General features: G+C 41.4%; 5 protein-coding genes across 9 annotated transcripts; 2 read left to right on the forward strand and 3 right to left on the reverse strand.

Annotated features, from left to right (window-relative positions):
- Positions 1–36074: 36074 nt before the first annotated feature.
- Positions 36075–41540, forward strand: hnrnpa3 (heterogeneous nuclear ribonucleoprotein A3). Its single transcript, XM_071531855.1, has 11 exons — positions 36075–36228; positions 36919–37041; positions 37157–37303; positions 37396–37606; positions 37703–37792; positions 37929–38000; positions 38093–38158; positions 38359–38478; positions 38656–38790; positions 38876–38949; positions 39051–41540. Exons 1-10 carry the CDS (start codon positions 36208–36210, stop codon positions 38932–38934), a joined length of 1044 nt encoding a protein of 347 aa, XP_071387956.1. The 5' UTR covers positions 36075–36207; the 3' UTR covers positions 38935–38949; positions 39051–41540.
- Positions 41541–42395: 855 nt separating this feature from the next.
- On the reverse strand, positions 42396–49834 carry nfe2l2a (nfe2 like bZIP transcription factor 2a). 5 transcript variants are annotated; one of them, XM_071531865.1, is made up of 5 exons: positions 49654–49834; positions 45955–46221; positions 45558–45653; positions 45267–45449; positions 42396–44052 (listed from the first exon to the last, which is right to left on the reverse strand). In XM_071531865.1, exons 2-5 carry the CDS (start codon positions 46216–46218, stop codon positions 42787–42789), a joined length of 1809 nt encoding a protein of 602 aa, XP_071387966.1. In that variant the 5' UTR covers positions 46219–46221; positions 49654–49834; the 3' UTR covers positions 42396–42786. The 5 variants fall into 5 exon arrangements, with proteins under 5 accessions (XP_071387966.1, XP_071387968.1, XP_071387967.1 ...); XM_071531867.1 differs by having other exon boundaries at positions 46026–46221; positions 49654–49833; XM_071531866.1 differs by lacking the exon at positions 49654–49834 and adding an exon at positions 47682–47860.
- A 4092-nt stretch (positions 49835–53926) lies between these two features.
- On the forward strand, positions 53927–82712 carry agps (alkylglycerone phosphate synthase). Its single transcript, XM_071531862.1, has 20 exons — positions 53927–54129; positions 57834–57923; positions 59318–59408; positions 59505–59625; positions 59801–59875; positions 60917–60988; positions 61697–61776; positions 63183–63263; positions 64526–64651; positions 64978–65086; positions 69359–69486; positions 70270–70321; positions 72208–72284; positions 72371–72483; positions 74076–74145; positions 74490–74551; positions 75478–75567; positions 76602–76701; positions 76864–76921; positions 80630–82712. The coding sequence occupies exons 1-20, from the start codon at positions 53954–53956 to the stop codon at positions 80749–80751; spliced, it is 1893 nt and encodes a 630-aa protein (XP_071387963.1). The 5' UTR covers positions 53927–53953; the 3' UTR covers positions 80752–82712.
- Positions 82713–85604: 2892 nt separating this feature from the next.
- LOC139654723 (dual 3',5'-cyclic-AMP and -GMP phosphodiesterase 11A) lies at positions 85605–116648 on the reverse strand. The gene is made up of 20 exons (XM_071531871.1): positions 115845–116648; positions 114898–115056; positions 105388–105477; positions 104605–104745; positions 104382–104446; positions 102339–102471; positions 101827–101902; positions 99325–99392; positions 99112–99204; positions 97945–97995; positions 96087–96233; positions 95812–95919; positions 94545–94654; positions 92942–93032; positions 90402–90502; positions 90071–90148; positions 89884–89947; positions 89710–89784; positions 88524–88607; positions 85605–85838 (listed from the first exon to the last, which is right to left on the reverse strand). The coding sequence occupies exons 1-20, from the start codon at positions 116631–116633 to the stop codon at positions 85605–85607; spliced, it is 2757 nt and encodes a 918-aa protein (XP_071387972.1). The 5' UTR covers positions 116634–116648.
- Positions 116649–119114: 2466 nt separating this feature from the next.
- On the reverse strand, positions 119115–121011 carry LOC139654717 (cytochrome c-b). The gene is made up of 3 exons (XM_071531863.1): positions 120893–121011; positions 119923–120099; positions 119115–119823 (listed from the first exon to the last, which is right to left on the reverse strand). Exons 2-3 carry the CDS (start codon positions 120092–120094, stop codon positions 119678–119680), a joined length of 318 nt encoding a protein of 105 aa, XP_071387964.1. The 5' UTR covers positions 120095–120099; positions 120893–121011; the 3' UTR covers positions 119115–119677.
- Positions 121012–134455: the final 13444 nt, after the last annotated feature.

Genomic DNA, 134455 nt, shown 5'->3' on the forward strand with positions numbered 1-134455 from the left:
TGGTCGTTCATTTTTGGGAATCGCATGCCCACTGCAGCCTCATCTTCCTGTTCTTGGCTGACAGGAGTGTAACCTGGCATGGTCTGAACCTTGAAGGTTCAGTGTGTTTTCTGAGATGCCCTTCTGCACGCTACTGTTGTACTGAGCTGTTATTTGCATATTTGTGGCTCGCTTGTTAGCTTGCCCATTCTCCTCTGACCTCCTCATTCTGCCTCATCAACGAGGCATTTTCATCCACAACGCTGCTGCTGACTGGATGTTTTTTGTTTATCGCACCGTTCTCTAGACACTGTAGTGCCTGAAAATCCCAGGACGACGGCCATTTTGTGTCTGGCACCAACAATCATACCATGCCCAGATGAACTGTCTGCATTCTTTATACTTACGCTTTATTTATACTTGGCTCTCTGTCTGGAGGAGCAAGCTGTTTGTGTAAACAAGGTGGTATACCAAATGAAGTGGATACTGAATGTTTGTTAAAACATTAGGAGTTCTTTTTATATAGACAATTACAGGAAGATGAGACTTGTTGCTTAAGTTCAAGCAACACTGAAATGATTTGACCCAGCCTTTTGGGAGAGATTGTTCCCTTCTCTTAGTCTTGTCATTTTAAAAGAAAACGTGATAGATTAGATTTAGTTTCTATACCACTATACCATTCATTAGCCCATCCAATGAGATGACACTGACTCATAAGAATATATAATAATATAATTTGGACGAAAACCTTCACCTCCCAACAATCAAGTCTGTGTCATCTTAGCTGTTATATGCGTGCTGTGTGGAAAGAGAAGCAATACAGACAATGACAGAGAAATGCATGGGGGGATTTGAGCATTGCCTCTTGATGGGTACGATGTCGTAAGTTGACAGATGTGTGCTGTGAAATGAGAGGAAAAATTTCTGTCTCTGTAGGCTCAGGCTCCTCTGTACCTACTGGCAGAAATTTTCTCTGATTTCCTGTTGCCATTGTTGACACAGATTCCCTCTCGAACCGCTGATGCAGTGAATGCATTCATAATTTCTGGAGGACCCATAATTCCTCTGTTGACTGCTCAGCGTAATTATCATGCTATATCAATTTACTCATGTTTTAATTATTAGAATATCTCCAAAACACCATTTGAAATTACTGCCTACGCATTTGTCGTATCTTCCTGTTTTGATGCATCGCTTTTACTGGCTAGACTGGAAAGACTGTTGAAATAAATGCATGTTTAGATCTTTCTTTAATGCCGTTATTGCTCAAGGAATTTGTTGTCTGATAATAATCATCAGTTATCATAAAAGTGGCATATCCATATGAGAATTCCCGTCAGTTTCCTGCTCCATTCATTTTTCATGTTCATGTTGTCATGACCCAGAAGAGTGTGTTTTCAGGGGGATGTTTCTGATCTCATGTCCTGAGCTGTGGAATAATGTAAGAGCACTGGTGTGTTGCTGCTGCGGCTGGGGGAGCATGTTGCCATAAAATATTAACGACTCGGAAGCCCAGCCACATGACAAGATGAATGTAATTGGCCCTCGCAGCTCTATCTGTGCATGTTAATGAGATGGGATGGTATTTAAATCAGTCGCACCCCAGACACTGTGGCTGCAGTCTAGAAAACCACAAACAAAGACGCAGTGAGAGAGCACAGATGCAGTGAGATAGATACAGAAAATGTCACTTATTATTCAGTTTTAAGGAACCACTGCCAGAGCTGCATCCTTTTTTTGTTGTTTTATTTTTGTTTGTTTGCTTTGTTTATGCAGCACAATATTTGCCGCTGCACCTTTGAGTGACTTTTGATTGAAATAATGGAGATTGATGCTGAGGTAAATTTGTTTTAAGAAGATGTGGAGGCTGAAGCTTGCAGCCAGGAGATGCTGAGGGCTCAGAGTACCTGTGGACGAAAGCCAGATATAAAGCTGAGGTAAAGATGTGCACCTGCACAGCACCTGTCCTGCCAAGGCGCCGGGGTCAAGCCCTGACTGTCATCAGTGGTCTGGAACAAAGCTGTAGTCTGTAGTCACAAAATGTGGCCACCTCAGGAGAAAACACTCAGCTGTGTTGGCTGCAAACAACAGCTTGAGTCTGCTCTCCCAGGGGGCAGGACTGGGGAAATGTAGCAGGGTATAGGCTAGCAATAATAAAACCTAAACCTTAAAGGGGAAGAAGGCCAACCTGTGTTCAGCAGTGTAGCTTAGTATGTGTGTGAGTGTGCGTGTGTGTATTTTGCTGCTACTATGTTTGATCAGGTACAGATTCCTTCAGATTTTGGAAAACTGAATGAATAAAAAAAACACAGAGCAGCAGATGGGGAACTGTGTCACTTTACTTTCATTTTCCTGACAACTTTTACCTTTTATGTTCCAGCCTCGTGGCCATCCTCACTGGCACCTCGTAAAACCACGCTAATGTCCTGTGCTGCAGTCATGAGACACTGGTTGGGCTAAGGTGTGATGTATCAAAGCCCCGGTGTCTCAGACAAAGGCAAGGAATCTTGGCATGCTGTGTGTATCTGTGTGCATGTGTGTGTGTGTGTGTGTGTGTGTGCATGCGTGCGTGTGTTTTTGTGTAGACTAGGAGAGACCTGACGCCAAAGGGTGGGGGAAGTGCAAGCAGGAGGACAGATGGTCTCCCTCATGGTGGCTGAAATAAAAGAGGGAATTAGAGGACTCCAAGGTGTACACTCTGACGGCAATTACAGCAAATAGATTGGAAGTGGACCTCCAGGCACCCAGGGAGGCAGCTCCATGGGGGAGAGCTGCACCTCACTGCATCTGGTCTGTAGGTTCCTTAACAGTCAAGATAAAACCACAGTCCCCTGCCGCTCCCCTATGGCCGAGGCAGACCTTACTGACCATTAGCATACTACCAAAATAAGCATAAAAATCTGAAGATAAACTTAATGTACACTATAGAGTTTAAAATGGATATGTGGATGACCATTTTCTCGGTTCGGTTATGAGGCTGAAGGATTTGCAAACCCAATTTTCAAACATCCCTGGGAGCTGTTTTGGTTAGTTATTCTGCTGCCTGCAGGAGTTTGAAAACAGTCAATTATTTTTGTCTTGCTTGCTTCCGCCCATTGACTCTCAAACGATTTTCACTGCCCCTCCAAGTAAGGATATGCAGCAATTGAATTAAGTAAGCCCACCCAATCAATATGAAATACATAACACATCCACCATGCTCCTTCATAGCCTGTGGAAACGGTGATTTCATTGCAAATGAAAATGCAAACAAACTGAAAGATACTTTTATAGATCTATGAAAACTGTTATTAAGTTTATTGACAACCATCAAATATTTTGAATGTACAATAGTTAATGTATTACTTCTGGCAATACTTGTGCCCAGAATCTCAAGCAGAATTTGGGTTGCTGACTTCTTTTCCGAAGCCATTTAAAACAGTAGGGATCAGCAGATTCCATTAGCCTTGCCCTGTGGCTGAATGAGCGAAATACCATTTAGAGAATAAGTGTCTCTAACCCCAAAACCTTGTGTTCCCATCAATGCATAAATGATTAAGATGTGGTCTAATGAAACAAAAGGCTCCCTGCCAAAATCAGCCATAAAAATAACATTTGGGTGAGAGAGACCTTAAGCTTATCCATTAACCTCAGAAAAGAGTCTTCACTGCTACTCCCACACTGTCAGACCTGCAGTGCCAATGCCTTTCCACTGAAATGCACACTGGACTACAGTAATAAAACCAAAGCAACTCAATTGCATCACTTCATACTTCAATGAAAAATAAATTTTGCAATTTATGTTGATGATCTGCCATTGTCAAACCTGTGCCATACACAGCCAAAATCCATATTCAGAGTAATTTATTTTATGTGAAATGCCATTATGAATGTCCAGTTAATTCATAATTGATCCTCACCACTGTAACAAACGCAGGGAGCCATCATATCATCTCAAATGCCTTAGTAAAAGTAGAAGCAAGGACAACTGTCTCATTGATATATTACTTTACTAGGTTACTTGTTGACTATGTGATTCTTGTGCAGAGAAAAGTTGTGCAATATCATGGGCCCCATGTACTCTCTTGAAGATTTACACAGCAGGCTTAAAACAAAATGAGAAATCAGGTTTGTATTGTATACAATGTAAATAAGGCAGACTTTTAGCCCGTGAGTTATGGCCCCCAGGACTGGCTGCTTTTCCCTTGTTGCATAAATTCATGAACAGTAAATCACTGGGTTCTGAAAAACAAAAAACAGGAAAAAGAAAGCAATGCATAAAAGATAATTAGGCTGTGAACATATGTAACCAATCAACATTTTTGTATGAGTTTAGTTATATTTACCCACAATGTAAGTGAATGCAGAGACAAAAAACAACAACAAACAACAAAAAATACAAACAGATTTCATACCTAACAATTGGCAATTTATATGCAATGTGTTTATTGTAATTTAAGTAAAGAGGTTGTTTGTGGCAACTTCTTAACATACAGAGAAAGAAAGCATCTGATATTCATCCTGAGCAGAGTGGTCTTCACCGTACACTAAACCCTCTGTTTGTGTTGGAATGTGTATCATAGTTTAATCAAAGCAAGAAAGGGTCTGTGGAACCCAACTTCTACATATTCAAACATAAATCATGGATTAGATTTCAATATTCCTCCACAAAACACTAAAGTGCATTAACGTTAAAATGCATTATTATGAAAATATACAAAACAGTAAAATCACAAAACCTTTGACTTACTGCAATTTTGCAATTCTCCATTGCCGTTTCTTTATTTTGATAAGCACTGCCAAAGCGTGAGACAAAAGTATTGAAAAATAAACCCAACTAATAGCTTGTGGCTAGCAAAAAGTATTTCAACATTAGCTATTTTTTTCAAATGAAAGAACAGAGTGCTACTGATGCCATGATGACATGCCTACCCTAACCCTAAATTTAGGTGTTTGACAACAAAGAAAAACCACCAGTGTTGAAGTAAAATAAACACTGATGTTAAACTTCAGCTCCCTATGATGATGCAGTGCAGTTCAAGGAAGACACAAGATATTTTACTGTACACTCAACAATACTCACAGTCAGTGCCATGAATTCTGTTGAAGCTTGAAAAGTAAACTGAGTGTTCGACTGTGCTCTTTATCTTTTTCTCGCCTCAAGGTTTGCCTATTGGGTCCCAGGACTGGTGGACAAGCAGCAGCTGCTGGAAACTCCCAGCCTGGCAGAGCAAACATGTTCTGGTAATTAGGACACTAAAACACAAAATGCCTCTGCATTCACCCAAAGAGCCTCATCTATTCTCTGCATGGTATTTCATAAATGAAATGAAACCTAACTTTCCACAACAAGAGCCAATTCAAACATGTTGAGCAGATTGTTATTGTTTCAGTTACAGTTATATTAAGCTCAGGGAGGCTTCTTGATTAAATGACAAATTTGAACCAACACATTGGTCGATGACAGTGTAGCTCAGCAATGTAATGATAATTTGCTTACTGTGTAGATTGCACAGCATTTGAATTATGGTATTGCTGCATAAATATCATGTGATACACACATAATTCCACAAAGAGATTTATGTTTTCCCACAAACAAACAAAAACCAAACAAATAGCTAAATGCAGCCTTAGTGAACATATGTCTGTCCTTTTTGTCTTAAATGTAATCATCATAAAAACACTTAATCAAATGAAAGTAAATCTTATCAGATATTTGAGGTCTTTAAAGAACTATTCAATATCCTCCATGAATGATTTTAATAGAGTGAGTCATATTTCAGGTGGCCTGCTTTTCAGATTGTATCACTGCTCAACATTTGTCACCTGTCAAATTATTTTCCCCCTGCATGTCATGTTCATTTGTCAAAACAGCGTTGTTCAAAGTTGCCTACTGCTTCACGTCCAACTAAATCAGATTTGGGGGGATTTTGATTTGGATGTCATATTTATGGTAATGTTAGAATAATAAAATTGTGCAAAATTCTAAATGCCATTTATCTAAGTCTTAATGTATTTAAGCAAATATTTGGACTAATGACTGGATTGTAAAGTGGGAATGAGCAGTTGAATTTTTCAGGCAGTACTTATTTAATCGCTCCCCAGAATACATAATTTTGCAGAAATGGCTACTGCAGACACATCCTCAGCCTTCACGAAATATGAATCGCTTGCCAAAAGGAAACAATTGCAGTCCTGTTCACTGTGAAGGCAAAGGAAAAGATTATTACAATCAAAACTATGTTACCTGAATTTTTAAAGAGCATTTAACCTCCTTACATAAAGAGAGCTGGACTTGGCCTGAGTCCAGACCACCAGAGGCCACGGCCGCTCCCAGGGCGGAGAGTTACTGCTGCCTCTTACCAGGTTTTTAACACGTTAATATTTCTGCAGTGTCTGATCAATGCCAGAGAAAACCATTTCTTATCATTCTTCCAGCTACTTAGAGCCACATCTGAATTACGGTTGGTGTATCCGATGCACATTTATTCTTCCCTCCTGACAGTTTTATGGAACTCATTATCCGCTTTGTGGCCGTGGCTGTGAATGGAGAACCTGTGGGGGTTTTATGTGTAGCCAGTAGCTCCTCCACTGACCACATTTAATGTCCTCTCAAAAAAAAAAAAAAGGCGGAGCAGGGGCACAGCTCTGTGTTCATGCATCCAAGCCCCTCTGACAACAGCAGCCTCTGCTCGCACACAGAGTACCAGTGTTGGATCTGTTGATGCGTATGAGAAAGGGTCGAGGGAGCAGACCCAGACCTAGAGCCAGACCAGAGTTTTATTTACCTCAGGTGCATGGCTCATTATAATGGTGTTAATGAGGAGCAGATGTAGCTGAGTGAAGGAGGGGGGGGGGGGGCCGGAGGGACGAGGTGTGGCCCAGGGCAGGCCTACATGGAGGTCCTGTCCAGGGATCCCCCCGTATCCCCCTCTCACCGGAACCAGCAGAGCTGCACTCGGTCTGTTAATATCTACTCAGCAAGTGCTATTAGCAAACACTGAAAACTGCCTACCGCGGTGATTTAGAAAGCCCCCTCTCATCCTTGGCTACGCTGATGGGTTATGGGGATATTACTGTAGACGTAAACGATTTAAAACTGTGAGGAACCTTCAAGCTGGAGTTAAGCTGTGTTTGAATAAGGTTGTTGGGGCTTTTGGGAGCGATCTGATTAGTCTTTAGACACAAAGGCGAGCTTTACCAGTCTTTTACACATTTTATCTTACGATTAGCCCGTCCTTCACTAAATAGGTTGGGTTTAATTATAAGTGGATAACGGATATAACACAATGACATCAATCTGCTTAACTTAAGGTTTTAAAGTCAAACCATTATCGCCACAGATGAGGGAACAATTTCAATCCAAAATGCAAAATCACTTAAGAGCACCTAGATATATAGGAATACATCTTTTCATATAACTATCATGCGACTGGCTGTTTAGTTGCCCCTAAATGCCTCCCCTGAAGCCGTCAGTAAAGAGCAATACAACCCTTGGTTAGTGACGAGCCCCTTTGGCTGCCGACAATAGAATGGCTCAGCTTTGAGTTTGCTATTGTGGCTTCTTCACAGACAGAGCGCTGGCAGTAATGATCTCTATGAGCCCTCTGTGTGTGCCAATGGTGGGCCATAACAGTCTTTATTCACCATGAAACCTCCACTGGGAGCATCTCCTAGTCCCCAGGACAACAATGCTGGCAGCCGAGCCCAGAGTCGGCCGGCCTGTCTTTTACGGTTTTATGGGCTTGGCCTTCCCCCTGCTATTGAGGCAAATGTAGACCATCAAACAAAACAATTTATGACCTAGTCTAAATTTGACCTTGGGCCTCCTGAAATGCCAGACAATTGCCCTCGGCGAATGGAGAAGCCCTATGAATGAAAAGATATATAAGTATACCTAAAGACATGAGCCAGTTTCTTTATTTTTAAGTGTGAATACACGGCCGTGGCATTAAATGAGAACAGAGCGTTGCACTCAGATAATCTGTGGCGAGGGAGTTTGTTTTTTTCCCCAAGTTGCTCTACATGATGGATCCTTTTTCTACATGCTCGTATGTACTGTGGAATTTTAGGATAAAAGCTCCCAGGTTAGAGATGATTGTACTGTCCTCTGGGCCTGAGGCAGACAGTGACTGTATTTTCACTGTCTGACTTCAAATGGAGGATTTCTGCGGTATTTGGCTTTTTATTAGTGCTGTTAGTGAAGGAACACAGTGACCTGCATGACTTTTGCCTTCTGGTTTGTGAGCAGAGCTGTAGGAAATTCCTTATTTACTGCAGGGCTGTGCCTTGCCCCGCCTTGCCTTCGTTCACTATCCTATGTTAGACTTCTGTCTCTCGCTCCACTATCATGATTTTCACAACATAGGAAGTGGAAAACCTAAAGTTACAGTTTGTGTCAATGCTACAGATTTTCAGATTTGCCTTCTATTTACCAGATTGTTGGTGGATTATGGCCGGAAAGACACCGGACACGAAATTGAACCTTTGTGAATAATAATGAACAATGCTTGTAACAACTGAAAATATCACCTAAATAGGTGCATTTACATAAGAAATGTGAGTAAACTATCTATTTTTCGAAATATCAAACAATCACATGCTGCTAATTTACACTACATTACTGCAGTTTTACATTGATTTAAACCCCAGGCTTTACAAGAAAGCATTCTCTTTTCTCAGAATATGCATACACATGGTTGTCGGACATTCTTGCATTTGATGTAGAGAGTGGCCAAGAAGCATGAATGATACAAGATGAAAGGAGGGCTCTCCATCTTGGTATATTATATGGATTCTTCTCACGCATTTCCCTCTGAGACAAGGGGTTCAGTAATCTGTATCCTTTAGTGAGAGAACCCCATGGAGATGCATTAAAGAGATAAATTGGTATCATCCCCAGTGTGACAGACTCCTCATCTGTCTCTGCTCGCCTCCATTGATCACAATTTATTTTATTTGTGTTGTTGCATTATTAGGCGGAAGAAAAGCATTGCATTAATAAAGCCCTGATTATAAAGTTAAACAGAAATGCTATACTGTTACACAGGAAGCTGGGGTTAAAGCAGGAGGCTGCCGCATGCCTGACCTTGTATCTTCTTACACTGTGAACTGAAATCACAGGCAGCACTGATCATTCACTGCAGGTATAACTCGTTTCTTAACGATTACCATGCTCTCCTGTATTGGACACACTTCTCTAAATAGATCACTAAAAACTTTCATTTCCCAATAATCTGTTCTGTCTATGAGACAAAGCATTGAGAGGCACACTGTACAAATAATTTCATTATTACAATTTATAATCACAAGAAATTCCTGTTAGGCATCATACATCCAGCTTTATTAATAAGCACTGATTAGCATCCTCAGCTGTGTGCAATTAGCTTGACTATCTCAGTCAAGCTAACTCAATAGACATAACATGATGAATTGTGATCACAGTGACTGTGCATGTTTCCATCAACTGAGTGCCAGATAAGCTTTGAAATGCTCTTTCTAACAATATACCTGTGAAGAATCAATGATTATTATAAATCTCTTGATGATTTTGTGAGTGAGTGGCTAATACATATTCGGGTTAATTAAAACAAAATGGAGAAAGGTTTGCAAAAAAGGAAGTTGAATGTATTTGGGTAAATATGTAAATTATTAATTATTTGTAATTGTTACATACAGTACATGTCTGCCAAATCTACAAGTATACCATGAAGTTTATTCACTTTGATCTCTGATTAAATGAGCTATTGCTTATGTTTGTGTTAATGCTAGACACAAACCAGTGTCACAAAATAGCATTGCAAGTTATTCGAAATGAAATGAAATGAAATTTCCTTTCAACTCAAGTGGAGTACCACTCTCTAAAGTCAACTACAAATGAAGCTGCATGGAAGTTGGTTTCTTTGATATCGCAATAAACAATTTAAGTTGTCATTAACATCTGAAGTAATCTCAACTTGATATGCACTTAATCACTGTTTTTCTCACAACTAATAAAGCAGGTACAGACAGAAAACAAGGAATTGTAAGTTAAAACACAATATTGTTGAATGTCAAATATTTTTCACAGTTCACTACTAGAGATTAAATAGTGCCTCATGTTAAATGTGTGTTAAACAAGGACAATCGCTCTGGGTATTGAGATATTTCAGGTGAGGTTTCCCTGTTTCACTCCAGAGTCCCACAGTATTTTACTTTCAGGTCCACAGTAATCCAGCTGTCATGTTGAGTGCCAATATGTGTGAATCACTACTTTTACTGGAAGACTCTAAAGCAAAACAGTCATATACTTCAAACGCAACATTTAAAGATATATTTCTGTGCAGACTTTAAAAGCCAGAGGTCAGAGCTTGTGAGCACTGGGATTTGAGCCTTGGTTAAACTTCAAGCCTCCCCAGATGAAACCTAAGACTTTCTAAATATTGACGAAGCTGTTGACTGTATGTGGATCATTGCTTTGATAAATAGACCAATGAATATTATGATCAAAAATAACACATTATGTATTTATTAACAAGTAGTGCAGTTAAAATAATTGCTAAGTGTTTTCTCTTGGATGGCTCCAGCTCAGTCCTGGTCCTGGTCAGAGTGGGGAGGGAGCCAGCAACAACACTGTGGTAACAGGTTAGGCCTTGTGCTGTATGTCCCAATTTCATGTCAGAAGGTGATGTGGTAATGTGCTGACAGCACTCTATTTCAACACCATCTAAGAGTGACCTGGCTTAATAGTATTTCTCCTTATGAGTCACTGTGATTCACCATAAACACACTCTGCATGGCTCTGTGCAACCTGGACCTGGACTTATTTCTGCTTTCTAGGTTATGAGTGCTGATCTGGAGTCAGTGAACAGTTCGCATTGAACTTTACTCCTAATCGCCTAAAACTAGATCAGCATTGCTACACACTTGATACTGTACAACTTTAAAGATTTATAAAGCTAAAAGCCTTTATGTGAAAATGTGAAAATTCTTTTGAACTGTATCCACCAATCATGTTCCATGCACTGTGGTCCAGGTTGGGAACCACTGACCTCGGCCAATGAGATGGTTTGCTGCTTGATGGAATATGGAGATATTCTAATGTTAATCTGATTCAGACCTTAGTGTAAATTTCCATATTATTACCCAAATGTATTCTTTTGGTGGATGCTTTATTCAAGGTGACATTGCGTTCTATACATTATAGTATGACAATATGCTGAATGTGATTATATAGCACTTATTCAACTTGTCATTTATCACAAGGGTTAAATAAATACAAACTGAATTAAATGTGACTATTCTTCCCTCTCTAAAGGAAAACAAAAGCTGAGGCGCTGCTTTGCATATTCCCTGACACCTCCAGACTAACAGATGAGACGTGATTTAAATAAGAGCTTGCTTTCTTCACCTGTCGACCTCCTGTAAACATTATTTATGACCTAAAACACATCTTTTAATTCCAGATATGTATTTTTAGTGATAGCCAAGTGTCAGCACACCGATTCAAGGTACTGGGCTGTGCCCATTTTTCAAGACCACAATGAATATTCAAAAGATGTGCTTTAGAAAAGGGTGAAAAAAAGAAAAGGGGAGAGTTAACATTAATTAATATTCGTTGCAGTAAAAATGAAAGCTAGACCCGGGCTAATTTCAATGGACAATTAATCATGAGGCTCAGTAATTACACCGGGGAGTTTACAAATGATTTTTTTAAGGGGCCAGAGTAAAGGAAAGGAGATAATCCCCTACCCATCATAATCACTGGCTTCCCACCAATCCCTGCAGAAAGAGCAGTTAGAGCAAACAGCAGCAGAGCAGTAATTGTGTACCAGGAGAAGATGAAGGCAGAATCTTAATTGCAGTGAACGAAGATCACTTGCTCTCACACCTGATTGTGCTGAGGGAAAAGAATGTGCAGGCCAGAGCAAGTCTGTAACACCTCCAGGTGCCTGGGTAAAAATAACCCTTAACAGGAGCTCCTGGTATATGTGGGTGTGTAGCACATGACATGTGGGCATCTAGAGCACCCCATTCTGGCAAGTTCTGTCACAGCGTGGCTGCCACATATTCACAGAAGCAACAAAATCTCAGTGGGCATGTTACCATTATTTCACATATCACAAGTTCTTTTATTTTGTTTGAGTGCCACCTACTAACTTGTTCCTTGAGATTTGTGCAACATGAAAAATACTCTAAATAACCCTTGTGATGTGCAACAAAGTAGGAATATAAATTATTTTAAATCAGATTTCTTTGTTTACGGAGCTGTGGAGCCAGGGTTTTATTATGGGACTGCATGGGAAGTATGACATGAATGTCTTTTAAGAATGAATGCCATCTGTATGAGCACTCTGGTGAAAGTTCACACTTTCAGCATCCACTGAACAAAGTAAGTGAGTAATCAGAGCCACAAAACCCAATCCTCTCAGGAGGAACAATAATGTTTTCTGGGTTAGTCAGAGGGTGTAGATGCCAGTGAGTAACACTGAAGAGAAGTAGCCACAAGACCCAAATTTGTCACAACATCTTAAGCTCTCGGGTGAGGTTTGTGTATATGATATTAATTAGCACACTGGTCCCTCTCAGATTCTGAGGATGCCTCCCTTTCTGAGAATTATGTGATCTTTGAATCAAAGCGGCTCTACATAGTGGCTGGTAGAGAGCTTTGAGTTGTTAAGGTTGAAACACGATCAGTCGCATTGCCTTTCAAACTGCATCAGATGATATGTTTTCTGTCAATTGCTTGTCCCAGTATGCCCAATATGAAATTATCTGAAAGAAAGAGTAACCCTGACATCTGTCAAATCAAAAGTGCAGTGATGCTAAAAACACGCATGAAAACAATAACTTCCACTGCCTCCATACAAATTTTGTGACAAAATTAGTTGCAAACTGAGATATCAGTCATGCTTAGACATTTTAAATTAAAATCCACTGACCATTAATGATCCTCCAAGCATCATGTGGGGCTTTTAGGAGGAGAGATCAGAAGTCCAGAGTCTAGACAAGACGCTCTCCCTTCCCTCCACAACTTCTTCCAAAGTGCACTTTGAGCAAGGCACTTAATGCTGAAAGATGGGGGGTGGCCAGGAGCCAACACAGTGGTTGTGCTGGGTAGCTCCCAGGTGTGAGTGTTTGCATGTGTGTAATCAGAATGTGTGCTTAGTTTGGCTGATTAAATAAAGCTTTACAAACATTTGTCTTCTATAACATGTAGAACTTAACAGGAAAGCCATTTGTCTTTTACTCCATTCACTCACTCTCCCCAGCTTCCTACAGTCCCTCTGTCCTCTTTGTCTCTGTGTGCGCACTCAGAAATCCAGTCGACCTTCATCTCGCCTTACTCAATCCACATTCCGATAAAGGGATCACACCCGGCAGATCAAACTAATGTCTTCACCCCTCAGCGTCTCTGAACGGCCACTGAATAAAATCACAGCAGCTGTGAAATGGCTGTGACATAACTTGATCCACGCAGTGACGGCGCACACCACTGCTTGTACCTTGTAATACATCAGTGCCAGGGAACAGTGGACGTGGAGACGCGCTGATTGAATCAGGGGCCATGGAGGCTCTGGGGAGAGTTCATCTATACCAAGCCAGCAGGCTGTCTCCATCTCAAGCAGCAAACACACAGGACTCCGTACTGCGGGCTCCACGCCTCCCTCTGACTGCGTCTGCTGTAACAATGTTTAAGGACTTCGAGGTCATTCATTCAACTTCTTTCTGATGAAGCACAACATGAGGAGACGATGAGGATTTTTTAAAGTAAATACACATTAAATGTGGTTTGCTGGTAATACCACTGACTAAACAATAGCAAATCTGTGTTGGCTTTCCAACAACTGAGCTCTTGTGCAATCTTTAGACCTGCAGTAATTTATGGTGAAACTAGAGAACCACTTAAGTTTAACAAAGTGTTCTCTGCAACTACTCAGTGCATAAAGCATGCAGAATTTTAAATGAAGCGTATAAAATGCATTCTTTTGACATTCATGGCTTTTTCTTTTGGCTATGCTCAGGGCAAGTTTAAAGCCAGCAGTAAATGCATTACTGCTCACTCCATTGGCTCAAAATAGATATTTGATATAAAAATTAAGAGACTATCATTTATTTTCTGTGGGCATAACCAATAAAGTAGTTATGGCCGTCACTCTGTTCTTCAGTGTCTTTATGAAGTATTCGACAACTGTGATACATCTTACTGTACAAAAACAAATGATTTCACCTCCAGGATAAATTACCAATACCTTTGATAGATGGATCTATAATAGTGTTTAAGATAGAGATAGTACAAATCAGATTTTCAGATTTGTCAGGTTATGTTATGGGGTTCGCCATTTTTAATAATGAAAATTACAGTGATACCCGATAATACTATATCATTCTAAGGTTGTGGAAGGTATTTGGATTTAGCTGCCTTGAAAGTTATGAAACTAAATCTTTGCTTTATCATTCACAGTCAAAATATAATAATAATATATTAATCAGTTTATGTCCTTTTTCCCATCACACATTTTCTATTTTTGGACCAGTTGCAAAGCTCCTGAATGCAGGGTGAGGTGACAAATCCATAAAGGCAATTCAAAATTATTTTTCCTGGAATGAACATTGTTTGCATGTTTATGTTGCAAGAGAAGCGGCGGAAATGTAATTCTCCTTCCAATTGGGGTGACATGAGTGGGAGTCTTATCTGAGTACGTCTAAACAGTGAGGGCTTCGTCCTTCATGACTTTGACCCGCCTCATCAGCTGGCAAAGAAAAATCACCAAGAAAACTAGTGCTGAACTGTAGAGGTATTAGTGATAATGTCAGCAATCTAGGAAATCCTTGTAGAGAATTATCATTTGTAAATATTGCAAATTTATTTTTTTATCAATATAGTCTGCTGGGCTTTGGACCATTTGAATACTTGGGATGAGCTGAGAAATGACCCGCTCAGCACTGCTGGTGAAAATACTGTTGGGCTGATCATTTCATCTCTATCCTTGATGAATGATTGTTAAAGGTCTGGGACAGATAGGATGAATGAGTTAGGGCTATATCTATATGGAGAATTATCCTGACAGCTACTTAAAGAAATGAAAGATGTCAGTGGATGGTGCATACCACTTCTGATATGAAGTGCAGCCAATCAAGCGCATGCAGCAATTAGGACTGTGCTTTTGACAATATAATATATAATATACTGTATATACAATATGAAAAGACAGTGTGCTTGTTGTGCAAAGCAAGACAATGTAAATATTTATGGCATTAGCACTGTACTTGGAATAAAGCCATACAATATATGGACTTGCCACACAGTATGGGACAGAATGTTGAGTAACTGAGTATTATCATTATCTGTTTAAAAGATCATTCATATCACTGAATGCTTTTTCAGTCCTTGCCCCTATAATAGCGATGATGCTTTTGTTGATGCTTTGCTGTGAATTAAAAACATTGTGATATGACTTGAGCTCTGAGAGATGGCATGTTTATGTGTTAAATAATTTAATTGTGACACAGTAAATCAGGCAGTTGCTCTATTTGTTTTAATTTTGAGTGACGTTGCAATCCAATTAAATTAGTTGTAGATTTTCAGTTTTATTATATTGGCCAATTGGGCATTACATGTTATGAGCAGTAATGCATCTATCTGAAAATATGATAAGTTATTAAAACTGCTTCCTAATATGCTAATTTGTTAAATTAAACTGTCTTAGGCTCTGCAGGAACAATAAAACAAATTGATTTAAAAGAAGCCCTCTCATTCCCGATACTAAGCCTGACTGTACATCAGTTATGTTTCTGTACCTGTATCTTCTCGATAGGAACGAGGACAAGTGACTGATTTTCCTCACAAGTGTCCTAGCTTACCCCTCCCAAAAAGAGAGCGGGCCCCACCCCATCTTCTGCACCTCTGTGACCCCTATCCTCTTCGGAGTTCCACTGCTCCAAAGTAGCCTTGGTTGCCATAGTTACCATCTCCTGGCTATTTTGTAAGGTCACCAGCTCTGGTGAGCCCCAGCCTCAGAGAACAGGCATAACTAATGTCCTGCAGGTTCAGGCTTGATGTAAATAGTCTCACTTGACAGCCTACTGTACAAATACTCAATTACGCTTGCTTAAAGGAAATGATTTGTTGTAACAGCCAGCACTCAACTTGTGTGACATCAGCGTTGCCTGGGCAACAGCGGCTGATTGCACAGGCTGGAATTAGGTATTGATCAGAGGAGGGGGCCCGGCGCCAGTGAGGGACTGGAAGCGATCCGCCACTACGATTTACAGAGGATGGGGGTGGGGGTGAACCTGCACACTCCGCCCCAGCTCAGAGAGCTGAAAACCCCTCAGGAACCAATTTACACACTGCTACAGTGCAATATCTGCAGCAGTCAATAATGGAAATCTGATGCCCCCTCTGCCATCAATGTGACCGCTTCTCTCTCTCGTTAGAGCACCTTGAAAGTTCTAGGCCAATCCATAGACACGATAGATTTCCAATGGTGCAGAGATATTTTGACTTTGGTATTCTCCATGTAATTACACCTCTAAGTAAGGTTGCAGCCCTAAACCAGGACCTGCCCTTTGTAGTCTTCTTTAAAGGTTCAGTCAGGTAAATGTGACATATTTAATCCTCATCTCATCATACTTGTTCATCTCCTTACATTAATCCAAACTGTTTACTGTTTCAGCTCATTTACAAGTCAATATTGTAGTGTCAGGCTGTGTTTAGCTCTCAGCTCCCGCTGACACAAGTATGATTTAAAATGCCTCTCAAATAGCATCTTTAGTTTATGCATTAAGAGCCTTCAGTTTATGTCTACATGGGTATTCCATCATTGCAAATACTTTTGCTGTTGGCACTGCACAGCATTTTTTGTACATTATGTTCATGTTCATGGTTGTAGTGGGAGGTTATGGAGCTACCAGCAGGAAAGGCTAATATGGGATGAACTTCAGCTTGCATGGATCGCATTAGCAGAAACGGCAAAACTGAGCCCCAGGGGCATGACCAAATTCTAAGTTTAATTCTACTATGAAAACAATTTCCAAATAAGTTTTTGACAGAGCAACAACATTATTTTCATATTTATATAATTAAAACTTAGGAGGTACCGCCTTCGAGGTAAGTCAGATTTAATTACAAATTTCTGATGAGGCAATGGGTGTAACGTTGGAGGTCAGTGTGAAATCATCACTGCAAAAATTCAAATATTTATTTATGATCCTTAATACATTGTTAGAAATTGTAAATGTAAATTGTCAAATAATGTATGGATCTAGTTTTGTAATAATGCAAGAGAAACTAGGACATCAAATATCTACCAGCCAGGCAAAGAGTAATCTTCCCTCCCATAGAGATATTTGGATATTTGGACAAACAAAAATCTGCCTCATTTCTGTTACACTGCACCAGACTAAACAAACATGGCATTATTTGTTTGATTGAGGCTGAACCTATAGTGTCTCCTTTAGCTAAACTGCATAAAGTAGTTCTTAAAGGATACAGGGACCAGTTGTTGAACCCTGTGATCTCACCATATCTAGTCACCTGATGGTTGAAAGCATAACAGCTTGTTTCTTTTGCAGTGTGTTCATGGACACAATTCAACATCTGAATCTTTGCTTGTTGGACAACCATGAAGTCACTGAGAGGTAATGCACCATGGCCTTTATGGAACCAATCAGATCCTTGACAGAAAAAACTCCCTCTCCTGGCAGCGCTCTGTAGTGCAATCCATAGTGTGAGGTAACACCCCCTGACATCTGAGGATGTTTAACTCAGGAGGGCTCATTGTAGCCAAATTTCCACCATGTTGCAAGGGAGATGTCTGCGCTACAAAAGATAGAGCTGTCTCCTTTACATTGCACAGACCTAGGAGATGTCAGCCACTTGTCTCATCACAGGAATCGATTATAGAAGACGTTTGCCACAATTTGATATATGCATATAAAAGTAAAGCCTCAAAGGCCACAGACACTGCCTCTTTAATAGAATCCAGCGATCATCAAGAGCAAATTCCAAGACCTCGATGTAATGGAAAAACTGCCTGCCTGATCTTCCCAAGCTCTCATGTGGAATCTGAAAAGGCGGCTCACTGCTCTTTGTCTGGCTGTGAACTGGGCTGTGGTCACAGGGGTGTTGTGGGTAATCAACCCCACCATCCAGGGGGAGATAGGGGCACTCTTACCCTCCCTCTCTGGGGGGGAGAGGCGAGCTGATGTCACCAAATACACACATAGCTGCAAAATTATGGCCCCATCATCAGCACAGCAATGACAGCTTCATAAACTTTGATTTAATCAGACAGGGGAAATTGAACCATTATATGAGATAATCTACAACTCTGTGATGATATATCTCGGACGTGATGCACGACGCCTCTGATTAGAATTCATTCCTTTGCCTAGAATCCTGAGAATCCAATCTAGAAGGCAGTTTCAAAAGAAGAATCTGTATAACATAACCGCACGCTTGTGTGTGCGTGTGTGTGTGTGTGTGTGTGTGTGTATGTGTGTGTGTCCACATGCATGCACATGCGAGTCTGTCTGTCGGGGCATCAATTAATTTGCCTCTGTTTTGTATAGTATTATTACACATCAGACTGGTGCCGCAAGTTTAATATGTTGTACATCTTTTTGTCTCATTCTTTATAGTAGGTTCAATGTCATCTCTTTGTTGTCTCAAAATGCAATCAATGAAGGTCTTCCTACCCTATCCATTGAAAGTCAAACCCGACCTATCTAGGGCCACTCTGAGCTGTTCTGTCAAATCTAAGAATCAAGCCCATATTTCTTGGAGTCATGTTGTGCTAGTCCTCACTCCAGTTTGTGTGTGCTCTCGCACCTAATATACAAAAGATCTATTGAAATATGCATGAGGCCCATGATGCCTGCACTAAAAATACACTCAAATAGGGAATACATTGACAGCTCTGTTATTGAGCTCTCCTTGAGCTTCCTCTGTCACAGCAGCCACGGATCTCTCTCAAGACTCATGTATTATCAAAAGCACGGCATCTCTCTCTCTCCCTCTCTCTCTCTCTCCCTCTCTCTCTCGCTCCCTCTCTCTCTCTCTCTTTGCCTGACACTCACATGCAAATACACAGTCAAACATGGCAACCACCACAAAAAAAAGAACACGCTGGCAATGATTTACTGTGTTTTTTATTATTATTCATAATCAAACATACCTTGCAACTGAAAATAGTGGAGATTTCTGGCTTGTTGAAGACTTGGAATACATCCTAGAGCCTTATAAAAGTATAAATGTAGAGAGTATAAATGTAGAGAGAGAGGCTAAACCAACCACCTCCAAAGTAATTTCAACAATTACCACCATAATAAAGTCAGTGCTTTTTTTTACTGCCATAAATGATCTAGAGGGCACAGTTTTATGCCACATTAGCCACTGCTCTGCCATAAAGAACGATGCAGGGGATAGAAATGGCCACCAACATACGCACTGAGTAGAGCCTTTTTATTTGACATATATGACACAGAGGCAGGGCTTATATCCCTCCAAGCCTCTCGCATTATTGGTTCTGTTCAAACATATTTTCAATATTATAACGCAGTAAACTGTGCTGTTGTCCTGCCAGCTTGACAATAATCGTAGTACTTTACAGTTTGGACTGAGATGCCAAGTTGGTAGGCATCAGTACCAGCTACACCTCTGTAATTGGGCAGATTTTAGAGAGGTGCTATGAAATACACCCCTGCAACTTTAATAAGTTCCAGAGTCCTGGGCTCCGGGTTACTGCTCCCAAGGTGCTGGTCTGAGTTAGCTAACATTTATCACATAAACATCTAACACCACTCCTGCTAAAGCAGACAAATGCCTTCCTGCTCTGGAATCCCTTCCGTAGCCATCAGAATCAGGGCAACAAATCCAGCTTTAATAGTTATCTATGGAGTCTCTCGCATGCAATGAACACCCACATTTATTTCTCTGCTTTCTCCCGACGAGGGTAAGTGGATCAATTAGTGAAGACTACAAGTTCAGCATCTTTACACATAGTATCAATTGTTAAGTTGAGCAACAGCAGGTCCCCAGATTATCTCAGATCTGTACCTCCCCTCGCTCCCATCCCTCCTTCTCTCCCTCCTCCACCCAGATCTAAAGCTAGCCTCATTACAAATGATCCTCTGATAGACACAACCTTGGCACACACCTTCGCGCTAATGGCCCACAGATTGATTTTTAATTAGTAACACTTTTGGATGGTGGCCAACTCAAATGGACTTTTATGAATAACTAATCACCTTTTAGTTTTAGGTGCAGAAAGGTCTCCTCTAAGTGGACGGTCTGAAGCTTTAACAATGTTTGGATTTTCACAAGAAAAGAAAGCGACAAAGCCTTAATTACACACAAGCTCAAGTTTGTGCGGATTACACCAGCAACATGATTACTTCAAGGAGAAAATACATTTATCGGCAAACAGAGCACAAGGATGACCTTAGAGTTTTTAAAGTCCCATGCTGGGAGGACTGCTGTAGAGGAGCTACTGAGATGAAAAGTGGGTCAGGTCAGATATCGTCTCAGGGTTGCTGAATATTTTGGGCCAATGAAGCGTCAGTCCACATTAAACAAGCAGGTCAGATGAGACCTCTGTAAAAAAAAAAAACCTTTGTACCCAGTGAGTTCATCTGGCATAAGTTCATTATCTAACTGTACCCAGGCCTGATAAACTGGGCCAGTATTTATGATGGTAGAAAGAGACACTCACAAGCACCATTTGCAACCTTTTAAACCCACATGTGCGCACTCTGATTATTGTGACAGTCCCACGAATTACACTATGAAAGGAGCTTCAAGAACCTTTAGGATTTGAAACTGTGGAGGAACATTTATAGGTTTATAGTGGTTTCATAGGTTCTTGAAGTTTCCTAGCGTATTTGAAGTAATTTTAGGGATTCATTTTTTATTAGTATTAGTATTATAGTGGTTGTTGTTGCTGTTGCTGCTGCTGTCGTTGTTGTTATTGTTATTGCTATTAAATGCTGGTACATGTGGTAAATTCTATTGAGTCTCTTTTTATCTACCATGATTTTTAAAATTAGAACTATAAGGAATTTAAGGGGTTGGGAGCTTCAAATAACTCCACTTGCTGGGATGTTGCTCCACTATTTATTTATATAATTTTTTTTAACTGAATGCCTCCAGGTTTTTACAGGCAACTTTTAGCATCCCAAGGGTCTCAGACATACAGTGCCCTATTTTGGGGTTTGGGGTTTTTTTTTTTATTATTTGAGTTGGGTTTATCAATAGGCAATCTGGATCTACAGTAAATAGCAATGCCACAATGTATGTAAACTGTTTTGTGAGTGAGAATGTTGTCATGAAATACATGTTGCTGTTAATACATGTTAATACGGTAGGCCTATAGTACAGCAGATATACTTCCACTTTGTTTCCAAGTTTCCAAGCCTCGCTGATGTCATCTACAGTGCAAGATGTGGTAAGCTTTCTACAGAATCTGAAAATGTGTCAGAATGTGGAGAGAGAGATGGGAAGGACAGGGAGTGAAACAAGCCTGACTTGAAGGCATGTATGTCTGAAGCGGGCACATAAATCGAGAGGACCTCAGGGGGAACATGGCCAACACACATTCCTTTTACTGTAACGCTCTGCTGAGAAAGAGAATGTCACATACTGCATAATAACTTTCACACAACCTACACACATACACGCATACACACACACATACACCCTATCAGTCCTAATACTGCAAATTTAGGGGGCTACATAGTTAGATTGGCTTGTTTTTATTCAAGATTTAGCAAGGAAAAATGATTTGGTTCATTGAAAATTGATTGCGATGACATGAATCTACAGTATCGATTCATCAGTTTTCACTGGGTAGTGCATGCCATGCAAACACATCTGTTTGTGTTTGTGTGTTTTATTTGTCCATATGTGTGTTTACCTTGCTCGGGGGGTTGTTTATACTTTCCTGGGTGTTCAGCGGTGTCACACATCCACTGCAGCTCACACACACACTAACACATCTGACCTAACAATCCACTCAACAGTAATTTATTGGTGCGATCCATCATTATCATGTTTTATTATGGCCACCGTTGGAGATATAATTCACAAATAGGCACACTCTGTAGAGATGACAGTGAGGGAGAGGGATGTCCTTTACCTTCGTCCTCTGCCAGGAGCTTCCAGGAGCCTCTGTGGCCCTGTATTCAAGAGACCAACCCTGGAATAGGCAGGGAAGCTGGGGATCTGGGGAGCAGGAGCCTGCCCTGTTAGCCCGCTGCATTGTGGGCCAGCAGGACTCCCATTAAGTGCCAGAGAGAGAGAGAGAGAGAGAGAGAGAGAGAGAGAGAGAGAGAGAGAGAAAGCGGCACAGCAACAGCAGAGCGTTGTCGGTGCCATGTCACATGACCACCTTTGTATTCGGTAGCCATAACTCACTGCCTGTGCGTGGAGATTGATCCCAGGCTGGACACTCCCTGGAGGATCCCTGGCACTCAGTGGAGTTTGATCCCTCAGATTAATGCAATAGGGATTCCCGGTCCAGGCCTTTGTCTCTAGCCAAACGCTTACGTCCCCCGAATTTGTATCCAGCAAAGGTTGAGTCCCATGTTTATTTGGGTAATGAATTGCTGTAATTAATGCACCTATTGATTCCCCCTCAGTGTCTCCTACAAAGGCCAGTCCGATTTCTAATTTAAAGGGAGTGGGAGTGTTAGCAAGAGGATGAGGAAAGGGGCGGAGAACCCAGTATAGGCAAAACAATTGCACTATGCGCTCGCGGAATGAGAGTGTAATTGTTCTATGAATCACATTTGAATACATTCAATTAAATCTTTCAAGTTGAGGGCGTTTGGTCTGTGCATGTGCCGTTATTTCACTTCGGTTTCCCTCTCTGGTTGTAATAAAAATGTAAATCCTTGGAGGGCATCCGGGAGCCGATGAGGACGTTTGCCAAGTAGCATCTCTGAGCTCTGGTGTCACACTAATAACCACAATGCAATTTTCTCAGACAAACAGGCGAGAGTACATTAGCATATAATCCCCTGGAATTATGTATGTGCTAATCTCCACCACCGTGCCCTCTTGGAGGAATTCTGGAGGTGCATTTGTAAAAAAATTTACCAAATGCGGAGGAAACATTGAGCAAAACAACACTTCAAGGACAAGAGGTTTTCAGTTTTCCAAGCAGATGGGTATTAGTAATCCGGTTATCACTCTGTGATAAAAATGTAGTATTCCTTCCACTGTGGATCATACATGTGTGGTATATGTCTTTCCTGTGATCTGAGACCTTTGCAGCTCTCCTGTAAATGCTGTTAATGTCCTTCCCCTTGCCTTGAGGCTGTGTTGCTCTGCCCTATGTAAACACCTGGCCACCGCTGCAGTGGATCTTCTGACCACAGAACAATGAACACAGCCAGCTGGTCCATCTATTATTGTTTGTTGAGGTTCACCTCAAGAATTGCTTTTGCCCCCTGTGAGTAATTACGAGAAAATGAGCCTTTGACCTTTGATGTATATTGGAAAAAAACTTGGAGTTAAGTGTAATACTGTCAATATGTGTGTATTGATTGTGATAGTAATTACTACTAAATACCTTGACAATCCAGAGGTGGGTGGCTCTACTGTTTGAAAGATGTCTGTTGAAACATAATAAATTACAACACAGAAAACAGCATTACACTAGTCTATTAGATTTGTTCTAACTTACCATTAAGTCTGATATTTAAATTGGTTTGATATTCAAGAGGAGCACCAATTGTGTGAGTAACAACAACGTAACAGAGCTGGTTATTCAACTCATTAATAACACACTTTAACTAAATCATAGCCAGCAATTCAGTCTATTGCTCAGTTTTCACCATTCAAACAACAATGATGATGAATAATGATTCATTCTAACCTTCTAGATTTTCTAAGAAACTATGGCATGCCTTATTAAAGACAAAATAGGTAGAAGACTAATTAACCAGACCAAATAGGAATGACGGCATGCCCAACTGCCAGAGCCAAGTAAGAGCTTGAAAAATGGCTCCTCTGCAATTTCAATTAATCAGTTGTATTTTGCTTAATTTTGTTTGACGTTGGCAGAGGAAACGTCCTCTGGGAGTATCTGTCCTTTGACCACTAATGCTTTAGTAATTCTCCCATCAGTAAGACCATGATTGAAACAATCAAGTGTGTAAGTGTGTATGTGTGTATGTGTGTATGTGTGTGTCTGTGTGTGTGTGTGTGTGTGTGTGTGTGTGTGTGTGTGTGTGTGTGTGTGTGTGTGTGTGTGTGTGTGTGTGTGTGTGTGTGTGTGTGTGTGTGTTTGGTTGTAATTTGCGGATGTGTGTGTGAGCGTGCATGTGCACATGTGTATGACTGTATTTGTGTCTACATGCACTAAATATGTGCACACTAATGTACATATGTGCACAGCAGAGCGTACAGCAGTCTCTCATTCATTCATCTATTGCACAGACTTCTTTTTTCCTCTGGAGAAGTATATGGAAGTTGATTGCAAAGCCCACACAACTAAGAGTGGAACCTGATTAACCTTACAGTGACTCCAGAAGCATGTGACCACCATTGCTTCCCCTCCTCTCCAACCCATAGCCCAGGAAGGAGATGTTGAACCTAACCTCTGCTACAGTGATGAATTAACAATAGAACAATTCAATGCCCCAGTAATTACCAAACACTTTGGACACGGCAACATTTTTCAGCTCTGTCACACAGGTTTGTCGGTATTGGTGGCTTTCACCTGGAATCCTGGGGCTCTTTGCTCTTCCTAACTTTGTTTTCTCTGACGCAGATTAGATCTGCCACCCCATTACAGATTCATTTTCCTAATTTTTCATGTCTGCGCCGCGCCCCATCTGCACAGGGCTGATAATTGTGGGGACCAGCCCTGGTGATTAACATCAGCAGAATTAATTACGCCCGCCATTAAGGCTCCAGGTTGCACACAATGATCAAGAGAAATTAACTTTCTCCCAGGCCCCTAAATCATCTCACCTTCAAGTGGAGTGATGGCAGAGAGACAGGCCCGGAGTCCTGGACCCCGCTCAGCACCTTCTTACCCAAACACGAGGTGCGCATCCCACACCCGCACTGCTTCCCACCAAGGAGATTACAGCCATGGCTGATGGGTATCAATTACGCTACCTTATGTGGTGGGATGAGCGAGAGGTGTCCAGGGTCTGGTGACTAATGGACCTGGGTTGGAGCCACCCTGCAGCTGCAGACCAGGGAGCTACCTGCTTCTCTGGCCAGGGAGCACCAGCCAGATGCTGGGGGGCTCAGTTCACTGGCCTGACATATACAGGTATATATCTGCACAACACATTTGACTGTGCACTCTGGAGCAGAAACCGGGGAGGAATAAGACTTTGTCACCGTAGTCGTGGATTCAGACTGCCGCAGTATCATTATCCATTTGTTTTTGCGTCAGATAGAAAAGTACTGCTCAAGAATATAAAGATTTAAAGATTGATTTAAAGATCTCAGATATTTATGTTAATGAATGCCTTCTACATTTTTTAACATGTTATATTGTGTTTGTGTTGTAGTCTATACAGTAGGTGAGCGTCCGGAGATGAGCGTGGCTCCTCAGAGAGAGAGAGTGATGTGTTTGTAAGCTATGCTAATGGAGCAGGCCCCATGCCCCCGCAGCAGGGAGAACAGTGGTAATGTCAGGAGGAGATAAGCAAATTGAGCCTGTATCATATTGACTTGTCAAGGTTAAGCAGTGTGAGCAGGGGGAGGAGTGGGAGGCAAAAACTCTCCATCCTTCTCACTCCCTTTCCTTGACTACTGAAAAGATGCGGGGGAGGGAGGAGAAGAGGGTGAAGAAGAGAGAGAGAGAGAGAGAGGTGGCGGTGCTTTGAAGCAACCCAGCTCCAACCTCCAAACACACAGTCCAGTTGAGATAGCAATCAGGAGCCACACAGATCAGAAAACAGACACACGTTTGTATGGGGAGGGTTTGGCTCTCTGCTCTCGTTTAGACTGATTTGATTTAGCTCCACGGGATCTAATTAAGCTCAGACCCAAACCCCTTTGGAGTTTTAGCCGCCATATTGTGAATGTCAGGCTTTGAGAAATGGCCATGAGCGATCAAACCTGTGTACGTGTGTTTTATGGACACACATCACAGTGGTATAATAATGTCTGTCAATGGATTATGGTAATAAAAATAGAGGATTGTTTTGCATAAGGGGCTGTATATATTTAATGACAGCAAATATAACATGTATTAAAATATAATAACCAAACAGTCACAATAATGGTTCTGCCAAGTAAACTTGCATTATCCCATCGTACAAAAAAGTATAGTGAAAATTATACCACTACAGCCTAAGGTTCATCCCTTGGTGATTGTCACAGTGCTTCCCCTTCTCTCTAATTACCTATAGCAGTTTTGCTTGAATTCAATGTATAATCCCCTGGATGAAGTGTAGTCAGCATCTTTCCTTTTCCTAAAAGGATGAGAGGTGCAGTATCATCAACTCCATCTTCGCTCCAACATTGCCTCTGGATGATTTAATAAGGTTAAAAGACTAGTCAGCAATTACCCCCTGCTCAGTGGAGGAAAACTCTGAAACACAATCGCATTACAGCTGCAGACAAATGCCAGACACCACATCTACAAAGAAAGTGGCCATCTCTTATTCTCACTACAGCTGTTCACAATGCAGCCATGAAAACTGCTACTTTGGTGAAAGGAGATATACAGATGGTTTTTTTTAACTAGTTTAATTTTACTTTAACGTTTGACATTTGTGTTTGTGTGTGTGCATGTGTGCTTGCGTGCGTGTGTATCTATCCCGCAGCCTTGTAATGGTCAGCCTGAGACAGTCCAGAGAGTGTCATAGAGTGACATTTACTGCCTCTGCTGTGGGGAAACAGGTAAGCAGAGCACACCATCTACAAAGTAGTCCCCTTTGACACCAGCACTCAACAAATCAGGGCTGAAGGGCAGGCCAGTGAGGGGGCACTGACACAGAGGTCCTTTAGAGCTCCAGTGTGCCCCAGGAATGTGGCAGACCGAAGGCAGCTGGGGCAGAACAGCCAGACGTCTGGGATTTGTCTGGCACCCTATTTGATTTTTCTAACCCCAACATCAAGACAAACTCCCTTTAACTCCAAAGGGAGAGAAGTGTCTGGTCAGTACCTGTCCCACATTGTCTTCTTCACTAAACTAACTCCAGACTTCCGAATGGTAAAACTTTCTATCTGGGTTATCCTCTCCACCACAAGGAGCTTGAATAGAGCTTGTGGGGGGTATCGGCTCAATAGAAAATTAGTCCTCCTAGTTGCAGTTATTAGATAATACTTCCTGTATTAGTGGGGCAGAAGTGATAGCAGGCAGATTTACAGCTCTCTGTGGCAGGCAGCTCACTGTAACATGGGCAGTGTTAACTCCGCTCATTAAACAGAGGATGTCATCACTCCACGCCACCGCTGCATGTTACATGTCACACGTATCCTCCATAGGCCGGCCTGTGTCCCGCTCCGTCCACAACATCCTCTAAATCTGTCATTGCCACCTAGACCAGGGTCCCACATTTAGCCAAGCCACCCCACTGTAGCGTGAAGTACGTGCATGTGGGGGGGCACATGTGGAGGGAGTTACACAAGTGTGTTTGTGTGCGAGTGGCACACACACACACACAACCCCCCTCCCAGTTTATGTGAGAACGGATGTGTGGGACAGCGGTCGGTCCATCCACATGGGGTGAGGTGTAGGCACGACGCTCATTACAGACCCAACTCTGTACACAGGCTAGATAAGCACAACAGGACAAGATAAGGAAACACTGCTGGCTACAGCAAAGTGCAGCCAGATATTCTGATGGCACCACCAGATGAAACGGCATCCACTCTCTTTTTTAAATATTTGCTCTATTGTTCACCTCCGGAAACACTATTTTAGTAAACCTTCCCCATCTTGCTCCATTTTGATCAGTGCAGGGGAAAATGATTTGAATATGGCTGAATCGTTCTGCTTTTCTCAAAACATGTTTTGAGAAAAATCCAATTAAGACACTAATGAGAGAGGCTATCAACTGTGGCAACAGAGGAGTTCTTGTCACTTTCCAAATCAACAATTACATTACATAGAGCTTATAATCATGTTGTGTTTTATCAGTAGCATCCCGGCACTGTGCACAATATTTCCTTTGTAGAATAAACTCCTTTAAATACACCATATAGCACAAATAATATCAAGAGAGGGAGGGCTCTACACTTTTCTGGGTGTTTGTACTGAACATGTTAGTATAGGGAGAGAGAAAGGGGCTGATGGTAAGGAGGCTTTCAGATAAGCTCCAACCTCATGCGTAAGGCTCCCTCCTAAGTTGTTTCTAAGCATTGCATGCACTTTATGTTTTTTCTGAATCCCAGGAATCTTCACTTTACTACTAGCATCCACATACCATGACATGAAACACTCAGCCCTTTTTGCAACGAAATTAGGTTATAGAAGTGAAATATGAATGAATTACACTATCATAAATTTAGAATTAGCAATTAATATACAAAAAAAGGAATGTCAAAATCAGTTCAGCAAATAAGATTATCTGTTATTATTTTGCAAATTCTCTTGCAGTTTTATAGCCTAAAGTTGAATATAGAGGTATTATTCTCAGGAGGAGATTTGATCAAAGGAATATTTGTGATTATTTCATTCTTCAAGCAAGCCAGTTATCACTTAATTAATTAAAAATGTTTGCATTATAAATTATTTTTTGCACATTAGCTACTGTTTCAGGTGTATTTTGAAATACACAGAACACTATATTTCCACCCTTTTACCTTTCATTAAAATATTTGCCCAAGATATGTTTACTGTGGGCATTGAGAGATGAAAATGGATCGCTATAAAGTCTACAAATGTATCGAAATGCTTTGATAGTCATCATTTCTCTAACTGGATAAAAGACCATTGAGGATTTGCCTGGGTCGACTTGCAAAATGACCCATGCCAGCATTGGCTATTATATTACATTAGTCATCGACTCCTGGGACCACGCAGGCCTTATGGTTATTCTTCTCTAAATGGAGTATCACCTAATTCAAAATATTACAGAAATGTGTTTATCTGACTGCTTGTGTGTGTGTGTGTGTGTGTGTGTGTGTGTGTGTGTGTGTGTGTGTGTGTGCATACATGGGTTGCATGTGTGAGTATGAGAGTGTGTGTATGTATGCATTTGCACATGCACGTGTGTATGCGTCCATATGAGTTTTGTGTGTGTGTGTGTGTGTGTGTGTGTGTGTGTGTGTGTGTGAGTGTCTCTGCACGCATGTGTGTAAACCAATATTGGATCACCAGGTGTGAAGGTCATTATTCAGCAGCTTCATAGTGATGCAGATAGTGTTTACTGTATCCAAGCGGTGCCATTAGACATCATGTCCACTGAAATTTGGCTGTTGCCTCTCGTCCAATAGATTGCTCCTCTCATCATCAACAGTGCAATCATTCTCAGTGATAGTAAAGCACAGGGGAGGGGAGAAGAGCCGGCCCTCCAAAGATGGATGTGTGTTATTGTTTGTGGGATGACAGTGTGTTTCAATCAGGTCCTCTGTGCTCTAATCCCAGGTAGAGCTGCTGAAGTGCTGAGTCAGTTACTGCTTCATCGATCCATCACAGTGGGTTAGTAGTGGGCAGGTGTAGTCCCCGGCTCCCAGGAGACAGAGGAACACCTGCCCTGCACTGCTCGGGACTTCATCATCCCACCATTCCTTTGTCTAGTTCTGCCGGGAGCTCAACGTCGGGCCACAGAAAACTGTGAAAGCAGCACTTTTGTGGTCGTTTGTTGCCTGTACACAAAAATTAGGGAAGGGAGAGATGGTTTTCCCTTGCCTCCCACACCTGCCCCCCTTCCTTGTTTCTCGCCCAGGAAGAAGGGAAATGCACTGAATGGACCGCACACAACTGCCTCAGGGCTGCCTGGATCACCATAGGCTCACGCCATATAAATACAGAGCAGACGTGCCACAGCACCACGACACAGTCCCCAAATCCTCATTTTATTACACAGTCCCTAGGTTTTCAAAATGAATGCTCTTTTACGATAGCTGTAGAGCAGGATGACTTCGGAAGTACATTGAGAGAACGCATAGTGGTTATTATTACATCTGAGAGCGGTGCGCCAGCGAGGGGTGAGAGTCTATGTTTCTCCTGCTGCAGGCAGTCAATTAGTGCCAGAGGGAAACACAGCACTCCTCTGTTGCTCTCCACTGAGGAGCTGTAAATAAAGGTTTTTATTACACCACACTATCTGCTTCTCTTCTCTGGACATCAATAGACCGATGCATTGGATTGTTTCCTAGTGTAATCACCCCTCCTCCTTCTATTTTTCAAGAAGAAAGGTCACGGTCACTGCATTAAAAAAAAGAAAAAGGTGTGACACCAACTGCACTGATTTTTATATATATGTTATTTTTCCTACCATCTTGCTTTCTACCCTCACACAAAATGCCTTGAAAAAAATCGAATGCATTATTCCTCTGGAAAATTATTATATGTGTCTTTGACAAACTGAAGCAAACAACCTAAAGCGCCTTATTGCTCCCAGAGAGCATTTGGAGGAAGCCTGCTGTTACCTGTCCATATTTAGGAGAACGAGAAAAATACTCCAAGCCCAAGCGTGACCTGTAGCTCATTAAAAAGGCTTTGCCACGGCCTGTCTGACAGTATCAATACACAGCGTGATGGCCACCATGTATCAGCCTAAAAGGACCAGTCAATATTAAAAATCAAACCATGTGCATTGATTCCATGTTCACAGAGTTATAAGAACTCCTGAATCCTTTATGGACGCACATCCAAGCAAAACACATAAATGAGGAAGGGTGGATTATGGGGGACAGAGACCAGATTCAACAAACATGCCTACAGAATAAGGTATTTTACTGCTAATTCATATAAACAGCCAAAATACTCCATTGAGAGAAATAAAAGGGCTAATCTGTATAATAGACAACAGTGACATAGAACAATGTGAAATTAATCTATAACATTAATTTATACCTAGATCTAGTGGGGCGATGCTCTCATTCTTAAGTCTACAGATCCAACTCCATGTTAACAAATGGTATTTTACATGATATATAGGCTTGAAGGGAAGAAGCAATTTTTGCCATGCAGGAGACTGACTGACAGTAAAAAAAAAAAAAAAGCAGCTCCCTTTTGTTGAATACTTTGTTCAAGGTAATGAACACACAGTGTTCAAGCGGAACCTAATACCTCTACTAGAATAACTGATATGAGTCCATCTCTTTGGTGTTTAGCCTTGGAGGGAAGAACATGCTGAGATGTTTATGACTCTTGTGAAACAAGAACGTTCAGTGATTTGAGTTTTCGCTATTTTTCATCGCAAGGTTCAGAAGCATTATTATCAATAATTTGCTTTTACTCAGAAAACAAATATTTATGCATACATATTTCCATATATACAGTAATACTAATAGTAATAGTAATGAATGCAGTGTTGGTCAATGAGTAACTATGTCCAGTGAAATATATTTATATCAGTTTTTTAATTTCCTCATAGTTTTTTTTCTTATTAAACTATAATCTTGCAGGACCTCTGTAAAATCCTTTTATACCTTTGGACTCAACAGAGTCAGCAGTTGTATGTATATTTTTTGACAATAGCTATTTTGTGCCATTTGTTTCCAGTACGATTTCAGTATTTTCCTGCAAAACATGTTGTAATGCTTACAATAAGGAATAAGAACACATCAGCCTTGCCTTGTGATGTATTTAGTATGCATTAAAAAGCACGTGTGCCTTGTGATGCAACTAATTCATTGGTATGTGGTTCCATCATATCTTATTCCACACACACATACACACACACACACACACACACACACATCTCAGTGAGAGAGAGAGAGAGAGAGAGAAAGAGAGAGCAAAAGGCAAGGCCACGGTAACCAACTTTAGCTCCTGTAAATTGAATGCAGATTCTATTTATATTTGGTATGATTTACACACAGTTTCCTCTATGCAAGTGAGCAGGAAACAGATGCTAGGAATTGTTCTTTCCCTAAATTCCTCAGAGAGAGATTCTGGTCAACACTGATGTGTGAGATTGGCTTTGTACTTGCATGTGAAAAGGTGGTAGACAGTGACTAAATTGACTCCCTGGTTTCCAGCTCTGAATCTCCATTTCCTCAGAGTTTCCACTTGCGTACGTCCGTCTCTGCCCAAACCCAGGTTGTGACAGGCAGGCTTCCCTCATGGAGTTACAGAGCCAAGACTACGCTTTCTCAGGACAAGGTCAACCTTAACACCCGCTGCACCACAGGCAATGGGTGTGAGGAACAGAAAGTTCATCAAAATATTTCAATGACACATGATGAGCCAAACACATAGCATGCTCATGGGTTGCTAACAAAAAATAAACAACAAAAGCAGATGCAATATACTATTTTCTCTTGCAAATATAGCACTTGATTCATATCATACACGGCATCTATAAAACAATAATACTCAAAAAGTTAGTGCGTAACCCTCTAAACAAATCATTCATTTTACCACCGTCCCCTAATAAAGTACTGTTGCTATGCAATAGCCAGTAGACCAATAATAAAAATGTTTTCCTCACAATTACATTAATTATAGAAACAAATAGACACAAATATAATTAGGGGGTTGAGATGATTGCAGCTCATCAAATGGCGAGACACAGAGGAAGCACAAGGGAAAAATAATAATTTAGCATCTAGGAAAATTGTTTGACATTTACAAGGTGATGTGGATTTGAAAATAAAAGGCCCAGCTTTTCATGGACAATAGTGCCATCTAGAGGAGACTGAAAACCAGATTAGACTCAGCTGGTCAAAATATGATCCTTGGCATGATGTGTGTGCTATATTTTGTGGATATAGAAAGGTTATGTTGATGTCCTGGCAACATATAGTCATCATGTGAGAAGTTAAAGTTCTTATATTCTTAATAAAATCATCATTTGCTTTATGCAGATTGCAAGGCTTATGTTTAGGCACTTATGGGTCCATAGCTCCAAGGAAAAGGCCATCATTATGTAGCAGTCAGGTTTGATTAGGATGTCACTGCATTGCTTGTTCTGCACAATGGACAAAACCAGAAGGCCCGGCTCAGAAATTGGTTGTTTCAGGCATGATCCTTGACACTGGCACATTGTTTAAAGGGTTATTATGGTGCCACCTACTATTGCATCAATTGGTCTCAAACTGACGTCAGCACTGAAAAAGACAATTAGTGCTCCATGTTGACGTAATCCTCCACAAATTAAAGTCATCCATGAGCTGAAAAGATTTCATTGTTTGCCTTTTCAGCGCAGCACATTTTCAGTTTTCAATGGTGTATTCTGCTCAAGCATTACCTGAAAAGAATAAAGGGAGGAAAGGTTATATGTATGCCATCCCTCACCTCACAGATGATTTGCAGCTGTTGGCTCCTCCCTCACAAAGATTTACTGTACATGAAATTTTTGCTGACAGGGTGCTCTTCAGTGGCTCACTCTCAGATATATGGCAAACCATAATTTTGAGGTTTAAAATGGGTATAAAACTTGTATTAATTATTTAATCACAGTCCTAAGTGCTGCCTTTTAGACCATACAAGGATGTCATCCCCCTCTATTTCAGGAGATGGTTACATCATTCATTTGTCACAGCCAAAATTATAATCAAGACCAAGATTACATAGTTGTATGGTAAATCAGATCAAACCAAGACTTTTTTACGAGTGTCATTAAATATAATTTTTTTTCAAGTTTTCATTTTTTATTACATTTGATGTAAATGAACTGCTAATTGCATTTAAATTTCAGTGCTATAGCACTGGAGCATGTTAGAGCCCTACTGGCACAACTTTGATGTGATGAAAAGAAGCTGAGGCTTGGCTGTGAAATAATAACAAATACATTTTTTGCATCAAATGTTGATTTCCCAAAATGCCACATAAAAGGACAAAGTAGCCTCCACAGAACACAGAAAAGAAATGTCCCTAGCGGGTGGCAATGTGGGGCTTGTGATATATCGTTGTGTCAGGGGGCAGTTACGTCCAAAGACTAAGGGGTGTGATCAACAACCAAACAAACATGTTGTCCAGAGGTTGGGGCAAGGAGATGTACACAGAGCATCAATCAAACTACATCTGCGGGAGACTGATACTGTAGCGTTCACTCACACCTCTACACTCAGCTCAGCTCCTCCCTACAAATCTCAAATGTTGGCGTTCAATTATAAGATTATTTATCAGTCCCACAGTTGTGATTGCTGGGCATTGGTTCACTGTTTTCTTGTTCTGGTTATTCTCAGTCCAAATGTGACAAAAAAAAAGGCAGACACCAAGGTTTCACATCGATGACAATGTTGCTGCAGTTCTTCAAGTGCTCTAGTGCAGCCCAGGACACACATTTAGTCCCTGCAACCAGGCTGATATAAACATACTGTACTTGCACTTCTGACATGTGGCGACTCACCAGAAACAGACATTTGGTAACCCATAAAAGGTCTTGTTCCATAATTTATCAAATGAAATAAAAGACAGATTCTGGTAGGTTGAGTTATTATTACATGACCACATTATGTATTCCAATGCTTGTTTGGTCCTTTCTCTTATTTGCGCCAAAACAGACAAAGAAACCAGTTTAAGTGAGCATGACATTTGGACAAGGTCCCTTCCATCTGCTCTACTCAAACAACAGTGCCTCACACAGGCTTCAGCTGGGATAAAGAAAAAGGTTAAATATAACGTTGGTATTTCCAGTGCTGAACAGGCATCCACTGCCAATGTGTTGAGAAAATGTAATCCTGTATCATCAACAAAACCAATACCAGCCTCAAATGGTCCAAAAGTGATCTGGGATCTGAGGTTTTTGTCCATTCAATAATATATTTAGCTAAAGCACTGAAAAAAAATGAAATGGTTATACTAGCTCCAAGAATATTTCCATACACAATACATTGTGGTTGTTTCATGCATGCTCACATGTTGCAGGATGATCAAACAATTAAAATTAGGATTTTGATGTTACTGCATGCTATAGTGTTCCCTAATTAAGAGTACGCCCTGAAGCAGAAATAATGTTACCAGGTCCTCACTCTCATTAATAGTTTAATTAAGGAATAAATGTGCTGTAACAAATGTAACTGTAAAATTTATTGAAATGATAGCCTAATATACCTGATTTTACTGTGATTCACTTATTGGTAGATTTTCCATTCATTCAACATTGTGAGCAAAGATGAACAGAACATTTACTCACCTATTATACTTGCCAACATTGTAAGAATAGTAATTTATTCATCTCTCCTAAGCAAATACAGTAACTGTAGAAACAGAGCCACAGACAGTCCCTTGAATTTGAACTATGGATTGACAATAAATACTCATCATTAATGGTGTCAGAAAAACATTACCCTTTTTATTGGGGCTGTATTTTTCTCACACACTACAATAAAGTTAATGACAGACATTGTCTAAACCATAAAACAGTCATAAATTTGGAGATGCTGGTCAGCTTCAACAAGGTTCAATAGTGTCTGGCACATAGATCATACTCGCCCAGACAAGAGGCCTAGTGAGAATGGTCTAACTTGAATAGAAAATATAGGCTATAGGTATGTTATGCCCCCGAATACCTCTGAACATCAGCCGTGTAATATTGTCATTCATGTTCTTAGACAGTTTCTGCGGAAGTGAAGTATTCCCCATATCCAGGAAACTCCTTGATTTGTCATTGCTCCTTGATTTGTCATTTCTCCTTGATTTGTCATGTCAGACTAATGTACCATAGAGAATGACTTAAAAAAAAAAAATAGGAAAGCTGACCACGGTGATGTTATGGCCTACACAATATATTTTCTGTTTTGGAGCTAACAATGCTACAGTAGAATATGGCTCATTTAAATTCACTATCCCACTCATTGTCAAAAGGGTAGACTCACACTCTACCCAAGGATTCCAGGGGCTGGCTGAAGATTTTTCATTCTCCCAGTACTCATTTCCTGGACTGCCCCAGCTGTGGACATGAGAGTAATATAATGGGTAAATTGAGTGATATTCCCCTTTAACCAGTAGATGGTGCGAATTATCCTTTTTTCACAGCACAAGGCAAGACGTCAAGAAGGGGCAAACTGACCCAATATAACCAGACACTTTGAACAGGGGTGGTCCTGTTTATTTCCATAGAGATGTCTTAGTAGCTATCTTCTACTGTAGTTTTAGTTTTGACAAATATAATCCCAAACTCACTAACAGAACGAGGGTTTCCGCATCACGTGATCAATTCCGTTCTGCGCCTATGGACAACTGCGAAATGGAGGTGATGTGCTCTCAAATGTTGCAATTTAAATATACATAAAACACAGTAGTGCAGTGTCTACTATCTAATAATAATACGAGAGTGTAAATGTGCATAGCACTGCATTGTAATTTGCGCCTTTTATGTAGCGTTAACATTTGCAGGAAATCAAGCTCGTACTTGAGTGCTATTCAGTTAGCTAGCTGACGCAGCTAAGCTAACGCTAGTTATCAAAACGAGCTAACACCGGATACCTGACAGCCTCTGCTGGGGTCATGTTTGGGTTTACGCTAAAAGCAACATTGACGCTGGCATGAATAAACCTAGGTTAGCCTTGATAGCTGTTGGTTTAATTTGATACCAAGTAGCTAACAGCACACTGGTCAACCTGCGAGACTCCTGACATTAGCTTAATGCTAGCTGTCAAATCTGCCCACCACTTAGCCAGCGCTAGCTTTGTTACCCTGTGGCGGGCCTCAGCCTGTCAGCAGCTTGAAACGGTTTAACATACATCAACAACACACGATTTGTAATATTTTGTTTGTGCTCTGGATTTTCTGGATTCACTTGTCACTTGCCATAATACGATGCTGTAGGAGTAAGGTGTATTCAAATTTAATAGCGCAGGATAGGCATGTATTAGTATGTTTAGTCCTAGCTCACTGTAGTCGCAGTTGTGTTTGAATAACTTTTCTCATGTTATTCCTACAGGGTCGTGAAGCTAAAGAACCCGAACAGCTCAGAAAGCTGTTTATTGGGGGTTTGAGTTTTGAAACGACTGAGGAGAGTTTAAGGGCTCATTTTGAACAATGGGGGACACTCACGGACTGTGTGGTATGTATTTGTTTGTGTAGCCTATGGCAAAGTGGAGGCAAAAAAAACAAAACACATTATGTTAACTGTAGCTAACTTATCCCCACCACCATTGTCAAACATTTTGGTGTTTTAGGTGATGAGGGACCCCAACAACAAGCGTTCAAGAGGGTTTGGCTTTGTAACATACGCCTCTGTAATAGAGGTGGATGATGCCATGGGGGCAAGGCCTCATAAGGTGGATGGCCGAGTCGTTGAACCCAAGAGGGCCGTGTCCAGAGAGGTAAACAAACCCAGAGAAGCAGGCACAGATTATTAGCAAGTGAATCACTTTTTTATTGTTTGTTGTACGCTCACGGCTATTGTTTGTTTCAGGACTCCTCCAGACCGGGTGCACATCTGACAGTGAAGAAGATCTTTGTTGGTGGCATCAAGGAAGACACAGAGGAGTACCACATTCGAGAGTATTTTGAGACATATGGCAGGATTGAATGTATTGACATCATGGAGGAACGCTCAACTGGGAAAAAGCGGGGATTCTGCTTTGTCACCTTTGATGACCATGACACTGTGGATAAAATTGTTGGTATGTGGTTGCTTACAGTTCAGAGTTAGATTGACTGCTATTAAACATCAGGAAATGTTAATGAAGACTAAATGTTTTTCCTTGTTTACTTTACAGCCCAGAAATACCACACAATCAACTCCCACAATTGTGAGGTCAGGAAAGCTCTTTCCAAACAGGAAATGATGGCTGTGTCCAGTCAGAGGAGTAAGCATCATCAGACTAGAATGAAAAGAGTTACACAGTGGTTGATTATTCTACACCTGGCTGACTATTTTTTAAAAAGCAATGCGCTGCTTTGTTGGAAATACTTCTGTAAACCTAATGTCTTTCTTTATTTCAGACAGAGGTGGAGGATCCGGAAACTTTATGGGCAGAGGTGGTAACTATGGTGGTGGTGGTGGTAACTTCCGAGGTGAGTGGCATTTGGACAGGGTGGGAGCTGCAGGATTTAAAAAGCAGGTCACAGTTTTAAGACACAATGTACTTTACTCCCTTGTTTTGCAGGTGGCTATGGTGGAGGACGAGGCGGCTATGGTGGTGATGGCTACGATGGATATGGAGGAGGAGATGGTGAGCTGCTGTTGTGAACCTTAATTTTAAGAAGCATGATAGATTAAACTTCACTCTTATTTTTACACATTTACACAACATTGCATTCATGCAATGGTATCAAGTTTACAATGCCCACTCAGTTATGTAATGAATGAGTTTCTTTTGTATGTTTGTATTATCACAACATAAGAGTTGCCAATGTGTTTTTGTCTCTCCAGGTGGAAATTATGGTGGAGGACCCGGTTATGGAGGAGGCCGAGGGAGCTATGGAGGTGGCGGTCCAGGATATGGGAACCAGGGTGGTGGATTTGGTGGCTATGACAACTACAACGATGGAGGTACTGCTTTCATTGTTTCCCCACTGTATTTTCAGTTTAATAAGATGGTTGTTTATTCATTCTTCTATATTTAAGACCAAGTGTTAAATCAAGCACTAGCTTTAATCCATAGCAAAGGTGCAGTATTTGACACCTGAAATGGAACGCTGCCTTGAAATCAGACACTTGTGACTTCAGGAAACTTTGGTGGAGGCGGAGGCGGAGGGGGCGGAAATTACAATGACTTTGGAAACTATGGTGGACAGCAGTCCAATTATGGCCCCATGAAGGGAAACAACTTTGGTGGCAGAAACTCGGGTGGACCATATGGCGGTGAGTGTCACGATGAGACTTCAAAACTGCATTTCAAGAGTGACATAACCTTGTCAGGGTACTGATGTAATTTTGTTCATTGCAGGTGGCTATGGCTCTGGTGGTGGCGGTGGTGGAGGTGGCTATGGCTCACGACGATATTAATTATTTGATGTTTTGGTAAGTTAAATTCAATTTCACACCACCCTAGTGGCACAGTACAGAGTGAGCACATAAAAGTGTAGAATAACTATTTGTTCTATCCTGTATCCATTCAACAGGCTTCAGTTCTTAGCAGGAGAGGCGAGGAGGTGAGCAAAGGAATTGTCAGGAAAGCTGCAGGTTACTTTGAGGCAGTCATCTGAGAGCATTAGAGGAACACAGAAGGCAGACATTTACTGCAGCTAAATCGGAGATGTTTATGGAAAAAAAAGGACTGTAAACACAAGACATTAAATGAGTGCAGATGATACCCTTCGTTACTTGTGATAGATGTTTCCCTGCTAAAACAATTTTTCCTTTTGTGCATCTAAAGTGTGTGTATTGTGCCTATGGTATCAGGGGTAAAGTGAAACTTTTTTACCTGAAGTCAGTTCTTAATATTAACTTACATTTTTTTTGTTTTTTTTTTGTTTTTCTGTGGTTTAGATTTCTGCTAGTCTTTTCATCTTTTGTCTTTTCACCTGGTTTTGTCAAATGGCGTAGATATATCAGGCCCTCAGATGAGCTAGAATTATCAATTTTTCTTTTGAAATATTATGATTGCTAAATTGCAAGTGTCAAGTGTATTTTGATTTTGTATTTGAAGCACAGTATGTAATTCCTTCATAGTACTAGTGTCAACAATTATAAGCAGTCTGGATTAGAATTAAGGGAATGCTTCACTCTTGTTCACAGCAAACAGAATTCTAGATTGTTCAAATATTTTGAGTAGAAGAAAACGACCGAATAAAATTGTGTAGTAAAGTGCCATGAGGTTCAGTGCGTCATTGGTTCAGAAAAAGATTAAAAGAGTCATTAATTTCTCTGTTGCCTGCTTGTTGTAACTATGAAGTTTAGCAAATCAGCCTCTCCAGAACTTTTTCCTTTTTTGGAAGTATTTTTTTTTTAAAGACTTTTCCTTTTTAACCTGGCTCAATGACAAGAGAGTTTTGGGTAGACCTAGGGCAAGGGCCCGTACCCCACCTATGCCAGTGTTGAGCAAGTAGGATTATAACAGCCACAAACTCCTGCAGTTGGGCCCTCAGCGTCGCTAGTGTGGAGGATTGCAGATGACTGTCAGACAGGACGTCTTCAGCCCCAGCACAGTGGACCAGTCAGCATGTTGAGAGAGAAAAGAGAAGGCAGCATCAAGCACAACGCCCATGGAAGAAAGCTTGCAGTGTCGTGCCTGGTAGTGAGCGTCTCTGTTTCAAGGCTAGCTAAACCTCCCAGCAGCTGGTGCTAGCGAAGAAAGACTAGTTCCTGGACACAATGGAGATCCTGTTGAGTCAGAGATACTGCAGTTTACCCGCAAATACTAGATTTCAGACGTAACAGGAAAAGGGAGTGAGTATTTCACAAAAGCTTACTTACGAAGATGGAGCAGGTAAGAGTAACCACTTTGCTTGATTTGCAGATTTGGAAAGAGGCATTCTCTTCTTGCTGAAAATCTGTAAAGACCTGATAACATGGAAGGTTCTGGATGGGTAAGACTTGTTTTTCAAAATATTATCGAAGGCTGCTCATATTGTATCCTCACCCTACACTTGAAGTGAGTTTAAGAGGTTCAAGGGTCCTTTAAGGTAGACTGAGCAGGATGACGTACTGTATTGCTCCACTTTGACAAGAACCAACCTACTACCATATATCACTGCTTGGTATACCTTGAAGGAAAAATGTACTGTATATTCGTGTCTTATTACCCTTAGTATAAGTTGATTACCTCTCATAGTTGTTACTAATGAAACGGTCTTGGGGAAACAACTACAGGGTTCCCAGACCTGGAAAAACCTGGATATATAAAGCCTACAATTCCAGGGCTACATTTAAGTCATGGAATATGAAAACATGTAGAAATTTATGGTCATAGAGATTAGAAGATCCTTGCAGGTCCTTCTCTCAAGTCACTAGACACAAGTTCAAAAGAACTTGAGATAAAATAAGCTAATAAAGATAATGTCTTCTTGAGATTTCCTTAAGAATGGGAACCCTGAACTATTACTAGTTATTTGAGGCAATAGTAATCTAAGTTATTGGTACATTAAAATTTTATTTTCATAAAAAATAATTTTGTTTATTTACATTTTGGATCATTTTACCTTCAAGTGTTATGCATACCAAGAATAATGAATTTAGCCTTGGTAGTGAGGCCGTGTCAAACTAAGTTGGGATATGTTGCAACAGCAGACAGAAGGGACATTGCTATTCTGTGCTCAATATGCATCACACTCACCAAGGATATGAATATAAAATAACCCACAAGATCACTTACTACAGATTTAATGACTGTTTTTTAATTATTTCTACATCACATGAGAGTCACTCATGCAAGGAAGGACTAAGATTCCTCTTAGGGCAAGTCTCTACCCAGCCTCAAACTCAAAAGGCCCTGCGCCTGCCAACATTATGTAAATTCAAGTGTTTTTCAATCAGCTGAGGAATAGTATTTCTACCAGAGGAATGTGTTTGACCAACTTCATTTCACATAATAAACCTGGGCTTGGCGAAGGGACCACAGTCTGGGTGAACTACATTGGCTTAACAGAAAGCTATGCAAGTATAATAAATGTGACCTGAGTTCTTAAATAAAAATATCTTCCATAAAGTGAGTGATTTATTTCTGAATTGCAAATAAAGTGCTTTGAAATTGCACCCAGATGTAACTGAGCAGTAAAATGTTTGTCTCGCATCCACATGTAATGCGCACTACAACTGTTACCAATGTCAAAAGATCTCATAAGGTTTTATCGTTTGATTTACTTGTTGCTCACAGAAGTCCTTCTAAAGTGTGTTACCCTGTAACCGGTTTTGTTTGCCATACAGCTTCTGAAGTTTGGTCTGAGAGTAGAAAATGGGCTTGGTGATCAAAGGTAGTGTTTGTGTGTGAAAGTGCATGAAGAGCAAATACTGATTGTGCAGGGCTTTGCCTTTGAACGTGTTTGCCTGGTGGACCATTGTGAAGTTGTCATGCATGGTTCACATGGAGTGTACAGTACTGTAGCCGAACAATTGTGTTCACTGTTGTGTAACATAATGAATGTAGTGGGTGTGATTTATTTTATTATTTTTTTTGGGGGGGGGGGTTATAGGGCTTACTGGATATACTGGAGTTTTACAGTATTACAAGATTTGGGTCATAGACCAGATTTAGTTCACTATAAATACAACTTTGTTCACCTGATAAAGGAAGGTGATTGTGAAAGGGGCTGAAGCCTTTAACGTTGCTACTTTGTTTCTGTGCAAGATTCCATTTAGGTTTCTGCTACTTTACATGCCTCATGGCAGAGCCTGCAGAAATGAGCATGTGGTAAGTTATGTAATCATTCCTGAGACTATATGTCCATCTGGCATCGATCTACTACAAGCTGTGGCTGTAGCCGCAGTATACCACACAATGTTCAGTTTTCAGAAAATAGGAGACCGACTGGCTATACGAATAGTTTATTGAAAAGCACAGAAGTCGGGATTTAAAAAAAGAAACTGGGCAGCAAATCAAAAGGTAAAGTTATAAAACAGACATAAGTAACAATGATTGAAACAAAATCATTAGCATACTGAAACATGATATATACAGTAAAATACCTTTTCTTAGTCTCAATAGCAAATAATGTTTATATTTACAAACAATATTGGTAAAAGAATCTCTGAGGGTATTAGAAAGCAGTACAAAAGAAGTAAAATATCAAAAATATTACAACATTCAAGAGGAGTAAGCAAAAACTATATAATAGTTCTGCTGATCTACATAGGCTTAAAGCTGAGCAACTACAAAGTTATTGCATAGTAGTATTACTATGATAATAATGCAGTACCATATTATAAAGAAGATAAGTGCTTGTTGTCTTTGCTCTTGATGTGTGTCTTTTTAATGCGAGGGACAAGGAAGATGCTGCCATCAGTTGTCTGCTGGAGGGAGTAGTCAGACGGGGAGTAGGGATTCCCCTTCTCATCTCTCAGCGTACTGAAAACCTCCAGGTACAGGCTGCTGAGCTGCTGCTTCATTTCCCTCAGGTTGCTGCTGTTCCGGCTCTTTTCTCTCAGTAGGCGCTCCTTCTCCTCCTTCAGCGAGTCCAGGTCATACTCCAGCCCCACTATGTTTTCCATCTTGCGTTTGCGGCAGTTCTGGGCGGCTACCTTGTTCTTCCCGCGGCGTCGGATATCTCGGACCAGGGCCAGCTGGGCCTCGCCAAGTTGGTGCTTTGACATTAGCTCATTGAAGTCATCCACAGGCAGGTTGATAATCATGTCCACAGTGAAAGGGATTTGGAGGGCCTTAGCCCTCTGCTCGTCTCTGGAGAGACGCACCTCAGAGCGTTTCTTCTTGTCTTTAGTGAAGGGGGCGTCGTCGTGGCCAGTCTCCTCTACTGGCTCTGTCTTGTGTTGTTTGGGTTTCTTTTCCTGCTGCTGTTGTGGCTGACCTATCGGTCCCAACAGAGACGCTGATTGCTGGAAATCATCAGGTTGGAAATTCAAGCAGAACATTTCTGAGTAATCAGATTCTGCACTCCCAGGGTTGAGGTCTGTCTCCTCCATGTCTGAATCACTATAACCAAAGGACCCGTCACCATATACAGACTTCTCGGGTGAACTAGCAATCGGACTTGTGTTCAGAGAGATTCCCGAATCCGAGTCTGGCAATTCTGCCATCACTTCTTGTTTGCATCTCTCAAATGAATCTGCGGGTGAGAGGCTGTGAATGTCAACTGGTTTGAAGGGAGGCTTGTTTGGTATCTCAGTGCTTCCATTCCCCTCAAGGCCAGGTTGACCACCACTGCTCTCTTCTGGACTGAGAATTGGGTTGGGGTAAAATATGTCACAGAAACTTTCTGCACCGAAGTTGGTATTTAATTGAGGGGCTTTTGCTGTCATTTGACTGAGGTCATCTGGTGGGGCCACATTGGGAAAGGTGTCATCAAACGCATTAATAAATTCAGGGGGGCAAAGATCTACATTGTTTGCCCCCACGTCTGGGATATTAGACAATGGGTAAAAACTGTAGTTTGGATCCTGCACTTCAGGGCTGTTTGTGAGAGGATAGGTAGTTGTCTCCAGAGTGTCCTCCATCTGCATGTTCAGGCATTGCTAAAAAAAGAAAAAGATTCAGAATCATTAAAACATACAATCAACACAGCTATACAATACTGACACCAGCCTATGTAAACAAAAAACAAAGATGTAAAAAAAAAAAAATTATTGGGGACAACGTTTAAACATCAGAAACTAAAGATACCAACATTTTATGTGTTTTATGTGTGTGTGTCTGTGTGTCTGATTACATAAAATACATACAAATTCAATTAGGTTATGTAAAAAAAAAACTAATTATGAAAAAATTAAAACATCCTCCTATGTGATGCTATAATGCCCATGAACTCACTGTACTGCCACATATAAAAAAGGCAAGAACTCAAAGTGAAAGGTCTTCCCTGCACCTAACAGTGATGAAATGCCAGGAGAGTTCTGTACTTTACCAAAGGAGGTGGGTTCACAGAATAAAACTCCAAGACAAATTGGAAAAAGCTCAGGAATCTCCAAGACAGAGCTTCTATCTCTCGGTTGAAAGGGAAGTGGACCAGAGACAAAATCTTCACAAAGCAACTTACAAACTGCCTATGACCCCGTCCATGTCAACAGGAACTCAAAGGAAGACCACCACCACACAAATCTACTGCCTACCCAGCACAGTGGAACAAAAATGCACATTTGAAAGCAGCAGAGTCAATTGAACAAGGTAATGTCACCATCCAATGAGAAGCTGCTTGAGGATACTGAGCTTCATGGAGGGGATTGTAGTCCAGTCTGCTCTGAGACGTAGTGAGAGGTTGAGGCAATGAATGGCACACTGTTCCAACCAAAAGCTAATGGAAACAGAAAGGATTACAATTCCCTCCATCGGCTGCCTTCAAATAAAACTGATAAGGCTGCTAACTCTACAACTATTGAGCACAAATCCAAAAGCTACTGCCAGAAAGCAAAGGTGTCAGAGTGCTGCAACCACTGTGAACAAGAAGGCTTCTTGTTCAGCCAGACGAGGCTAGAGGCTACCTATGATATAAACTGCATCACACCTTGAACGCACCCCCTACCTCTCCGAGTAGTCTCAACACTGAAACCTAATCACAGTGGAATGAGCCGGGCGCACCTGTCTCTGCATATATGAGACCACATTCACATAGGGCAAACAAAAGTGTGTTTGTCCTCTAATGCCTGGCTCCTGCCGCTGATGCATTCTTTGGGTGTTTGTTCCGCCACACAAGCCATCATGCTATTGAGGCGGTAGAATCCATGTATTATACCTGCAGCTCAGGGAGGGACAAAAGCTCCATCCAGGCCTGCTCCAAATCTGGGGAGGTCCTCTGTGGTAGTAGTGGAGCTGGGGAAAGGGGGGTCTGGGGCAAAGGTGGCTGCTCAGGGGACATCATGATGTGGCTGCTGCTGGGGGCTGGAACAACAGCAGTGTCCAGGCAAACAGAGGTGCTCTACAACACAAATTTAGACAGTTTACAATGACACAATGACCTAACACAAAAAAAATGTTGTCAAAGCTGTAATGTCACATGTATGGTATTAATTTATTCAATTCTTACCTCAGTTGCCTCTACCAGGGGAAATGTCTCTGCCAGCAGCTGCAAACATTCATCAAATGACATGGCATCTCCATCCTCTTCTGTGAAGTTGACATTCTGCAAGAAAGGTTCAGATACATTGATTCAAATGAATGCTATATTATGTATACAGTAGCACCCTTTGTGGCACACAATCTAGTAAAAAACAGCATGATTTTGTATGTATAGAGCTTAGATAAAGGTCTTTGCAGAGTAGTTTCTAAAGAGCCGAATACACCAATGCAAACTACAGACCCACCTGTGTTTCCCTAATTACAAAGGATGAGGTGGTTACCTAGCTACAACACAGCTGCAGCCAATCGAGAAAGGGGGGAGTGGCCCACCCCTGACATGACTAATGATGGCCAAGTGCAGGTACCTGTGTAACCTCTAGAGGTGTGGCAGCTGACTGCAGCGGGGCGCTGGGTGGGGGGCGGGGTATGTACTCGCCCGTCTCCTCGTCCAGCTGTAGCTGTGCCAGCAGGGCCTTCTCCTGCTCCCTGAGCAGCTGCAGCCTCTTCTCCTCCTCCAGCTCCCGCTGCCTCTGCAGCTCATGCTCCTTCTGACGATGGCTGTAGTCAAACACCTCACGCCTGGCACCCAGGTCGATGTCCTGCCTCCACAGTATGTCAATCAGCTCCATGTCCTGAAAAGAGACCCGCAGATGCAATCGGTTAGAGAGTCGCAAGCCGTAGCCATACTATCCTGCAGGGAGACTGTGATCAGCCCTGGAACGAGGAAGAGCGTCCCTGCTGTGAAGCGTGGCTGCTGCACCTGCCACACCCTGTCCCTTAGTATCTGTTCATTGGCGACAACGCTGGCATTAATGTCATGGGCAAGAAGCAGCATGAATAATAGATGTACTTCTCTATTTCCCCTGTTACCAGCACACACCAGTAGAAGACGTATCCTCACTGGATACTCTTTCCAAGGGAATTGATCATTTTCCATCCAAATACATGGGGACATTAGGGTTAGACACTGACCTGTGAATTAATTTCTCACATTTAAACTCACAAATACAGCCGATTTATCAGCTTGATCAGCTTAGCTTGATGTGATTTGTGACTTCCTTTTACAGCTTCAAATTGTCAGTTAGTTCTCCAACAGATTTATACTCAAATCCCACTCATTCATATTTACAGGATTTATACAATCAGGATGTCTGAAGTATACATTTCTTTTCTAGTTGTGAGAATCGACAGAGAAGTCCTGATATTATATAACAATACCTAGGCAATTTATTATTCCATTTCTCTTTCATACAACAACAATCAAAAAAACAATATCCCTAAGGGCGATAAAATGTTAGTCAATTAAAATTAGGAATACAAAGCTGTAAATCTATTGCCAGACCTTTCTTTCCTTTGTAATTTTCAGTAACACCATTCAATAGAATATAACATCTTTCATTTAGTCTTCACAGTAAATAAGAATACTGATAACTGATTTCAACATATAGCTATGGGAGTATCACAATATTACACTCTACTACTGATTTTTAACCCATGCCTAATATTTACACAGAAAGTTGATTTAGTAGTGTGGTTGACACATTTAGCAGCAGAGTGCTGATGATAGTATGATATGTTAGACCCAGCGTATCCAGTATATCCAGTAGTACAGCTACGGTGATATTTTGATACCATTTCCTGTAGATCCCCTCACTGGCTGAATGTTATTAGTTGCCTTTTTACCAAGGAATGTCCAGAGATAAACTGTTACTCTCTCCCTTGGGCCTCTTACCGTCTATTACACAGAACTTGTTTACAGAAGGAAACCTTTCACAAGGCCCTTGGTGATTGCATAAACCCAAGATATTGGGTCACAAGTAAACCTCAGAGCATGTGATTGTTTTGTTTGGGGGGGGTGGACACACAACCTATAGCCTAGGCTGCTTAAAGCTACCAGGTCATATGGCCAGAACAGAGAAAACAGAGAGGAAGTAGAGAGGGAGCCGAAAGAAAAATAAAGCACAAAGCAGAACACAACACAAGGAAGAGGATGTGAAATTGAGAAGATGTGAAGTACTCATTAACAGCATTATGGGAAAAAAGTACCAGAAAGGAATCTTCAATATCATGGAAAAAAAATACATGTTTTTACCTTGCTTTGATTCAAATATCAAGGAAAACAGGCAGTGCGTCAAACAAACACCTCTACATATTTAAAGGAAGTGTTGACACGGAGTTTGTCTGACTACAACAGTGGCACTGCAAAATAAGATCCCACTAACCCTCTTTTGCCTCAGTATTGCATCAGAGGCTGTATCAGTCCATGACCACAGCAGGATTAGACGTTACTGAGACTGCCTAGTATAAATCATACTCACCGGGTGAGAGGTAAGCGCCCAACCAGACATTATGGCTGCTGAAGGAATGAGGAAGTGGCCTAAAATGTCTAAGTGGGCAGGCAGAACACACCTCTTGAGGTCATCCATGTTTTCCAAATTCAAAAACCACATTGTATCTATTGGTCACACCTTACAAGCTTATCAGACAAGTCATACAAGGCATCTTACAAACAATCCAATCTAAAAAAGAAAAGGCCTGTCAGCTACACAGGAGAGGTTCAACCAGCTAGCTGCTTTATTGTCGCTGATGAAAAAAATAAAAATTAAGGTGTCTGGTCTGTTAGTGAGAGGGACTGATTAATTAAGCTGTTATATAGGCCTGTTGTGCTAGAATCCCTAATAGTCTGACAAACTGCTCATATTCTGTAATGAAAGCAAATAGTAGTAACGCCATAGACACTGAATACATTGTGTGAACACGGGTGTCAGTAAGTCACAAGTTCAGAGCTGGCATCAGAACAAGGAAACTGGCTCATAAAATAACTTTCTATTTCCTGGATCACTCTGATAGACAAAACACCTCCACGTACACGAACAAAAACATATCTTTTAGTGACACATAATGAGAGTACAGCGAGCAGTCACAAGGCATCCTTCATCCAGAGAAAAAATAAAAAATAAAAGAGACATGTAGGCCAACGACCCTGAGTGACAGTGTGATACAACGCTGTGTCTGGTTAGTATGGGTTGTTCATTTACCTGACTCTTCAGATACAGGCAAGGGCCTCAGAGAGAGTTGACTATTGTAGTTTATTATGCCTCCTTGCATCAGAATTCAGTGGACATCCACCCTTGACCAAGGATGATGAAACACAGCTGCACATGTTCCAAAACAACCCTATAGGCCCACATCCATCAGCTGCGTACTTCCACTGACCCTTTCTTATGACAACCCCATCTAAACACTGAAGATCTAAGGCCTCCTCAACTTTTTTTTTTTTTTTTATATTCAACATCACATCCTTCCTGTATTGAGATTACTGGAAATCTTGTTATGTCTAACCTGTGTTTAAGAAGAAGTTATGTCAATTTGTAGGTTATCTACACTGGGAAACACACAATTCATGATACAGGCTTCAGTATTAAGCTCCTCTGAAGTAGCCTAAAAATATATCATTCAGAATGGTTTAAGAGATAGGCCCATAAACAGATATGGGATCACATGCATGGAGGAGGAAGGGGGTGGAGGGCTGAGACTCTGACAGACAGACACCATGCCAGACACTACGAGGGAAAAAAGGCTTAAGAGCAAAATTTTATGTTTAGCAGCTTATCGGGATGTAGGTAATATCATTTTTACTGTAATTCTCTGTATCAGCCCAAAACAGCTCGAAGTCCAGCCGGGTTTTAATAAGTTTTCCCCCTGTCGAGTAGCCTAAAACCAGACGGTAGAGACATCAATGACTTGCAGAATTGAAAGCTATACAGAGAGTAACCTTAATATTTCTAATGAAACTGTGCCCACGCATTTTCCTATGATGGCCTAGGCTACGTCGGAAGTGTTAGGTAGCTTATACACTGTATTAAGTAAGGTATAGGGTTAGGCCTAGGCTGCCACACTGCGTATCGATTAGCCAGTGGAACAAAATAACCAAGAAACATCAAAAGTTTTACCAAAAACTGAACTCTGTGCTGTCCTCATTATCAAATGCAGAAAAACAGTCAATGTCAGCCGGTTTATTTGTGCCAACAATCACTTTCGATAGGCAATAAATATTTATTTACCTGTTGACTGGCATGTATGGACGGGCACCTCCATTTCCATCATTATGGAGCTCTGCCTTCGCGTAAAAAAAAAAACGCCGTATGATCGAAAATACGAGTATTCCTCAAGAAGCAGATTAGAAAAGGCTTGGCCACCCGGAGGCGAGGAGTCCGGCGCGACAACGTTTGACGGTGAGGAAAATATTGCTTCCTCTAATCTATTGAATATTACGGAAAGCCCAAACAGCACGCTGGCCCTGCCCACAAGCTGCGGCAGCCAGCCCCTCACCGGCCTGACAGGCGATAAGGGCTGTGAATGCAGGACAGGAGGAGCCCGCTAGGCTGAGCCGGCCTGTTACCACACCAGAAAGATTACACAACACATCTGCGTCAAGTTCAAAGTTAATATGTTAATGTGTTAATCTAAAAGTTAGAATACAGTTGATAGATTAATAAAAACTTGCACTACAGCCCGCCCACAGCTTCAGACAACAAGGCGACTAATGAGGAATTATTAAGGCCTGGATAAATTCTGAGCATCATTTTTTAATTTCTAGCCTTCCTAGACTCATTCTACGTTAATTAGCCAGCTGCAGGCTAGTGTTAAACTATAAAAGTCCACTTCTCCTCTAGTAAAGCTAACATCAGAGGAGTTTTGTCTGGTGCAGAGCGCCCCCGCTGGTTGCTGTGCCTGGTGTGGAGATGGAGGCCCTGGGGCCCCAGTGTCCCGTGGAGACACTGCACCCACTCCCACCGGAGGACACGGACACAGAGCTGCCCAGGGGTCAGCAGGCCGGCTTAGGCCGGGGAAAGAAAACTACAGAGTGAATCTCTGTTTGAACTGGCATCACGGATATCCTGACGAAAAGGGACTGTTGTAGGCCTAATCCTATGATACATTTTAGAAGGATAGCCTACTGGAGACATATCACAGCTAAACTATAATAGACTAGACAGGTCTATCTAATAGAAATGGATACCATGGGAGATTAAAAACACCTTTAAATATGATAAGGTCGCTATAACCTCACTATATTGAGGTCCACGTGCACATTAGGCTATAAGTCGCTATATGAGTATTATAACAATGTTATGATTTTTCGTTAGCAGCTTAGTCTAGTATTTTAGATAAATAGCTTATAGCTTGATATGCCCGTGCTTATTGTTAATGTACAATGGTCTCCTGTATTTTAGTCGGTGAAACCAAGACTAGTAGCCTATTAAAGAAAGTTGTTAGGTCTACAGGCTACAGAGCTGAAATCCATCTGAAGCATTCTGACACCTCAGCGTAAGTAAGAAGTTGGATCGCGATGTAATTAAGGTTCGTCTGAAAGATGTCAAGGTAATATAGTAGACTTTAGTACTCGGTCTAGCACCTATCTGTAAAGAAGCTCACACTATAGTGCAGCCCACTGTGCCACTGCGTGAAATTACACTAAAAAGCCTAGTTTTTTTTTTTTTTTCCCTCAAGCGCGCTCATGAACACGCGTTCACGTTTGGCAGCTCCACGTCGACATTCTTCCAGCTGCAGATAGTGAACTGCACAGGACTGGAGGAAGAAAAGGTAAAAGCGGCATAAGGCACCTTACGATTAGTGTACTGCAAGTCCGCAGACGGACCTCAACCGCAGTGAAAATAGGCTTTTGCATTGTTAATCTGGCCATGGCCTGCAATGTTTTCAGATCGCTTTCTGCTTTTGCATTTTATGATCTAGACTATTTGCCCCTCGTGTTGGATTGCAGCTGGCCCCTTGCGTCTACCTCTATCAGGTACAGTATGACTTGCAGAACTTACTTTGCCTTTTACATATTTCTTGTCGTGGAAAATATTGTGACGATAGTGATTGAAACATGCCGTTGTTTTTCTCATTATCTTTTTTGCACTTTGAAAGTTACTGCCAATTAACTGCTGTTGAAGTGGCAAGTGTCCTAACTACCTTCAAACTTAAAGAACTCAATCCTCCTGGAGCTCAGCTGGTCTATTGCATTTTCTTCATAGTTACCACATTTACCTGCATTGTTTAGTGGAGAGATAATTCTCCACTATTCAATTCAGAAAGTTGTTAAAGCTCAACAGGTAGGATCATTACACCCAAGGGCGTTTAGCCCCCGGAGTGAAATACTTCTAATAAAGTCAAACGTGTCTCCAAATTTGAAGTCTTTAAACATGTCAGCTGATACACAGACTGGCCAAAATGTTAACTTTACAACCCTGAAGATGGTCAAAGTTGAAGTGGTGAGTAAACACATTTAAGGGTCTCCGGTCAACTGCTGTACAGGCCTAAATAATATTTAGTCATTCAATCATTGGTGAAGAGAGCTGACAATATGTAAGAATCTCCACTAGGCCTACCTTACCTATTCTATGTGGCTCCAGGCCTCATCTCACAGCAAAGGCCCGGCCCTTAAAGCATTCAAGTGTTGGCCACTTGTTATGCTCTACTCTTACCAAGTGTGAAGATTGAATTACAAAAGCTTCACCCTGAGGGAGAAAATTGCTCAAAAATAATTAAAAGTTTTCCTTGAAACTCAATAGAACGAAGAAAGAGATCATTAGAAAGTTGAAATGTATTATTCTGCCTTGTTTTCTATGCCTTGTTGCAGGTTAAAGGATCACTCAGTGGTGAGGTGGATAAGGGTCTGCTCAAAGGACAAACCTATGAGGTGGCACTGTGACTTTCCAAATAAAGTTCTGTGATACACTTAGACTCTAATTGTTTGCAGTCAGTGCATTACAGAACTTTGTTTTGGGAGTTAATACTTTGGCCTGTGGGAAACAAATCCTCAAACATCTGGACATTCAGCTCACAGCATATTTCTGTTTAAAAATGACTGTTTCTCAAATAAAGCTTGGTTGTTTATTAAGTGTTTCTTGCAGGCTCTATCTTTTTGATAATATAACCATGGTACATTTATATTGCAAAATAGCTGTTGCTTGTGATTGATAACTCAGTGTGTTACATCATTACTTAAAAGAGCAATGTGTGCCATATGGAACGAGTAGTCATGCTGGTCGTGCGACTCATTGGAGGTGAGGCAGAAAGGTAAACAGTATACTGAAATGGTTTCAGGCTATTCTCAATTTCAAAGTGTCACAAAGACAGTCCAATGACAACGTTTTAAGAAGCATAAACCGTAGTCAAAGTCATAGTGATGATGAAATGATGAGTGATAAGATGGTGTTTGTCAAGGTGGCAGACAATGCAACTCAAAGAATGGAGTATACAGTTTTATCATCTCAGTTTCACACACAGATACAATTTATAAGAAAGCCATGATCTATGAAGAACATTTGCAAATTTTAGATGGGCTATTTTGCTGACATTTTGACCAATAGTATTGTTTTCATTTTTCTTTGGTTCCATATGGCCCAGTATTTCATTTTCTTCCATTATCCTATTCCCATCTCAGCTGAAGGCGCCATTGTTAATTTCCATTGCCTCAGAGTTGCCCATGCAACATCATTTCAGGATTCATGTAGACTATCTGTTGATAAAGGTAACATTTATACAGTTCAGTTTGGTATATCTATAGCTATTACAATCTGAATTTGTCCCTGTCGACGTGCTGCCCATTAATCTTTCAAGTAATTATAGTAGGAGAGCTGAATTCTCGGAGACATCTTTTAAAAAACAATCTAAGTTTACTATCTTTGATTCTGCCATGCTCTATAGAGATCATACTATGTAACCAGTCGTATATTGCAATGCATGATGGGACGCACGTAAAATGCTGCCTTCACTTGCTCCTTGTAAGCTCCTATTTCTGACTTCCAAAGTCGTAAATACCACTATGTCGTGCACTCAAGCTCTTACTGTGAGAACCGATGACAAATGGACCCGTTAACAAAAGCAGATTTTTTTGGAGGGGGTGGCTGATATTTTATTTTAGAAAGCAAGTGCTACAGAGGCACTCAGTGCTACAGTTCCAGATGCAATTGGATAAAATAGCCTATGCATCAGATATGTAATTGATTGTTAATTCATTTTATAAAAACAAAATGACAAAGTTAAACAAAGAGTGGCATTTAAAACATACAATACTAATTAATTACAAAGAAAAGCCAAACAAATAGATATGACACATCACATAACTTTTATCGTGAGTTGCGGACACGCCTTCTGATGCTCTCCGCCCCTTATACGTCACATCATAGAATATGAATATCGAATTTTCCCAGCCACCTTTTAACACTTTTTAGGTGGTTCGTGCGCGTTCAACTGTTAATTGCGATATTTCCGACAGTCCGTGAAGGCATCATACTTTCCCTGCGCTGACCTCTGACAGCCGCCGCTCCCTCACTTCACAAACACGGAAGCAGCATGGCGTCCAACAGCAGCTCCGATAGGCAACGAATTGCACAGCAAAGACTGAGGATAATTGCTGGACATTTACAGAAACCCGTGGACGGCGATTCGGCCATTCTAGCCGTTGAGTGCAAAGCTCAGGAGAACAAGCCAAATGTCTCAACTACGGAGAGGACGATTCCGAGGAGGAGGTAAAAGATGAAGCGGTAGCGTCAGTCAGTGGACGAGGCTCCATCCTCAGTCAGTGGTTGTAGATACTTATAAGCCCATCGTCAATAGTAACAGCTGAACTACTGGCTAAACAAGAATCAGTGGAGTGTCATGCACTGATACATCGCATTCCCCCTCTCTTTCAAGCTTGAATAACGTAGGGAGACATTGCTAAATCTGGTAGATTTTTAGTTAGCTTGCTAGCTAACGTTAGTTTGCTCAAACAAAGTAGCCATTCACTTACTGGGGAGTGGGGAGTGGGTGCGGCTGGACTCCCTAATCTCACTGTCTGCTTAACTTCTATTCAACTACAGCTATCTCTGGCTAATTGCAGTTAATTTAGTTAGTGATATGACTGTAATTTTGCAGTCTCAATGACGTTTGTGTAAGGTTAACGTTAGAGCTAACGTTAGCTCATCTTTTGGCATTTTCTGGTGCATCCTTAAGTCATTAACGTTACTGAGGTTTATTAGATTTAATAAGTGTCATTTCGCAATTCAACTTGCGATCCCTTTACTGTTTGCATCCTGAATTTGGTCATCCAAACATGTAGCGTAGTTTAGCCAGTGTGGCCCATTTAGATATATAACTACCTGTACTTGAGTCGATTTGATATGATAAATAGTAGGAGGACATATACGATGTTCAGTAAACCAATGACTCTTATCCGGAGAAGTCCATATATTTCTTTAATTTGATTTTCAGGTACGGGATTCCCATGTAATTTGTAACAATTCAATTGACAGAGGAAAAAGTAGAACTTTTCCGTCTTGCATTTTGATCTGATTGGTTAGGACTAGTGGTGGTCTGACTTTCAACCTATGAGGAGCTCAACTCCTTTTGAGGAAACGCCACCACGCTGTACTGACATCTAGTGTCAGTCCCAGATACCACAGTGGTTGAATATAAGTCTACAGTTGTAAATTTGAATTCCTCCGCTATTCAAATGTTTTGTTTTGCAGCCTTCCACCCAAGTTTATGTTGAGCTTAGATCTGAACATTTTTGCCATTTACTTTTTTTTATTTTTCAAACAACCTGCAACATTACAATATTAGGTCTGAACATTTAATCTTTGCATTGTTGGCTTTTAGCTGATGCTGCAACCCAGTTTGATAATTCACGAAAAGTATAACAAAATTACAAAGTTAAATAAGTCAACATATGTCTGGCACCATTATCAGAAGTAATAGCCTAGTAATAAAGAATTTCATGGTACAACAATATAGTGCAAAACCTAGAAACTGGTAAATGGATAATCTTTTTTAACCTGAGTAGGGATAAACAAACAGAAGTGCTGGTAGGTCCTTACACATTGGGTTTGGGTCTGTGCCGTATCACATAACTTCCTTCCCCCTGCCTTTTGTTAATTTGGACCTAAGCCACTTGCCATCCCGGGCCCCATGTTGTCAAACAAACAAAACAAACAGTCACTGTTTGATTGGATAAGAACCAAGAGAGTGCCTCAGTTCAACTTCTCTCCCACTTTGCAGCGTCTGTTACTACTGCCTTTCTTCTGTGGTTGGTTGCAGTCAAAAGCTTGATTTGCTGGTTGAGTGGGGCCTCGGACACAAATATTAAGGCAACTTTAGCAAAGGCATGATTCAGCCGCTTCTTTTATCTCATCCATCTGTCAAAAGGGGATATCCAGTCATGCTTTATCAGCGGAGAGCCCCTTGTATAGCTATATCTGTATATATTATTCTTGTGTGATCTGGAGAAAGCCATCCATACATTTGTCTGCAACTCCCTGTACACTTGCCATAATCGTAAGTCCTTCTCTAGTCTGTAGTCAGTGAAAAATAGAGTTCAGATGTACTTGCTCTCTTTGGTTCCAGTAATCATATCTCAGCTCACAGACTGTGGCCATGATTAAAATTATCCACAACAATTTTTCTGTGCCAAGAACTCTTGGGATGGTAAAACAATTGCATATATTAATCTAGTGACCATTGGGTAATAGCTTTCACCCTGTTTTGAACCTGTGGTCAATATATGCAACTCTGTTACATCTTGGAGAATCAGTGGCTCACTGGTTATTAGGGTTTCAACCTGTTTTTTGAAACAGTAGTCACCGTCAATATATGCAACTGTCTTGGAAAACCAGTGTTTCATGTGTGGCACAGTTTAATTAGCCAACTGTTGATAATTTGAATTGCTGATATTACTAGAATGCAAAACGATGGATACTTGTGAGCTCTATATTGCTACAAGCCTTTAACCAAATAGTACACAAATTGGGAGATTTCTCAGTAGGCAAAAGATACTACGTTGCCTACAGCGAGAAGCGGACGTTCTTCCATTTTCATTGTGTGACCATTGTGTTTTCAGTACGATGAACAACAGCTGTTTCAGAAAAACTCACTGAGAAAATGTAAACATGAAAACGACAGACAGCATTTTCATGTGACATGCGACAAAGGTCCCAGACCGGATTCGAGCCCAGGACGTCACAGTTGCATGGTATGCGCCTTAGACCACTGAGTCACCAGGACACCCAGGACCTACAGTAGCTCCTTTCAATAGGACCTGCCTATTCTGAATAGGCCCTCAATCACTAAATTGTCCATTGATAACAGCAGTCTGTATTCACCTAGCCACACAGTTTTTCTTTTTGTTGATAAATTTTCTGTCAGTACGTTCACCAGCTATGACAGGACATCACTAGTGGCGAGGATTCAGTGTCTCCCTGTCTCGTTTCCGCTCATGCTTCTAATTTATGAGAAACTCCACTTTGGCAGGCATTAATCTTTATTATGGCTTTTACTCCACTATGGTAGCATCCCATCCCAAGTGACCCATGAGTTATGGTTGCTCTCTGAGTGGTGTTTCCACAAGAAGTGTAAGTAGAGCACATGAACTCTTGTACAGTAATGGTCCATAGGCTATTTAGCGTCGTCTTGAGATGTGAAACCAGTGATGATAATGGAATACCCATCAACAGTCATCTTAAGCCATTGTTTGAGCTTTGTTTGAGTATCATAGCCCCTAATGGTAAACACAGCCATTTTGGAGGCACACCTTTAGTAACTATGGTTACACTCCATTTTGGGCAGTGTTGGATGGGAAATAGCTGACAGCAAAGGGACTCCGTTGGATTAGGCTAGCTACCTCTGTTGATGGGTATGTTGTTTGAATGTGTGGCTCCTGCTCCCTAACATTACCATGACAACAAGCTGTGGTTGCCAGCCTGTGTGCAGAGCGCTGTGCAGTGTCTAGCACCCAGGGAATATTGTAGGTGTTACTGCCTGCACCCTCCCAAACTGTAAATTTGCCAGCTGATATCCAGCCCTGCTTTGAATGAATGGAAAGGTTATGGAATGACTGATTAGTAAAACTGGGACATTTTCCTTAGTGAAATAATGTCGGTCTGGTTAGTTAAAAATATTGCAGCAATGTGTTCAAATATCACTGCAATGTATCAGATTATCAGCAAGGACTTTCCTTTTTTCTTGGTCTTGGTTGATATTGCTTACTTAACCTATATTTTGAACAGGAATTGCATAGCCTATATTACAGACAGAAGAGACAAATTAAGAATATACAAGATCCTCCACCCCCAAAAAGCACCTTCACGTGTGTCTCTGCAACTGCTTCTGATATTTTTTCATGTCCTGTCTTGACTTCAGACAATGCAGACAGTATGAGTCGCTAACTTAACCAAAGCCAATGTTTGTTTTTCCTTAGGCAGGAGATTATGAAATGGAATGGCTGGGGATACAGTGATTCTAAATTCCTCTTCAACAAAAAAGGTCAAGCAGAATTTACCGGAAAAAGGTATAGTATGATTTCACATTACTGCTCTTAGGTTCACTTTTTGGTGATTTATGAGGAGATTAACACTAGCATTCCTTTATAGATGCTAATCTTGTTTTAGTATGGCACATGTGTTTGGCTTCATTGTACCTTTTGTTTGACTTTAGGCTTATTGCAGTAAAAAATACACATATGTATATACACTAAAATATCATCAGGTAGAGGTTTATGAATTGATCATTTTCACAGCCCACACTTCCAGCTCAGCTATTGAAATCATTTGCCTTCTCCTACTCTCACAAGAATGTGGTGCTACTGCCATCTAGTGGTTGGCATTTGAATTGTTCATTGTCATCCGAGAAGGTCACTGGTTGTGATTTTCAGCTTTCTGAAACTCTGTTGCTCATTAACAGGAAGAAACGTTTCCACACCTCCCATTCACACTGCTCATAAATAAAAACATATTATGTTAGTAATTGTTCATGTGTCTCTGGGGGTTGTGGTTAAACATGTGGTTTCACAGATATTCACAGATTGCTGAGGAGGAAAATTTTAGTTTGAATTTCTGTGGGTGTACAATAGCAAAGTCTATTGTCTCCCATTTTAAGTGACTGAACATGGCCTCAGTTTACACTGGCACCAGAATGGATAGCTCTTTTATTTGGTGTCGTCTGTTCTACACCTTTATCTCTGTCTCCCATGACAAAAGCGGAGGTAGAGATGGGCCTTGTTTTTGTAATCATGATGTATGGCTTTAGAACGGACAGCCTTGCCTGTCAGACTCTAAACACAGGGAACTGGTGCAGTGTGTATGAAGAGCTGTATTTTGAGTAATGGATCAAACTGAACAGGATGTTGCACAGCAAATGGTTTCCTCTTTTGCAAGCAAGTTACATTAAACTGCATCGCTGTATGCTCCATGCCCTCTCAACTGAAATGCTACCTGGACAGCATACAGTAACCGAGGCTGGGGCATAGTTGAATGAAAGTCAAAGACAATATTCTCCTCTGCCTCCGCCTCTGAGCTCACTGTGACAGAGGCTTTTTCATTAAAGAGTGTGTTTCATGGTCTCTTGGACAAAGGCAGACCACAGTCCCCTGATGGGCTGGCCCAGGCTGTGCCAGCAGCTCAATTATGCAAGGGTTGGCTGGGGCGATCGCACGGACAGCACTGTCACTGCAGCTCTGCTTGCCTAATAACCTCCTTGGACTCAAATCCCGCACTCCATTCTTATTAGACACAGGGCTTGCTTTCCAACTGAATAAACCCACTTGTGCATTTAGATATTTTTAATCAAGGATTTAGAAGACTTGGTTTAATCCTAGTAACGGAAATAACCAACACATAATGCTTACTTAATTTTGACGATCTTTTTGTCGGCTGTTTTGGCTATATATTCTTTTATACATTCCAGGTATAGGCTAAGTGGTCTAATCCTCCCTAGTCTGAAAGACTGGTTTGAAGGCACATTTGGAATCAGCCTACAGCATAAAAGTCCAGCAACAGTGAGTGCAATTCATATTTATTTATTGTGTCTTTTCTTCTCAAACCTCAGTACTAAATCACAGTTACCTATATCACAATGCCTTCTTTTGTTTCAGCCGGTTCTGAATACCAGTGCTGTACAGCCTCCCACTCTCAACGAGGCCTTCGTGGAGGATCTCAAATCCACCGGTGTTCCCTTCTCTCACGAAGCAGAAGACCGGGCGTTCCGTGGCCATGGTGAGGCATGCTGGGAAGAGGCTGGACCTCCCAAAGAAAGCTTCACACACCCTGAACCTTCTTAATCCACATCTTTTTCCCCCCCACATATATTCTTTATTCCTTATACTTATTTGTGATGACCATCTTTAAATTTCAGTGTGTTCTATCATCTTAATTCTGGATTTTCTTCCAGGCCATTGCGTACATGAGATCTTTGCTCTACGAGAAGGGAAATTTGGGCGTGTGCCAGATCTGGTGGTATGGCCAAGTGAGTTCAGAAACTGTGTCATCACTGTTTTTATTGGTCTGTTTTTCTCCTCCCACATTGCATAGTTGATCCCCCCCTCCTGGCTTAGGTGATTTAAAGGGTTAATCTCTGCAGAGGCGAAGGGATATTAATATGTATGAGTGGAGGCTTAATAAGAAGCGTCAGGGGGAGGACGGTTGACACCCAATACTCCACGGTCTGGCCCTGCACAGTACACCCATGAATTATGAGCCTGAGATTGGTTTGCTGCCGTTATGGCTGGCACTATTTTATCATGCAAATGAGTGTTGACTGATGGTTGAAACTTGATTAGCAGCCTCCCAAATGGGCAGCAAATCACCAAGCAACTGTAACCAGCATTACATCAACAGCAGTCCCTAATTTTTATTTTTCTAACCCCGCAAATGCAATTTCACTTAATATGTATCCAATAGATTTTTTTGACTCGTAATTTGCATTCCACAGTAGTCACTCCAAGTCCGGTTGTGTATTTTAAGTGGAGGGTTAGTTTGTTGAACTGTAATCCACAGGCCAAAGCTGTGTGTTTAATTGGATGGCAGAACGTGTTAGAATGGAGGCATTTCTCACTGGCTCACAAAGCACTTGAGGCCAGTCAAGCAGATCCATGTAGGTGGATATTGCTGCTCTTCCCGCTCGCTTACCACTCTAGTGTGAATGGACGTGGGACCTGTGATTGGCCAGAGCACCGTCATATTGATCCAGCACATCCCACCCCAGAGAGCATAGCTTCATGCTCTCTGACTCCATCTCAGGAATGCCCCAGGCAAATCAGAGCCATCAGGCAAATCAAAGCCCGCCCAGCCTCTCTGCTTGTCTCCCTGCTCTAATGGCTCAGGCCGTATGAATTTATTTATTGTCTTCTATAGACGCATAGTGTTATGTGCCACCTCTCATTTCCCTTGTAACATGTGTTCTCTTGTAATTGTGGGAACACTTAATTTATGATTACAGTAGAGGATGGTTAATGGATACCTATGTGATGGTGTCTAATCCTTAAAATTATATTCCTTGTGTTTACAGACTGCCACAATGATGTAGTGAAAATTGTGGAACTGGCAAGCAAGCATAATGTTTGTTTGATACCATATGGAGGTGAGTCTAGGTTCAGCATAATAAGTGGCTATGTATGTACAAGCCATTAGATACGCTTTTACTTGTTTTAAAGCCGTTATGTACATTATTTAATATATGACCTATTCCCATCCCATGCTGATGTAATTTTTTTTTTTATTCTTGAAGCCACATTGTTAATGAATGAACCATTGGCTGTTCCCTTGATGATATCAGTTGGGCTTTCTTGACCATCCCACAGTGCAGTGCGCCCCATGCACAATTTCATGTCTTGTTGGATGTGGACTCTGTATTGGAGCAAAGCAAAAAATTATTAGAGCGATTTATGAACAGGTTCATAAGGAAAATACAATGAAGTAAAGTCAGTCAGCCATTTATGCAATTAAACTACTACCATGTCATTTAAAAGGAAAGACGTGGTCAGAGGAAGAGCTGTTTTCACTGTGCAAGCCGAGCCTATTGCTTTATATGCTTTATTCTATATAATATATATACTATATATACTTTATACAACATTTGAACATTCTGCAGCAGCTCCTCCACAGTGCTTTCTGAAGTCACAGAAATTCAGATTTTTGGACAGTCCAGTTTGCTGCCAGAGTTTACAGTGGAGTTTTGCACTAAGGGATGGACATGCAAAAATGTGAAACCAGGAAACTGTCTACTATATTCACATGGTTCATCTGAAGACTTTACTATTGTACTGTCACTCCTGGTTCTTTCTCTCAGGAGGGACCAGTGTCTCCAGCGCCCTAGAGTGCCCCCAAGAGGAAACCCGCACCATCGTCTCCCTGGATACCTCACAGATGGTACGTAATGAAAGACCTGTGTCTGCACATATCGGATGCGTTTTTCTAGAATCGCACAATGCATTATGGTCTGAAGGGCAACACTAATTCTATATCAGTGCTCTTACTCAGAGACACCAGGCTCTGCTTGCCCACATGAAATTATCTCCTGCCAGCCTAAAGTGCACCTCAGCATGAAGCGAGAGGTGTATTCAGACTGAATCATACTTACATTATTTTGACTCAGAAATAGGGGAAATAAAACTTTCTTATCGCTTTCTGTGTAGCCTTCTGTGTAAATCTATATTATTGTTCGTTCATTATAAATTTTTCAAAACAGAAATATGTAAAGTCAGATTTTGAATTTGTTGCTGTGGATTATATGCATTCACAAATCAAGCAAATTGTGATGTTTTCTTGTTTTTTAATTTGTTTTGTTGTTAAAAATGTAATCTTTAATACGATCAATACGCTCCTTTGGCATCGGCTGGTAATCTTGACGGAAGCCAGTAGTTCTCGCCATAAAAATGATAACACTTAAGTTTGTTAGATATGGTAGAAAACGGTGTGTGCTGTTACCAGTACAGTATGGCCCTTTGATCCAGGCCCACATGGAGATGATATATAAGCCGTCTGGACACTGCTAAACTACTAGTCAGGGAGTGGTGACATAGACACCAGTGGCCAGTGTGCCGTGTCAAGGGTCAGAGGTGAGGCAGCTCCAAAGGAAGCACATGAAAGGAGCAGTATGGTAGGAACATAATCTTTATTACCTCTGGAGAATAATTGATTGCAGGTGTGAAGTGAGCTCCTGCAGTGCAGGGGCAGGCCATGTGTCCAGTGGCTCAAATAAGAGGCGTATTTGTGGGATTGAATGTTAAATTGTGGTTAACCTTGAGGAACCTAACTGTTGTCCGCTTCCCACCGCCCCTCTGCACACAGTTATCTGTGACACGTGTTTGTCAGGCTAGAAGGACATGCTAGTGCAATACTCCCATTGTTATCAACAAACTACCAAGGGATTTTCCCCATGAGCAGCTTTTCCTCTTTAAACAAAATGAAAATTATTCACAGGTTCACACCAAAATTTCATACTACATAGATTTTTTTTTTGTGGACTGTAGAGTTTAGGCCCTAGTAACCACTAGAAAGCATTTTAAGACTAACATAATAGGTGCAGGCAGATGTGGAGTACAGACAACAGCCATGGGGATACACTGTCAACACGGCTGCATTTTAATTAAGATCCTCTAACCTGTATCAGATGCTTAGACTCAACGGTGGCTTTTCATTTCAGCGAAACTCTAAAAGCATTACAGAGGATTTTCTTTTATGCTCCATGGATTAAACTATGCTGGCCAAAGCCTTTACTAGGAATGTTTAAGTCCTCATCCCTCATGTTGTTGTTGTTTGTTTCTCATCTGCAGAACCGCATACTATGGATTGACGAGAAAAATTTAACGGCCCATGTTGAAGCTGGCATCGTTGGTCAGGATTTGGAGAGATCAGTAAGTACCGATCATCCATCCATATCCATATTCATCCACTGTAAATGCATACTTTACTGTAAAACTGTGTGCAAATGGCTAAGCTGTGTTTGACCATTCACATGCAGGTTGCCACGCTCAATCACCTTCTCTTCTCTGTGCTTGGTGCGTCTGTCAGTGTTTAGTGAGGAGTTTCACAGAGGAGCAGAGTGCTGAAGGGTAGAGATTAGAGAGTGAGGCGCCGGCTATGAGCAGATGGCACCATCAAGCTAATTCAGAAAAATGGAGAAGGAGCGGGCGTTTGATGTAGAGGAATGCGTGAGCTGCATCTAAAACAGACTCTACCTCTGCATTTAGACTGGGCCATTTTGATGGAGCAGATGGGTCTGCATTAAAAACTGCCTTCCAGGGGAGTGCTGTAATAAAACAAGGCCTGACTTTACCCTCGTCTTGTGATCAGTGCTTCTGGTGGGGGTCGCTGAGGTACTTGGGGTCTTTTTTTATTTTTTTATTTTATTAAATGTGCCTCCTGGAGACACAGGCATTCTGGGCTTGGGTGCCTTCAGGAGAGTGAGCAGGCTTCTGATGGCAAAGCAGTGGTCTGCACCCCCCTTAAGGTTGGTGCATCTTATGGGAGTTGCTGAGGTGCTCCAGGGCTCTTGTTTGTGTGCCACTGAAGAAAAACCCCAAAAGTACATTGGCCCAATGTACCAGCCATGGGGCAAGAAATTCAAGCCAAGAAGTCACTTATTTTGAAGTGTGGGTAGGGGTGTGGAAGCTGAATGTCCAGCTGTCTTGCACTTCCACTGACTGAGACAGAGCACAAACACAGATTCACACAAGTATGTAGGAGCGAGGATTTCTTCCTGTATTTTACTAGTATTCATGAAGGAAGGCAAAACCACGTCATCTGGAAGAGTATAGCCATTATTTTGCACATGACACAAGTGCTCCATCCAAGCAATGGAATTTGGCACAGCCCACACAATGCTCTGATCTCTCCATGTCTCTTTTTATTCTTCTCTTGCTCTTTCCACTTGGTTTATTTTAGGCTGTTGTAAAAATCTATGATGCCATAAAACCTGAGTTTGAGCATTACAGCATAACGAGTGCAGTGAAATTCACCAGCAGAGCTGCAATTTGTTTTTTTCCCTTCGCTGCCTTATTCTTTTTGCTTGTCATAAAAACATTCTTGTGGGTTTACAGCTTCATTGTTTTCCAAACAGTTTTGGCTTACTTTCGAATGCAAAATCAAACTTGTATTTTGTTTTTATTCTCTACAGCTCAATGAGAGCGGCTACTGCACAGGACATGAGCCCGACTCCATGGAGTTCAGCTCCCTGGGGGGCTGGGTGGCCACCAGAGCATCGGGCATGAAGAAGAACATCTACGGAAACATTGAGGACCTGGTGGGTCACCCCCTCTCCCCTTCCCCTTCCTGCTCGTGTTTGTTCAGAACAAGGCATAACAGTCGGGACATAACAGAGTTACTGCATAGTCATTAGGAGGGAAATTATTAGCAACACTCGTGGAGTTTACCCTCAGGCCTGAAATGCAGTGGTCAAAGTATCAATTATGATATACGTTCACACGTGTGACATGTGTGGGTGGATGTTTTCAGATTAAGTAATTTGGGTAAAAATGTGTTAATCTTTGACGGCAGACTACTGTTTATCTCTGTCTCCTGTGAATTTCTAATTGGAGTGTGTCATGTTGCTGTTTTCTCACTGATCAGGTCGTCCATGTAAAGATGGTGACCCCTAGAGGGGTGATAGAGAAGAGCTGCCAGGGCCCACGCATGTCCACCGGGCCAGACATTCACCACTTCATCATGGGCTCAGAAGGTTTGCTAACTGCACTGACTTTCTGTTGTGACTTTGATATGCCAAGGTGTGCGGGCACATGTGCGTTTGTATGTGGTTGTGTGTTCATGTGTGTTTGTGTGTGTGTTCACGAGTGTTTGTGATAGAGCGGTAACACCAGGACAGTTCTCATGCTGCAGGCCTGTTAAACATTAACCGGCTTTGGTGGGAAAGTGATCTAGAGAGGTCTTAGTTAGGAACCAGCAAGTGTCCTCTCCACCCCCTCTGCAGTGCCCTGTCCTTGTGAGTGCCCACAGAGAATACTGCCATATGCCAGGTTCCCCCCTACATAATGAGGAGGTGCAGAGACTCTTGGCATCGCTATGTTAAACAGCTGTGGATACAAACTCTATATTCGCCCTACAAAGCTCAGCAATATGCTCACTGACTAGTCCGGGATCACTGCAGAGATCTCCATTTGTACTCATTAGAACTGATTTCAGTGGATAGCAAATGCCCATCTGTCAATAAGTTCCTAATGAGATATATAATATAGTCACAAGTGCAATTCTAAGATCCAGGCTATTATGGAAATCTTAAAGATGACAAATTTTGGTATTTTTTTCAATAAACCCTTTATATAGCCTGTTAAAATCCAGCCATGGAGACTAAGTTGTATAGTGACTGTGCAGATCCATCTTGAGTTACCAGCCACTATGTAATAGATAACATACACACATGCACCAGTCAGTGCTCCAAAAGGAAAATTCATAGAGCAAGGATATATACACTAGGGTTCTTGTCAGTATTACCCCCAGTGTGAAAGAATGGCCTGTTAAGGTTTTCAAATCTGAACATTTAATAATAGTGCCCCCTTCAGGCCAATTGGGGTCATGTTGCTGTAGAATCCAGGAGGTGTCTTCTTTCTTTGTGTAAAATAGCATTTCTGTAGCATGTACCATATCAGAAGAAATTGAGTTTCAAGAAGGAAAGAAAATATAACCAAGCACAAATACAACAGGTTTTCAGCCCTGTGGGTGTATTACCCTAAAATGGCAGCAGGTCCATGATAGCGGACTTGAATGTTTCAAGAGACCCAGCTTATAAAGCAAGTATTACAGTTGTGGGAGTTGGTCGTTAATTATAAGGCTCCCTTCCAGCCAACAATATTTTTTCCAACACCAATGCACAGTATACACTGCGACTAAGCAAATTTGCAGGTTCAGGTTATTCATTATAATAATAATGATTGCTGTAATTATTATTATTATTATATAATACAAATAGGTTGAAATGTGAAAAGCCTCAAGGTGAGCCTGCTGCTTGTACTAGAAAGAGTTTTGTGGCGAAGGAGAGATGGGACAGGACCACACGTCTCTGGGAGTGCATGCACTTCTGGGAGGCCTAATGCTGGAACGAAGAGGTCACACCGCTGCTTGGTCTCATTAGAATTATCTGCCTCCTCACCCCAGCACCCCCACCCTGCAGTCTGACAGTAGGCCACAACAACAAAGCACAGCACCAAAACCCTCAACTACGCTCTGCATGTTAAGTGGAACACATCCATTTTATTAGAAATTACTGCGAAACCTCTCTAGCTTCTCATTCACTGCACAGCAACCAGGTCTCCCTATCTCTCTGACCTTGAAATAGCCGGAATGCAAAGTATTTTCCTCCACCTCGCTGCAACCGGTGTAAAAAGGAATGATTGGAATAATCAATAATAATCACTTTCTCTTTCAAAGGCCTCTCAACCATGGAGAATGTAATGTAGGTGTGTGAAGCCGACCAATGCTAATCTAATGTTGTGCCGAGTTAATGCTTTGATTCCAAAAGTGTGGCCTCGCAGTCGCCAAGTATGACGTTGTTCGCTGCTATATTTGTCAGAAAAAGGTTATTTAATGTAAAAGGCAAAGGCACTCTTCATGGTGAGCAGTCCATCTCCCTGAATAATTTTCCTCTAACAAGAGGTTACTGTAACAGAGAGGGTCACAGTAAAAATTACTTAAGCTGCCCTCTAGTATTTTGTTCTTTCTCAGGAGTGTTTTCTCTGACCTTGCTGTTCTTACCCCCTTGCAGCCATATTCCTCACTCACTCTCTCTCTCTCTTTTTCCCTCCCTTGCACTCAAGCTCCATCAATCCAGCTCCTCCTCCTTCTCTCTCTCTCTCTCTCTCTCCCTCTCCCTCCCTCTCTCTCTCCCTCTCTTTCCGTGGCTCCTCCTCGGTGCCTCCTCCTCCATAGCGTGGGGGGCGAGCCACGGGTGGGAGGGGCCTGGGGATATTTGCCGAGGCGTAATGGAGTCACATGTTATCCATTGGGCCACTAGGGAGCAGCATGTGGCATGTAGTGTCACATTGGAGGGCTCATTAACAGCCGTGGCAGGCTGAGGCAGCCTGTTAATGGAACTGGCTATGTTCTGGATAGATGTATCCCTAAATAGGAAGTGTCTAACTTCACTAACACACATACGATTTAGGTGGGGGGAAAAGCAATAGGTTTAATTTCCACTGAAGGAGACCTTTCAGAAAGTCAGAAACATGAACTGACTGTAATGTAATGTTATAAATGCATTATACAGTGTAATCTTCGGTTATAGTAGCACTTTCATAGAGAAAGTATGCTTAAATTATGATCTGACATTTCCTGATTATCTTTGATGTTATCGCTCATTAGCCATGATTCATAAACATTCATACAGCGATTTGCCAGACATCTGTGTTTTTTAGTGGAAGCAGTAATTATAGTTGTGTTGGATGTTAAAAGAAAAAAAAAAAAAAAAGGTGGCTCGCATTTGTTTTTTCCTCCCTCAGAATAATGAACTGGTGGCAGAATTATGAAAGCATTTTACGACATAGGTTATCACTGTTTACTGTTATCTCGTTAAGACGCAAGCATCACCGGAATCCCTGCCACTGCTGGGGTTTTATTGTGCCAGTTTGTCCAAGCTGTCTATGAAGCTCCGTCCTGCGAGAGGATCAACGCTGGCTTGTTTACCGTGTAGTTTGTATCAATAGCTGTCCAATTTTCCCCAAAGGAAAGCCTGTGCCAACAGGCTTACATGCTTGGCATTCAAATAGCCGTGCATTTCAGCTTCATTAATAGGTTTTCTCAATATAAACTGAGAAATATTTGATATTTGACTTTTTGGGCAGCAGGGAGCGATTAGGAAGACCCGTGTTCAAGCTTCCGTGATGGCAAGCATCCGCTCTGCTGAAGTGTCTTTGAGCAAGACACTGGATTAGGGCTGAAAGATATTGACAAAAAATGTAATTGCAATTATTGCTATTGCAATTTAAACTGCGATTCATATTTAATTTCATTCAAGTTTTTCTTGTCATAAATTTTTTAGAACTTTAAAATTGTTTAAAGAAAAGTGATTTTGATTAAAAAAAATATATATATATATATATAGATGTCGGTGTGCAGGATTTACTGAGTTTGAGTATGATGAAAGGTTTTCACCAATATTGTACTTGATTCATGGACCAAAGATTACCCGCAGCAACTAAACTACCTTATTTAGTAATCCATTTTGGACGCACCTTTCTCTTAAGCAATTAATTGCAGCCTTTGCTATTTGGAAATTGCAGAAATTCATATTGCGATTTTGATTTTATTGTTTTTTCGATTAATTGTTCAGCTCTACACTGAATCCTTACCAGCTCCAGGGGCGCTGTTCTGTAGCTGAGCCTGCGTTTTGACTGTAGAGGGGGACATGAGGGGGGAAGTGAAAAAGAGACATTTGGGGCATTAAGAGCATCACGTTAATGTCAGAAATTGAAGGGATGCATTTCCTAGCTATCAGTTTATTAGTTTACAAACAGTAATTTTGTTAAGAGCATTAATTTCAGGCATATTCACTGTGTGAGGGAGCATAAAGCAGGTAATTGTAATCCACTATACTAGTTTGTGTTCTGCTCATCTTTTTTTAAACATGCTGCTTGACTCCTTCAGCAGCAGAAGCTAATGGCTGACAGTTTCCGGGGTCATGAGGCCAGCTAGAGGTCTCTGTATACCTGTATATGTGGCGCTGCCGTTGGCCTCGGTCTGCCTTTGATAGAGCCCTGCTTTATTTCTCCATGCTCTTGGCTGATAAATCTTAGTTGTCCCCCAGTGTGTTGGGGAAAACCAGATCTCCAAGGTGAAATGTGAGACAAAGGTCACCCAAAGGACCCTTGGGACGTGTACCAGAGCCCTGTAAAACGGTCTGAAGTTTTGCTCTAAGAGAGGGCTAGGTCGCATAGACTGTGGGAACTGACTTACTTCTTCTTTTTTTAACCTGCTCAAAATCTTCCTCTGTGATTTTCCACAGGAACCCTGGGTGTGGTTACCGAGGTAACGATGAAGATCCGTCCCATGCCAGAGTATCAGAAGTACGGCTCTGTGGTTTTCCCAAACTTTGAGCAGGGAGTTGCCTGCTTACGAGAGATTGCCAAACAGGTAACATGTTAATGTATCCTTCAACATATCCTGCTCTGCCTGAAGTAAACAGTAAACAGACCGTTCTGGTAGGATGATGACACACCTGGGGTTGTTTGCCCTGTACATTCCACATCTTCTGGGTTTATTTTATTATCTTTAATGAGTTATGAATATTTAACTTTTGTGTAATTAAATTTCGGATTGTAAATGTCACTCCTTGTACCACGTTCTGCTATATTTTCAAATCTCTCTTCAAAACACTTGTGTCCAATCCACACATCTTGGCAAATGCTGATGATGTAGTTGGCAGGAGGTTAATCATAATCACGCAGCAGGTTACAGACTGTGTAACTTTGCAGATATTTACTGTTCAGATCAATGCTACTGTAGTGGTCAAATGGGATTGGCAGATCCACAATTAATGAGAAGGAATGAATCTGGATGATAAAGGCAATCGAGATTACTCGCCTGCCTCCTCTGCTGTCTGTGGCTGTTTATAGTGCTGATGCAACTATTATTGATGGCTGTGTGAGGCTCCAGTTTGTTCACCCACAGAAATGGCTCCTGGTAACGCCTATACACTATTAAGATATCGAACAAGAAGCCAAACGCTATAGAGCCAAACCTCCAACAGTTGCAGTTAATGTTGACATTGATGAATATTTGTTGATTTTGGTGTGATATCATTTGGCAGGTTTATAACGGCGAATGATAAAGTTGAATAATGTCATATAAAATGTAATCTATCGAGCAGGGATTTTTGTTCAAATATCATAATATTGGTCAATTATCTTTTTTCAGAGATGTGCACCAGCATCTATACGACTCATGGATAATGAACAGTTTCAGTTTGGTAAGTTTTATTATATTATTACCAATCCAAACACAGCCCAGCCTGGAATTTAAGTATTGAAGTAATCACTAATGGTGCCATTATTGATCTGTTTATGTGTTTCATCGGTTTGAAGATATTGTTTCATTCTTGTTATTAAAACTTTATAAACTTAAAAAATGTTACTGTATGTGAAAGCTGTTAATATTTTGTTCATTTTTTTTCTGATTTATAAACTGTGGAGCAAAATGGATTTATATTTTCAGTCATGGTGGGATCTCAAAGCTCTGAAGAGATTATGTTCTAGCAAGTCCTAATCTCCAAGGATCTTTATACACACAAACACACACACACACGCTTCTTACCTTCTCTGGGAAAATTATGGATTGGGTCTTTAAAGAGCAGCGCTCTCATACAAGCCCTTTGAGTGCTTTGTGGTACCCTTGACTGTACAAGTAGGCCTATGTATGACCTGGTTTCCATTTTCAGGAAACGGTTATTCCCTTTAGGCCCCCTCTGTAACCTCCGGCTTTGATCGGAGGGGTTCGCAACATGTGGCACACTGCATGTTTTTAACCAGTAGCACAATAGCAATCATCTTAGATTAATTCTGCCTCACAATTTATTCCTTAAAAAACATTTGGCTTGATGTACAGTGGGCCTTTTTATTGCTGTATACCTTTTGAGAAAAGAACAATGAATGGCAATGGTACAGCATGCGATGATTTTACCTTCTACAGCGTTGAATTGTTAAATTGATCATTATTTCACCAGCAGAGTAGCTACACACACACACACACACACAACCAAAGAATTGAGGCTAGATGAAAAATGACCTTGGCAAAAATTAAGTAGTTGTTACATTGAAGTTTTATGATATTGTTTCTTAAGGTCTAGTGGAATGCATCAGGCATTGCCAGGGATCTGTGTAAAGTTCCCCAGTCTCCAGGGATCTCATTAGCTCCCCTATATTTCCACTTTTCACAGAGTAGGCACTTCTTAGCATTAAGTAGGGAAGATGAAGCGACCAGGTTTTTCACTAATAACTAAAACTCATGGCTCTATGATACCTTCTTGGGCTTATTAGTGGCTTGTCCTCACTTTTAATCATGTTGGCTGTTGAGTAAGGAGAGTTGATGTATTCACAGCTCCTTTTCAGATTGGGACAACGAGTACAATTTAGCACCGCCTGTCTTGATACACAAGATGAAAAATGAGAATGTTGTAGTAGGTAGTAGTGTCTATTGATATGCGAAAAATATGAGCAAACTGAAACCACAGAGGGGGGAGTTAAAGTAAAATTACGTACAGTGTAGGTGTAATTTTCTTTCTCTGGATGTTGAGTATTTAATTAACGAGTATGATGGCTGCGAGAGACCTAAAGACCTGCAATCAAATTTTGGAATGGAAACAATTAGGACACTAAGTGATGAAGAGACTTGAGCATGGGGGGAAATAAATGAACTGTTAAGTCTCGGCGACATCACCCGTGACTTTCCTGCTGTGATTGATAACCATCCCATTGGCCCCAGCCCCTCATTTTCGCTTGTCCACGGGCGCTTTTGTGCGTCCGATCAGGAATAAATCAAAAAGTGTGGGTGAGGAAGACGGATATCGCTGTGTCAACCCCACTTCCCTTCGGAAACCCCCTGATTTATAGTCCCTGTCGCTGGCAGCCACTGGCCAGTTGTAAAGTTATTCAAATGTTACCATTTATTTTTCCTCCTTTTGTTTGAAACCCCAAATAAATCTGACTCGTTTGCCCTCTCAGAATGCTGGAGGAAGCAAGCAGAAGGAGGGTGTGACTAATGTGGGGGGAAAAAATTATATCAGTTGTCGCTCAAAAGTGTCAGAGGCCCACTTATTTGTGAATAAAGGAGAGCTGATTCTTACGGATGTTTTTACAGGTCATGCCCTGAAGCCTCAAGTGTCTTCAATTTTCACATCCTTTTTGGATGGGTTGAAGACATTTTACATCACCAAGGTAAAGTTTATTAGAGGTGAGGATCACCAGTTTTCCGGCTTGAGTGTTTTTCAGGGAAAAAATGAATTATCCTCTTTTATCCTCAGTTCAAAGGGTTCGACCCCCACCGCTTGTGTGTGGCCACCCTGCTGTTTGAGGGGGACCGTGAGAAGGTCTTGCAGCATGAGAAGCAAGTTTATGACATCGCTGCTAAATTTGGGTAAGAAGCTCTTCTCTCTCTCATTTCCCTGTCTCATTTCCGTCGGCATCCGTGTCTCTCGTTCATACCATAGCATTAATCCACTGGCAGAATGATGACCTGCGCGTCACACAGATCACTTAAAGATCACTGGCCATGTAAAGCACAGAAATGACAAAGCACTTTTTTGGTGGGACTTTGAACATGAAGGGGAGCCGCCGGAGGCCGTGATGTTACTCCATTCAACCAGCCAACCAACCGGTATGTGGCAGCGGTGAAGAGAATGGCGATGTGCTGTTATGCTCTTCAGACTTGGTCTTCCACTCAGTAGTCTGTCTTAGTACGGAGTGATGGATCACCTGTGGATGTCCTCCTGTCAGGCCAGCTTTTGTGTTAAAGTGGGTGGGGTGTGGGCGGTTGATAGTAGGGCACAACTCCCCTTAGGACAGGCCGATAGGACAGAGCCTGGGAGTGCTTTGCTGCGGTGATTGATCATGAAACAGATCAATGAGGACTTTGGTGGAAATAAGTTATCTATCAGCCTGAGAGGGATGCTATCTCCATCCTCAGCCTGTTTTTAACCCCCAACAACAGCAGCACACGTGGGTTTGTCCCGTACAAATTAACCTTCATGTCCAATCCACCTGAATAATATGATAGAGATTATTATTCATGTGTAATTCTAAAATGGCTGGGAAATTTGCAAGTTTCAACACATTGTGCCAGTGGAGTGTTCAAGTACTGTCAGAATGAAAAACCTGAAAATCTTGTGCATACTTGACAGGTAATAGTCATTTGTAGTTGTTTATTGACACATTTCCTTATTCTTTAGGATTGCTAGTTATTTTCAGAAAAATGTAGGTTATGTGTTTACATAAATGCAATTGCAGATTAAGACATTTGCGTTTTAGTGAAAGAAATTTCCCACCAAAATGGCTCGCCAAATGAGGGTTCAGGATTTGAATGTGTATGCCTATTCCATTCATTGTATATTTCAACCAATCACCCTGTGGAATTTAACACAAACTAGTCAGAAACAAGCGTTATAACACATAACACAAGTCTTGTGGAGGGGGTGTGGGGGGGGGGGCAATCTTAGTGATTCCTTCCTGGGTAACCCTATGGATTATATATTAGTGTAACTGTTTGGCTCGGTGCCCAGGAGTTCTACCCTCGTAATATACAGCAGTTCAATCATAAGAAACTTGTCAGTTACATGCAGCATCTTATGCTTTATTGCATTATTTCAAATAAATTGTGATCACCTATCAAATGAAGTGCCAGTGATGGATTGTGGTGGTTCTGTGAGGAATATTTTCTTTTGGTGTTAGGAAACAGGCGGGGGGGGGAAAAGACTTAGTAAATCAATATAGTGATTTCCTAATGAGCGTGTCCTGATTAGTTTGGGTAGTAGATGAAAATTTGATTACCCACTGCAGGTGATGGATGTGTGGCTGACCTGTGCCGATGCATGGAGCACAGCTTCATTGATCTGTACATTGTTGGATTGACAGGCGCACCGCAGCTCCCAGGCAGCTGTTGTGAGGAGAAGCCGTCGGGCCAACAGTGCCAAAAGAAAGCTGTTAAATATTAACCCTGTTATCTGCTTCCAGGGGCCTGGCAGCTGGAGAGGACAATGGGCAGAGGGGCTACATGCTGACCTTCGTCATCGCTTACCTCCGGGTGGGTCACTCCTCTCCCTATTTTCCCTGGGCTGATGGGCAGGTGGGGTGGGGTGGTGGGGGGTGCACTCTGACAGGACCTATGACAGCAGATAGGATAGCGTGCAACACAAAAAGGCTGTAGAATGTGACCTCCGAGGGTCTCTGGTTTGATCTAGTCACAGATGTTGCCAGGGAGAACGAGGTATTTACACCATGAAAAGTGCACAGTGTTTGCCGTCAGAATCACAATGGAGAGTGCTGCTTTGTTTTAGATCAGTCCTGTCACAGACCCTTCTGCTAATCACGCCATTGCTATAGAAACCCGTAAACATTGGCCATTTATCAATCTTGTATTCTGAACAGGACTTGGGGATGGACTACTATGTGATTGGGGAGTCGTTTGAAACCTCCGTGCCTTGGGACAGGTAAATGCACCAATATTAGCTGTAGCCTTTTCTCAGTTGAATTTGAATAGCTGCAAGCATTTTCTCTTACTGGCCTCCCACGCAGTCAGTGTGAAGAGACCCGAGGAAATACAGTTCAGCCTTTCCCTACCTCCTCCGTCTCGCTCCCCTTTCTCCTCTCTTTCTTTTTTCCTCCTCTTTCCCTCTGTCTTTGACATTCACCTTCATGCCTGCCTTCTTCCCCCATTAACGGTCTCAGCGTTGGTGGAAGCTTGCCTTCTCAGCCTACAGCCTGCTACTACTGACACACAGACACACACACGGGGAGAGGCCCGTATTCATGTGTGTTTGGTGTGGGGGGAACACAATGTGAGCTGCAGATTTATCTCACATCCACTTTCGGCGTGTTGGGCAAATTCATGTATCTTCTCGTCATCTTCTTCACCAAATATTTTTGCACACACACACATGCAGAGCTCCTCGCTGTGTAAAATGCCTGACGGGGGAGACCAAGAGATCAGGCACTGAGGCGAGCATATGTGCCTGGCTCATTACCCGTCCTCCTCCCCATCCTCCACACTCGGCTGCACATGCCTAGGACTGGCGGCCATTTCCACACCAGTGGGAACCTCTCCCGCAATGGTCTTCATGTTATTCAGTCTCTCCTCCCCCTCTTTCTTGGCCTCTCGCTTTTCTCCATATTTTTTTTTAGCATTTCACACAACTTATTAATTCAATTTAAAGTAGTATCCTTATACATATGGGTATCATGTTTTAAATAAATAGATTGCATCTGGCTTAGGGCTGACTCACGCCCAATTTGGCCAGCTCCCTCAAAGCCTCTCTGAGCAAAATGTTGTGACAAGTCCTTTTGTCATTCTGTTTTATCCTGTTCAGAACTTATCAAGTTCAGAATTGACTCTCTTTTTTTTTTGTTGCATATCCAGGGTGTTGGACCTTTGCCGGAATGTCAAAGAGCGCATCATTAGAGACTGTAAAGAGAGAGGAGTGCAGTTTCCACCATTATCCACATGCAGGTAATGTTTGCAAATTGCAGCACAATTACAATGCATCTATTTGCACCCAATCTGTGAAAGCTTTATAATTTGTTTCCATTCTCAAATGAAGCCTGATTGTAGACAAACCCCCAACTCCCCCGACCCCTTGTGAGTTACCTAGACCCAGATAGACAGACGGACGGCCCGGCAGACAGACGGCGAGGCGGTGAGGAGCACCAGGCTGCTGCTTGCTCATTGAGGACAGATTAGGCCTCAGCCTGATTATGCTACAGCCATTCATTTCCCGGCTGCAGTCTGTCACATGATTGATTTGTCCATTTAACCTCTAGAACAGTCAGTGTGCTAGGTGATGGGCCATGTCAAATGAACAAGGGCTCTGCACTCAGTTCCTCCAAAGGGAAAGAGGCCAGAGAGAGACAATACAAACTGGAGAGGCTGTCATCTTGTTTTTTTTCTTTTTCAAAAAAAGGTTTTTACGCATTATCTTGGATTAATCTTGATCATGATTTGATGAGCCTATGTATAAATTCCATACATTTGATTAGAAGCACGGCAATGCCTCATGAACAGTACGGATATTTTGTTCTGTGTAAAATGCCCAACAGATTAATTTAATTCCCTGTTTCTTATTAATGTGACAGTTTGAGGGACGTGACATCTTTGAGTCATCATCTTACATACTGAGCAACTGCAAATGCAGCTCAGATGATTCAGTGAAAGTGTGTGATGGCCATTTAATGTCCTGATAATGTGATGTTATTAAAGGTGACACAGCCTCGGTGCTACCTCCGCTTTCTGGAAAACATGAATGGAATTGAGGTCAGGAGTTCATAGGGAAAGCCCAGCCTCCCACTTCACTCTGCCTTCCAATTACAAAGGAAAAATTGCATTTATAGTTTGAAAATGGAGTGCCTTGATAAAAAAACACTCTTTGGATTCATGTAGAATTGATTTTCAGAGGGACAGATGAAGGAGAAACATTGAGGAACCACGGGCCAAATGGTCTTCTCTGCTTGTTTAAACATCTGTGTTGTACCTCTGTTGTTTTACAGGGTGACTCAGACATATGATGCTGGTGCCTGTGTCTACTTTTACTTTGCCTTCAACTACCGGGGACTCAGTGATCCGGTGCACGTGTATGAACAAGTGGAGGTAAACTCAGTTTGATTTTGTTTCAATTTTTAATATCTACAGCATCGTCCAGGAAACCTCGTAAAGATTATCATTACACCTGAGCTGATGATGTACTATGTCAGAAAAATAATTTATTATTATATAATAATAACTGAGTATTTGTTTATTTTTCTTTCCCAGCATTCAGCTAGAGATGAGATCCTTGCCAATGGAGGGAGTTTGTCACATCACCATGGAGGTACTACTAAAACCTGACCAATCAATACTTTGGGTCTTATAACCAAACATTTTCTTTAACTTTCTGCTGAAAAACAGGTGCAAATGATTCATGAGCTATGCACCGAGTTGGGTGACAGTCTTAAAGCCTGTAAATTTCTATTCTATTTCTATGTCCCCTCTCCTCACTTCTAATTTATGAAAAGACATTTCGTACCGAGTTGCCAAAGCAGCATGGCAAGCTGTTTCAGTGTGCTGTTCCATGTTAGGGAGCGGGCGCCCAGTCGTCTTGTAAATGTCTATTTGGTGGGAGATCTTTCATTGCTTCCTTCACACGTCCAGAATATGTTGCCGCAGCACAGATGAATGGCTCTGACTTGGCTATTTGTTCATTTCAACAGTGACCAAATGAAACGTGAGCAGGGGAGGGAGGCAAAACAACTCTCTGGGCCCCATCAGGGCTAACCGAAATGGCTGCCTTATCTATATTGCCATCCGCCTCGCTGTTTTCATACATCACTTCAGGCTATTCATCACACCTGTCAAAAACAGCATGCAGTGAATCAGCTGCGATATTAAATCACAATTTTTCCTGAAGGCGGGGAAGGGTTCAAAATTAAAAGATTGCTAATAAAAAGGAGGCGGTGGGCCAGGGTAAATGATGCTGCCGTTATCGCCGGCTGTATACTGACCTCCAAACGGTGGCCTGGCCACCCTGTGCAGCACGGGGAGGTGACAGGGGGGAGAGGAGGGGATATTGATGCAGCTCCCGTGTGCGAGGCCCACTCTGTAATTGTGATTAATAACAGTGGGGCTCGCTATCTGGGCGCAGACAGGCCGGTTTGTCTGCCCACAATCAGCGCTTGACAAATGGAGCTAGTTTCACTGGGTTTTGTGTATCAAAGAAAACAGATGTAGTCAAGGATGGTGAGGTGGGAGGGCACCGGAGGAAATATACATTTTTGTGGCCCTGTATTTACAGCAGGTCAGCTTTATGCTGCGTGGGCGTGGGTAAGGGAAGCTGGGCATGTAGAAAGCTCTACCCTTTCTCTACTGAACATAATACTCAACTAGCACATTGTGTTGATTGCGTTCCATCACACAAATTATTGTGATTTTAACTTTTGAAAGGGGTCAAATTCATCACAAGTATTTAGAGGCAAAGGCTTTGTTAGGTGTTTGATTATTCACTGGCTGTTAGCTGAAAGCCAGAACATTGGGAGAAATGTCCTCTTTAACCAGGTCACTAGTGTTGCAGCAGTGGAGAGTTGTTGAACATCCATCACTGGGAGAGTCATCCATCCATCAGCGCTGCACCACAGCGTCTCAGCCAATACTCTGGCTCTGCCATATCAGAGGAGCGCAGGGCCACTACCTTAGCCCGTCTTTCATGTCCTGACCCCCATTTGTCAAAGCAGCCCAGGGAGAGCAAGAGCAGTGTTTCAAGGGGTTGAAGCTCGGCCCGCTCTCTACAGCCTCCTCTGTATGAGTGCTGCCCCGCAGCGCCCAGCATCTCCACCTGACCTTGTGGCTCCGCAGAGCGTCACTCCAGCACACTCAGCCAACTGCACCGGCACACAGGTCACTGCACTTAGGAGATAGAAAAATGACTTGATACAGTGGTTTTTTTTTTTTGGTTTTTTTTTGGCCCCTACTCATTAGCCTAGCTCCCTTCGCCCTGCACTTGCCCAGTCTTGTACACAAGAGAAATCTGCCACCACTTGTTTCTTTTTTTTTCTTTATCTGTCATTTCTGAAATAACTACCTGCTCTTCTTTGCATGTCTCAGCTGCACAGACCAAGCCTGGTGAGATTGATTGCAATAGCAGGCAAAAAAGAGAGAATATGACAAGATAGATGTGTAAATTATCACTGTGATGGAGGCAATGATGCAGTCCCAGCACCTTCTGTTTTCTCTCTTCTCCCTGAGAGGAGGGAGGGATAGAGGTGGGACAAGGGGAAGGGAGTGAGGAGGAGGAGGTGGTGAAGAGCAGGATACTTTTTTAGTTATTGGGTAGCTGCTGATTGGGTGAATGACTGGTCCCTCTGTCACCATCTGGATGTGTGTGTGGTGCCGGGGTCCCTGGTGACCCCCTGTCTGTCCTGTTTTGTCAGGAGACGGGCCCCCATGGCTGATCCCCATCTGCGTTCCCTGGCTGGACTCACTGTCACTGATAACATGGCGCTTTTATGCTTCAGCATTGCCCCTACCCTCAACATGCCCTATTAACATGGGGGCCTGCCAGCTTCCCCTACCGGTGATGCAAAGAGAGGTGTGAGCACATCCACATGGGACAGGGAGAGACGTGTGAACACTCCCATCTTACACCTTACCTGCCTCTCTATCTAATCTCGGGCGATTACACCGGTGGCTTTAAAACCAAGTGTGTTTACTCACTCGGTGGCACCTGTTCTAGACGGCTCTATTCTCAGTTATCATGACCTCCAAAAGTGAATGTGTACCCAGACACACAGAGCTGACACATTTAAAAGAGCCAAGATAATCTCTATTCTTCTCTTCAGGGGCGTGCTGTCTCTTTCAGATTGACTTTTATCTTAATGTCATTACATTTTCTTAACCGTTTTCATTTATTGTTCCATAATGTGGGCGTTGTGAAGCCCTTGAGACTGTGATTAAGGATTATACAAACAAACTTGACTTGACTGGACCACCTTACATCTATTGAGAACACTCTTGTTAATGATATTTGCTTATTGAATTGATTTTCTATCTGAGATGTTCAAACTTCAGGATGCTGCATTCAGCTGTCATGCTCCTCCATTGTTTTATTGAAGGAGAAATGCCTGAAATGAGAAAGTTACCGAGTTGACTCAACAATCTGTTGTATGGATTGTGGCTGGGTTTAAACTCGGTCATAAAATTCTGCAGCTATTTTAGCTGGTTGTAAATGTAAGTTTCTGTGTTAGTTTAAGTTCTATAGCAGAGTTTGACTCTCCTATCAGTTTCACCAGTCCTCTGCCCAGCCTCCGTAGTCTCCAGACCTCTTGCTGGCTCCAGACCTTCTACTAAGAACCTGTCAGGTACAGACGCTCTGGAGTGTGTCTGACTGGACAGCTGGCAAAGCACTGGGCACCCTCACTAGGCCTTGTGCCACAGCCACACTAGCTCCGCAGGTTGGAGGGGGGCGTTGGAGAGTGGCTGGAAGCCAAAGTCATGGTGACAGAGGGCCATTGTGTCCCAACTCCACTGTTGGCGGTGGCACCCTGTCAGTGATCAGGCCAGTGTCAGGGGGGACAGAGCAGTGTTTAGGGCAAGCAAGCACAACAACCTTGGAGGTCAGCTGGAGGAGCATGCTCACAGGCTCTCTGTCACACACATGCACAAGGCACACACACATACAGAAATGCACATACACACCCTTGTGGCTTAGGAGGGAGGGAATTGGAGGGGAGTGGTGGCTTGCTCAGTGAGAGAAAAGAGAGAGGGAGCTTGGGACGGCCTGCTACAGCCGCCAGCCGGCCCCTCCTCTGGGAACACACAGAGCCTAATGAGTTTGATAGTCTGCTGAGCTCCATAAATCATGCCATGCAAAACATTTCTCCTCTCTGAATAAAAGCATTTATCACCCTCTGTTTATTCACTCACTCTCACAAGATTGATTGGCTCCCAGCAGCCTGCTGAGCAATCAGCCGTGCCGATTCCTCTATTTTTCCCCCTCGGTCTTCTTCCTTGCGTTTATTTATTTATTTTTCTTTTCTCTGTCTTTCAGTGGGGAAACTTCGGAAGGAGTGGATGAGAGAGGCCATCTCTAATGTGGGCATGGGGATGCTCAAGTCTGTCAAGGAATACGTGGATCCCAAGAATATCTTTGGCAACAGGAATCTCCTCTAATTTCCTGGTCTTTTCCATCTTTCTCACCTTTTCTAAAAGCATCTCTTGTGCATTTGGATTAATGGTTACTAAATGTGAATTTAAAACAGACAGAGATCTTGTCTTTTTTTTGTCAAAGTGTCATTTGGTGCCATTTATTGATTCACCCAAACTTACCACTTTTCTTTTACATAATATTGCACTTAATATGCTGTAACAATCAGTGTCATTCTTTTTGAAGCTCATGTTTGCCATTGCGTCATGGCCTCAGTATGTCATCGGAGGTGAAATGGTCAGAATATGGAGGTTCAGATGGATCCTCCTACAGTCAATGTTTACTGTAGGTCTTTTCTGTCTCTGTGTATTAATGCTCTATGGTTATGACCTCCACACACTGGACATGATGCAACATTACCTTGATATTGTCATGTTTGCTTAATGTTAACGGTTTCCTAAAAAAGAAAATCCTTGCCAACTTGATTAACTTTTTATTTTTTATGTTTTGTTTTTTTGTGGAATCGCGTGTTGTTTCTTCTTCTTCTTCTGTGTATGGCACTACTTTAGCAGTAAGTTCTAGATGAATGCGCTTTCTAAAGCTCCGTGCCTTTCTAAAGCTATATCTGCCTTTCCCGTCTCCTACCCACTTCACCGGTGTACATCGAGTCTCTGTGAACCTAAAATGTTTCATGCCATGTTTTTTCCACCCTAAATATCAGTGTCCTCCCTTATACATATATATCCATGCCCTCATGCCTTTTTTGTTTTACTGACCTATTGCCACAAGAGATATATATTTTTTCTGGACTGTGTGTGTGCCTCTACTGAAAAAGGTACCTTGTTGTACTAAAGCCCCCTCCCCCTCTCTCCCCCAAAACCTTGATAAAAAATCTGTCTGAGTGAGAAGAATATGGCAACAAATAGACAAATTCCATGTATATTTAGTTTTTGTATTGAAAGCTTTTACCTTGCATGGTTTGTTACCGAGAAAGTTTAGCGGACAAAAGCCATCGTGTTTAGATCATGCCTGCTTAAGTGTGACCACGTTTGCAAAGACCTTTGGATCCCGGTGCTCATGTTGTACCAAAGACTCAACACACAACCTATTCATCACGACCTATACAGAACATGCAAACATACTGTATCTCTATGTTTGTACATGCTCTATATATAAGTACCACCTTCACACACACATTTAGTAATACATGCACAGCTAAATTGTATTTTTTTAAATCAGCATATGCAAAGACACCCTCTTGAGATCTGTAAAATATATTGATATTTGTGACTGTTACTGTAACTATTACATGTACTAAAACTTTCTATTAGTTGATGTTGCTCATTTTCAAGGCACTGTATTGAATTCTTTCTGCTGCATTATAATTGATGTTGCCCAGAAATTCCTCAGCACAAAAAAAAAAACTTTCCCTTGTTAGTGTACCTGTATTGTGTACGTATTTTTGGAACGGATACTTCTGTACTACGATTTGATACCAGACTTGTACCATTTGTCACTATTAACCGTCGATTTTGAAGCAAGGTTTAGCTTCTTTAAGAGAGCCATTTGTTGGGGGAACTACTTTAACACGGGCTATTTAACCTGAACTTCAGTGACATTCAACAAGAGCGCTGTGGCCCTGTCAGAACCATGGCTTCATTCCCTCTGGTCTGTGCTTCACGTTGCATTTTTTTTTTTTCTTCCTGGACCGCTGTGTCCTTTTCCTTCTCAAGTGTCTATCTTATGATTCATTCATGATATTTCCTCAAGGAAGCTCAGAGAAGGAACTGGTCTGGGACCTGCCACCTCTCATGGCATCAATCTGAACAGTTTCGTAACATTTTACCCTTGTGTCAAAAAACCTTGTGAGAGCTTGAAATCTGAATGTTATGGATGTACCTTTTGTTATTTTCCACTCCTTAATAATGTATTAACATTCAAGTACATTTTGTCAAATCTGTTTGTGCAATAAATTGAAATAAAAACATGGCAGTTGTCGATTTTCTTTTCAGCAGCGTGCGCTGTCGATTTTCTTTTCAGCAGCGTGCGCTGAAAAGCCGTTTATAATGTTTTCTGAGAAAGGAAAGAAAGAAGCTAATTCACTCTTCACCAGGAGATGGCTCAAGTCTCTCTCTCTCTCTCTCTCTCTCTCTCTCTCTCTCTCTCTGTCTCTCTCTCTCTCTCTCTCTCTCTCTCTCTCTCTCTCTCTCTCTCTCTCTCATATATATACACACACACATTTCTTAATTCAGCTTTTCCATGGTAGCTGTTACTTATATTGCCAGACTCTGCTGGAAGGGTCAACAAGAGCCTTTGTCTGCATGGAGCTAGAGAGCAGGCTTTGTTTGGTCGCCCACTCGCCCCGGAGCAAGCTCTTACTCTACCTGTGCCAAACTGAACTCAAGGTAATCCAGTACAGAGGAGTTTTAAACAGCCTGTCTTTGCTTCCTGTCAGAGGCTTTTCTACACACAGGCTCCCTTGGGAGTCATCTTCACCCACACAGCCACCCACGCACTGCTGCTGACGTCACCACCACCCATCAAAAGCAATAGAGCTCAGCCTTGCACTATGAAATACAGCTATTATGTGCCTCAGACTTTAATACTGGGGATTGCATGAATGGATGTATCCGCTATAAACTGAGCATAGAGGATTCAGGATTATTTTAAACTCTAATAGGGACTGTTTGGGATAATGTTATCTAGTATATAACAGTGTATAATATAGTGTAATGTTGGTTATTGATTCATATACTGCCAGCAAATTCCTATGAAAGTCTTTCTAATGTGGCTCTGACTTCATTGCCTGTCTATGAATTAGGATCTGACTTAAAACATGTCTATGAATGAAATGAAATGCATATGTACATGTTTCTCTGTTGAGATAGTCTCAGTGTCTGTGCGGGATCACATTTGTCCACATGAGGTCAGCACTGTACCGGGAAAACTCAATTGTGAGGAAAAATGGATCCATACACACAATCCATACACTCACCATTGTGGTGTTTCATGTATGGACAAATCAGAAGAACACGTTTAGCAGCATATTTTTATTCAGAACAGAAGTCAAAGTCAGAACAGAAACATTGCACATTTGCCGGTACATGCCTTAGGTTTCTTTCAATTTAGCCCACTTGAATAAACCATAAACAAACTATATTCCTGACAGGGAGAAGAATGAAGAAACACAAGAAGCACATTACATTGCAAAAAAGACAGTACCAAGTAGAAGTTGGCCACATTGGAAACCTAATAGAAAAATATAACAGCAATATTCATAATTCACTTAACATGATGCAATAGAATTTAAATCATGCATTTCGATGAAATAATCCGTGTTTACCAATAAAATTCAAAATACGAGGTATTTGTTGGCTCACATGTTTGCTACATCCATAGCAGTTGGTTGAATTCAATACTGCAGAAAACATGCATTTCAAATTTGTGGTCGACTTCAATTACCTCTTCAACCAAAATACAGTAGCACACAGATCCATGCCACACAATGTGCACAGTCACATTTTGAACTCCAATTAACAAAGCTACAACACAATTCATAAGTTGTACCCCAAACAAAAGTTAGAAATAATAGCTTTTGACAACATGGGCACTTCAGTAATACAAGTATCAGTGTCAGGATCTCTTTGTGTTTACTGAAATAAAAAGGGGTTACAAGTACTATTTGTGAGCTTTGAGAAAAGGCCAAATGTTGGATTTAATATAGTATTGATTTCTATAAACAGCAAGGAGTTCCTATGTAAATTAGCTTTACATTAGGTTCTATTTGGCTATGTTTCAGATATCAATTTTAAATCAATGGACAAAAGGGAGTTTTCTGCAGAAAATTCTTAGCTATGTCTGACAAACCAAAGAAAATGGCAAACTACTAATGCTAGCACTCCTTAGCAATCATTTAGAAATGTGATATTATCAGAACAAGTTTGTCAAGGCACATTTTGTGTGTGTGTCTGTGTGTGTGTGTGTGTGTGTGTACGCTCAAGTGTGTTTGTGGAGACAACAAGTGAGATCCTGCTAATAGAAAATGGGGCATAATACATTTCCATACGGATATAACTTTAATGCTCTGTGGCTAGAATGGGGTTAAGACATACTGCATTAGTTGGTATTAAATTACTGCAAACAACATGGTTCAACATGGGTTTCCATACTATGTAAGAATTTTGGGGAGGAGGCCATGCATTTTTCATTGGGATCCTAAAACAAGGCACAGGAAGGGAGGGAGCGGAGCACTGAATTTGCATTGCAAGCATTGCCACAGGTCCTGCAGTTCCTGCACCCCTTTATCCTTCAGAAACTCTACACACAGGTTACAATCCAGGGCTTACATTTTTTAAACAGCACTTGCATAATATCTTTTTTGAATTCAATAGCCTATGTACAGATTTACAAAAAATAACCCTGTTCCCCCAGACAAAATGCTAGCAACAAATAGGTACCAAGAGCAAAAAGAACCACAGCAGAGACAAACAACATTCCTCTCCAACATTCTCCATGCCTTGTTGTGAGACTGCAGATTCCTTGTAGCAAAACTGCGCAATGCCCCAGAATAGTTAGTGTTCGCTCACTGGCTGACATGTTGACACAGTGGTTTGAGTTTTCGTTCAGACATGTTGTCATCAGATGGTTTGTAGCTGCTCCGACAAGCTGGCCAAACACAGCTCTCTCAGCCTCCAGCACAGGAGAACTGAAGGACCAGAAAACCCCTAAGGTAGCGCCGCACTGAAGTCTAAAGCTCATCTCTAGTAGCAAAAGCGAGGAGCAGAGCCCAAGAACCTCTGCATGCACTGCACTGCCTATTTTGCAGGCTGCATTTAAGAGGAAAGAAGCTAACAGATCAGCTTGGAGACGGCAGCAGAAGCTAGCTAACAGGTTTGGATGGGTCACCGTCAGCATCAGCACTACAGCAAGGTGTGCTGCCAGTTTTGGCCACGGTGCAACCACTTGTTTCTGTGCTATCACCGCTGCAGGGGCTCGGGGGCGCAGACACACTCTGGCCGCGTTGTCTCTCCTTGTTCAGTTCCTCCCATTTGGCCCTGTTAGCTTGGATCATGTCAAGCATCGGCTGGAGTTTTGGATTCAACTTGACCAGAGTCTAGAGGGAGGAGGGGAGAGGGTGAGGGAGGAGGGGAGAGGGTGGGGGGGGGAGAGAGAGAGAGAGGAACAGTGAGAAAACATGAGAATGAAAAATACATATGCAATACAATGAAAAACAAACACCATTAGCATGAAAAGCAGGACATTATTCATCAAACGCACTATGGACAAGACAAATGAAACAATGCAAAGAACAGCCTACTACAACAGCAGCAACATCGCCTGATAGTTGCAGTCCCTGAAATGGCTGGTCGTTAAAGATTAGAAGCACATGTATGACTGTGATTAGTTGCCTTTGTCATTTTGCTGTGTTGAGCTATAAATGGCAGTGTAGTCACGTTGAAATACAAGCTTTCATGCGCCGTTTAATGAATTACCTCAGAGACAAGAGGATTCTGCTCCTTCTATTCTCTTAACATTGTCTATAGCTGCGCTGCATCTATTGGCTCTCCAGGAAACTCTCTGTAATTAGTTATTGTTTCATTAACCCCGTTTCATATGGAAATAGAAAATGCAGGCGGTGCTCCCACTCACAAAACAAGTGCACACTTTCATTTATTCTTACATATCTAGGTGTGGAATATGTGGCCATTTTAAAAAAAAACTCTAAATCTTTTATTCTTTAGTACCATGAAAGTTAGTGAATCACACTCCACATTCTAACATAGCACACATCGCAGCATGACGCCTCTAACTCTAATGGAAGTGCAATAGGGACATGATTTCCTTTTTTTAATTTTGGCAAAACACAACTAATCAAAGCTGCCAATTAACTGAACTGTAACTGCAGGTGGGCAATTCGAGACGCATTTATATTCCGAGGGTGCACTTGCTGACAATTAAAACACTCGTATTTGTAGGTCGTACACTAAAACAAAACTCTGTAATGTGGCGAAGTTCACAAGTCAAGACTTCCTATCCATGTTAAAAACAGCCTACTGCCCACTCATTTATGTGGAATGCATAATAATTCTTGGAGAGTGTGTTCAAGAGTGTACTGCTAATTGTAAAGCGGTTCACCTGTGATGCCTGGGAACATTAGGGCACTAAATGCATTCCCACTTCCACAATTCCAGATAAAGCCGATGCCCCTTTCCAGTCACTGAGTCAGATCGCTTTAGTTGTTAGTTATTAGTTGTTGTTTTGTGTATGTTTTTGCACACAAGTGTGTTTTTATATGTGTGCGTGTGTGTGTGTAGTGTATTGCAGTGTAGTGTGTTGACTGTGCAATGCTCAGTCTTTAAAACTGTCATCACACTGGGGTTGTGTGTGGCCTACACACAGCTGTAATTTGCACAAACTGCAACAAACCGGTCCACTGATCAGCTTAATCTTCACAAATTTGTCTAGTCTACAGGTTAACAGAGGAGGATTTTCTAAAGGAGAACGATTTTCCCCCCTTTCTCCCCGGTACGTAACCACCGTGGGACTGAGCTCTCTCATTGGTTTCCACTGCATCGCTATTCCACTGAGGTAGACTGAGAAGAAGAGAGAGAGACTTTGTCATCTGGTGGGCTTTGAAGATGGAAGGTTACATAATGGGGGATTAATATTCCACACAGTAGCGAGCCACCACCAGGAGAAGGAGATCAGCGAGATCAAGAACGAGATCTCTTCCGCCCACAGACAAAAACCCTGCCGCCTCTGAACTTCCTCTACTCTCCCCTTTCTAGTTTAATTGGCAGCAGCATGGTTGTGAGCTCCATATCTGCATTCTCAAAACATTACCATTTACATGATGCCACAGTGAGGCAGCGTGGAGACAAACCCCCACATAGAGAACACAATCCTTTGATGCTTTTCATCTGCACTGCATAGGCAATAACAATGGGGAAAGCAGAGCACAACAAAGATCAGTCTACTGGCACTAAAACTTTTGACACTGATCCTGGAATAATTCAACAGATTTGATCATCTATTAGTGATTTATATAACCCTAACCCTAACCCTATTATATGGTTAAGAATATTATGACAATAAAGGAAAGGGGGTCTTGCACGGTTTAACAGTGCAAAAGGAGAATCACCAAGTGGTATAACAATGAATTATCTTGTCCTCGACTCCTCCCACAATTCCTCATCTATTTGACTTGTTTCCTTTCATCCATCCACCTTCAGCATGCCTTATCTATCACCGGCCTTGATCTCCTCAGGAAGTCAGCCTTCTTCTGTCTCCCACACAGCCTCTGCTGCAGGGCATGGGAGGGGCAGGTGAGCCTTGACGTCACCAACTGGCATTCACACACACACACATGCACACACAATCTTTTCAGTCCCTGCTTTCTTCAGTATTGTGCAGTGAAGCCCAAAGTACAGTGTCTGACTGAAGGGCTTTAACCCGACTAACATCACGGCTCTATTCACACACCACCACTTGTTTGCCGAGCTTTCTCTCAGTCAGAAAATGAAGACTCATTCCGCTATTTGCAAACACACAGAACGCGACCTTGAAGTTATTTCAGACATTTCAATAAGAAGCATTTCTTTCTCAGCGAGGAATCTCTAGGAGGAAAGAATGTTGAATGGCTATAGATGAAATTTTCACTGCTGGCGTCAGTAGGGACAATAGCTGGGTAAGGACAGCGTCCTCTGATGTCGGAGGCAGATATGTGACGCGCGCGGCGCAGTGAAGGCCAGAGAGCCGTGAAGGTTGAGGAGCTTGAAGAGGAATTGCCAAGGATTACCTCATATAGTGGCGCGCAGATTCCATCAATCCACTCCAGCTGAAGCCCTGGCAACTCGTCCTTCCGATTTCGATCAAAGATGGCCTGAAACACAAACATTAGAATAAGCCTCATGATTCCTCCATTTTCTGTTCACACCTACACATGTGTTCACACTGGGAAAACACAGGAAAAAGGGGTGTTACATAAAATATGATAATGCTTATAATCAGGCTACGAGACAGGCTTACAGTGCAAACCGCTGGGTTTGTCAATCGGCAAGTGCGACTGCTTGGGGCAAAGAAAATTCCCCCTCTACTTTCAAGACATGCAAAGTTTATTTCAGTTATATTTTCCTTTCTGCCTCAGTCTCCTGCAGCCTGAACTTCACAGGCTCCACAGAGGCTGTGCTTCAGAGATAGTTACTGGGCTACGACTTACAAGTTGAATATTTAATTTCCAACACCCACACACAGAGTGGTAAAGGTTTGACACAAGCGGCAGACCTGAGGCTACTGCATTAGTTACTTCAGAGGGGAGGCAATGTGGCCAGGCTCGATTAGTCAACAGCCAGTAATTGCACACAGAATGCTGTGGTTTCTCCCTCTAAGAACCTGCAACACCGTTTAGCCTTCAAAGCTCCGCAATCAAACAGACCGTATTTCTTCGTCGTTTCTTCGTAGTACTTCTATTTTGGTGCCATAGCTTTGAGGACAATGTAAATACGTTCTGACAAAGACAAACATCTTTATTAAGACCAAAGTCTTTCCCTGCCATTATTTTATGTTATTTTTACTCCCAAGTGGGAAAGATAAAGAGCTAGTCAAGCCTAGTGTCTCAATACAGTAACCCAAACAATCTACTGGAATATATCATAATAATGTTCATTACCTCCTGTGGTTACTACTGGACAAACACAGAAGTCAGAGTTTGCTGTGCAACAGGAGGGTTTCTAGGAAAGACTGTTACATGGTCCAAAGTTTGCTCTAGGCACAGCGGAGAGGCAGTGAAGTCAAGCTGTCAATTCACATTTCTCACACTACCTGACACAAGCTCTCATGCTTCCTACATAGCCAGTATGTTTGGAACATAACAGCAAGCATGCACATTGATGTAAGAGGCGGTATCTTCAGCATCATCAGCTCATGAAGGTCATCACAGGTGAAACACACTGCCTAAGGCAGTGTGTTTAATCCAGTGTACTCACAGAGGGGGTGAGCTTCAGTTCAGATCTCTCTCTGTCCCCCTGCTCGAAGAACTCATTGGTCACCAACTCTGCCACCTGACCAGACACAAGATGAATGATGTTTGAAATACATTGACAGGCTTCAATATATATTTTGTAACCAAGAGAGTGACTTGTTTACCCGGCATCTCTCACCTTGCGTGATATTTCCCAAGGTTTAGTGACAGCTCCCAGATCACACGCTGTCATCAACATGGATCTGACAGGAGGTCAGACAGTCAGGGATTATTAAATGCATTTATTATGTATGTATAACAATTTCAATTAAATTCTGCATTGGTATCTATTGCAGGGTAAGCAGACAAAGAAACAGCTGCATTACCTGCACATGTCTCTATGAGCCTTCACGTTCCAGTTGTACTCTCCTTTGTTGACCAGCTCAAAGAAGGTGTTCCTGTTCCTAGAGGGAAAGACGGATAGCTGTATAAGCAGGTGTAAATAATATCAAATCCACAAGGGGGCGGTATTACCTAGAAGATTTGTCAGCAGGCAGCCTACAAACCTATTGTAAACAGTACATGGGTACCGGTTCAGTTGGAGTCAGTATGCTACATTATAAATAAGTCAGTGTGTTAGAGTCAGCCAAGCTCCGTGGACAAATCAGTTTCAGATGATTTAACAGTTTTGTAAAGTGTGTGTTTAGCAGAACGTACTCAAAGTAAAGTGTGAGGTCTGTGGCCAGAATGGACTGTTTCAGCAGCTGCATGAGGTCACCGTACTCTCTGGAGGAGAGGTTGGAGAAGATATTGTGACCCTGTGGAGACACAAGTGGAGGAGACATGATTATCAAACAGCTGACAGAATTTCAAAACATATGTAACCCCTCTAACTTCATACAGAAACCCACTTAGCACTCGAGGCAAGGCGGCCGTGGATGAATATTTAGCATGGGTAGCATCTGAAAAAAATGATCTATAGGACCAAATAAGTAACTCACTATTATCCATAATAGGTTTTGAATAATAGGTAAATGGCTTGGGCAGTGCCTTTAACACACACTAGTTTGGACACACTTGATTGAATGTAGCTACTATGTTTTTCATTATCTTAAAGCCATTTTGATCTAAAGGCTTCTGCTTAAATGATTGAAATTTGTTTCTTAGACAAATATAAATAGTGAAGTTGATGCCTGTGTATGGATTTCTTTCCAACGCCTTTGCCTTTCCATCAAGGCAAAGGGAGGCTACTTTAAAGAATCTAAAATATAAGATAGTTTTGATTTGTTTAACACTTTTTTGGTCACTGCATAATTCAATTTGAGTTATTTCACAGTTTTGATGTCTTTACTATTATTTTAAAATGTGAAAAATAGTAAAAATAAAGAAAAATGCATGTGCCCAAACTTGACTGGTATTGTATACTGTAACTCAGCCAACTATAGTTATGGTGGACTCTGGTCTCTGTAAATCAAATGAACTATTTGCTGTATCAACAACAAATGTACCTCCAACTCAATTTCGAATAAAGAAAACAATGAATTTACCTTGTGCAGCTTTGTTTAAGGGTTTTGGATACATATTGGATATATATTGGATGTAAATTAGGGATCAGTTAAAAGTACAATAAGGATAATGAGTTATAAATTCTGTTTCCCTTTGACCTTTATGTTACGATTAAGCAGTTCTCTGGCCAGATAGATCCACACAGGACTGCTTAACAGCCAGTCTATCAGCTGAGCTCCACCGCCATTACTTGCGAGATGTCAGCACATTCAGTCTCTGGGTGGAGGGATTCCTTGGATGTCACATCAGATTGAGCTGTGGAGGAGGCCAACGTGCCACTCTGCAGAGTGTGCGCTACAGTCAAAGGCAACACTGCCGTTGGCTCAATAAGATGAACCATCAAGAGATCAGAGGAGCAGCTCTTAATAAGTAAGCACCATCTCTCACTTGAAGCTCTCCTATCATTAAAACAGGCCTCTCTCCATCATATATTATACATTCATTCACCACTTAGCCACCCTCCTCTAGAGGATGGTGGGAAGGGATGGGGGGGTTTGGATGTCTATGGAGGCTAGAGGAGAAATGGAAGATGTAGAGGAAATAGGAGAGAAAAGGGATGAGACTGAGGGGATAATACAGAGCTGCGGGGATGAGGCCAGATCTTCGGGACAGAATGACCTCCGGTTTTCCCTTCCTTTCAAACGCTGAGAATCCACGTCTGCGGGTTTTCTCAGCGCGCCTTGTGAGAGACCAGCCATCGGCTCATGTGTTCCCATGAAATATTGAACCACGTAATGGCGGAGACATAAAGGACTTTCTCTCATTCGGTCTTAATTGGAGCAGATGAAGAAAGAGAGCGAGCGAAATAGGAAGCGAGGACGACGAGGGGAAGTGGAAAGGAGATAGAGGGAGGGAGTGATGTTGAGAAGTTTAAGTTTTAATTAATGGTTCCTGCAGGTTGGTGGACTGAATCGTGAGCTTTCTTTTCTCCTTGAATTAGCCACACAATTCATTTATATGCTAATGGGACAGCGGTAGTTCAACCCCAGTATCAACAGAAACCATTATGATATTCCAAGCAAACATTTGTCTGCTTACTGTGTTGTCAGCACCATGATAATGAAGCTAATGGAACCTACCCTACTAAGCCTTGTCTCAGCTGCTCCCTCAAACGTCTTTAATTACAACCTTATGCAAACCCAGTCGCCTGGTAAAATGTCTCTCTCAACCAATTACCGCCAAATCTATCGGCTCTATAATTACATTGATTTGAGGGCAGCATGAGCTATTTGTTTATACTCGTTCACCTATAGTAGATGTGAAGTCACCAGATGGTTGCAGTTAGGCACAGTGGGCACAAGGTAAGCTGTCCAAGTAGCTGCCTTCTGATCTTAGCATAATATATGGGCGATTTCATCAGCATAGGTTTGGGTTTCACCAACCTCCATAAGTGCTGTTTTTTAAGTGGGCAGTCCACTTGCTTTTAGCATTTTTTATTTATTTAGACAACTGGAAAGTAGAGAGGGAGAGGGAGTAAAGGAAAAGTTTGCTTTCGGGCCAACGGGAGCACGCATGGCTCCAGAGGCGGGACACTTTACCTCTCGACAATCTCCATAAGTATAATTGGTTTTGAAAGTGCCCAATGTGTAATTAGATGTTTTACACAAATATAACATGCAGCCATATACACATTAATGAAGCCATTATGCCTTCATGGCAACTGCATTGCAGCAGATAGTGGAACAGTGCACCTCGCTCTGCAGGATCATAACGGCGTGGTTGAAGTGGTGGTGCTCCAGCGTAGCAGAGGTCCCATAAAGCAGAGAAAGGGCTGAGCCCGTCCTGACACACACACACACACACACACACACACACACACACACACACACAGCACACAGGGATCAAGAAGAGGGATAACATAATCAGCATTCAACACAATCTGAAAAAGAAAGTCTGCCATTGAGCCCTTTTATAATTCCCTCACCAAATCACTCTGCACTCTGTCGCCGACTTATGGCTCAATAATAAAGAAGCTAGAGAGCCATAATCTAAACTGCAGCTAAAATGTAAGTGTTCAACACTGAATATCCTCATCATTCAACGTTGGGGAAAAACACACATGAGAACTAAGCTCAGTGTATTGTAACTGGGTTGCGAGGGCCAGGGTTATTATAGTTTTGAATTTTTCATTAGTTTTTATTTTTATATCTAGTTTTTGATTTTTATTTAAATTTCAGTTTAGTTTTAGTCACTTTTCAGTGAAGCTTAGTTTAGTTCTTAGTTTCAATTCCAGTTTTGATAGGGGTGGGGTTTTTTTGGATGCAAAGTACGTCATGGATGCATAAAGTAACTTGCTCACATATTAATTTATTTATTCATTCATTCATTCATTCATTCACTCATTTATTCATTCATTAATTCACTCACTCACTCGCGGTTAATCTATCTGCCCCTAGTGGCTGGTAAGAGGCACACAGGATACAGAGAATCACTGTTTGCTCTCCAAAATTGTGTAGGCTTTTCTTTGCATCTATTACACTGTGTACTTGTTAAAGGTATAATGAGAGAAGTTCAGAACAGGTATTTTGTATATGTTTGCAACAGTTATTGTGTAATACAAACAATATATTCTTTTAAAAATGTATTTACATTATTTTTTCAACACATCCTCAACTACCTTAAAGTTGGGAGCCATTGCTTTCATGCTACACAAGTGAAATGCATTAGCAGATTCAATAGCAATCTGAATTCAGACCATTTAGCTCAAAATAATCCCAAACGGGGCATTTTCTCCCAAGAGATTTCGACATGAGTAGTGATGGCGTTGGCAACACTGGCACTTCCTCTGAGAGCAAGAGGTGCTCAAGGGGTCGAACAAGGCGGTCTACAGAGAGTACCACCTTGTGGTGCAGTCAGCATTCAGCAAATATAGCCAAAATCCTCCACCAAAAATGAATTCTCTTTACCGTTTACAAGTAGACTAGTTTTTATTTTTATTTCAGTCATGACAATGTTCCTTAACACCTAGTTTTTGTCTCAGTTTTAGTTTACTATAATAACCTTGGTGTGGACAGAGAACACTAACCTCAAGAAATTCAACAGCAATTTTACCTGCTGCTCTAATTGTGCTCAGAGTCAGCAGTGTTTACAGTCTCTTCGTTAAACAGACTCTTATATAAGGCTTATGCAACTTGCTGCTTGACTCTTGCTGATCTGGGCTGGACTACTGCAGACTGCTGCAGGTGGGAAAACATACTATAAAGGATGTGTAGGAGGGAATTAGTGTGTTTATGTGTGCGTGTGTGGGAGATAGCGTAAGAGAGAGAGAGAGAGAGAGAAAACAGGAGCGCCTACTTGGCCTGAAAAGCGTTGTTGGTGCCTCGGTGGTCCAGGTCATGACACACGCAGCCGACAATGAGCGCCAGGATCTCCACCTCCGTCAGCGTCTCCTGGAAGCCCGCCGTCTGATTGGCACCAAGGATAGCAATGCCAAACGATAAAAAAACAGGCACGCACACACACTATGAGGGCCGTAACAGCATCCTTATTCTATGATGCAATGAGGACCACATTCAAATAAATTGGAAAACATTCCTGCAGCAACAATAGTATCATCCTAAAAACCACAGTATCATTGTATCTCCCTGAAAGGCCATTGGGACCGCAGTAACGCAGTCACATCGGGGAGATTTATGGCTTGGATGAATGGGTTCTAGAGGCCATGTGCTGAGTGAGTCACTATAGGTCACTGTGGGGATAGCAGCAAAGATAGCACGGCCCTCAGCCCACTCATTAAACACATGGCAGGAGAGTGGATGGGCCCAAAACAGCTTACACACTACTATTTCATTTCACTCTGCCAATAATCAATTCAGATGGGACACCATGCATTAATGCTGTGCTTGATTAAATGAACTACGCAGTGGTGTTTGTATAAGGGTGTGTGTGTGTCTGTGTGCGTGCGCATCTGTGTCTGTGCATGTATGTGTGTGTGTGTGTGTGTGTGTGTGTTGCCCTGAGGACCTGATAAAGTAAAAGGCTGCTGGGTACCGTGTGAGGTAATTCTCTGGGGTCTCTATTCAAACAAACATCACTGGTTTGGCTCTGCACAGAATCTGCTGTTGGTATAGTTAGTAAGACACAGAGTTCTAACTTGAACCTCAGTGATATGAACATAGTTCAAAGAGGAATACATTAGGACAAATAGGCAATGGAGGCAAGGGCAAGCCATATACATGCACAATTTAGTACAGTGATTCTCAAGCTTTTTCATATCAAAGACCCCTAATTTAGTGCACATTAGGGCCACGGACCCCCATCTGATGAGATCGTGCCTCTCAGACCCAAATATGAGAATATTATTATTGTTAGATATGATTTTGTCCAGAATTCCATTACTATCTGTATTGTAGGTAGAAAGATAACAGTGAAACTATGATCAAAATAGTCATTCTTCTACATTCTCTAATTGTGTTTAATGGTTAAGTTTGCAAGTCATCAATTTGCTGGGGGACCCCCTGGAACCCCCTCAAGGACCCCTGGTGGTCCCCAGACCCCACGTTGAGAACCACTGATGTAGTATTCACGTTTAATAACAGTGTATATAGTGATCTGTATTCACCGTCAGTATGGCAAACATGCACTGGCAGACGTTGAAGGCGTGTCTCCAGTTGTGGTAGAGGACCATCCGGTAGTTTTTTCTGACAGTCAGCAGCCATCTGCACAGTGTCTGAAATGAGAGCATGGGTCAGGGTCAGAGGTCGTCATCGGGATACTGTGGGAAGTGGCTACTAAAGGAACAACCAAACATGTTCCAAGGACCTGAAGATAAGGAACAGACTTCAAAACTCAGAAGTGGAGTTACTGGACAGTCGGTCAGACAGGCATTCATCTCACCTCATAGTCAATCTTGAATTTCTGCACCATCCCCAGCTCCATAAACATCCTCAGAGCCGCCGTTATCATGGCGTCCACGTCCAGAGAGAAATCATCAAAGGAGAGCTTATCGATGCCCAGCTCGCAAACAAGGGGGATGTTAGCTGCCTGTTACAGAGAGACAGGAGAAACATTGGGGGGGGGGGGATGTGAGTTCAGAGAGCAAAAGAGGAGAGAGAGGTCAGAAGATGCTGTGCCATTTTGAGATGATAGAAATATGGAAACATGCTAATTAAGTCTCTGAGGACTCATCCAGAGAGGGTTAAGATTAATGAGGGAGCTTTACCAAAGGAACTGACTGTTGTTTACTCTCTGTGCTCATTGACAAACTTAGTTGTAGTCATCAGCGGCTTTTCTTAACCATTACTCAAACACAGAAACACATAACACAGACAATGAAACATATTTACACCGAACCGACCACGTCTTCCACGTTTGATGTGGTCTAATGAGCACAAGGCCTATCTGAGCGGACACACAGGGGATTTATAGCATGTCGTTTCTGCCTCTAGTCAGCATGTATAGTATGGCCGTTTCATGCAGTCTTAACTCACATCTCAAAGCGCTCCACAAGTTGGTGTTACAGTCTCAGTGCAGCCAAACGAGTGTTTCTCCCCTTCCTCTCCTCATAAAAGCCACCAGAGCCCAACCTTGCCCTCACAAATGTTTGCCTGTCAGGTCAGCAGGTATTCTCTCTTAATTCACTGCCTTGGGTTGCGAACGGCAGCCGGGTTTGTTTGCCGCTGACATTTACAATTCGGTGGGATTCCAGTCAAGTGTATTCCATAAGGCTCCATATGTAGAGCAGTTATGAAAGAAGGGGGGAAAGGCAGGGAGCGGAGCACACAGCGCTGGATGAGGGGGCTGAGAGATCACACCAGCACACTGGAAAGCGGGGTTCCTGCTTTGTGCTAATGGCCACAGGGGAAAATCCCACACATGAAAGTGCAGGAAAATAGGTCATATCTACATTTCAGAAATGTCACGTCAATTAGGAATGTAGATATTTTCATTTCCTCAACTTTATAAATAATGCAATGAAAATGATTGCCTATTGATTGGAGTAATCCATTTCAAATACCGCAATTAGTTTATTTTCACCTGGGAATTTTCGACCCATATCTATACCTCACACGCTACTGCAGTTCTTGGGAGAAATTGGAAAATGAAGTCTGAGAGACAGGCTGTCAATTCTCTGTTACCATAGATTTTTTCTTTCCCATTTTAAGTTAATGAGTGCCAGTGTTTTAATTAGAAATAGATCTCTTAATTAAAGGGCCTATCAGCAAACCAGCTGCATTCTGAACTAAATATCCAAGATTTTTATCTCATTGTGAACCATAGTTACACTTTCTGTATCAGAAGCATACACATCTTACTCTACTTTGGTATATCAGGCTGTAATTGTTGCCTTAACACTATAACAGAATCGACATGTTATTCCTGGTCTAGGTTTACAGGTTTATATTAACAACAATGAACACTGTCTTTGTGGACACTGTGGCATTACACAGGGGGGTTTTGGGGGAGTCATGGGTATATTTTCTGGTGAAGAGCTGTTAACTCTACAGTGAACTGAAGCTCATTTACATGAAAAAGCTCAAACAAACATTATGTGAGTCAACAAACTCAGTCTTCCTTCATTATTCATGGAACAGTATTCACAAATATAAATTAAACCATACAAGATCACTGGAATAACAAGCGATTTTTTACAATGAATTGTCACTTTAATGTCTGTGTCTGTCTACTGTGTCTGTGGAGTGAAACGAACGGATTTGAGATAAATGTAATGATCTGAGCGGTAATTATCTGTTACCTTGAATTTGTCGACTTCAGTCTTGGAGCAAGTGGCATGGTAAGACAGAACCTGCAAAAAAAATAATGACAGAGTTTTTGCTCAAGGTATTTTTTCAAATCATTAAGACTTAGAGAAACAATCAGTGGGGCTCCAACAGAAGCACAACTGCAGACTACAGTTGAAAATGCAGCACATCACTACCACTGCATTTCAATGGAGTGTATCCACCAGATGAGGAAGCAGGGGTTCACACACACACACACGGCTCTATAACACTCGACAGAACAGAGATGTCAGCCCTGATTCCATCCTCGTGTTTCCCTCATTTCCTGGGAGAAATACCTTGCACAGACCTGCAGTCGCTTATTTGATCAGAAACACTCATGTTTATTCAGCGCTTCCAGGAGCAATGCATCTACATACTAGTTCATTCTATACTTCTCCCTTAAACGGCTCTATCTCTCCATTTCTTTACTTCTCCTACCCTGAAACTGAGTGGCACTAACTACTATAATGCACCTGAAAGCTCCCTACAGTAATCTAAGTACACACTGTAAAGGCTGCACAGTGCTGAATGGCTACATACTGCAGGGAAGATGAGGGATTGCTTTTCACTGCCTCTCATTAATTATCAATAAAACCTTTGTGAGAAGGTTATCTACAAAGAGAGATCAGCACTTTTTTAATACGTACACTCTTGTAGAAATATGATACTAAAAAAAGGGAGCAAAAAAAACACACAGACCCCTGAGAGGGAATAAGTAAAAGGAGGTTTTATATTAGCCATGCAGCAGTCGTTGCTTTTTGTGACTTCTGGGTAAATGTTTCAACACAGCATACAAGGGTAGTAGAAGAAGAAACTAAAATGCTATTATAACTAATGGGATAGGAGGATAGGTGGAGAGGACTGAAGGGATGAAGCTAACAGAAGATTTACACACAATCACACAATGAGACATGGATGGCAAAGAAGACGCAGGCACAAAGAAAGGAAAGAGAAAGGTAGAGTCACCTGACGTCAGTCCACCAAAACACCAAGTATTAAATTGTGTATATAAAAAAAAGTTTTGCATTTGCATCTCTGTGCATAGATCTAATAAGAGCTGATTTACATTGGAAAAAGTCACGTATTCTTTCAACATCTGATAAGAGGCAGGAAATTGAATGGGATGTTTTGTTTCTTACATCCAGAGCCACCGACTGTTTGGCCCACGACTTCTTCACCTGGTCGTACATGATGGTGTTGTTGATGCCCAAGCCGCAGAAGATCACAAACGCCTGAGGGGGGAATGAAACACACCGATCAAGCAGCGCACAAACAAAGCAAAGCTCAGCCCCAGTGATTTCCACTATACCCAAAGAAGAAAGAAGAAACCTACAAAATAAAAAGTGTGATACCTCAAAAAGACGCTGGTCTGCGTCATCAAATGGTTTCCCATCCAGCCTGTTCAGCACTTGAGCGACGCCTGTTACACAAAGTGAGTTTATCCAGACAATGAGGACTTAGCAGTAATGCTGATGGGGGTTGTCAGGCTTGATATTGGCTGGGCTCTGGTGTACCAAACCTACCCCTAATTAACAGAGGATCAAACCCACACACTCCAAGTCATTGATCAAATGCATTATTAATGTCAATAAAGGAGAGACACGCCTCCCTTTTACATAGATAGTAAATTCCACAACAGTGATGATCTTTCAATCAATTTTTTCTATCTCTATGGACTTGATGAAAAGGGCTATATAGAGTGATATTTTACATTCATTATAATGACACAAGATTGCATGAAAATGAGGGAAATGTAGCACTGGTGAAATCCAAACTATCCGGTTAATGTTGTTATCTGTGACAGGAGGTCCAGTTATTGTCCACAACACTGCTGTGGGAGTGAAGCCTTTCATTTATCTTCCCTGGTTTGGATATACAACCACAGGCTTCTCTCATCTTAGCTTATCTCCTAATTTAAAAAAAAAAGAAAAAAAAAGAGGACTTTGTCGATAAAGCTAACTGTTAACTGATAGAGAGCTGACGTTTATCGTCACAGAGAAATTATGCTAACAAGAAATTTCCCCAGAGAGTACATTACCATTTTTATGCCTCTCTAGGAGGTCAATCAAACCTGCCTAAGACACTTTTTAATTTCAACATATATATCTAGAAATCCATAGTGCTAAAACAGGATTAATCATGTACCTAAAACCATTATTCAGTCTGATTTCATTGGTTTAAAATACAATATAGGCTTGGATGCAGTCTGCCTATTGTTCCAACATGAGACACAGTTTTTAAAATACAGTTCAATACTGTACAAATGTTTGTCAGTACACTGTGTCTAAGGCAGCTCAGTCAACTCATTTAGTTAGTTGGAACTTAAAATTTACCTAGTTTTGACAGAATGGATTTATTTGTTGTAAAACAGGCCAAAAAGCATTCAGTGAACTACACAACATACTTTTACAACAACCTCCAATAGCGAAGAAGGGATCATTTCTGTTTTTCATGTGAAATTCAGATGGTTCTTTTGACCTGGGAGTAGTCAAATCACCAGGCCAAACACATTCAGAGTTTGGCTGGTAATTGCCACACAAACATCATTAAAATGTAACCATCACTATGGTTAAATGAATAGGACTTAAAGAGGCAACAGGAACATTCTTTTTTGGTTAAATCATGTTAAGTCAAGAAATGCTGATGTGAATTTCACTGACATTTGCTAATTAACTTCAAATCTGTTGAATTGTTATTGTTGTCGACACAACAGGATTTCTTGTGATAGCAGGAGAAAAGACTTTGCATGAGCTGGATTTAACCTTGGTGCATGACACAAGGATATCAGTTTTCTGATTGAATGTATCCTTGACTGGAGATTTTTTTCTGCTGCTGCTTTGTGTGTATAATGGTTTTCACTCCAGGTCCTCAGGTGCCACCCACACACAGAACATTTTTTTCTCCCCTCACTCTTTCTGTTCTCTTTTCTCTCTCCCTTCCCCGACAAATGCACTCACACCTACACAAAAAAATATGTACGTACACATGCACACAGCCGCGTGCACACACAGACACACACACACACACACACACATACACACATACACACACACACACATACCCACACACACACATACAGGTTTTAACTGACCATCTGCGGCAGCTATGCTGATCATTTTGCACTCAAACAAAACTAATGACTTCCCGCGTCAGATCTCAGTGGGCCGAGTGGAGCTGCTAGCGTTGCCTCTCCCTGCAATATCCAGCACCAACACCAGGCTAGAGATCAATGATTTATCAGAGTGTCAGAGTGGTGTTGGCCTGGGGCTGATTCAGGAACACAAAGCACACAGCCAGGAGAAGGGAACTCCTCCTCTGAGTGTGGAGTGATGGCGCAGCATGGCTCTAATCAGACACATGCAACCTCACACTCAGCTCAACATGCTGAATCTCTACAATGCAGTGGAAATGTAAAAAAAAAAAAAGCAATTTGAAAGAACCAAGTGCTACATGATGTCAGCGGTAAAAGTATTATGTTGTATTATGAACTAGAATGTGTTGGGCTGTATGTATTGTATGGTTTCTTGAATGTATTGGGCTGCCAATTTTGTCTTTTTGCCTGTTATTGTATGATTGCTTCCTATAATTCCATTTCCATGAAGTACTACAATGGAAATAAGCTTATCGGCTTTCTTGTGTTATCCTTGACAATTTCTGAAAACTGCACATTTTCCCATGCTCTGTTTCTTTTGTCTAATAAATCAAATCAAATAAATGCATCACAGATATTACACTACTCTTGTTTAAATCTCATTATCAACACATGCAAACTTCATGTTTTCTTTTGATATATATCAAAAACGTTCATCACGAAGTAAGTTCAGGAGAAGAGGAAGTCCTATATGTTGACTTACCAATGATTTGGTGGTTGCTGTTCCATATAGGAACACAAAGCACAGAGCGGATGTGGAAGCCTGAGAACTGGTCTGCCTAAAAACCAGGGGAGCGTAAATATAAGAGAAAGGTTACTGTGATTCATGCACACAGGTACAGTACATACTCTCCATCTGCATGGAAATGGTAAGCACTATACTCAGCACTATAGCCAGATTTTAGCTTTAAGTATTAAACTATGCATACTGTACATTCTATTTTCGCTACCGGAGTATTAACTATGCATATGTGCCTCACCTGTGGTGGAATAGCAATAGCAGTGTGAGAATCTATTGCTGGATTCAGTTTAAGAAACATTATGCTACAGAGACCAATCAGCAGTTGATAACATGGGAAAGTGGCACCAATGAAAACAGGGTTCATGTTGGGTATTTTATAAGGCTTATTGGGATAATTCAACCAGGAAAAAAATCCCAGTTATGTCAGTTTTAAAAGGTATCTATTGTTTCAGTGAGATTGTATCAGTGGTTACCTCAGCATCAAAGCGAGGATCCTGATAGGCATCACTAATGTTCACAGGCAGACCTGTGGATGCTACCAGCTCTGCAATACTGTTGTTGATGAGCCAGTCCGAGTACGAAGATTTCTCCATGCTGTCTTTGAAACTGGGGATACAGAGGAAGAGGAGGAAAGGATGACAGAAGGAACAGAAAGGAAGCGATAGCACTCAACCTAATTTCTCCACTTGCCTTTTCTCGGGAGACGTTCGATTCTGCAAAATCACTCTCAAACGATAACTTTATGTAAATATAAAACAAATATTTTTTGTCATAATTAAATAAATAAGAGGTTTCATTCCCTTTCATACCTTAAATGCAAGCTTGCAAAAGGCCATTGTTATTTCTCCTTGTGGACCCTCTTTTACCTTGATGTGCATTTAATGAACTTCTCATACAGTAGATATCAGTGAGCTTCTCCTGCAGCTTATGAAGTAATGAAAAGTTAATTGTCTGATTGTCTTCCTCCTCGCCAAACGCCCCCACACTCTGCCACAGAAACACCTGCATCCCTGCTCAGACTTTCCCATTCACATTCATTGCAGTAGGCTGTCATTGACTTTTTTCTTTTTTTACCTTCAAACGCAACAAGGTAAATGTTCAATGTGGTTTATTTCATCTTTCAAGTTTAGAATAAAGGTGGAGAGACACTGATGTCAGATCTTTTGAATCTCTTTGATCTAGTGATATGGCTCTGTGTGGATGTGAAACTCATATAGTGCAGGGGGGAATAAGCCTCATAGGTGTGATGGCTAGATTCTTCCCCTCCTTTTTCTTCCCCACTCTCTGTCTCTCTTCTCCCTCTCTGTCTCTTCCCTCTCTCTCTCTCGTCTGTCATTTAGCTGCCACAGACACACTAGCAGCACCATGCACCAGCTCAACATTATTCTCCCCATGGGGGCGGCTGGGGATTCTGAGGTGCATTAGAAATCCTACAGTACGCTCAGCTTTTGACGTCAAATTTATTCACTTAATTACACACATAAATCTTGCACAGCGGTCCCTGCTATTCAGATGTGAACCTTCAGGAAGACTAGTGTCATCACACGAACACTTTTTGTTTCCTTTCAGCTTGGATTTAAATGCTGTGTACTTTATAACGTGGAATCACAATGTGGCTATTTATTTGTCATTATAAAACAGTGTGGATTTCATCTGACAGCAGCAACACAAATCAGCGTTGAGTGTGTCCAGTCAGAAAGACTAAACTGGCCAGCCGTGCCGCCTGACATTTCCTTGATTGCTACTTATTTCTTACTACTGGTATTTCTTCTGTTATGATACTTTTTTTAATTACTGTTGCGGTTATCACTGCTGCCTTGAAGTGTCCACGTCAGTTATGGCAAGCACAGGACTATAATTTGTCTTCCTTTTGGTGCTGTTTTTCATCCATAAACAACCCACACAATATTAAGCTTCTCTTTCTCCACTCAACCATGCCTAGCAGTAGAGGGAAGCACCAAAACCCAATTAAGGAGGGCTGCTACAGTATGCCTTCCATTCAGAATCAGCATATTACTTCCACAGCGCTCCGGAATATTCAATTTTCATACTTCCTTTTTTTTTTCCGACAAAGTTTCACAGACAAAAACCTTCAGAGAATTCGTCCTTGATGGAGGCTCTAATGATTCAACCAAGGCTCTATGCGAAATTTACAGGTGCAGTGGTGGTGAAGGCGAACAACAGTGGAGATATGACTATTTAGTGAATGGGTTAACGTCAGCAGAGGGAAAATGGAACGAGGGCAGAAGTTCTCTAAGAGCTGAGCGTGTGTGTGTGTGTGTGTGTGTGTGTGCACGTGCATAGCCAATATAAAATATATACATTGCACATTACCCATACATAGGTATGTGCATATGTATACAAGGAAAGACGACTCCTCATAGCCAAATCAAATGGGTATTAAAGGTAGCCCATTTAGAATTGTGTCTAATTATTAAAGTGACATATTAGTGTGATAATCCTACTTATAGCATTTTAAAGTAGGGTAGATTTGAACACCTGAACACAATACATACCTGTTTTCAGTGTCTGCACTGCATTTAGGGGACAGTAGCTCAAATGACTTGGTGAACTTCACCACCTGTGAGGTTCGAAAGGGGAAAAATCACTAAAATTCCCTAAAATTTACATGGTACATAATGTACAGACAGACACACCGGCGGATATAAAGATAGACACACACACACACACACACACACTCAGGTAGACCGATGAATACACAGAGAGAAAGAAAGGTACCGGTGACTCAATGTCCTCCAGCAGTTGAACGGAGCAGCGCTCGCACTTGAGCAGCGTCTGCGCTCGGTGCATGATCTTCCTGACAATCTTCTCCAGGTCAGTTTGCTCCTCAAACAGATCATTCACTACCTCCAGGAGAGCCTGCACACCGGCAACAAACAAGAAACCATTGGCAACACTCCCGCCTACCTGAACCACAAGCTTTCTGCAAGACCCACTGAATAAGCCATCTGTCAGCAAGTACTACTGAAGGCCCTTTAAATAAAGATGTTTCGCCTCGCTAAGCTATTAGAGCATAATCATTATTATTCTTAAAGCATAAACTGACAGGGTAATATAACATGATAGCTTTCCCCAATAAAAGTAAATTAGACTCTTCATCTAAGGCAATACCAATCCAATTAAATACACAAGCACATAAAAATCCTATGGTGTAAAGGGGGCTCTCCTCATTTCTCTCCTCCTTTCACTGATCTCTGTTCTCATTATGTTCACCTCCATCAGGGATCAATGTCTGACATGCATTAGCGCATCTCTAGACGTTCCCTGGGATATTTAGACCGCGGCCCTGGCCCCCCTCTGGATCCCGGCCCATCCCCCTCTGGTGGACCAGAGGAAACGTCCAGGCAGGGCTGCTCGCTGATCCCTACTGCAGTGGCAGCAAGTGGGCTGTTGCTGATCAATACTCAGCCTCACTGTCAGCATCAGAGAGAGAGGCGGGGGGGGCTGATCCTGGGGATGGAGGGGGAGGAACCTTGTCCCGGTCGGCCCTGTGGTTCTTACCCGGCTCCTGTCGTATTCCTTCCTGGAAGCCGCGAAGAGCTGAGCGTTGGAGATTGCGATACCACAGAAGGGCAGGTACATCTGCAGCACCTGTGGACACATCGAACCCTCATCAACTTTGTACACCTCTGTCATCGCTGAGCTAAATACACAAATACAGGGGTTATTTTTCAAACACTGTCCATGATGCAAAATATAACTGTTATTGTACAGCCAAATTTCTTTTGAGGTATCCAAACAGCTATAACTAAAAAAAGGATTTGGTATCTTTCTTTTCTGTGTAGCAATGTCATTCTCATTGAAATTTGTGTAATGTGTAGCTATTCTTTCCAAATAGCTTTAATGTTGTAGTCAATTTTATGACTGGCTATAACATTAAAGCTATTTGGGAAAGCAAAAACAATAAATGTGAGTGAAGTAATGTTTCCATCCATGAAAAACTTAGCTTTTGAATTGGAACAAATAAGAAATGGCCTTTCATCGGCATCATTACTTGCTAGGACAAATAAATCAATTCAGCTGACATTTTACCATTTGACTGAATAGTCTGACCCACTGTGCCTCTGGCTGATAACATGAATTCTATATTATATTTCCTGTTTAATTCATATTTCCTTTATGTAACGTAATCACTTGATATGGCCTGGTGGCTATAGTTAATGTGCATCCTGAAATCCAATCAGCATCTTGCTGGTTTGGAATCGAACCGCATTTCTTTTCTTCCTCACCACTGTTGATCCATAACACGCAGCAATTTTGTGAAGTATACAATCTCACGCTACAGAAGATATTGAGAGGTGGATGTAACTGCGTACTATTAAGACAGCTGTGGTGTGAATAGAGATAACTGCGATGAAGAGGCTGAAATCTATACGATTCCAACTCCCTGACCATGTAGCCTTATCTGAGAGACACTCAGCCCCATAACAAGGAATCAATAGAATTTAGGCTGTTTGCTTCCTCACTCAGCCTCTTTGTTTAGTTATCTATCTTTAGCATCTGGCTGCTGTGTAAACAATAAAATCAGTACAACAAACCCAGTAATATTTACCAGCCCTCGGCCTGACCTGAGGGTAGGGACACTACAACAATACATGAATGGGAAGTTACTCAGCTGTGGCCCCTGATACAGGAGTATCTCTTTACCTTTTAGAAAATATAATGTATCAGTTACTCATCAACAACCAATGAACACGTGAGGAATAGAATAGGAGAATTTTTAAGTATGCGCACTGCAAAACCCATGAGAAGCTACGGCACTGTTTTAATAGCTGTGAAGCTTGTAGCTGGGACTTACTCAACACATTTTCCTTTGGTACGTTCTCTCTAATCGCTCATATTTCTCTCAACAATCCAAAAAGGCAACCTTCAAGGTCTCCTCAGTTAGCACACTTTGCATTTCTCACACTATATTTCACTGGAAGTGATGGCTTTCTAATTTTGAATAGTACATCTACTGTAGCAAAGAATTGGTTGTTAATACTAAAGAGAGACTAAAATATGACATAAGCAGCAAAAGAATGGAGCTTCTCTATCAAAAATGGAATTCTTCTGCTCTTTCATATCGCAATGATGTGCATATTATAACACTGTTTAACATGTGCTTCAAGTTAAGTACAAATTAAATTACTAAATCACTAACATCTCATAATGTGATATGAAATATTATGCTGTCATGACTAATGAGTAAAGCAACTTTGTGTACTTCATTCAGTCATTATGCATGATCAAATGCCTTATGCAATTGTCTTTAGCCATGAAAAACAGATGATGCAGAGCAACAAGCTCGTACATTACGCCATTTCAGCTGTCCTATGGAATTCTCTAATAATGATCTTCCAGAAAGGCTGTGGCCATCAATAGCCCCAGCAGGAGCAGATTCATTAGCGAGCAGGACTTTGGGGACCTGGCTATGGATCTGCCCGTGGAAGTAACAGGCAAACCTGAGAAAAGCACTGCTCTCTCTAATTACATTCTGTCAGGCAGGCCATTATACAAGGCTGCATTACAAACAAGAAGTTTTTGCCTTGAGACCTGTGGACTGACCAGTAAAGAGTGGTTTAATTACGAAACTAACTGTCCATGGCCTCGGGGGCTCGACAGCAGTCTGTCCCTCTAACCTCGATGACTTCCCGGTCCACAGCTGGAATTTCATATGAAGCAAGCCAAAGGGAAATTACAGTTCTTTCTCCACTAGCCATGTCTATAACAACTACCTTACTAGTGGAGTTAACAAGTTGTGTTCACTGTGACTTTACATAAAGGTATGATACGGTGAAACCACTGTTGTTCCACCAACACTCTTCTGAGCAATAAAATGAAGCTCTCTAGTTTCTCTGATCTCATGTGGGACTCCCTCGCTTGCGTCAGCAAAGTGCATAGCACTTTTGCAAATACATTTACCAATGATTGCTCTTTTTGAAAGTGACATCAAATATTTATACAAGAGGAATCTACACCACGACAAATTTTACAATGCAACTGACTCTGTTATTCAATTAGGACATGAATAATTCCAGACACTTCACAGATCAGGTGAGAATGAATGATCCTGTTTCCTCGCTGCCTTGAGTCTGGGTCTTCCGTTGCTGTTATGGCCGCTCATTGACTGTGATGGTGCAGAAGCATGGCGTCACTGAGTGGCCTACTTTCCCACAATAACACTTTAACAGCATTGAATGGACCCAGTTCCACACAGGCCGCCGCTCATCGGATAAAACAACCTTTCAAATGCCACCATATGATATACAAGTTGGTTCTAAATTAAAATTCATACAAATGTAGTCCCTGAAATATGATACAGAATTGTTTTATGTTATAATCCAAAACGCAGTTGACTGGCTCTAATTTATGGGTACTATGAAACCAGAGTTAATAAACACAGTATCATAGCAAGAGGGCAGCATTCTAGCTATTGTGATTATACATGAATAATTAAATTGTTGTGTGCTTCACAAGTACATGGAAAAACGCCAGGAGCAAAGAGAGGTCACAACACCTTTGAACAGTGGCTGTTGCATCAGTGCAGTAATGTCAAGATAGATCAAGTCTTTATACACACTTATTACTCCTCAGACGAATCTCCCTGAAGTGCTTTGGCAATAAACAATTGTGGGAACTTAGTTCCGCTAGATAAATGAAAACAGTTAAATTGTAGTGACTCTTTGGAGGTTTTCTTGTATTTTGCAGATAAGAGTTCACACTAAAACCAAGGAGAAATATGTCTTTGCTTGCAAAAGATAAACTGGAATTGGTTATAAGGGGACAAAGGCATAATAATAAGACTTTATGAATTCTATCACTTATATTAATGCTATGTTTCATGTGACGATTACTTGCAAACAGATAAGTCTCCAAATTCAACACAACCTAAATGGGTACAGATGTGACGACCTCAGTTTTTGAGATGCCGATGTAACACTGCAGTGTAACAATGCAACTCAAAGCAGCATGCAGTGGTGGGAAAAATATTTGATCATCCAGTGAATCAGAATACAGATAAAAAAAAATGTATGTAATATAGCAAACTATAACAAAAAAAATATGTTTATCTTTTATTATTATTATTATTATTATTTTATTAAGTGACAAATAACTCATCAAGACTACAATGCATTATAGTGTAGTACTCATACTGAAAAAGTAATAGAGCCCCTCTTGAGAATGTTTTGAGCAGACTTTGCTGGTTCGATGGCTGAATCTGAGTACAAGTCAGTCCATTAACATCAACTTACTGCCACCATGCTTCACAGTGATAACGGATTGTTCATCCATGCTAATTTGTTGTCTGAAAAAATTAGCCTACCCAACTAGCATTAATAATTAAGAATTAACTAATTAATGAATGGCCCTTTATCAACATACAGCACAGTGTCACCATGCTTAATGTGATAGTTATGGGCTTCTCTGCTTGTTAAAGATCTGGACTTTGAGTCAATCACTGACTCAACTGTGTATTCCACTCTGAGTTTTGGGAAGCAAAATGTGGTCTATGTAAGATTTAACCAATGAGGGATCACTTACATATCAACTGTCATTTTGATTATTTTGTATCATAGTTTCTTGATCTTTCACATTCCACAGTAACTATAGGTTCATTTAGTTCCAGTGTTTACAAACAATAGTAATGTGAAAGTTTCGAAATCCATTTAAAACTTGTGTTTGGCTATTATATACTGTCTCTCCTGACACCAAGAGCTCAAATGATGAATTTGAGAGTGAAATAATGACTCTAATCCACTGAAATAAAGACAGGTTACGTCAGTAGTGGGGTATCTTTCCAGAGTTAGTGTTATAGTCGAAGTACAGATTGCACCTGTCAATCATGAAACAAGCACAAAAGTGCAAGGCCCATTTGTGGCATATAGATTTAATTAATTAACAAATTATTTGAATATATGAGGTGAGAATGTAATCTCACTTTTCTGGCTCCCTATCTGATGAGCTGCCATAAACTCTTCTGTGGAGAATAAAGTAAAGTTAAGCTACTTGGCTTGGAAAACTTGCAGGTAAGAAGAGCAGATTCATAATTAAAGTTACATTTTCGTTTCTTAATTTTATTGATTGAATATTGCTCAATAAAGAACACTAAAGAACAATAAAGACTTCATTTGTAGAAAATTACACACTGTGACAAACAAAGTTTGATAGTGCCCAAACATTTTTAAATAAGAATTGTGAGGTTTCTAATACTGCTCAACTGTAAAGTATTATAATTTCAGTTATATGCATGTGACCGCTGACCTCTGCCTACACTCTGCACTTTAATAGCACAAATATGCAAATGGACAACTGTTATTGTGCTAATCTGTCCTGCCTTGTCTCTTTTTGTTATGTGATATGTGTTTTCTATGTCTTGTTTTTAATGTTTGTTTGTACCTTCTAATTGCATCCTTTAAATTGCCCCATGTGGGATAAATAATGCTGCATTGAATTGAAATGACACATGAAGATCAAATATCTATTTATTCAAACTTGGTGGGGAAAAAAACCCTACAAACAAGCAGGGTTTTCACATTTATTTCCTTGCCACTGCACTCTTCTTACTGTCAAGACATCTGGAAAGTCAATGCGTCTTCCTGAAATAGGACAGAGCACTCTTCAGACTAGTGGCGAGCCTTGAAGGCCACAGAAAACTGTGAATCACTACAATCCCAACCGCTCATAATGATCATCACTTCAAGCCCAAATTGGCACTAATTACTCTTGATTTTCTTCAAGGTGCTGCTCCCTAGGCAGTGAGCCACAGTTCATCATTTCAAAATCAGTTCAACATGAATGCAGCCAATCAAAAGAACAAAGCACCATTTCTTACTCTCTGTCACTGATGGCTGTACGATGAGGAGGGCGACTGGCACCTTTGGGCCCTCTGATATCTGCCAGATACCTAAACCGGGCTATGTGAGGCTCACGTGAATCCAACTGTCGTGTCTCGCTGTCATTTCATTAGGCCACCTTTCAGGCTCCAATGCCGGCAATATCCTTGAAAGACTTGTGACATGGCTCGACAAGACAGCCTCAATCATTTCAATAGGTTTAATTTAGATTTCATTCACATTCAGAGACAAAGACAGCGGCGGCGAAGCCTTGTTTGTGACAAGAAGGTGATAGAATATACGAGGAACTCCTACAACACATTACAGCCTACAACAGTGGCCTGTATTGTGTGTCAGCTGTTATAGAATGATGATTGTGAAACATTGAAAACCAGTTGAAATTTGCATAACAATCCTTCACCTTTATCCACAAACACACACAATTCTTGCTTGTTGTTTGAACAGAAACAATCTTGTCCAATCTTCTTCCGTTAGCCAAGTGAAAGTGTTTCAACTTAGAGGTTAAATTGCTTCTAATCAACACATGGTATGTTACACTGGACAGTTGGGCTCAGCTTTGTACCCAGGTTACACAAACTATGGCACTTAAACAAACGACTTGCAGTAGAGTTACAAGGATCTTATCCAGCCAGCTAGTTGGGAAGGATCCATCTCAGCAGGCTAAATGTAGGTGTTTAAACTTTGGTTAATTTACATGCGTTGCACGCGTTAAATATCAAGAATCAATGTTCGGAGTCTAGCTCTGTGGTGGTCAGCTGCACAGGTCTGAATCACAGTCTTTTTATGCCTCACTCAATCCACATCCTCACTTATCCAGCATAGCCTTCAATCTAGAGTAACTCCCCCCTTCATCATCCCACCATCCCTTCCCGTCCGTCTCTGTTTGAGAGGCCTTGGAGCTAGGTCAGCCTTTATTCTTTTTGGTCCTATGTCATCCACTCTCTCGTTGCCCCGCAGCTCTCTCATATCCACACTGGACATGCATACTTACACCAACACACACAGACACACGCATGCACAGTCACAGTACATGGAGACACACCTGCATGCACATTTTGGCCTCATATTGTTCATTTTTCTCTTGTTTAAGTGGATTGTTGTAACATTTTGTTGTTATATAAAGCACTTTGTGAGGAAGTCGTTATAGCGGTTGTAAATTTGATTTTGATCTGATATCCTGCAGGAATGTATTAAAAACCTGGCACCAAGCAGAAATTGTGTTCTCTCTTCTTTCTCTGTGTATTTACATTGGGAAATTGTGTGAAAGTGGTTATTATAGTATTGCTTCAAGTCAATTTGACAGGGACTTTGGCAGCCAGGGGGAGCACAGCAATGGGAGATTGGTGCGAGTGCTATTTGTCTGTCAATCTACTCACACAGGTGTTAAACTGTATTGGCAGAGAGAACCTACATGGAGGAACTCGTGTTTTATTGAGGGAAAATTCACTGTAAATTAAAATACATAACACATAACAGGCAAAATGATAAAAATCCATGCCAAATGAAAGAAAATCAAGATCGAGATAACAACATGATCAGCTTATCAGCTTAAATGAATTCAATCACCATATTCTTCCACAGAAGATAATGAGACAATGCAATTATACATGGGTTGAACCATTATCTGAGCTCCCCAAAGGACTCCAATCCTGCAGGGTATCAACACAACACAATTAAGGCAGTGTGGCATTTAAAACCAGCCATATAATGTGTTTAACTATCCTATACGGTTTCAGTATGTAGAGAGCAGCATTTGTTTTAATATCAGCAGCATCTCCAGCTAATGGCATCCGCTGTTGCAGTATCATCTAATGCTTTGAAAAGTGTGATACATTTTCTTAATACAAGGTCTTCCCATAAAAGCATAGCTGCAGCCTCTGTGCAAGGAGCTGACTGTGTTCTCTGATGCTAACATTGCATTTCATTACTAATTCAGCTGTAGCCATCCCAAGCATTAGTGTGATGGTAATGCAATGTGAAACGTACTAAAAACGTGGGAAAGAAAAAAAAGAATTCATAATCTCCATCTATTATAAACAGTGGATAGGACTCTAGATCTAATCTGAAGTTTGTACAGTTCCAACAGAGAAAAACATACTATAAATAAAAAACTACAGTCTTTTGCTACAGTGAAAACTATCTCTAACATAAAAGCACAACTAGCTTTGTGCTTTTATGTTATTTCTTTTCTACCCTACCAGGGCTCAAACCTGCAGTGACAGAACAAGACAGCATGAACTTTAATATCAGCCTGGCATCGCCAATGGGCTACACCAGCGCTCCTCATGCCGCTCTGAAAATGGCGAGGAGCCAAATAAACATTCATTCAGAAACAGATGCTAGATGTGAGACCCCCACCCACTGCTTTGACACATTATATTCATTCAAAGAGACATTTGTGTCTTTGTCTTAGTTGCAAATGTCAACTGTGCTCATCTGTTTACAGGCTGAGCTGATTCACGAAGCAATAACATACTGAACCGGTAGGCGTGTCGGTCAAGAGCATGCAACAAGCCGACTCGTCCAAATAACTGGACTCTGTGCTCCAAAGAATTTGAATATCACTTGATTGATTTCTGCTCAAACACAATATCTCAGGACAAATATCTGTCAATGATATGAACTTCATTCTGTTTTTGTGACCAAAAGTCCTATATTGCTGGTGTTAATGCCTTGGCAACCATAATAAATCCTAGAAATGGTGAAATCTAAATGATGATCTAAATGGTGAAACTATGAAAATGTTGAGACGCAGAACTTTTCCTAAACATGTATGTCACATGTATGTCAGCACACCACTAAACTGGGTGCCAAACAATCAGAGAATCTGAAGTGGTTTAACAAAAAAGGGAGACTGTCTCTGACGTGTCTACAGATGGTGTTACTCTTTACACGTTTTGACCTCTAAGGACAGTACATGATCCCAGGAAAGTGTGTTTGACCATTCAACCCCGCAGCACCTGTTCACTGTTCAGCTGAGTCATGTCTTTGCCCTGCTGAGAGGGCACGCCACTTGCATATTTTCAAAGGAAGACAATCATTACAGTGACAAAAATAAACCTGAATTAGAATTAGAAATTTGATTTTATGAAGGACTGCTCAGCAAACCTTGTTTTAAGTTTGAGGTTTGTGGTAAATACATTTTCCAAACTCTTATTTGCTCACACCAAAATCAACAATGAAAATCAAAGTTTTTCTATAACAGCTGCTTGCAGGTCAAAACAGTAATCTTATGATATAAAGTTAAGGGTGCAAACTATGAGGAAAACCAGTTACTTTAGTTCAGAGACATCCATCTTATGTTTATTATCACTGCTATCGCAAACTCAAGAGTATTACAACATGGACAGCAAAGAAAAATGGCATCACTCCAGCCCTGCAATGCTTGTATAATCCTAACCCCACAAAACGTGCTTGCCTACAAAACAATTGAGTAATGTCCTTGAAATGCCGCACATGAATCATGAAGTCTATGAGCATTTATTTGACTTTAGGCCTGTTCTTTCCTTTGCACTACACTTTACTGTGCCACAGTAATTCAAATTTGATCAAACTGTGAGGCAATATGGTGATTCTTTTTTTTTGTGGTGATAACATTAACACAAAGGGAAATGAGAAACTCTGCCTCCTTACCTTGCTTCACTGTCTAACACTTTAGCTTGTAAGCATTATAAAGGTATTCATTCATCTTTTCATTCATTCATTCACTAAAATCATTAAAGGCAAGAAACGGGGACAGTTTAATTAAGAGGATATGAAATTGATGAGCTAAATTACCTTAAAAATGACATTTTTTTATACATTCAACACACAATTATTCATTTTTAAACACAAATGCGGAATAGTCAATGGTCTGAAGTGAGAGTGCCTAAAAAAATATGTTTTTTTCTCTGTTTTGTGCTTCATAAAGTTGATTGCTTCAGGAGTATTAAAGGACTGTGGGGATTTTCAGTAAAGAGGGAGGCACACCTTCATACCTTTAAATACATATGAGGCGAGGACTACGAGGATAACTAAGCAGTTGTGAGATGAGACAATGTAATATAGAAGTGAAACAAAGAAAGACAAAATTATCCATGATCTATTCTACACATGCCAAGTTGCCAGCAGCAGCATACGTATTACAGCAGCTTGCAATCCTCCCCCCATTATTCACATGTAATATTGAAATTACCTTTTCATCATCCTCAGTGAAGAGAGCTCCACCTGGACTTTTGTTGATGGCCTGAGCAACTCCAATGATCTCTCCATCACTGTTGCGAATGGGCATGCACAGGAGGGACTTGGTCTTGTAGCCTGTCAGCTTGTCAATTTCGTCACTGAAGCGTCGATCCTGCAATCCACGGGCATAATGTCATGATGTAAGCAGTTGTTTCGAAAACGAACCCAGTCTTTCCCCTCTAATTTTCAGATGCAGTAAATATTGACAACCTCAAGTCACGCAATCACAGCTGTTCAAATGGAGAAGTGTGAGGCAAAGGCTATGAAAGACAACAACATTATCGCAGGTTTGCTTTATAAAATGATGTCCTGAACCCTGAGAAGTGCAACACATGTCTGACATGGAGGAGTGATGTCACTGTGGTTTACTCTTGATTTCTACTGTATGTTTTAACCAAGAAGGTGTCTACTTAGCAACAGACAATGGCAACAGACTTCATTTTTCTTTACCTTTGTCTTAGGTATTTAGTGTCACTTTGATTCACAGCGAGCATCATGAAACAGCTTTCAGGGTTTAATGTAACACAATATTGTGTCCAATGCTTAATATCAGGCTTCCTACTGTGGAATTGTAAAAACTATGAAAAGGGAATGGGAATTCTCATGCATTAGCTTGTTGTAACTACAGTCAGTAATGTTTTTTTTCTATATGTATGACATGACAACCAGTAGACCTACAGCATCTGCTGGACTGGTCCTGTCGATTTTTCCATGCCTTCAGCTCTGTGGTACACCGCTTGATTGATGATCAATTAACTGTTTGACTGATTGAATGAATGACAGACTGAACAACCCGCCCCCCCCTCTCTCTCTCTCTCTCTCTCTCTTTCTCTCTCTCCCTCTCTCTCACACACACACACACACACACACACGCACGCGCACACCAAGAGGAGCACGCACCTGGTAGGCGTCAGGGATGTTTACTGTCTCTCCGTGTTCAGCCACATATCCAATGATCCCCTTTCCCCACGGCACCTGAACTTCATCCGAATTACTCAACGAGGGCAACACCGTGATGCCCGCGTGCACGTCAAAGAATTTGGAAACCAGCGTCTTCTTGTTGGCCGTGCCCTCCACCAAAAACAGGGAGCAGCGGTCCGCGTCGACCATAATACAAACAAACACCAGGATTTTGTAACTGAGACTAGTTATATCCAAGTCGTTCGAGATGTCTTTTACCAGTTCCAGGAAAAACTCTCTCTCGTTGTGCTCCTTCAGGTAGTATTTGAAGTCGACCGCGGTGGACGGGTACTGGGGGATGTTGACTCTGGACTCCAGCAGGGCGCTCAGGATGTGGGCAGTGGTCGGGGGCAGAGAGCTGGCTTTCCTCAGCAGCGCTCTCCTCCTCATGCTCGTCAGCGGCTCCTGAGCCCTGGAGTTGACGTGCTCGTCGTATGTCCTGTTGGCGTTGATGGCCTTTGACCTGGCGAAAGTTTTGCGCAGCTCCTTCTGCGAGGCTCGCCGCTGCAGCCCGTCGCCTTTGCTCGCCCAGCTGTCCTTGCACGCGCCGCTCTTCTCGGGCTCCGCGGGAGCAGCGGCGGCCGCCGGACTTTTGACCGCCTGGTGGTTCTTGAGCCATTTCTCCACCATGCTATGCTTCCCCTTTCGGTTCAGGTAGTCCTCGAATAACTCGGGGTGCGTGTCCAGAAAACTTTCCACGTCAGAGAAGACCATATTTGACACTGCCATTATCTGTTCTTCAGGCGGTTCTCAGTGAACCAAATCCATGAAGTCGCGCGGGGAAATGGCATCTATGATGTTTTACCGAGGGTCAAAAAAGTAGAGAATCCTTTGAATACCACAACTTCCAAGATGCATTACGCTCGAAACTCCCCTGGAGCTCTGGCTACATCTCCAGTTTGCACTCAGTGGGGAGAAGGATGGAGACTCCCTTTGCGCACCGGCGTATTCCTCCACAACATTTCCACGCTGTTGGCTTACTGTAACCAAATCAAAGCACATCTAAGCCAATGCAATGTGGATGCAAATACGGGCTCACGTATCACAGGCATTGGAAATTATGCAGAGAGCCACTACCGAGCATCACCGTCGTGTGGGTCTTCTTGTGTGCAAATGACGCTGGCTGTGGTTGGCTCGGTCCCGCTGACGCTCTCCTCGTCACACAGGAGCTCAGGCTGTTTTCAGCAGTCAGCCCATTTGAACCGTTTGCACTCCCTGGGACGACACTCCAAATATACATAATAATAATCATCATAATAACGATGATGATGATGAAGATGATGATGATGATGATAACAACAATAACATCAGCAGCATCAACTAATAGGGCTATTGCTTATCGAGAGCAGAGATGTAGATGAGGGTAAATCCACCTATAAACTCAATAAATTAGCCTTTTTTACCCTTAAGCTTACCCAACTTTCACCTTTATAAATTCATAGCATGCATCAAACAGTAAGATGCAAGCTAGGCTATATAATTATTCTTGGGCTAATTATATGTTCTTATAGAATCATATTTGTTTGTTTCTTATAATGGTGGCTGTTTAACCTATGATGATCACTGACTGAAGGTAGTTTACCCACCCTTTCTTTAGCTTTACCATTACATCACTAACTGCATCACATTATATGATGTGTGACTCTTATTTGACTTTTTTGCAATAATGAATAGCTACTCTAGATATATAATGGCTGAATGGGTGAATTAACATGGTGTAAATTAGACTTTACTTGCGTCAATTTGGCACACATAGCGGCCTCATTTGAATTCACTGACAAAGCCTTAGTGATGGTACTGTTGGTGCCTTTATGATAGCTCTGCCTGACAAGTGCAATCAAAGTGAAAGACTGTCGCCTGTAGGAAAATGAATTTCATAGCATATAGAAATACTGCAACTCAACAATGTCCTACACTTAACCTCAAAACTTTGGCAAACGGAGAAACTGCAGTGGTTGGCATATAGCATTTACTCATGTAACATCGACAGTTATTATTGGCAAAAGGAAGATGTCAGAAAATCAAATTCCTTGATGCAACAATAAGCAGTACCACACTCCTTAGAAAATGTGAGTGCAGTTGTAGACTTTGAACGCTAGAGGGAGGTAAAATGCACAATTTACAATGAATAAAAGTATTCTTCATCCATACAGGCCTATAGGACTAAGACAAGTCAAAACCATGCTGCTTGAAACTCTTCTCATTTCTATGGATTACATGCAATGAACCAACAAAAAATACTCGAGGTTTCATTATAGGCCAATCAACGCCATTAGTTAATATGCAGACTTTTTTGTCCTTAGTTCATTTAGGGTCACAACACTTTTGAAATGACCTACATCCTGTAAAAATATGCAACATGTGTGGACTATGTATCAGCTTCCAAATCCACATCCAACTTAGATATGTACAAAACGCCAGTCTCTTCATTCAAAGGGAAAAACTACTCTCTTCAGTAAACTACCCCAAAATATACCTCATAGACACATCAGACCAACACAAGGTAACACATATTCTGATGTTGAGGTATTGGCCTCATGAATTTAAAGAGACAACATGACATGACATGGACTTAATGTCACTTTGAACTATTATTGTGGTAAAAAAATATATATATATACACACTTGCTAGCAAATATTAAGATATAAAGTCTACCACTCTAGACTTTGGTTCACTAATTTCCCATATTACAATTTCAATTACAACATTTGGCAGTCGTTTTTATCCAAAGCAACGTACACATGAGATTTTCATACAACACAAGCAAGGATCTAGTCAGGAGAGAACAACAAGAGTAAGTGCCATAAAGCTAAGTTCTGGTCCAACAGGACATAGGTGCTACGAGGCAGTGCATAGAGTGCATAGAGGTAGATAGAGGTTTTTGTTTTTTGGGGTTTTTTTGTGACAGTCCATCGGGTGAGAAGGTGTTCACTCTTTAGCCTTTTCTTAAAGATTGAGAGGGACTCTGCGGATCGAATGGAGTTTGGTAACTCGTTCCACCACCGAGGAACCACAGAAGACAAGAGTCTGGACTAACCAACTGCTATCTCCTATGTCCTAGATCCGAGCTTGTTCTGCTCTCCATATTAGACCTAACTGTCAATTCAAGCACATAATTATAGCCAGATCTCAAACTGACCACATATTCACCTCTGGGTAAGCATTACAATCAAACTAATGCAAGAGGACGTGTTTAGTGTAATTACTTTTATTCAACTGTCAAATCTAAAGACATTGTTAAAGACAGGTGAGGTATCAGTCATGAGTAAGACATTACCCAAATCTGGAGCAGACAGAACCTTCAAGCATATTCTTGAAACAGACACGGACTGAATGATTAAGACATGTTGATTATCAACCAAGTAACCATTTTGGAAAAAAATAATGGATGACACAAATATTACACACAGCTTTCACTCACTACATTCTGAATACACAGTATATGGTTCAATAATTTATTATATTAAAAAGGAACCTGTTAAAACCAGGGGATATCATTTACTCCACCAGAATGGAGGGACATAGTAAAAACTGAGGTACAGCTGTGACAAATATGGCAACTTATGATGCTAACACCACTCAGAGCGTCTGCAGTTCTGCCTGGTATTGGGATAGCTGCACTATCTCAACCTTGCACCAGATGTAAGGCCTTAAAAGAAAGAACTAAATTGATGAAGAGTCCTAGATTCTTGAAAAAAAAAAAAATTCTCCTTCAGCGAACAGTTTATCAAGAAGACAGAAAAATGGCAAAGACACATACATGACGAGTTCTTTATGAAGTTGCAGACTTCAGATACGCTACAAGATCGGCTCGTTCGTTCTTCTTCTTGATGCCGGCAAAGATCATCTTTGTTCCTGGAATGTATTTCTTGGGGTTCTCCAAGTAAATCAGGAGGGTGTCCTCTTCCCAGGTAATGCCTGGAACGGAAGCGAGGAGAGAGTTGATGCAATGATGATGCAAACCAAACAGCGTGATTTCGAGGGCTACCACAAGACTATCCATACACATGTATTTACCTTTGCTTTTGTTGGCGTCTGTGTAGGAGTAGCCCTCTGCCTGGCCCGTCTTGCGTCCGAACAGACCCCACAGGTTCGGCCCAACCTTATGCTTCCCACCATTCTCCACTGTATGGCACTGGGCGCACTTCTGGACAAATGCTTTCTTTCCTTTGGCAATGTCTCCAGGCATGGTTCCTTCTCAAAGAAAAAAAAATACACAGGGTAAGTGGAATTTTATTCAGGCACAGCTCACATTATTTTTTACAACAACTCATTTGCATTGGGTCTTTTCCATACCAGAGAACAGTAGGTATAGTGGTTTTACATGTTGTGTGACTGGCAATGCAACAAGGAAGACAATACGTTCAACTTTCACAAGGCTGACAGCAGACAACTCGTGTTACGGGTAGGTTATGTAGTTTTTCCACATACAACTAGTTAAATAGGGACTGCTCTTATTTTCAAATTTACGTAAAATGGTTATTCCCTCATTTGTCCACAAGAGGGAGTTCGCTTCTATGTTGCGCAACAGATGTGGCCCGGCTTTTTCAGGGCACGTTTACAACTGACTTTTAATTTAACTTCTAATATTTGAGTTTATTTTACAAATTCCTTTAGACTACACGGGCCTTGTGTTGTGAACATTTCTAACAAAAAGTCGGCAATAGCTTGGATAACGTCAAATGAAGTAACGTTCGATAGTAAAATTTGGCAAGGAATCTAAAGAATGTAACGGTGTAACGTTAACCTACGTTATAAGAGTATGCCCGATAGGTAGAAAGGCGACTGATTCAACAACAATAAAGTCATTTAATTAGAATTTAGACATTCTTTCACATGATGTGACCCACTGAGACGAGACCACGTTTCACGGATAGCCTTATAACCGGCAAAGCTAAAATAAAGTCGTAGCGGCAGTTACAACGACCAGAGCAACTTACAAAACGCTTCCCATTTAGGTTCAAACCCTTCATAAACACCACCTTACCTCCTTTCAGTGTATATTTCGCCGATTTATTAAGAATGAATCCCTCAGTTTTTACGTCCGCCTGCCGGCTCAGTCACCGGTGATTCACGAGAGCACTTCCGTCCTTTGATAGAAAATTTATTCCAGTTAAACGTCACTCCCAGACGGCTCCTCCCACTCACATGACTGTTTCATCACGTACGTTACGTGAGACGGTTGTGTAAACCAGAGTACTGTGTAATCGACCGGGACAATGTGATAGTTTCCTACGGGTGTCAAAATGATCAACAAAAATAAACAGTCGACAACACATTACACTGACCCCCTCCCATAGAAACGGACTGGAGTTCCAACCCGGAAATGAGGGGAAAGGAAGAAGAAGCCCACTTTCCATCCCCTCTGACCCAGGCTTAAATCATTTATTTTGAGTTTCAGTGAAACGTACATTGACATATCTTTCTTTTTCTGTTGTCAGGCAACCGTGTGACCATAAAAAGTAACTTGATTCAAGATTGATTAGACCCGTGAGTGCAATCAGTACAGATCACACAGTTTCCAAAATCAGCCTGGGAAACTATGCTTATGTCACAGCATGTGCTACCATCTTTCGTTGGCCGTAGATTGCTGTCAGCATTTTAATGTTTTAAGACAAGTGGATTTTCATGGCCAAGCCTTTCTTTCTCAAAGATAACAGCAAAGTATGTGACAGAGGACAAGACAAAGATGTCATGCATATTGCTGGAATACAGGAAAGGTTATGACAGAGAAGGAAGAGAGAGAAAAGGTGACCTTGGCATTCATGGGATGTCTCCTTCTGGTGTCTGCCTTCCCCTATGGTCCCGTCCTTCCCTCACATCTCCATCTATCTCATACAAGTCACCTGGAGTTGTACAAACTACGGACAGAGACCATCAGAGGACGATGTCAAGGGGATAAATGATGATGGATGGATGGCATCCACTTGGGCAGGTTGCATGCTGTAGATTACGGTTAATTTGTTGGGGGACATGATCTTTATCACCATCTCTTGTACTTGCCAGTGGGAAGCATGCCTCTGAGTGAAGAACCAGCTCACAGTCACAATTCATGAATACTAACAGGGAATTCAGATCACTATCTGGCACTTTTATATTTCATATCCAGGATCCTTAGTGATGCAATTTTAGGCCAACAGAGAGAAGGTAGACTACTGCCCCTAACACTCTCATTTATAATAATGATTATCTAAAGCTGTTGGTATCCATACCTGCATTTTGCAGACATCTGCCTTTTTAGTTTCTGTTTTATTACTTTGTTTTTACTTTATTCTAAATTCTAATGAAGGCAAATTATATATTTATTCATTGGTTGATCAGTTAACAGTGGGATGCTTGTTTAATTATATAGGCCATTATGCATAATCTTTTCCTCAACTGCTGACAGAGGAAGACAGGCACTACAGGGGTTTACAGAATATTAAATATATTGGAGATCAGTGGAGTGGTTGGATCCTTGTTTGAGATTATGGAAAACTGTCAGCTTTCACTCCATTTTACCACCTATATAGGCTATATCTACTACACAAAGTTCATGTGTAATTCAAAAATAGAGACAATGCCATTTTAATGTAAGCATAGTTCTTCAGATAGCTGAGAAGCTACAATCTTCCATAATATGAGCGGCCCAGTTCCAGTCTAACAATCATTTTGTAAGAGAGATGGTGCCATTTTTTAAAAGAATTAATATCTAGCTTTAGAATGAAAGTCTTGTATTATGTCAAGGGCTTTTAGGACAACGACCAGCTGTGGAACAGGGAAAAGATTAAATTAGAGTAGGTCAGGGGTCAGTAAAAATGGGACTAGCCTGCTAGTCTTGAAATTTGATACCCAGTGGTCTTTTGAGACAGACACAGACAGATGAGAAGACTTTAATGCCACAGGCCCACGCTCACTGACCATTTTATTAGGTGCGCGATAGGGCACACCCAAATGCTAAATTGGCCTCCTTCACATTAAGATCCTTCAAAACCTTGAGGTTTCTTCAGATTGTTAATCCTACAAGGTGCTGGAGGGGGATCTTGGTCCACGCTGAGGTTTTTGGCTTTTTGTGGTCTGCCTTTTAACTTGCAAATTTGCCATTCCCTAATTTCTATCATCAACAAGCTGCTTTTGCCCTCAGGCTATACTCTATAAACCTTAGACAGTAGACACTATTACTGTGTGTCAAAATCCCAGGAGAGCACTGGTTTCTGAGATGCTAGAAGAAGCATATAACCCCACACCACCACGTTCAAAGTCATTCAGGTCACTCGCTTTGCCCTTTCTAACATTCACTGAAACAGAAACTGAATGCCTGCTTTATATAGCAAACAAAAGGCCACATGACTCATTGTCTGCAATAGTGATCCATTTTTGTGAACTGGGTGTAACTTGTAAATCAGCAACTGTGTGTACACAGTAAATAGTGGTGTGACAACCCACTACAGCAGAGGAGTCTGGAAATTTGTCCTGATGTTTGGTGTATATCTTATCATAGAGTGAATCACTGTGAAGGCTCAGGGCGATACAAACTCCAGTCACTACAAACAGCAGTTCTGGTTGCCTTAATGCATTCTTTCTTGATGACAGCGCCTCATTAGCAAGGCAGCAGGACAATGGTTTTAGCCACAGACCTACACCAAGGTCTTCTTGATAACCTGATATGGTCCCAACTGAGCTTTAATGGGAGATCCTCAAACAGCAAATGGGGTTTTCCACTGCCATCATATAGGCTACCCCAGCTATTTAGTTAAACCATAAAGTTTTAGTCAACTAGCACTGATTGTACCTTAAGATGATCTAGTGTTTAATGTATTTTGACCGCATGATATGGAAAGAATTCCAGTCTATTTGGAAATTGAAAAATAGTCATGATAGTCTTTTAAAACAGAATTATGTCAAATCGATTACTTGTTCTGATATATTTACTCACAAACTGAGACCTTACAGCTGCTAGTGGTAGGCTACATCCAGGTGTCTAAAATAATGATGACACTCATTGAGGTACTACTCTCAGCAATTCTCTCCAAATGCTCTCCTTAGGTGTGGTGTTGGCTGTGGTTCAGCACAACCAGCCACTAGATGGCAGTCATATTTTCTGTTGTTAATGCGGTAAGAGGCAAGTGTCCTGTGACCCCCAGGGGTCCTTGAAGGGCTTCCAGGGGGTCCTCAGGAAAATGAGGGATGATTTAATTTCACTGTAGTTTCATTAACTACAATACATCCCAATTAGAGGATGCTTAAAAGTGACTATTGTAATCACAGGTTTCACTCTCACCCCTATTTGTACAGCATAGGTAGTTCTACAATTCAATACTGTATCAAAACAATTAAAAAAAATCTTCCCATTTCTAGTCCCTGAGACACATTCTTATCAAATGGGGGTCCATAGCCCTAATCTATGTCTATTTGGGGCGCTGTGACATCAGACCATTTGTGAACCCCTGGTACAGCCTATTTACATATTTTGTAGGCTTTTCACAACAACTTCACCCTTGTTCTAGTAATTCCGATAAAGCAATTACTCAGAGAAGATCTTAAAATTATAATAATGCATATTTTCTATCTGACAGACACATATCCCCTTCTTGCCTTTATTTTTAGACAAATACATATACATTTCTAATTCATGTGTAAAATAAACACAATGGTGACAATGATGCATAGTTTTGCTTATTGGAGGCCAGTGGTTCCCAAACTGGGCCCCAGGGACCGACAGGGGTCCTTGCGGGGGTTTCAGGGGTCCCCAGCAAAAATAAGGGATGGATTATTTTTTACTATCATTTCACTCCGTAGATGTTAGCACAGTGAAGAAATGTATGGGGGTCACTGTTTTGCTTCTAGGTTTTACTCCCCCTACTGTTGTTATCATCCCATCCACTGCATAGGGAGTTATAAGATTGCATACCAAGTCATCTTTAACAACAAATATCTCCTCAGATATTAGATAGATACTTGACGAAATCTGGTCAGGTTCTCTGTCGGCTAATGCGGAATTCTTGGGGGTTCTTGAGGTGAAAAGGTCCGGGAACCCCTAGTGCTGGTCTGGTCCTAATTGGCTACTCCGGTTTTGCGGGTCTATTGCCGTGTTTTGTGAGTAACCAGTGTCCGCCGTGTTTGATCCAGTCCGGTGATTTCTTCCCGCTCAAAGCCAATCTTGCTGCAGGGAGGAGCGAGCGGAGTGCAGCTGAGCTGAGCATCACAGCCCGCATTCAAGGAAACGGGCAAACACAGCACTTTTTTTTTGACTTTCCCATAATGTTCTAGTCTTCGTGTTGTACATATCTCAAAAATGATATTCGACGTGGACTTCCTGAAAGCCGTCTGTCTGTGAATAGCTGAGAATCTCTGCCCGGCCAAGGGAGACCCCCTCTATTATTTCCTGCGCCAAGAATTGTAAAGACATGGTCATTACTCCGCATCTGTGGTAAGGCAATAAGCTTTTTCTTCTTCTTTTTTTCCAAGGCAACCTCAAACGCCGGTTTTGCTGATATGGGGGGAAACAAACGTGCCATTTGTATGGTATATTGAATGTAGAAACAAGTAATGATTTGAGGCTCCATTCAGCTGCTCAAATACAGATCCCAGCATCTCATCCTTTTGTATTTGCATCCTCACTGAATCACCGAGGACCAGTCAGACATGACCAGCTAGCTCCGGCTAACTTAGCTAGCTGTTGCTAGTCTGCCAGAGGGATGAGATGACCCTCCGACCATCTAGCATGACAAGATGATCCAAGAGCACGGGGGATATTAAGTAATCCAGCCTGCCAGTCAGCTAAAACACGGCTGCAGTAGCGGAGCAGCAAGCTAAACTAGCCAGCCGGTCAGCTCCCTCATTGACTTCGATGACAGACACGTAATGCGTCACTGACATTTTCACCTTTTTAATTGATAAGCTTGACGCGCATCTGCTCCTGCCACATTTGATAATTGTCTCAATATAATTATTCTCGATGAACATGTTTGCTGCTCATAATCCTCTGTATCCCACTCATCATGCTGTCAGTGGTGTCGAGATGCCAACTAATTGAAAGTTAGCCAACTATCCCTTAAAGGAATCTGCCACAATATTACTCTGCCTCTTTTTCAACTGAAGGTCAGTCAGTGACTTTGCAGTTATTTAAAATAGCCCTGAATCCCATAAATTAAAGAACAGGAGAGGGGACTGGGAAACTGGATGCATTTCCAGTATGTCACTGGCATGCTTTCTTGCATAAATGTTTGCTTTGATCAACAGTCGTGATTGATTTTCTGATGTTTTCTTGGCCTGAGGAGCCCTCCTGCTGAAGGTGTCCCCGTCCCATTTGTCCCATCTACCTCATTCCTTGAGTAGAGGAAGAAGACAGCCTCTCTTTAATGCTCAAAATATTAGATTCAGGTTGTCTTTTCAACCAAATGTGATTAATATCTACAGTAAGTAATAGAGCAGTACAATGTGATTACTCATTCTCCTTTAATTAGATGAAGCATCCAAGCCCAAAGTTCAGTACAAAATTCAGGCAGCAGCTAGACTAATACACTGTATGTGTTATTGTATGACTCATCTGTATCTGTCCCTTTCCCTCGCTTTAATAATGATTGGCACTCAATAATCACCAGCATGTCACTTGTTCATGTTCTCTTGTTATTGTAATTTTTTACACTATTTATAAACACTTTTCTCTCTTTTTTTGTAATGTGTGCAAAAGATGTAATGTGTGCAAAAGTTAATACAGATACACCGAATTCCTGTCAAACAGGCCTTGTTTTCTCAGTTTTTCCATTAAAACAGCGGTTTGCCATGCTCTTTCCAGTTAGTGTTGCAAAAACGACAGGCCAAATTTAAAGAAATGTGCTACTCACTGCTTTCAGCTGTCACACAAGATCTATGCAGTTAAGCTGCTACTGTACACCTCGGTTTAGAGGGTCGAAACACTGCTATGTCAATCGATATGCATTATTACAGCTGTAAGTTCAGACAATAGCTGTCCTCGAACAGAGACAAAGACCCTGTAATATGATCTTGGGACATGAGTCTGCTTTTGTTGGCCCACTTTAATTATGCAACAGAAGGGGCGATCAGCAAACTTGGTGTACAACGCTGGTCGATAATGTGATATTGTGGGTGGCTGTGACCTGGCAGGTGTGTACCAACATGGACGTCTTTCCTCCCCTGCTAAGGCACAATAACAATCGGGCCTGATGTTTGTGATGAGTGGTGTGATTATCACTTGTGTGAAACATCTGCATCCGCTGTGGGTAGGATTTATTTCAGTGTACTCAACAACAGTCTTATCCAAACAGAGAAACTAACTGTGATTCTCTTGCACTGACATCAAAGCCTCGGTTTGTTTGGCTGTGGGTCTCACTAAGCTGCTTGTCATATTGGGTGTGAAGGGCACTTCAATCTCCAGTTTATTTTCTTTATCCCCTCCCAGATCTCATACAGCAGGAAACACAGAGACTGAGCGTGTAGGTGTCTGAACTTCTCACTCGGCAACGCTGCCTCGGTCTCGTTGCCTTGACCCGAGTCAGGACAGATGATGGCCACTGCTATTTTTGTGATACTCTATTGATCCCTGAAGGAGGAATTTGTCTCTTCGCTTGCCTCCCTCTGCTGAGGTCAGTGGAGGCAGGCTCGGCTACAAACCAGTGTCCCTGCAGCTGGTGGGGAGTTAGCATCTTGCTCAAGGACACTTCAGCAGGGCGGATGTTTAATCGCAGATGATTGAACTTGAACTTTCTGCTTGCCACTATGCCACCCTGCTCAAACCTGTTCATTTGAAGGCCCTTACACTTGTATTCTTTTAAAGCAAGAATCAATCCTAAAACAAAACAAAACAAAATGTTATTCCTATGATCTTAGACAGTAAGAGAGACTGTTGCTGTGTCCACCAAGTCTTCTCCCATTCACTGTCAGTAGGACAGGAAGCTACGTTTGTTTTTTTACCCAACCTCAGCATCTTTGCTGGGCTTTTTGTCAGGGAAAACAGAAAATTCACCCCAACCCCAACGTTACAGAACTGAATGTCTCAAAAATTGACCTTAACATCCTGCTGGGACCTGTGGGTTTCAGGTCAAGCTGCATGACTAATGGGTACATTGCCCTGCATACCTAACGCAGTAAACCAAAGTCTTTCTCCACTCTTTATTGCGCTGTTAACATGAGGACAGTGGAATCTTTTGGTTTATTTAACATTCCTGGCCATGTGATACAGGACTTTTCATCAGGTCACTTGATGCTCTGAAATAGAGGGAGAGTAGGACATAGTCAAACAACTTACTTAACTTTAGAGCTGCAACGATTAATCGATTAATCGATTAGCTGTCAACTATTAAATTAATCACCAACTATTTTGATAATCGATTAGTCGGTAATTTTTTAAGAAAATTAAGTCAAAATTCTCTGATTCCAGCTTCTTAAATGTGAATATTTTCTGGTTTCTTTACTCCTCTATGACAGTAAACTGAATATCTTTGGGTTGTGGACAAAACAAGACATTTGAGGACGTCATCTTGGGCTTTGGGAAACACTGATCGACATTTTTCACCATTTTCTGACATTTTATAGACCAAACAACTAATCGATTAATCGATAAAATAATCGACAGATTAATCGACAATGAAAATAATCGTTAGTTGCAGCCCTACTTAACTTCACACTTAATACATCACCATACAAGTATCAATGGTCTCAAATATTCCAACTAAATGATCTTCAATAATGCTGACAAACAGCAACACTTTATTTTATGTTAAGATGACTCCCATGCACGAATGGAATTTAGTGGGAAACCATTACATTTTGAATTTACTTGTGTATTTCCCTCAACCAGACACTTGTGACATTGTGAGAAAACATTTCTATGTCCTTCAGCTTCTGTAAAAGGGCTTGTTAGCATTGTTAGCATTCCTCACTGGAACCAAAGGGCACAGCTAGCAGTAGCATGTGACAGGTACTTTGTGGAGAAAATAACCAAATCCAAAATATGAAAGCATGATTGGAGCACTTGTTCAGCTAGGATGTTTTGGGTTTTGGGATGTCCATTTTGTGCTGGTCAGGTTTTAAAAGCACTACTAACACTCCCTGCTCTCATTGATTTAGCGTTAGCCGTGGCTAAAATTTGCTGATGTGTGTATGCTGATTACCAGAGAGCCAAGTCATGCATTTCGATTTCACCTGAGCCAAGGGCTCAGGTCAAACAACCACCTGACTAGCACATGAAAAAAATCAGGACTTTTCCTTTAATGCCTTGGTAATGATGGCTAATCTCCTATAAGACAGACAAGGATCTACAAATATCCTGCTAGTGTAGACGCAATGAGAATTGTCACAAATGAAGTCTTTGTGTCCTGCTTGTGCCAGATCATTAGCGTTGTTTACTCAGCTCGTTTTAATGGCAAGTGTCTCCAGAGTTCAATTTAATGAACCTTGTAACGCTGCACAAAGGGGTTTAATTCTTTTAACTGTGCAAGGAACTCTTTGTTATTGATGGTGTGGCTGTTCAGAATCCCAATACTGTATATTGTTATTGTTTTTATTATTATTATTATACAGTTAAGGGAGCCAGTCCGTTTTTGATTTCCTTTCTCTCTGATGCGTCTCTCTGATCAGATAGTTTGCACCATTAATTCTGAATTCAGGAAAACCGTTAGAGTCTCAAATTCTGTTGCTTTTCTGGAGCATGAAATGATGTTGAGATGAGACTGAGCTTGTTTTATGTGCGTGATTGAGCTGAGAGGGCATTTTGGGGTAAGCAGAAGAGATGGAGAAGGGAAGTGAAGGCCTTTGCTTGTCAAGTCATTTCATGGATGTGGGGTTACACAACTAGGGACCTTGCTCATTGTAGTATATTATGAGGAAATTAAGTGGAGGATAGGCTACTTTCTTTAAAGAATTATCTATAATATGCTAATATTTCTTAGAGTGCATTGTGTCAGCCCAAAGGAAGAGGCTACATGTTACTGAAATACAGTTTTAGCTGGTAATTATGGATGGATAACTATGGAGTAGAGCTTTATCATATTTCATATCATATATCATATGATCTGTAACATTAAATTTTATAATATCATGATCTAATTTTGTACACATCCTTCATTCCTTCACGCCACATCATACCATACCGTATGATGTGTCATGTCGTGTTATGTCATATATCACATCACATTATATCATTTTTTTGCGTCAGATTTTTTGTAAATCATAATAAAGTGGATGTGCAGTAAATACAGACAGTAAATAAAGTCCTCTGCTTTTGGCCGCTGAACAGGGTTAGGGTTCAGTTGGGGGTTCAGTGCTTTGCTCAAAGGAACCTTGGCAGTAGTTGTTGAGGAATAGGAGATTGTTAGTCATTCATTTTTCCCACCCTGGGATTCAAACCGGTGATGTTCCAGTCACAAACCCACTTTCTAACCTTTAGGTTACTGCTGCCCATATCTTCTTGTTCACCAGGATTTTCATGCAAATTATCTTGATTTATCATTAGAAGAAACTTGGAGAGGTTGTGAATATGGATAACAGAAGGGACAAAATGCCTTTTTTTCCACAATTTTGTGATAATTTTCTGGATTTTATACTCAAGAAAGAAATCCACATGGGTCCCCCCAAAATCTCAAACCCCCCACATGGTTTCAAACACAGAGATAGTACCCATTGACAATCATTTAAGAGATATACACCATATATTTGTGTTTACATCTCTTACAGATTATTGCCCATCCTTTTTTCAAGAGAATATATTTTGTTTAGCTACTAACAACACACCATTGCTTTCATGCTTCGTATTTCTTTTGATCTTTGGTATCTGCTTTGGATTATTAAGCCTGTCCCATTTGGTGTATTTAACAATCACATTTTCATTATGGACCTATTGGATCTGACAGTGCTCAGGACAACCAGATTAAACAGTCTACATCTTCTTACCAGCTGGTTGTCTCCATATTGATTTTTTGAGAGTCTAGAATCATCTGACACAAATAAGTTCATATCATTTCAAAAGTATCAAAATATCATATATTATCATGTCGCCATATTGTGAACCTATAGCTTACTTTTAGACCCAGTACTTTTGTGTCTCACCATTCAATATTGGGTCTGCTGCTCTGATGAATTGTCTGGACTTGAACTGTACCTCACGAATGCTGTCAATTAGTTTTTGTCTGGTGACATTTCACTCTGAGCCGAGGCATTAAAAGAATGTCTAGAGAAGCGTCTCCTTCTCAGACTGAGAGATACTAGAGTCATTGTTGTGTCTAGTAACTGAAGGCTCCTCTTTGACCAGTAATGATATTTGCTTGTAGCAAGTGTAAGCCACTTGCCATTTAGCCATTTGAACCAACCACTGTATAGAACAGGTGTTTTGACTGAGCAGAAGGTGTATCAATGGTAAAATATCATATTGATTGCATATAATATTGGAATTTTCCATTTGATTCAAACTACGAAAAGGATTTAAATGGCAGATCACTCTTAAAGCTACATTCACTAAGATTAGAATGACCATGTAGAATCAAATATGATACGATTACGTTGAATATGGACGTTGTTTGGCGGTCTGGCAGACTGTGTGAACCATGCAGAATTGCCTCTAAATTAAGTCCATCATGGTTTATTCTACATGGTTCGCATTCCAATCTTAGTGAATGTAACTTTCAGAATATACAGTATGTTTTAGCATATGTCATATCTTGAATAAGCTTTGGACTGGAATTTGTGTTTACTTTATAATTTTTAATTTTCCATGATGACAGCCATTCCTTGGGGGTTTGACTGAACAATCATCTTATATAGAAGTTTAACCTGAAACTTCAACTCTTTGTCTATGGTAAAAAAGCTCAAAACAACACTTGAGGCTAAGTTAAGCTACAAACTGAGTCAAAACATATATTTTAGATCAAGTACCCCTTTCAAGTTAGATTAGCTTCTACATAGCCAGGCAAGCCTCAACTAGACTGCTGCTTTCATTCTAGTAAATGTTGAAGAACTGACCTCTCTTCTCTGGAACAGCTTCAACTTTTTACAATACATTTGATCTTAAGAGTGTGTGACCCTGAAATTAGTCCAATGTAATAGTATGGAATCACACAGCTTACTGTACAGGCATGTGTTGTCCACGCTGCAGCATGCACACTATCATTTAACCACCGCAAGTTTGTAATGACATAATGGTGACGTGTTAATGAGTGGAAAACATATGGTTTGTTGTGTGAGTCTCCTGTTGTCAGTATTGTTCTTGCAGTGTGGGCCAGGCGGATAGTGTGTGTTGTTGTACCATCCACATGGCAGGGCCTGGCCTTGTCCTCCTGCTTAGAGGACCATAATCACAGTGACTGGATTTAGAAGATTAAGATCATGACTAATCAAGTCCCGGTCGGACATTCTCCAACATGCTAACTGGCATCGTATGGAGCACCACTGCTCTCCACATACACAGGGGTCAAACAGACTGCTCCTCACGGCTGTAGTGCTCCTCAAATGTCAGGATGAATGCTCTCAGTGGCATTTTTATTTCTTTGTGGACTGAAAGTTTACTATGGAACTATGTTATCTTTCTGGCTGTTATGGCATAGGTGTGTACTATTGGTTTACATTGCAAAACCTATGTATTGTTAGCAACGATTAGTATTTACATTAATAGTCATGGGCAAACAAGAAGTTGCCAATTTAGTAGTTGGTCAATTTGCATGCTGACATTTGTGCTACTTTAACTTTTCTCTCAAATTTCTACAGTTTATGGCTCTTTTACCTTTATCTTGGTACAATTAATTGATTTTTCTATTTTTCATAATTGTTTTGACTCTTATAATGTGAGTGCAGCATAAGAACATTTAAATTGCTAATGGTAAAATAATATATTCTGCTATCAGTGAAAACTGGTCAAACATTACAAGAATAAGAATGAGAGCATGAGAAAGTTGTATAATTCTGAGCCCTGGTCCTGGTTGCAAGTTTCAGTTCAATTCATCGTATTACTTAGGCCTCAATCTGTTTTGCCGTCTTTCTATTTCCATACTGTTTAGCCTATGTACTGATAGACTGCTATTTGGTTTCATGTTCCTTGTTTAAACGTCCTTGAAACCACTTCCCATTGAAACTAATTCCCATCTCTAGTTCCCAAACACTAGCCTGCGTTATTCCGCTCCAGTACTGTCGTAAAAGAGACGGTAAAGTTTATGCCTGAAGGTACTCCTCACGTCTTCTTCCTTATTAGGTCAAGGAGAGCGGCTCTATTAAATAGGCTAAGTGGAAGACACAATCTGAATGGACTTAGCGTCTCGTCTTAGCTTAGATCCTAGTTGGCTTAAGGAAGGGATGATGACGTTGTGAAAGGATCTGAATTATAGATTGTAGTGTGTGAGTATGCGGCATAGTTGCATGTGAGAGTGTGTATGCCGTGGACTCAAGGGTGTGTTCCCTGACACATGTGGAAGCTTAACAGATGTATCCTGTTGTCAAACCAGGAGGGTACTGCTGAATCAGCTGTTCTTATGAACACAAACTAGTCTGTATTGAAGTCCAGGGAGGCTGAACATCTAGAGTGGTGACTCTGTAGGCTACCAATCACTGCCTGTGGTGGTGTGTTGCTCATCAAGCCTACTGGTTTCGCGCTGTTAGCTGCCAGGCTATCGTCTCCACCAGTCTTTGGATTTTGTCTTTGGTTTCATCTACTGGTAGTTGAAAAAAAACATTGAAACGTTATATAGAACTTAGTCCAGTGATGATCCCCAGTGTCTCATTAACCTGAACAGGGTCTGTTGTCTCCTTCTATCTTGCAGTCTACATTGCATCAGTGCTGAGGCCTAGTGACAGCTAACACAATGACGCTGCACTCAGGCAATATTTTGATTGTCAGTCTGGAGCTACACAGTGCGATATGACTGATGATGACAACAAGCATTCCCCAATGCCATGTGACAGAAGGTTAATCAGACGTTTGAAAGCTAATGTATTTATTCATTAATATTAGATTTAATAGGCTAAACCAGTGGGTGTTCTTATCTCGTAACTGTTAGCTAGTGTGCATAAGCTAGTACAAGCTAGTGTGCACTGGTCTGTGTCCCAGACCCTACAAATACAGGCCTAGATGCTGCTTGTATTGATTTGGTATCCTCACCCAATTGGCATCATTATCATAATGGTAATTAGATGTTGAAGGATTTATGTTACAAACGCAGTCCCTTGGGATGACCTCAATCTTCTGCAGTGGAGACAGAGACTGTGGTCAAAAATTGACATGGCGATCTGCCGCACAACAGGGCCTGATTGTAAACAAGGTTGAGCGGAGGAGAATTGTTCATTAGCCATCCAGTGTGTTGTCCACTTACTTCTGTTTGTCAGAGCGGGCCATTTGGCTGGAGGCTACTGTCAGCATGCCTCAATGAGTCAATATAGGTTCAGTTTGGGTTTGAGATGTGGAGACAACAAGCGTTCTGTAAAGTGCATACCTCTGCTGAATGGAGTGTGTTGGTTAATCCCTAGTGTCACCGATCTCATGGCAAACATAATGAAAGGCTTTTTCAGTAATGCACACTGTAATGAGAAGAGTATTAAAAAACTTTTGCTTCAAAGAATAGCTTACGGCCTC

The sequence above is a fragment of the Centroberyx affinis genome, unplaced genomic scaffold (assembly GCF_046629955.1).
Source record: "Centroberyx affinis isolate AG114_WGS23_722 - 3 ecotype Tasmania unplaced genomic scaffold, CSIRO-AGI_Caff_v1 ptg002144l_1, whole genome shotgun sequence".
In the NCBI taxonomy this organism is placed as follows: domain Eukaryota; kingdom Metazoa; phylum Chordata; class Actinopteri; order Beryciformes; family Berycidae; genus Centroberyx; species Centroberyx affinis.

Excerpts from the sequence above, each read along its gene's own strand:
- agps (XM_071531862.1), top strand. The coding sequence starts at position 53,954 with ATGGCGTCCAACAGCAGCTCCGATAGGCAACGAATTGCACAGCAAAGA. Across the intron at positions 57,924-59,317 it reads GCAGAATTTACCGGAAAAAG|GTATAGGCTAAGTGGTCTAA; the intron begins GTATAGTATGAT and ends TATACATTCCAG. Across the intron at positions 63,264-64,525 it reads GTCAGGATTTGGAGAGATCA|CTCAATGAGAGCGGCTACTG; the intron begins GTAAGTACCGAT and ends TATTCTCTACAG.
- LOC139654717 (XM_071531863.1), bottom strand. The coding sequence starts at position 120,094 with ATGCCTGGAGACATTGCCAAAGGAAAGAAAGCATTTGTCCAGAAGTGC. Across the intron at positions 119,824-119,922 it reads AGACGCCAACAAAAGCAAAG|GCATTACCTGGGAAGAGGAC; the intron begins GTAAATACATGT and ends CTTCCGTTCCAG.
- hnrnpa3 (XM_071531855.1), top strand. The coding sequence starts at position 36,208 with ATGGACAACTGCGAAATGGAG. Across the intron at positions 37,793-37,928 it reads GGCTGTGTCCAGTCAGAGGA|ACAGAGGTGGAGGATCCGGA; the intron begins GTAAGCATCATC and ends TCTTTATTTCAG. Across the intron at positions 38,159-38,358 it reads TGGATATGGAGGAGGAGATG|GTGGAAATTATGGTGGAGGA; the intron begins GTGAGCTGCTGT and ends TTGTCTCTCCAG.
- nfe2l2a (XM_071531865.1), bottom strand. The coding sequence starts at position 46,218 with ATGGAGCTGATTGACATACTGTGGAGGCAGGACATCGACCTGGGTGCC. Across the intron at positions 45,654-45,954 it reads CACCTCTAGAGGTTACACAG|AATGTCAACTTCACAGAAGA; the intron begins GTACCTGCACTT and ends CCTTTCTTGCAG. Across the intron at positions 45,450-45,557 it reads CCCTGGTAGAGGCAACTGAG|AGCACCTCTGTTTGCCTGGA; the intron begins GTAAGAATTGAA and ends TTTGTGTTGTAG.
- LOC139654723 (XM_071531871.1), bottom strand. The coding sequence starts at position 116,633 with ATGGCAGTGTCAAATATGGTCTTCTCTGACGTGGAAAGTTTTCTGGAC. Across the intron at positions 96,234-97,944 it reads CTGAAGTCGACAAATTCAAG|GCAGCTAACATCCCCCTTGT; the intron begins GTAACAGATAAT and ends TCTCTGTAACAG. Across the intron at positions 85,839-88,523 it reads TCTGCGCGCCACTATATGAG|ACTCTGGTCAAGTTGAATCC; the intron begins GTAATCCTTGGC and ends TCCTCCCTCTAG.